Genomic DNA, 140,340 nt, shown 5'->3' with positions numbered 1-140,340 from the left:
AACTTGCTATGCTATAAAGGGACATGGTTTGTGCAGTCTCTGTGGCACAGTGGTAAGACACTCGCCCCGGCGCTTCACGAGCACTTTAGCCTGGGTTCGTATCCTGGATGGGTAGGATTGACTAGGTGCCAATCCTTAACTGTACGCCTCTGTTCAACTAGCAGTGAATGGGTACCTGGGTGTTAAACTCCATATGGGGGGTCGTATTCTAGGGAAAATTAGGATTAATGACCTGCCCAAAACGCTATGCATACCTGAAGAGGGTTACGGGAGTTCTTCTACTCCCCGAGCCTGGCTTGAGGCCAGGCGTGTTAGTGGCTTTACAAGAAGGTAAGAACTCTTGTATATGATAAATAATAATAATAATAAGCATAATAATAATAATAATAATAATAATAATAATAATAAATAATAATAATAAATAATAATAATAATAATAATAATAATAATAAAAATAAATAATAATAATAATAATCTGCCCGAAACACTGCGCGTACTAGTGGCTTTACAAGAGAGTAAATACTGTACTATCCAATGTATTCTCACAAACCCAATGTACCTTCTTGTATATATATAAATAAATAAATAAATAATAAAAAATTACCACTCAAATGTTAACTAGCAGTAGAAAGAAAATTATTTAGTGCTCTACATACTTCATACAGACTGCTGCCAGATGTCAGTATAGTCACTATCAGAATCGGGAGAGCTGGACACCTCCCTTTAAGTCCAGATTACACACCCACATTCAAGGAAGATTAGACAACAAAATGCAGAAATATGGGACTTCTGAAAATCAACTCTGAATTTAGTATTTCACTCTGCAAATACTGTAGTAATATTTCTGAGCTAAGGCCCATTTGGGAAACAAATCAAAGAGGGAAACATACCTGAGCAGAAAATTAAAAAGCTGGAGATGTATAAGAAAGACAGTATCTGTCTGAAAAGAAACCCTACCATCAGGCCACAAAAGGATCCTGGTAAAAAATGAGATACAGGGACACTAAGGGCTAGGGTGATCCTATAACATAAGGCCCAAGCAAACAGTACAGCTGGAAAAATCAGCGGAGCCCAGTGTACGACGCACTAATCCACAAGATAATCCACGCAGTCAAACAAACCGCCGGGAGAAGACTAAGGCAGAAAGCTGCATATGCCTTCATAGACTTTGTCACTTCATGATGCACATAGCATTAAGTTCAGCTACACACTGATGGGGATAAAGTTACAAGAGCAAGGCTTGAACCGATTCATGAGTGCACCATGCTGGCTCTGGTTCAGGAACCCTCTAATCATTCTAGAGGCTCCTCTCATGTGGCTCAGGAACCCTCTAGACATTCTAGAGGCTCCTCTCATGTGGCTCAGGAACCCTCTAGACATTCTAGAGGCTCCTCTCGTGTGGCTCAGGAACCCTCTACTCATTCTAGAGGCTCCTCTCATGTGGCTCAGGAGCCCTCTAATCATTCTAGAGGCTCCTCTCATGTGGCTCAGGAACCCTCTACTCATTCTAGAGGCTCCTCTCATGTGGCTCAGGAGCCCTCTAATCATTCTAGAGGCTCCTCTCATGTGGCTCAGGAACCCTCTAGACATTCTAGAGGCTCCTCTCATGTGGCTCAGGAACCCTCTACTCATTCTAGAGGCTCCTCTCATGTGGCTCAGGAACCCTCTACTCATTCTAGAGGCTCCTCTCATGTGGCTCAGGAGCCCTCTAATCATTCTAGAGGCTCCTCTCATGTGGCTCAGGAACCCTCTAGACATTCTAGAGGCTCCTCTCATGTGGCTCAGGAACCCTCTACTCATTCTAGAGGCTCCTCTCATGTGGCTCAGGAGCCCTCTAATCATTCTAGAGGCTCCTCTCATGTGGCTCAGGAACCCTCTACTCATTCTAGAGGCTCCTCTCATGTGGCTCAGGAGCCCTCTAATCATTCTAGAGGCTCCTCTCATGTGGCTCAGGAACCCTCTAGACATTCTAGAGGCTCCTCTCATGTGGCTCAGGAACCCTCTAGACATTCTAGAGGCTCCTCTCATGTGGCTCAGAAAGAATCTAGACATTCTAGAGGCTCCTCTAATCCTTTTGGCTAAATTATTCTCATTCACATTTTCTAGTTACTGTAATTTTTTGTACTTCACAAAAAAACCCTCAAAGACTACTATATTTACATAACTTGTTATGAATGTTTTTTTAATAGCAGCACTATTGCATGCTGACAAACTTGATGTCTGTTTGTCACATATTACATAATACAGTGGGTTAATATCATACTGTACCAGTAATGTCTCTCAGTAATGTTGAGGGAGCCGGTCGGCCAAGCGGACAGCACGCTGGACTTGTGATCCTGTGGTCCCGGGTTCGATCCCGGGCGCCGGCGAGAAACTATGGGCAGAGTTTCTTTCACCCTATGCCCCTGTTACCTAGCAGTAAATAGGTACCTAGGTGTTAGTCAGCTGTCACGGGCTGCTTCCTGGGGGTGGAGGCCTGGTCGAGGACCGGGCCGCGGGGACACTAAAGCCCCGAAATCATCTCAAGATAACCACCCAGACCAGTATGATCATTTGATTAAAATCATACAAATACTGTAATATGGATGCACTTTTGAACTCGATTCTACCTGAAAACTCTCCCTGTACACATTCCGGTGCTGTATTCTCCATATAAGGTACTGTACTATATTGAACAAACAAATAATATGTTGCCAGTATATTAACCCTATTGAAACCAACTACAGGTAGATACAGGTACAGATTTCAAGAGTTTCTCTACTCCTCCCAAGTCCAACTTATGATCAGGCTTGTCTTGCAATACCCTAATTTAAAAGGAATGTTGCTTGGAGCGGCCCCACAGGCCCACTTCTCTATTACAACCCAGTCGGTCCAGCACTTCCTGCAGGAACTTGTCCATTTACCGCGTGAACACTTCCGCTCGTATTCTGGCAATATTTCTTACAGTATTTGCTGGGAAAAGATCAAGCCACTGTGGGTCTCTGATACTTGGTTTTCTCTCACTGTAACTATGGCACCTTTTCAGCCTCTTACATGACAGTATATGTGATATCCCTCATGCCTCCTTTCCAGAGAGGTGCACTTTGAATATATTAAGACAGACATAGTAATTAAAGTGCTTTACTGGTTCTATGCATGCCAAATAAATTCTCTTTATACTGTATTTCTTTCTATTTCAAAAACAAATTCTGCTTTGAAACAGATAGTGTACCAAGTACCAAGCAGTTCTCAAGGCAAAAAAAAAAACAAGCGATTAGAAAAAAGGGACCATTGCTGTGGCATCCCTGGATTTGAAGATTCTCATATTCCACTCACTAATTTTCATTCAGTGGATTAAGCATAAGCCACTGGCCAATGCTGTGCTAGCTTGATTATGCTCACTAAATGCTAGGTCGTCCATCACAATTCCTAGATCCTTTACATGTTATTTTCCTTCTATAGGAGATCCAATTGCTTCTTGTATACCATTATATTCGAACTTTACGTTTTAAAAAGCTGCAATCATACTTTTATGTGTATCCTCCATTTTCTTTTACCCAAAACAATGAGAGGAAGTAGACAATCTGGACAACATTGTACGGTATTCACCTAGTTGTATTCACCTAGTTGTGTTTTGCGGGGGTTGAGCTTTGCTCTTTCGGCCCGCCTGTGTTTATCTTTGAAATATAAATTTACTTGGAGTTTAAATGTAAAGGAAAATGGCTAAATTTTAGTTTGGAAAAACAATCACCACACAATTTTTTTCAGCATAAAGTGTAACTGTATATTAGAACAAGACTGTTCAATAAATGCATCTTAAGAAGAATTTTTGAGTGAAGAAAAGCAGGATACAAGGTACCACTGATGCTCGGACGTTACCATGTCGGCATGGTAACTGGACACATAGTTTATTGTTTGGTCTTGTGTTAATATGAATAACCTTGTAGGAAAATAAGGTGCATTTAATAATCAAGAACTTGTTATATAAAAATATTGCATATTTGATGAGGAATTACAGTATAAACCAGACTGGTTGCTCTCTAGAAAGAAATATTAATTTATAATATTATTATTAGAAAGTTTTCTTCTGCAGAGTGGTAGATGATTGGAACAAGGTAAGTGAGGTGGTGGTGGAGGCCAAAACCGTCAGTAGTTTCAAAGTGTTATACGATAAAGAGTACTGGGAAAGTGGAACACCACGAGCATAGCTCTTATCCTGTAACTACAGTTGGGTAATTCTAGGTGTGATGTGCTAATCTGCTAACATCTCTACAATGTATTCTCACCTCATCTGTCAATTCATTTCCCTTATTGAAGATATATTAGAGAGCATCTACAACCAATGATACATAATCACTAGCTACACTACGTGCCAATTATCGTACTGTGAACATTCTTGGCACAGTTCGCATAACAATTGGCTTTCTCACTTTTGCTTGTATATAAACGAAATAATGAATGAATCGTAGGCAAGAGTGTTTGTGTGCATAGCTGCCCCATAGTTGTGTCAATGGGAACTGATATCTAGCTCTTAAAGCCCCGCTTCCTAGCTATGGTATCTGGTGTAATTATCACTCGTGACATGCTTTTTGAACTGTGTAAAGTGAATACTTCCATCACATCTGCCTCAAGTTAATTCCACTTGTTTACTGCACTCACTGCATATAAGCAATTTCTCACTTTTTTCTACATCTGTGTTTGCAGCTTCTATCTGTTCTGTTCTCTCTCACCTGAGGAAAATGGCTGTCACTATCTACTGTGCTTATTCCCTTCAGTATCTTGTATGTTGTGATCATAATGCCTTTTGCAGTTCAATTATTTGTAATTCACTTCGCATGTCCTAAAGACTCGGCTCTGTCTTCTCCAGGACTAGTCTTACGGTTCACCTTCGGAATTCCAGAGTTTTCCTCTTGTGCTTTACCAAGTGTGAACTCCATATTTTAGGTCTAGGCTAATGTACAATATGCAATGTAAAGTATTTTGAAGGATTCCTTGCTTAAGTTCTTCAAAGCTATCTTTATATTTGCTAGTTTTACATATGCTGATGACACTATATTGTTGGTACGTATCTTTGTTTATGTTGGTGTTATGTTCATGCCCAGTGCTATTTTTTCCCTCTGATTCTTGAAACTGCTGCCATCGTACAGTGTTCTTCTGGTCTCGATCCTTTCTCAACCCTCATTACTTTTAAACATGTCTGGAACAAGCTGCAGTTGGTATTTTGTCCATCCATTCCTGCAGCCATTTTTTTGTAACACATATGGGTAGAGGAACAGATGAATGCTGACTCCTGTTAGCAAGTTGAGAGCTTTTCCTTCCCATAGCTCATGGTAAGCCTTACCTACTATTTTCTCTGGAATTCAACACACCAATTGTTTAACAACCAGGTACCCATTTACTGCTGGGTGAGCAAAGGCATACAGTTAAGGATTGGTGCCTAGTTACTCCTTCCCAGCCAAATCGCACATGAAGCACGAGGGCGCACGTGTTACCACTGCACCACCAGTGCCTTTCTAAGTCATCCTGAAGTACTGCATCGTGAAACTCTCTTTGGTGTTTATTATTATCAGTTTTGCATAGTCTACAAACATTGCCATGCATGTTCCTACCGTAGCTGGGAAGTCATTTACATCAACCGGGAACAGTAGTTGTTCAATTACTGAGCTGTCAGATACTGCTTACCTCAGCCAAGAGATCATTTACATCAACTAGAAACAGTAATACTGTAGTAGTGATACAATTACTGAATCATACCACACCTTGCTGCTCATCCTCTAACCTGATACAGTACTCTATCTCTTGACGATCCTGTTTCCCATTTATCAGATACTCTCTAATATAGCCTTGAATTTTCCCAATTACCACAACTTGTTTTTCCAATTCTGGGATGTGAATTAACCTTAAGTGCAGAACAGTGTGAAACCTTTTGGAACTCTTAGGAAGTAAATAATTATCAGAAAAAGGTACTAAGCCAGTATGGTTATATAATATCAAACAAATCATGTCTACTTTAATATTACTCCAGATGTGGATACAATAGCAGAAAACTTAACAATAGCAGCTTAGATATGTTAGAGATATTTGGTTCACTAAGGAATATATCTAATGATAATTTAGAGAGAGATCAGTACTGTAATAATAAAATTTACTATATACAAAACCTCAACATTCAATAAGTAATTGTGAATCAAACGATACAATTCGGGCAATAAGGGACTGGTTTCCCTCCCATCAAATGAATACGAGTCAACCTAATTCAGCTAATACACAAGCAGGTTAAGAAAGTTTCTTATTTTTGATCTGATGGCAGAAAAATGGCAAATGCAATGTTTGATGTCCCTACATTTATTATTGGATAAACTCACTCACTCACTCACTCACTCACTCACTCACTCTCTCTCCAGCATGTTAATAATGTAAAGTGTAATATTAGGTAATAATCCGAATTCACAAATTTTGTCGCCTCATCACCTAATTTAATGAAGACAACATCAATATGACTATTTACAACCATTATTTGCTTTCTGTACCTGAAACAATGATGGGATCTAAAAAGATTTAATAGCCAGTATGTCACTTATAGACTCTACAACACTAACAAAAAGCATTTGTTTTGGTAATGTCAACTTCTTAATGGTATATACGTCAGCGACAAACAAAATATTCGTTTCCAAGGAATAGTGACATACAGTCCACGGGCATCTAGACAACCACAACACATTTCCCACCAGCCAAGGATTTATACACATCAATGAAAATGACAAGATACAGTAACTGGAATACCTACTGAAATATTCCAGGAAAGTGTGATTTTTATAACATTATGATGAGTGAATGATTTGATGTTAGAACTCAAGGCTTTGGAAAGGCAGATGAGTAGGACTTTACCCAAGGGAATGTATAGAATAATATGTTATATTGGGGTTATCTTGAGGTTATCTCCGAGATGATTTCTGGGCTTATAGCGTTCCCCGCGGCCCGGTCCTCGACCAGGCCTACATTTTGTTACCCCCCCACCCAGGAAGCCACCACAATAGCTGTCTAACTCCAAGGTACCTATTTACTGCTAGGTGAACAGAAGCATCAGGGTGAAAGAAACTTTTGCACATTTGTTTTCTCCTCCACTGGGGAATGGATCCAGAACCTCAGGACTATGAATCCAAAGCACTGTCCACTCAGCTGTCAGACCCCTATGTGGGGCCATTATTACGAAGACTTCGTGAGGGATGCAATTAGTACGTGCATTGTAACATTCAAAGGTTCTAAAGTATGATTTGTGAAGTCTGAAAGACTGATATTGGTTAAAACTTTTATATAAACGTGAGTGAGGTTGATGGTGGAGTGTCGGTAAGTACAAAGGACAATACGGGTCACATCGATCATTTTAAAAGAATTACAATACCTTTCTGTAGTTGATTGTTCAATAAATCACTGAACTATATGTTTAACAAATCTCTAACCCTGTCCAAGGAGGACGGAAGAAAAAGTATATATGCAGATTAATATTGTATATGTGTGGCCACATCCGTGGTAGAAAAAAAAAAATCGATCATGGAGGGATAAACTTCAGTATCAGCATAAAGGCTTCGGGTGGAGAATGAACGGAATGCTCCTAAACAGTTATGCAAGAGGAAGCCCTAATGATGTATACCGCTAAGGCATCAGTGCGTCAGCAGTGATGCCAACAAATAAACAGGACAACCATAATCTAATTTAGATATAATTCTGAATTCAAAAGTAGAAGGGATCTTCCATCGACAATTCAAGAAGTATGTGACAATACTTTATCAAGGGTCATAATACATTTCTTATCAAAGCAAAAATATTAATATGGGTTACCCAGGGTAAACAATATTCAAAATTACTACCAACAATTTTGTATTATCCTTAAAAAGAATTTCAGTACCATAACATGTTAACCCTTTAAGTGCGCGGCCTATAAATATGACACCCCCCCAGTGCGCAAGAAATAAATTCTCGGGAAAAAATTATTTTTTGTTCTGAAAGTGTCAAAAACCCCTCCCTGTATATGGGTATAGCAATGGAATTTCAAAAGTGTGCTTACTTTGGCTGCTATGGGGTCCGTAAGGTAGCGCGTGATGTCATCATTTCCTGTGCGCCCGTGCCGTAAGCTCCCGGGGCGGGGCGTGCGAGTTGTCGTGAATATATTTTTGTTCATTATTTGCACACAGTTCCAAATACATTTTATTTGTTTTTACGTGCTAATCCTATGTATAATGAACACGTACACTATATTATGGCAGCAAAACATCCGTACTGTCCAAGGACACTGTGTTACGTGCATGACACTTGTGTACACATAAGTTGCACATATTTACCATGTATTATGCTAATTTATGTATATATACAATCTATTTACAGACTATACACTGTCACACACTATATACATTCACCATCAACACATTCAGAACACCGCGAGTTTGAGCTGCCACACTTATCTGAGTTAGTTTGAGCCGCCACACTTATGAGCTGCCCATATCTTAAGAAGCACATCAACAAACTGGAAAAGGTGCAAAGACATGCTACTAAGTGGATCCCAGAACTGAAGGGCAAGAGCTACGAGATGAGGTTAGAGGCATTAAATATGCCAAAACTAGAAGACAGAAGAAAAAGAGGTGCTATGATCACTACATACAAAATAGTGACAGGAATTGATAAAATCGATAAGGAAGATTTCCTGAGACCTGGAACTTTAAGAACAATAAGTCATAGATTTAAACTAGCTAAACACAGGTGCCGAAGAAATATAAGAAAATTCACTTTCACAAACAGAGTGGTAGACGGTTGGAACAAGTTAGGGGAGAAGGTGGTGGAGGCCAAGACCGTCAGTAGTTTCAAAGCGTTATATGACAAAGAGTGCTGGGAAGACGGGACACCACGAGCGTAGCTCTCATCCTGTAACTACACTTTGGTAATTACCCAGACAGCCCTTCCTCACTCCTCCAGCATTGTATTCGCCAACATTGCTCCTCCCATCATACAGTTATTAACACCAATGTTTCATGTTCATTTATGTATATTTACAACATATGTACACACTATACACTGTCACACACTATATACATTCACCATCAACACATTCAGAACATTACGAGTGTGAACAGCCACATCCAGCCAGCCCTCCCTCACTCCAACATCTTACTCGCCAACATTCCTCCTACCACCATACTGTTATTGTTTTTATTACACTATTTACACATGTTATATATACTTATCTACATATTTTATTTACCAGAACTATGCAAGTAAGCCGGTATTGTGTCCAAACAGTACAGTGACCACCATACACTGCATGAGAAATCACACAGCAGACGACGCTACGATTACGACGTCACCTCCCTCACCAAAATAGCTCCACTCAACATACTCCTGTTGCTGTTATTACACTATATACAAACACACACACTGTATATACCCATGTACATGTGTGTTCCCCATAGCGAACCACGAAGCTAGTATGGTGAGCAAAACAAGAGTGGCTGCCACACAGTGAGGCTACCTCAATTCTCTCCCTCCCTCCCTCACCAAAAATTCCTCCTTCCACAATACTACACACAACGCTAATTATAACCACAATCCTGGTCACTAATTTCTGTAAATGAATAATTGACCACAAGTTTATTTTGAAAAGGAACCTAAGAAGTCGTTTGAAGATTTCTAGATGGACGAAATAATGCTGTGGTGCTGTGGCTAGCACTGTGAACATCGTGAACAGCATTGAATCACTGATATTTGAACATTGTACCCAGTCATTATCACACTCAGGCTCTTCTATAATACTATCATGGCTAAATAATACAGGTTATATATATATTTTGACATTATTAGGTGATGCTGTGCTTACATGCTGAACAGCAGAGCTGTGCGCTCATGCTGCGAGCACCAGCCTTGGATGCTCACTCACTACTGAGGCTCTCACACCCGGCAATGTGGACCATGATTTTTTTTTTAAAGATGGCGTCTGTTTACAAGAGCCCTGAGGAAGCTGATGTGAACTCCATGTAGCCGCGGGAGTTTTGAATGGAACGTGAAAAATAAAAACACCCAGAGGCGCGTTGCGCAGTTAAAGGGTTAAGGGAATGATGATACAAGACATTTTCTGTTAAATATCACAGCAGAAAATTTTGAACCATGACTAGTGGCCAAAGTGGTGACATTATTACGATTTTTTAATTTGGAGAGCTTATGCATCTGAAAACAATTACCACCACTACAACAAACAATTAAATCAACATAGAGTGCTGAAAAATCTCCAAATGGAAGGAGAGAGAGAGAGAGAGAGATGATGCCTTTAACTGCATTTTGAACAAAATAGTACTCGTAAAATTTCCTTGTGGAACTCATTTACGTATAAAGGAAAAATAGCACCCAATAGACTTTAAAATGTAAAGAAAGCACATTTGTTATAAATGGAGGCAAAGTACATATGGAATCCACCCATCCTTAATCTCCTGCCAGCCTTGTCATAAAACTCCATCCTGCCAGCGCCTTGTCATAGAACTTGATCCTGCCAGCGCCTTGTCATAGAACTTGATCCTGCCAGTGCCTTGCCATAGAATGCCATCCTGCCAGCCTTGTCATAGAACTCCATCCTGCCAGCCTTGTCATAGAACTCCATCCTGCCAGCCTTGTCACAGAACTCCATCCTGCTGGCCTTGTCACAGAACTCCATCCTGCCAGCCTTGTCATAGAACTCAATCCTGCCAGCCTTGTCATAGAATTCCATCCTGCCGGCCTTGCCATAGAACGCCATCCTGCCAGCGCCTTGTCATAGAACTCCATCCTGCCAGCCTTGCCATAGAACTCCATCCTGCCAGCCTTGCCATAGAACTCCATCCTGCCAGCCTTGTCGTAGAACTCCATCCTGCCAGCCTTGTCGTAGAACTCCATCCTGCCAGCCTTGTCGTAGAACTCCATCCTGCCAGCCTTGTCATAGAACTCCATCCTGCCGGCCTTGCCATAGAACTCCATCCTGCCAGCCTTGTCATAGAACTCCATCCTGCCAGCCTTGTCGTAGAACTCCATCCTGCCGGCCTTGCCATAGAATGCCATCCTGCCAGCCTTGTCATAGAACTCCATCCTGCCAGCCTTGTCATAGAACTCCATCCTGCCAGCCTTGTCATAGAACTCCATCCTGCCAGCCTTGTCATAGAACTCCATCCTGCCAGCCTTGTCATAGAACTCCATCCTGCCAGCCTTGTCATAGAACTCCATCCTACCAGCCTTGTCACAGAACTCCATCCTGCCAGCCTTGTCATAGAACTCCATCCTGCCGGCCTTGCCATAGAACGCCATCCTGCCAGCCTTGTCATAGAACTCCATCCTTGCCATAGAACTCCATCCTGCCAGCCTTGCCATAGAACTCCATCCTGCCAGCCTTGTCATAGAACTCCATCCTGCCAGCCTTGTCATAGAACTCCATCCTGCCAGCCTTGTCATAGAACTCCATCCTGCCAGCCTTGTCGTAGAACTCCATCCTGCCGGCCTTGTCATAGAACTCCATCCTGCCGGCCTTGTCATAGAACTCCATCCTGCCGGCCTTGTCATAGAACTCCATCCTGCCAGCCTTGCCATAGAATGCCGGCCTTGTCATGGAACGCCATCCATACGACATCGCACCAGCATGCGACGTAAGTTTAGGCACCAGCATGTGACGTAAGTTTCGGCACCAGCATGCGACATAAGTTTCGGCACCAGCAAGCGACGTAACTTTAGGCACCAGCATGCGACGTAAGTTTCGGAACCAGCATGTGACGTAAGTTTCGGCACCAGCATGCGACGTAACTTTAGGCACCAGCATGCGTCGGAAGTTTCGGCACCAGCATGCGACGTAAGTTTAGGCACCAGCATGCGACGTAAGTTTAGGCACCAGCATGCGACGTAAGTTTCAACACCAGCATGCGACGTAAGTTTAGGCACCAGCATGCGACGGAAGTTTCGGCACCTGCATGCGACGTAAGTTTCGGCACCAGCATGCGACGCACGTTTCGGCACCAGCATGCGACGTAAGTTTCGGCACCTGCATGCGACGTAAGTTTCGGCACCTGCATGCGACGTAAGTTTCGGCACCAGCATGCGACGCAAGTTTCGGCACCAGCATGCGACGCAAGTTTCGGCACCTGCATGCGACGTAAGTTTCGGCACCAGCATGCGACGCAAGTTTCGGCACCAGCATGCAATGTAAGTTTCCACCCAGTAAAAGTATAGCAGGGGGTATCATTCTTGAATTTACAGTTTGTACCACTAATTCTTCTCAGAATTTTCAAGTAATAATTAAAGCTCCTTGAGTGAGTTTTGTCAAAACAAGGAAAAGATAAAAATCTGAAGCAGCATCAAACATTGGTTTAAAATACTCGATGCCGCAACGAAGCAACATTAATGATAAGGAAGATGGACGTCAATGTCAAAGATTTGATTGTAGTAATGAATGCAGTATAAAGTCAACAGGTAGTTCCGTAGACCAATGCTTCATTGCATGGCATCTGACCACACCTGCTATGGCAACATGAAAAAGGGTACCAAGGACAAGTCAGTAGCGGATATTAAAATTCAAGGAATGCTGGTGTGTGTAATAAGAATCAGAAGTGATTACCGAAGATACCGACTTGTCAGAATATAATAACGTGATTAAGCACACCCCTAAGAGAAAACGATACATTAAAAAAAAGTCTTAAAATGGTTAAACATCAATATTGTACTTGTGAAATAAGAACATGGCTTGTGATGGACTACAAATTCCCAAGTGGGCAGAGGACTTTAATATTAGCCATTAAAACAAAATCTAAACAAACGGGGAAAAGCAGTGCCGCAATAGGCTCATTGATTCAGTAAAATAAGACGGTGTGTTTTGCATTTATTGATAGCCAATTGTTACACCCAGTAGCACATCTCCACACAGACTCGGTAATGAAAACTGGAGAAATAAAGGGTATTTTCTAACAATGTACATCAGTAAAATTGTCTCATTTAGTGCCAAGAACAATTAAAACAAATTTAACTGACTGGAAACTTTGAGCAAGAGCAGCAAAGCATTTTCAGTTTGTTGTACATTACCAGACATTTGTACAGAAATTACACAGCTGTAAAGAGAAAATAACACTAAACAAAGCATTATACAGTGTGAAATGTCAGCCATTTAGTTACAATACTTGATCAATTGTGGATATGATGCAATTTTTCTAAATGTTTCTGAATGCTCTTTATCAGGCACAGGAGCTAGTGGGGAATGCTCATTGCCATGTAAGGTAAGAAAGCAATTATCAAAGAAGGCACGAGCCAGGAAGACTATATTTAAACCAAGCACAGTAGCTAGTGCTCAGTGCTCCTTCAACATGAAATAAATAATGTCATACTTATGCTCAACACTGGTTTAAACCCATCTGAATGCCGTGACAATACAATAAGGTGACAGAACGCAAGAAATCAAGACAATGTCATTTCAAATCATCATAGAAGAGTCGACCAGTGGTAGTAATACCATCAAGAAAATTATATTTCACTTGAACCAGAATTCTACAAATGCCCATTACATTTCCCATTGGGTCCCTCCCCTCCATCCCATTCGAGGCCACTTTGACAAGCCGCCGGCTTATAAAAGTGGCCTCGATGTCCTCACTAGTGTTAGTAGCCCTCAGATCAATTTCCAATGCATCTGATATTTATATTTCACTTGACAACCAAGGTGGTCATTATTTTGAGTGATAGGTGTATCATAAGTATGATACATCTATCATATCATGGTTATATTCTGTTTACTTTGAACTAATCTCCCAATAAGGAGGTGTTATTATCCTTATCTCCCAACAAGGTGATGTTATCATCATCATCATCAGTACACATCCAGTACTGATAACAGTTAATAACACCTCCTACCCACCAAACACACACCGAAACTATGACGTTGCTACAACGTCCGAACAAGTTTTAACACCACCTAACCAGTTATAACAACCAATATAGCAAGTTGTAACAACATTCTAATACGTCATAAACACGTTAAGCCAAGATGTAAGAACTTTATTACAAGTTGTAACAAGCAGAAAATAGAGACAGTTACAGTTTGTGTTTCCAGGGGAGTTGGTGGAACTGATGGATAATGCTGAGATTAAGAGATGCAAGCACCAGTCCAACACACACAAAGAAGAGTGGTAGTAGTAAGGAGGGTCCACAAAGTGGATATGCAGCTGGTGCCTTCTAAGATTGCTAATTGCCACCTAGAGGGCAAAATTATAATGAGTATGTATGTTATGTTGCTGTATTTTATTATATATTATATAAATACATTGCCCAATGCCAATATCTGTTAGTTCCACCAATGTCCAAAAATATTTTTCTGGGGGAGCCTCCTATGGCTCTCCAGAGCTATCCTGGCTGATATGATTATCCCTAACTTTGGCACCAGTTGATGTGGGTGGAATTCTAGGCCTACCGAGGACCACGAGCCAGAACCTGGTCCCCCTCAGAGAGGCTCGAGGAGTAATGGACTATAGAAATGCACATGTGATTTTGGAGCATTCTATATCTGCCATCGAGCGGGACTGGCACCCAGAAAGGTAAGCGCCCCAAACAAACCCCTATTCTGGTTAAAACCACAAAAATAGACAAACAAGTGGACAGAACTCCCCAAATGAAAACAAGCAAACAAGCATCATGTCACATGAGCCGCACTGCATGTCTGTGTAGCTCCCCAATCCCCAGAAGGAAGGGGGAAGTCCCAGACCCCCACGCCGGCGATCCACACCCAAGTTCTTCGGCTGGTGTGAGGAACAACGGCCGAGTGGCTCCAGCTCCAGATTCTTGTTGTGCTGTGCCTTGATTCAGTACTGCTCTTACGGTGGCGTGCGAGCTGGGAGTAATATTCTTAGGTACTCGGGCTGCATGTGCTTAGGGGGTTCCCTTCCTTAAGTGCCCTATAAGTACAGTACTGCACTAGGGGCTTGGGGTTCTCTTCCACAAGTCACCTTGGGTCTATCTCTGTTGATCTTTTGATGCTTGGCAATTGACCGTCCCAAGTGTTTTGGGGGCTTTCGCCTTTGTTTACCTTGGGGTAAGTGGTAGTTTTTGCACTGATAGGGGCTTGGGGCACTGTGTAGCTAGTTTTCACCTATAACAGCGGCCAGCTCTGTTCATTCTGGGTGCGCTGTCCTCTTGCGAGGTTTTTTTCTTTTTGTTTTTGCCTGGTGGAGGGGGGGGGGGGGGGGCTGCCTTAGTGTTCCTCCCCCCTTTATACTAGGGTTGTTTGTGTTTGGTGGCATCCTCCGCTTCACCCTCATGAGTGGACACGTCCTGGGGTTCAGCATTAGCAGTGTTGATTGGTAGCTTGGGCGACGGTTAGCAGAACCCTGCCTGGGCCCTAGCAGACCCAGTCTACGGGCCCCTGGGAAACCCCGCGGGGGCATTCGGGTCTAATGGGTGTGACTCCTGAGTCCCCTCTCGCTTTTTGCGAGTTTGGGGGTTGCTCTGTCCCCTTGTCTCAGGGCGACGCTCATTGTTTTTGCCTCCGTCATGCTGCCTGTTGGGCCGGTGGCACATTCAACCCAGAGTCCTGCAAACTTTGTTGCTTGTATGTGACTCGGTTCACCCATTCTGATGATGACATTATTTGGATGCAGGCATCTCGCGCCTTGCAGGATAGGTTTAGGTCGTTCCAGTGCGCTAGGTTGGTTGCTTCCCCAGATGCCCCAAGGCTGCCCCGTTTTGTTTATAAGGACCCGGACTTGGGGGTGTTGGTCGCTTCGGCCTTGGTTCCATCCGCGTCCTCTCGTTCATCCCTTACTGTGGTTTATTCGGCCCCAAGTTTCCGGCTCCTAAGTGTCTGAGGGCTTCAGGGTCGGGGCAGGGTTTAGAGGTTTCCGAGACTCAGGTGGTCTCGGGGGTTGCCCCTTCCGGGATGGTTACAGAGGCATTCAAGTCCGTTCCTCCAGCCACAGCTCTGGGGTCTGACCAGTGGGTCCATCCTCTTCCTGCTATTCCGGCTGCCCCGGCTTTTTCTTGTGAGGCCGGGGCTTTGGTGGATGACTTGCCCCCGGGGCCTGACGTGGAGGTTCCCGTGGTTGGGGAGGAGCTGACTTGGGGGGCCTTGGGCCACGTTGGACCCCACCTGGGTTTTCCGACCCTCCGAGCGGGGCTTGCTGTTACAAGGAATGGGGTTTTCCTTTCCTTGCTCTGCATACGACTTGGAATTGGGTTTGGCTCCTCCCCGGGGTTCGGTTCTGTGTCCCGGCGGGTCCTTCGGTTCGGTCCTTCCGGATGTTTTCAACCTCCCACGTCTCTCCGGCTGAGGTGCAGGCAGCCATTGCAGCTTACCTCCTGCACGACCCAGAATATGCCTCTCTATAATGGATCTGTCTTCCTTCAGGTTTGGGTCTTCATTCACTCCTGGATTCGTTACGAGGTTCCGGAGTAGTCCTGACTTGCGGACTGCCCTATGTTTTCGCTGGATGCTTGGGACACCTTCTGTCATACCCGCATGCTTGAGTGGGGCGAGGCGTTGACTATGGTCCAGGTTTACCTGGGGGGAGGGGGGGGGGGGAACTTTGCACACCTTAATGAGTGCCTTTTCACTCCGGCTCTTCTGCGGGATGTTGGCGAGGTTCAGCTTCATGTGCAGGTTCCTTCCCTGTCGGCTGCGCTTGTGGTTGAGGACTTGCGTGCACGGGGCTCGTTGGCTTCTGTTATGCGTTTCTTTTCCCTCCTTGAGCTGTCTTCTGATAGGCTTGGTGAGGATGTTCTTGGGTCTGGCGCCTTGGTCTCAGCTGCTCATGTGTCGTCTGCGCTTTTGAAGCTGTTTGCGCCGGTCCTGTGGGGATATGCTGTTGCGGTTTTTCGCTGCACGCCTCACGTGTCGGCAGGTGGTGCTCGCTTCCTCCATCTGCCATCCAATGTCTGACCTGTTAGTTCTTCGGGGGTCCCGGGTGGGTTCCTCCCGGAGGGGTCGTGCCAGGGTCTGCGGTTGCACTCGTCAAGGTGGGCCACAGGTGCCAGTTTCAGAGCCAGTGCCGCCTTCGGTCCCAGCTGCGCCTGGTTGGCGTGGTGCTTGCTCTGTGCGCAGGTTGGGTTCTCGTAAGGAGCGTCGGCCCTTTTGCAGTTCGCCACATTGTCGGGGCGGTGGTGGGGAAGGCTTGCTCCATTCGCTCATACCTGGTCTCACGATTTGTGGGCTTTTCGGGTTGTTTCTCGCGGTCTTTGGTGGTGTTGGGTGGCCCCTCCTCCTTCGGGGGGTTCGGGACTGGCTAGGCAGGCCCTCTTCTCCTGAACTGTCAGGTCATCTTGGAGTGGGTGCGCTTGGGCATGGTCAAAATGAAGACATCCCTCAGGTGGGTTTCCCGCCTGTTTCCAGTTCCGAAACGGGACTGTGCAGACCTGGGGTTCATTCTGGACTTGTCCGGTCTGAACCCCTGGGTTTCTAGCCCCTCCTTTCGGATGATCACTCTGTCCCAGGTCCGGCTTCTGTTGGAGCCGGGCGCTTATATGGTGTCCCTAGACCTCAAGAATGTGTATTGGCATGTCCTGATTCATCTGGGGTTCAGGGACTGGCTCAGTTTTGCTTTGGGGCATCAAGAGTTACTGCTTTCGTTGTCTCCCTTTCGAGTTGAACTTGGCACCTAACGTGTTCACATGCCTTACCCGGGGTTGTGGTGGCCCGTCTGCGTCTCTTAGGTGTTTGGGTGTTGGCTTACCTCGATGACTGGCTGGTTTGGGCTCCCAATCGGTCAGCGTATCTGCTCGCCAGGGGTTTCGTGTTTTCCCAGCTAGCCGGTTTTGGGTTTCTGGTTTACTGGCGGAACTCCCCGTCTGGTTTCCGCCCAGGTTCGGACCTGGCTGGGTCTTGCGTGAGACTTTCAGATCACTTCCTTGTCTCTTCCTCCGGAGTCTCTTCTTTCCTTCAAATGACATTTTGCACAGTTTAAGGGTTAAGGTTGATTTGTCCTTTCCCTTGTGGTTGTTCCAAGACCATCATCTTATGCCGAATACTGTCGCCTCGTATCGTGCGGCGCTGGCGGAGCCTCTTCAGCTTGCTTTTGGTGTTGATGTTACTTCTGCATCATATCACAAGCTGTCTCGTGTGTTGTTTCACTTCTGGCCTACTCATGCGCCCCTGAGCCGTCCTTGTCTTTGGATAGTGCGCTCTTCTATCTCTCTTCTCCTCGGTTTGTTATGGCCTCTTCGGTTCAGGATTGTTTTTCCAAGGCTCTTTTCCTGTTGGCATTGGCTTCTAAGTATCGGGTCGAGGAGCTTCATGCTCTCCTCCTGTGCAGGGGTTTCTACTCTTTTGATCGTAGTAGGTTTGTTCGTCTGCAGCCATCTCCTTTTTTGGCGAAGAATGAAACTGCAGCTTTCTGGAGGGGTTCTTGGGTTGTTGATGCTTGGTTGGTCAGGCCAAGGATGCATCATGTGTTGTGTCCGGTTGCGGTCCTCCGCAGTTTTTTGCGCGCCACGGTTTCTGTGTATGGGCACACGCTTTGGGTTGATCTGGTTTCCCTTCTTCCCTGTTTACAGGTATGGGTTTCTCAGGTTGTCTGCAGAGTTATTATGTCTAGCCAGCCTGCGGTCTATCCCTGTGCCTATGATGTTCATAAGTTTGCTGCTCTTGCTACCGGCTTTGGTAACAAGTCCTGGGATGACATTTGGGTTTTTGGCGGTCGAACAGGATCCTGGCTGCATGCTACCTTATTAACATTCCTGGGTCTAGTCGGGCCTGTGTCGCTTTGGGTCGGCGGCTGCAGTCTGTCTCGACTTTGAGTCGAGATGTGGAGCACCGTCTGCCTCCCGGGTAAGTCCCCTTCTTTCTCTTTTTAGTCTTTGGTGAAGTAACTCCAGGGAGCCGACGGGGCTCTCCCCAGAAAACCAGCGTTGAATGTAATGAAATGCCATTTTATGGGCGAGTCCCGGAGGCTCCCTGGCAACCCTCCCTCCCTCCCTCCGGTCGGCAGTTTTTCGCGTTTTTTGATATCCAGCCTCAGAACTGGGATGTGGATCGCTGGCACAGGAGTCTTGGGCTTCCCCTTCCTCATCCCGAGGAAGTGAGGCGCTGTGCAGACATGCGGAACGGCTCGTGTGACGACATGCTTGTTTGCTTGTTTTCATCTGGGGAGTTCTGTCCACACATTGACTATTTTCGTTGTTTTTAACCAGAATAGGGGTTTGTTTTGGGCCGCTTACCTTTCTGGGTGCCTGTCCCGCTCGATGGCAGATATAGACTGCCCCAAAATCACAGGTGCATTTCTATAGGCCATTGCTCCTCGTGCCTCTCTGAGGGGGACCAGGTTCTGGCTCATGGTCCTCAGTAGGCCTAGAACTCCACCCACATCAACTGTTGCCAAAGTTAGGGATAATCATATCAGCCTGGATAGCTCCGGGGAGCCTCCGGGACTCGCCCAGAAAATGGCATTTCATTACATTCAACGCTGTTTTTTGGGGGGGGCGGGGGGGGGGGGGGGGGGGAGATAATTTGTTTTTCTCCTTTTTTTATAATCTGATTTTTGTTGTATCTTCCATGTCTTGGAGAATCCATACCCATCAGTAAGTATGTGAAGTTGAAACAAAATTGGTCAACATGTAATTCAGCCACAGGTGGCAGAACTTGTGACTTAATTTTTTTTTGGCAGAGTTATTCACAGATTTCAAACTATTTTCTTTGTCTCTTTATGTTGTTTTTGCTGAATGGAGACCAGATGATGGCTTTATCATCTATATAATGTTTACTTATATATCCCTTAACCTATTATAATTATCCCTACAATGTTTTTTTTTTTGGAGGTTAATTTTTTCTCGACTTCATTTCAACACCCTTTGACCTACAACTTTCACATATTTGCGTATGAATGCCAAGCAATATTTATTAACACTTACACGATATGACATCAATTCAAACTACATACTATATTTATCGTCGAGAAGTTTACCTCCATTTTTCTACATGAACAGGATTTTCAAATTTGAGACCGAGTAAAAAAAATTCAGTTTCTGATTAAGTCTCGTCATTTTTACATATGTGCAAAGTTCTTAGTTCTAAGGTTCCCTCGAGTGTTTATTTATAAACTTATAACTTTGGAAGTTATACAATTTTAATTCTAAATTTTGCACATACAGTGGCACCTCGACTTACGATTGCCCCAACTTACGATAATTTCGAGTTACGATGTAAATTTGATTGAAAAATGCATCTCGACTTACAATAGTGTCGTTAACTAACAATATTTGTTGATACATGTTTGGGTCGACCGAGTGTGTGGTTCCTGGTCGCGCAGGCTGACCTGCCTTAGTTTACTACAGCTGCCCGCTTAGTGATGATCACGCCTATAAAAAATTCCGTTTTTGTGGCGATTTTTTGCTTTTTGAACATAAAACTGATTATTATATATCATGCCATGGGTCCCAAGAAAGTCAGTGGTAAGGTTCAACATATGAAAAGACATGTAAGAATGACCATAGAGGAAAAACAAGAGGTCATATGTAAACATGAAAATGGTACTAGTGTTGTTGTTGAACTAGCTAGGCAGTACAATAAATCTTCAGAGGAGGCGGCGGCGGCATTAGAGGATGTCCCTTACTCATTAATTAAGAAAATGTGTGCAGTATGGGAAGGAGTGCAAAGTTTTGCTGAAAAGAATCACCCAGATAAAGATGTAGTAGGCCGTTGCATTGATCTTTTTAATGACAATGTGATGCCTCACTACAGACAAGTGTTGGAAAGAAGGGAAAAACAATCTTCAATGGAACGATTTCTAGTGAGATAATCAAGCAGTGAGCCAGAAGCAGGTCCCAGTGGTATGCAGGCAAAACGTGCCAGTGTGTGTACCCCAGAGAAGTCCTCACTGCCTGATGTTATAATGGAAGGGGACTCCTCTCCCAAACAGTAACACCTCTCCTCCCCCCTCCTCACCATCTTCCATATGCCATCAAGAGTCTTCCATAAAAATAAGATAAACATGTCCTGTATTGTAGTTAGAGAAAAAAATTGTATTCAGTATAAAATGTATTTGTAAGTTAATATTTTGGAGGGTGGGGAACGGATTAATTTAATTCCCTTTATTTCTTATGGGAAAAATCGCTTCGACTTACGATCCCTCTCTGGGAACGGATTACCATTGTAAATCGAGGCCCCACTGTATTTTGAAGGTCACATTGACTTTTTTTTTTTTTTTTACAGTAAACTATACTCTCAAACTAAATTTTATCGCAATGGAAATTAACATTATATGCTATTCTGAGATCATAATGAATAAAATAAAAATTGGTGACATTTCTATAAGATACTCTAATTTGAAATTGTGAAATTTTTTAATTTTTGCAATACTATATTTAACTTTTTTTTTATTTTCTATTCATGTTATGATGTTGATCCATTAGGAAAAGTTGGAGCTTATATAAAGTATGCATAATAAATTTGAGTGTGTTTGAGGAAGGTTGATAAATTGTGTACCCGCCCCCCTTAATCTGTGGTCCTCTTCAAAATAACGTCGCTTTTGGCCGTTTACCCGTATGGCCGAAAGTGGACGTAATTTGAAAATGAAAAAAAAAAAATTAAAATAAATTTGGGATTTAAAAAAAAAAAAACAGTAAGTTAAGGGTCCTCTGATAGGTTAGGTGGGCAGGAAATTCTTATAAAGTTTCAAAACGTTATGAAAAACGTTAGTTGAAAGTTTCCTCTCCTAACCTGTCCGCATAGGCCGGACGACTCAAACAGAAAACGGACCAGTACGTCAATTTTGTGAGTCGATTTCATTTCAAATTACGTCCAAATTTGGCCATAGCGCGCATACGAGCCAAAAGTGACGTTATTTTTAAGAGGACGGGTTGGGTGGTGCAGACGGAAGTTTCACAGCAAGATGCAGGAATACCTATGTCCTTCTACTTCTAGCACTCTTGCAATAATACAAAGATAAATAAATGTAATGCATGTATTACAATAAATATTCATTTGCTATTATTTTGTAATAATTTTTATATGATTTGTTTTATCATCATTTTTGTTTTAATTCTGGACGACAGAGCGACGGTCTCGCTTCATGTAGGTCGGCATTCAATCCCCGACCGTCCAAGTGGTTGGGCATCATCCCTCCCCTTCATCCCATCCCAAATCCTAATCCTGATCCCTTCCAAGTGGTATGTAGTTGTAATGCCTTTGCACTCTCTCCTGACAATTACCTTACGTTACCTTTGACTTACAAAATATTGGCAAGAGGCTAGCCTCCACTGCCTACCTTCAGCAAGAGTGGCGACTCAAAAGTTATGCAGGGGAATTTTTCCATTCTTAAAAATTAAGAGAAAAAACCAGCACTGAATTAATGAAACACCAGTTGCTAGGTTTGCCTCGGAGGCTTCCAGAAGCTAGCTTACTGATTAAGTGCCACACTACTTGAAGTCATCAGTCACAGAGTTACTGTATGCCTACCGGGGACCGAGAGCCAGAACTTGGCAACCTCACAGAGGCGCAGGAAGCAATGGCACATGAACGCTTTAGATTTAAATTTTATCATCTTGCCATCGTCAAGAAAAGCCATCCAGAAAGGTAGGCGAATCAAAACAAACTACTGCCTGTCTGAAAATGTGATCTATGCCCTTAAAATATCCAAATAACTCCCCTACAAAGAAAATAAACAAGCAAAACTTCATCCAACTAACCCTCCGCTCATTAGCTCCACACCCACCCCAGTGGGGGGTAGGCAAAATTGGCTCGGGTGAGCCAGGCCACCACCAGCCAGTTTTTTACCGATGCGTGCTTGGTGCTCACCCCGTTGTTCTGACCACAGATTCCTGTTTTTGGTGTTGTGCCTTGTACAGGCTGTTCCTACATGATTGTGTGCATTGGCCACGAGTGTAGAGTACTGGAGCTGAATGCACTAAGGGGGTCCTCTTCTCTAGGTGCTCCATAAGTACTGCCCCTGCTTGGCCAGGGTTGCATTCCCCGAGGTGTTCGGGAATCATGCCCTGTTAGAGGGTTCCAGGATTTGGGTGGTCTTTGCCCTTGGGGGGGTGTGCTGGTGGCCTTGGTCTTGGCCTGGGTAAGTGAGTGGTTGTTGGCCTGTGGGGCACACTGTGGCTGGCTCAAGCCAGCTCTTCTGCTAGCGATGGCGTGCCGATGTTTATAATACCGACATTAAAGAGCTGAACACAGAAAATAAGTTCATTCACATGAAACCAAGAAATACATTTATATCTTTCAGTACATGTGTGTAGTGATAAGGGTCTAATTGGAGGTGATTATTTATGACCATGGTGTTCAAAAGTGTTCAAGAGAGAACTGGATAAGTACTTCCAAAGGATACCTGATCAACCAGGCTGTGACTCATATGTCAGGCTGCGAGCAGCCGCGTCTAACAGCCTGGTTGATCAGTCCAGCAACCAGGAGGCCTGGTCGACGACCGGGCCGCGGGGACGCTGAGCCCCGGAAGCACCTCAAGGTAACGTCAAGGTATGGTGAGAATTTTGGACATTGACAGTGAGGTGGTGGTGAGCCTCAGAGTACATGTCTAGTTAAGAGTGGAGAGAGAGAGATAACTAAGAATTTTAATTGGCTTTACATTCAACTGAAGAATGCACATGCACTTTTCCCATTGAAAAAATTGAAAAGAAAATGTTAGTGTATGTTGACCAAACCACACACTAGAGATTGAAGAGACGACGACGACGTTTCAGTCCGTTCTGGACCATTATCAAGTCGATTGTGATAAGACAAGGGAGGCAAGGGCATTAAGAAACGTTTAATAAGATTTCCTTCTTAAGATTTCCGAGAGGAAGAAGAGGGCCTTCTTCCTCTCCCGCTTCCCACTGACATTTTCCTTGAACTCATCAGACTCTGTCTTGACTAATTCGTTCTCTTTCAACGGTAAATACTTCTCTCAAACTTTCGGTGTTGCTATGGGTTCCCCTCTTTCCCTTGTTCTTGCCAATCTCTACATGAAATACTTTGAAACTATTCTTCTTCCTTCTATTGATACTCGTCCCTCTCTCTGGCTTCGCTATGTTGATGACATTTTTGCTTTATGGTCTCATGACCTTAGTCTTTTCCAGCCTTTCCTCTCCTCTCTTAACAATCTGGCTCCTTCCACCCATTTCAAAGTTGAATGGGAATCTAATTCCCTCCATCTTGACGTTGACATTCACAGCTGTGTCCGGGTTCTCTTTCTCTGTCTACCGCAAACCCATGCATAGTGGCATGTACATTCACTTCTTTTCCTACCATCCTCCTCCTGTTAAGAAAAGTGTCCTTGTCTCTTTCTTCCTCCAGCAACCTTCAGTTTCTTGATTCTGAAATTTCCTTTATCTACAAATCTTTCTCTCGCCTTGGTTACCCTTTACATTTTATAAACTGTGCCTATTCTCAAGCTAAACAAAAGTTCTTTCATCCTAAACCTGCTTCCAACATTATTAACACTGTGTTCTGCCTTCCCTTCATATCTGAACTAAATGATAGACTTAAGAAACTCAAAAGAAGTGTTAAGTCTGCAGAAACAAACAATGTTCTCTTCTGTCATGTTAGGGATTCTAATCATCCTAATGATTGGTCTTCCTCTAAAATACTTTTTCCTGCCTCTACTTAGAGGCAGGAAAGACGCCGTCTTTCACAGACGCCGTCTTGTCAAATTGGCTCTGATAGACAACCTACCCAACATGACCCTGAGTCCTGGCTTTTCTGTTGACTCTTCCCTTTCTCAGTATATACTCAAATGTTCTAAACTTTCTAACAAACATGACCTAACGTAAGCCTACCCTTCCTTTTATCTTTCTTTTTCTTGTTTTCTTTTATGATCCCTTTCTCATTCCTATTATTATACCCTTAATTACACCTTACCTTCCATACCCTGTCCCTTGATCTATCTTCCTCTAAGATTTCCATCTTTTCACGAATGGAAATCTTATTATACGTTTCTTAATGCCCTTGCCTCCCTCGTCTCATCACAATCAACTTGATAATGGTCCAGGACGGACCGAAACGTCGTCGTACCTTCACTTTCTAGTGTGTGGTTTGGTCAACATATTTCAGCCACGTTATTGTGACTCCTCGCCTGCATGTGGAGAATGTTCTCTTTGTACTGTAGCAGCTATACTTGCACTCACCAGCCTGGCTATTGCTTTCAAATCGAAGAGTAATTCAACAGAAAATGTGCAAATAACCAAAATATTCCCCTCTCCAATTCCTGCCGTGCCTAGACCACACGACGCTTGGACCACACGAAGCTTGGACCACACGACACTTGGACCACACGACGCTTGGACCACACGACGCTTGAACCACACGAAGCTTGGACCACACGACGCTTGGACCACTCGACGCTTGGACCACTCGACGCTTGAACCATACGACGCTTGGACCACACGACGCTTGGACCACACGACGCTTGGACCACACGACGCTTGGACCACACGACGCTTGGACCACACACGACGCTTGGACCACACACGACGCTTGGATCACACACGACGCTTGGACCACACACGACGCTTGGAACACACGACGCTTGGACCACACACGACGCTTGGACCACACGACGCTTGGACCACACACGACGCTTGGACCACACACGATGCTTGTACCACACACGACGCTTGGACCACACACGACGCTTGGACCACACACGACGCTTGTACCACACACGACGCTTGGACCACACGACACTTGGACCACACGACGCTTGAGTTTTCTGCATTTTATACACTTACGATTTGTTTACATGGCACCCAAGTACAAGTAAACAAACAAAATATTAACGAGAGTGTGTGCTCCCAACATTTTACTCCTCATTTGGAATACTAACTAAAGTTTACATATGTAGCAAGTGTCAGTCTTGGCGCTTTCAAGCATCATTTATACTTATCTTTTAATCTGCGAAACTTGCAGCGATTTAGTCACGGAAAAGTGCCTTAATACTATCAAGGCGAGTCATACTCCCTCAGAATACCTTTACAATCAATAACTGCAAAACAACACTGTTTTTGCAGTTTTAAATACAAATATTTTTAAAACGAGTATCAAATTTAAAGAAAATGTACAACACATGGGTCTTTTTTTTTTTTTTTACTTAAAATGCAGGTATAAAAAATGATAATAAAGAATGTTCATACACGTGGCCTTGTTATTACACTATGGACAAGCTATATGCAGTCAAACTGATTTTCAGATATAAAAGTGCCAATCATCAAATTTGGGTCATGACAAATAAAAATGGTCAATACATCCGAGGTATATTGATTGTGCATGTTCAAATTAAAAGCATAATTCTATTAAATATTCACTAATAATCCTATTTTTTTATCACAAAAATAAAATTATTTATAAAGGAATACACGAAACCTAGTTGATGACAAGCTGCTCCATACACACCGATGATGTCTTGCACGAGACCCCAGGCAGGGCTCCAGTGCAAGGCACTGATGAGCGTCCTGCACGAGACACCCCCAGGCAGGGCTCCAGTGCAAGGCACCGATGATGTCTTGCACGAGACACCCCAGGCAGGGCTCCAGTGCAAGGCACCGATGAGCGTCCTGCACGAGACACCCCAGGCAGGGCTCCAGTGCAAGGCACTGATGAGCGCCCTGCACGAGACACCCCAGGCAGGGCTCCAGTGCAAGGCACCGATGATCGTCCTGCACGAGACACCCCAGGCAGGGCTCCAGTGCAAGGCACCGATGAGCGTCCTGCACGAGACACCCCAGGCAGGGCTCCAGTGCAAGGCACTGATGATCGTCCTGCACGAGACACCCCAGGCAGGGCTCCAGTGCAAGGCACTGATGAGCGCCCTGCACGAGACACCCCAGGCAGGGCTCCAGTGCAAGGCACTGATGATCGCCCTGCACGAGACACCCCAGGCAGGGCTCCAGTGCAAGGCACTGATGATCGTCCTGCACGAGACACCCCAGGCAGGGCTCCAGTGCAAGGCACCAATGAGCGCCCTGCACGAGACACCCCAGGCAGGGCTCCAGTGCAAGGCACCGATGAGCGCCCTGCACGAGACACCCCAGGCAGGGCTCCAGTACAAGGCACCGATGAGCGCCCTGCACGAGACACCCCAGGCAGGGCTCCAGTGCAAGGCACCAATGAGCGCCCTGCACGAGACACCCCAGGCAGGGCTCCAGTGCAAGGCACCAATGAGCGCCCTGCACGAGACACCCCAGGCAGGGCTCCAGTGCAAGGCACCGATGAGCGCCCTGCACGAGACACCCCAGGCAGGGCTCCAGTACAAGGCACCGATGAGCGCCCTGCACGAGACACCCCAGGCAGGGCTCCAGTGCAAGGCACCAATGAGCGCCCTGCACGAGACACCCCAGGCAGGGCTCCAGTGCAAGGCACCAATGATCGTCCTGCACGAGACACCCCAGGCTGGGCTCCAGTGCAAGGCACCGATGAGCGCCCTGCACAAGACACCCCAGGCAGGGCTCCAGTGCAAGGTACTGATGATCGTCCTGCACGAGACACCCCAGGCAGGGCTCCAGTGCAAGGTACTGATGATCGTCCTGCACGAGACACCCCAGGCAGGGCTCAAGTGCAAGGCACCGATGAGCGCCCTGCACGAGACACCCCAGGCAGGGCTCCAGTGCAAGGTACTGATGATCGTCCTGCACGAGACACCCCAGGCAGGGCTCCAGTGCAAGGTACTGATGATCGTCCTGCACGAGACACCCCAGGCAGGGCTCCAGTGCAAGGCACCGATGAGCGCCCTGCACGAGACACCCCAGGCAGGGCTCCAGTGCAAGGCACCGATGATCGTCCTGCACGAGACACCCCAGGCAGGGCTCCAGTGCAAGGCACCGATGATCGTCCTGCACGAGACACCCCAGGCAGGGCTCAAGTGCAAGGAAATTAAGCACTAAAATTCATTTAAACTTTAAAAATTTTGACAGTGTATTTATTGTTTTAAACCTTTGATTGCTATTTTATTTCACACTCAAATGATATTGGACCCTTGTGTGAAGGGAATATAGTAATATATATAAAGGAATGATTAACCACATTAAAATGGTGCATTCCAATCCAAAAGTTCACTTTCAAGATATAAACATACAATGCATAATTTGTATCCCATGACACAAATATGTACTGTAGTACCACTTAACTTTATCTTACAGTTATCAGCGTAAAGATCCGCTACACCTCAACTACACGTGCGTGGGGGGGGGGGGGACTCGATAAGCTGTAAAGTTTCAGTTCCAACAAGTATTCAAGTGCTATGCTCTCAGAATTTTGTAGAAACCATAATATTTGATATATAATAATAAACTTAGACTAATTTATAAATGCTCTGAGTTCTTAGTAATGACTGTTTTAGCTACAAATATTTGAGTCCAGTATTTTGTGCCAAAATTATTTAAACAGAATACATCAAGTAATATTATGTATAATACAAACGAACATACACAATAACAAAAACGCAAATTGAGCAAATAAGCTAACAAGAAGAGCTGCACAATTGCATACGTTATGCCGGGGAGCATCTTTGGTGCACTCACAACGCTTCACAAACCCCCAATTATCCTAAATAAACTGGCAAAGGCATCAGTGTTATACGTAAATTATCAGTGACTAGTCAACTAGGATAAATACAATTATTCAATATGTGACTCGCGTCTTTGGTAATGTTGACTTTGAAAGAGTCCACTTCCTCCTCCTCCTCCTCCTCCTAAACTTGCTATACACACTCTTCCACGTTCAGTAGTACTCCTAAACTTCCTATACACACTCTTCCACGTTCAGTAGTACTCCTAAACTTGCTATACACACTCTTCCACGTTCAGTAGTACTCCTAAACTTCCTATACACACTCTTCCACGTTCAGTAGTACTCCTAAACTTCCTATACACACTCTTCCACGTTCAGTAGTACTCCTAAACTTCCTATACACACTCTTCCACGTTCAGTAGTATTAAAAAAACACATCTTGCAAGTTACTGCGAACCTTTCTATTAGTCTAAAAGGAATGTAACATTCATTACATTTAACTATGGAATAACTGTCTTATGTACATAAAGATGTATAGAAACACTTTATGTTGTAGCCATAATAGCAAAATAAATAAATAAGCCGATCAAAAGTTCACGATACTGCGGTGAATTTTGGTATAAAGTTCCTTACAGGATTCTTTGTTCTATTTTATTCACAAAATTCAAGTCCTAAGTAGGCACTTGAAAGAGAAACTCCATTCATTAACCACACTCATAACAGGAAATGAATGAGGCTATTACCTTCGAATGATTCAGTTACTGATAATTAATGAATGGATGGATATAAAAGTAGACTGGCAGTTACACACACGAGATCTTAACCATAAACTAAAAAGTGATCATTCTGAAGCTTAAACATACTGATACATATCCGACTGCGAGAGAAGAGGCTGCTTGTCTTCCGCACACTCGGCCAGAGTGTATATGTGCAGCCAGTCTGTTCTGTCGGGCTTGAGCACACCGAAGCACTGCCAGTTGAGTAGGTCTTGAAGGTTCTGCCATATGCCGTGATGGAAAGGTGACCGAACTTCTCCTTTCTTCCCCACCTGATGATAGATAATCAATTAATTTGGCACGGTCTTTCTCGGGAAGCAACCCACAACAGTTGTCTTAGTCTCGGGTACCTATATACTGGTGGATGAATAGCGGAGTGAAACATCGGGTGCCTTAGGCCAGCAACTGATCTTTCCAAGGATGCAGTTCACAACCCACAAGTCCTGGGTACTTACCTACTGCCAGGTGAACAGCAGAATCAGGTAAAAGGAAACGTGCCCAAATGTCTCGGTCCTGCTGAGGATACTGAAACCTGGACCTCTTGGTTATCAACTAAATATGCAGACCACTGTGCAAAAAAACCAGCGTTGAATATAATGAAACGCCATTTTCTGGGTGACACCCGGAGGGGTTCCTGGAGCTATCCAGGCTGACGTGGACATGTTAGACTTTGGCATCAGTCATTGTGAATCGAGTTCTAGACTTACTGATGACCACAAGCCAGAACCTGGCCCCTTCAGAGAGACACGAGGAACAATGGCCTATAGAAATGCACATGTGGTTATGGAGCATTCTATGTCAGCCATCGACCGGGTCAGGCACCCAGAAAGGTAAACATCCCAAAACAAACCCCTATTCTGGTTAAAACTACTACTGAAAGTCAAACTAGTGGACAGAACTCACCAAATGAAAACTAGCAAACTAGTGGACAGAACTCCCTAAATGAAAACTAGCAAACTAGTGGACAGAACTCCCTAAATGAAAACGAGTATGATGTCACCACTTGTCACACTGCCGTTTGCACAGTGTTCCCCTCTCAGGGAGGGGGAAGGGGGAGCGCCAGACAAACCCGTGCCAGCAATCCACACCCCCAGTTCTGAGATTGGAACGCCAAAAAAAAAAAAAAAAAAAAAAAAACGCTGACCGGAGGGAGAGAGGGTTACTGAGGAGCTTCTGGGTCTCGCCTAGAAAATGGCGTTTCATTATATTCAAAGCTGGTTTTCTGGGAGGAGCCCCTTCAGCTCCCTGGAGCTAACTACCCAAAGACAAGGACAAAAGAAGAACGAACCCGGGGAGGCAGAAACCACGCACCCGAAACACAAAAGCAAGACAACGGACACCACCAAACGACCTCGCAGACGACACGGGAACCCAAACTCTGGAACAGGGGAGAAGGGGAAACATGATCAACGCAAGCGCATCCCCGGACACAGAAGCATGGTTGAGAGTCGTGACCGGACACACTACGCAATGCACTCTCGGCCTAACCAACCAAGCATCAACAACCCAAGGACCCCTCAAGAAAACTGCAGTCTCATCCCATGCTAGAAAAGGAGACGGCTGCAACCGAACAAACCTAACACCAGGAACAAACAAGCAGAACCCCTGCGCCTGAGGAGAGCATGAAACTCTCTGATCCAACTCCCAGAGGCCAATGCCAATAGGAAAAGGAGCCCTTGAGAAACAATCCTGAACCGAAGGGGCCACTACAAACCGAGGAGGAGAGAGAAAAGATAGCACCTGATTCAAAGACCAAGACGGCTTAGGTGGCACACGAGCAGGCCCGAGGTGAAACAATGCATGAGAGCGCGTGTGAAACAGCGCAGAAGGAACAACAACACCGAACGCAAGCTGCAGCGGCTCCGCCAGCGCCGCACGAGAAGACAGTAAAATGGCACAAGATGACGGTCTGGAAACAACCACGAGAGAAAAGACAAGACAACCCCAACTGAGACTTAAGGAAACCTACGAAGGGACAAGAAAAACAGAAGGATCGCCAGGAAACCACATATGGCCGATGAGACGAAGCACGCTGGTGGGACACCATTAACGAAGCCACCTGATCACCATACAATAGGCGATAAACCAGAGTCAGAAGACCAGACACGAAGACTTGGGGAGAAGATCGAACCAGCTACGTGACGGACTGGTCTGATCTGCTGAAGAGGCAGAGCCGAGTGAAAACCCCCAGGTTCGAACCAACCACCAAGGAGCCAAGAGGACAACCCTTCCCAGGAAAGTTTCCAAGCGAGCCAAGACCCAAAGTGTTACGAACCCGATTCCATTGTCGGAGCACGGAGCAGCGATGTCAATGCCATCTGTGAGTCCGCTCCCGAAACACCCCCACAAAATGGACGACGCTATCTGGTGGTGGCAGGATGATACCAGCAAGAGGCGCTAGATTCCTGTCATGGTCAGCTCGAGACGTAGCTGGTGCTGACCTCTGGTGAGGTGGCGCCTAGAAAATCAGCGTCATCTATTGTAGGAGGAGTTGTATGTCTATGTCAGAGTCCGTAAGTCGTATTTCCTAGTGTCCCATGTACTGACCAGTTTACTGATGACGTGTCTGTATCCACAGAGTCGACGTAGGGCTGCAGTGGTACGAAGACAGGCAGTCTACCCAGGGCAGCCATTACCTCTCTACTCCATTCTACTTTACAGAAGCAGTGAGCCGCCGTCGAAGAGGAACTGTATAGTGTTCTACTGTCTGCTTGTGAAGTGGCAGTGACGGAATTTGGTGTATCCTGGGACTGGCTAGAGGAATTGACGACTGACAGTAAGGTGCTACGGAGGAGTGTAACTAGCTAGTTGCAAGAAGCTCCTGCCAAGGGTTCGCTTCCCTTGTATTTGTTCGTGAAGAGGCCCAGCAGCGCGAGGCTGATGTTCTCTGCCAGCACCAGGCTGGAGAGTGATAGTGGGTGTTCACAAGGAGCACCTAGTGAGACTGTGTATAGGCTGGCCAGTGGCTAAGGTAGACTCGTTGGTGTTTCCCAGTACTGGTGGAGGACGGTACTGTGTGTTGAGGAAACACGGAAGCTGACAAGTCTGCATCGATTGAGCATTGAGGAGCGCTTAGTGTCCTATGAGAGTGACACTTGTGTATATATCTGTGTAGTAATACTTCCTTTATGATTTTATATGAGGTGATGGGAAAGTGATTATATGTGAATATATTGATAATTGATGAAGTGTCGTATTCAATGCAACCGCCCCATTGTGTTTTATTTGCATTACCAAGCTCACTACTTGAAAGCCACTACTAACTTGGGGTTGGATACCAGAACTTTAGTTCCTCTAGCAAAGAATCTGGTTGTGACCCATTGTGGCCGTAACACAGAGCAACAGCACAACCGGGGGAAGAGGTACAGGAACCCGAAGGGATAGCCGGCAACGCAGCAACTGACGCAAGGCCCCCGGAGGCTGAACCCAACAATCGCGAGAGAGGCGGAAGGGACAAGCCCGGAGGAACCAGAACCGTCGACGCAGTCAAACTCGACCCAGCAGGTAGACCATCACGAAAAAGATCAGGCACCTGCACAACCCTCAAGCAACTGCCAGGTGATCCGGGAGCCCACAGAACAGGTGAAGGTGGGACCACAGCCGAAGCAGAAGAATGGGGAAGTCCCCCAAGTCACCGGAACCCATACCCGGCGAGCTGGGAAGAACCAAAACTCTGGTAAGCAGACACACGGACCAGCTGGGAGCCCAGACCAACCAGCCGTTGAGGTAGGCCAGCACCCGAACACCTAACAGACGCAGGCGGGTCACCACGAGCCAAGTAAGGTGTGAAAACACGCAAGGCGCCAGGATCAAGCCGAATGGAAGGCAACGAAAGCGGTAACTACGATACCCCACAACCAACCAAGCCTGTCCCTGAACCCCGGAGAAATTGGGATGCGTCAATACACAACCCGGAGGTCCAGGGACACCATCCAAGCACCCGACTCCAAAAGAAACCGGACCCGGGACGGAGCAGTCATCCGAAAGGAGGGGCAATAGACCCAGGGGTTCAGACGGAACAATTCCAGAATGAATCACAGGTCTGCACAGTCCCAGTTCCGAGACAGGAACAGATGGGAACCCATCGAAGGGCCATCGTCGTTACGACCATGCCCAAGCGCACCCACTCCAAGTTGACTCGTCAGAGTGCAGCAGAGCCTCACCCCACCAACCCCGAATCCTCAAAGAAGGAGGGGCCACCAAAGCCACAGCAGGCCGGACCCAAACCCAACCCAAAAACCCACAAAACGTGAGACCAGGTGAGAGAGAACAGTGCGAGCCTCCCCCCCTCCCCCGCCATTGCCCTATCAATGGGGCGAACCGCAAAACTGCCACCACTGGCTCACCATGATGGGAGGAACCCCGAGCCCTGGCACAACCCCTCTGAAGAGAACCTCCCCCACCCCGGGATCCCCAGAGGACCAAAAAGTCCGACAGAGGACGACAAGGAGAAGCAGCAGCCCGCAGATACTGCGCCACCACGGAACACGCTAAGAGCAAGTAACAAAAAAAGGAGAAGAAACTAAGAGCCAGGGTCCAGACAGATTCCAAGAGGAAGCAAGTACTGCCTGCCAACACGCAAGACCCAAAACAAAAACAGATACATCGCATCCCGCAGGATCGGCACGAACAGCTCCAACAGGGCAGACAATGCAAGCGCCACCATGACCAAGGCACCCGTCCCTGGAACAGCCTCAAGTGCCTCCACGCCCTCCTCAAGTCAATCCGAGGACAGCTCCGGGAGGAAAAAGAACCACAAGACCAAAGCGCACAAAAAGCTGCACAAGGCCAAGATCCTGTGGAAGGGCAGGGGCGAACAAGCACATATGGAGTTGCTCAACCCCCCTTCCCCTCCCCCCAGGTAAACCTGGACTACCGTAAGCGCCACTCAAGCATGCGAAAGGACAGAATGCATGCCAAGCCTCCAGTGAAAACACAGGGCAGATCTCCAGCCAGGACGACACCAGAACTTATCAACGAACCCAGTACTCTTCTGAGAGTTCTGAGTACTCAGTACTAAGAACTCTTCATCTCCCTTCTCTACCGAAGGAAGAAGAAGACCCAAAACGGAATGAAATGGCTGAATCACAAGAGAGGCATAATTCGAGTCATGCAGGAGGGAAGCTGCAATGGCCTCCCGTACCACACGAGGAAGGGTACGGGAAACAGAAAAACACAGGAAGGACAGGACCAAGGGACCCAAAAGGACACAAAACCGAACCCAAGGAGAGGCCGACACTAAGGCAACTTGTATGCTGAGGTGGGAGAAGAACACCGCTCTCCTTGTAACTGCAAGGCCCCGCTCCGAGGGTAGAAAAACCCAAACGGGGACCAACGGGGCACAAGGCCCCCAAGTCAACCCCTCCCCAGCCCTGGGACTCCACAGCAGGACCCAGGGCTGAGCCGTCCCCCATAAGCTCCGACCCCACAAGAAAAGGCCAGGACAGCTTAAAAAAAAAAAAAAAAAAAACTAGAGGAAGGGGCCCCACTGGTCAGACCCATACACTATGGCAGGAGGAACAGGCTTGAATGCCTCCGTCGCTACCCCGGAAGGGGCATCTCCCAAGACCGCCCGAGTCTCAAGACCATCAAAACCCTACCCCGACCCCGAAACCCTCTGACGTTTCGGAGCCAGATGCAAGGGGGGTGGGGGGAGGACCAGATCGAAATACAGCAGGGAAAGGACGAGTGGGAGTGGACTGAACCAAGGCCGAAACGACCAACACCCCCAAGTCCGGGTCCCAATAGCCAAATCAGAGCAGCCTTGGGGCTTCAGGGGAAGCACTTAATCTAGTGTGTTGCAACGACCTGAACCTAATGTGCAACGCCTGCGCTGCCTGTATCAGAATAGAGTCATTAGTGGGCTGGGTTATCTTGAGGTTATCTAGAGATGATTTCGGGGCTTAGTGTTCCCACGGCCCGGTCCTCGACCAAGCCTCCACCCCCAAGAAGCAGCCCGTGACAGCTGACTAACTCCCAGGTACCTATTTACTGCTAGATAACAGGGGCATCAGGGTGAAAGAAACTCTGCCCATTGTTTCTCGCCGGCGCCCGGGATTGAACCCGGGACCACAGCATCACGTGTTCAGTGTTCTGTCTGCTCAGCCACCGGCACCTGCACCTGGGTAAACCGAGTTACAACCAAGCAACAAAACTCGCAGGACTCTGGGTCGAAGGTATCACCGACCCAGCAGGCAGAGTGACAGGGGCAAAACAATAAGTCAACCTGAGACAAGGGGACAGAGCAACCCTCAAACTCTCACAAAGTGAGTGGGGAGAGGGGGGGGGGAACCCATGCGCTCCCATGGGGATTCTCAGGGTCCTGAGACGGAACTCACGATCAGGGAAGCCCAGGCAGGGTACTGCTAACTGGTGACCAAGTCTACCAACAAACTTTCTAGAAGCTGAACCCCCGGGATGTGTCCACTTACAGGGGCCAAGCAGGGGTACCACCCAGAAACAAAGATACAAAGAAAGCTAAAGGATGGACAGGAGGCAACGAACAAAAGGCAGACCCCCCCCCCCATCAGGCAGGAAAACAAAAACAAAAGAAAAACCCCGCAAGAGGACAACGTACCCAGGCGGAACAGAGCCGGCCGCTATGACAGGTGACAACTAGCTGTGCAGTACCCCGCGCCCCTACCAGTGCAAACTACCTCTTACTCTAAGGTAAACAAGAGGAGGAAACCCCCCAGTACACTCGAAGCGGCCAATTACCAAGCTGCAAAGGACCAACAGAGGTAGACCCTACGGTGACTTGTGGAAGATAACCCCAAGCCCTTAGAGCAGTACTTACAGGGCACCTAGGGAAGGTGACCCTATGCGCTTGCAGCTCAAGTACTTGGGAGATTACTCCTGGCTCACACACCACCAGAGAAGACGTGGCCACACCACAAGGCACAGAAGTCAGGAGCTAGAGCCACAACGACCAATGCCATTCACATCAGCCGAAGAACTGGGGAGTGTGGATTGCCAGTGCAGGGGTCTGGGGCTTCCCCCTTCTCCGTCCTGGGAAGAGGGGAGCTGCGCAGATGGTGGCGCAGCAAATGGTGACGTCATGCTCATTTTTATTTGGGGAGTTCTGTCCACTCGTTTCACTTTCAGTACTGAAGTAGTTTTACCCAGAATAGGGGCTGGTTTTGGGATGCTTACCTTTCTGGGTGCCTGACCCGGTCGATGGCATCCTTTCTGGGATGCCTGACTCGATAGAATGCTCCATAACCACATGTGCATTTCTATAGGCCATTGTTCCTCGTACCTCTCTGAGGGGGCCAGGTTCTGGCTCGCGGTCATCGGTAGGCCTAGAACTCCATTCACAATGACTGATGCTACAGTTTAACATGTCGATGTCAGCCTGGATAGCTCCGAGGAGACTAAGGGGCTCCCCGCAGAAAACTAAATTTCTCCCTTTAAAATTTAAAAGGGGTCATCAACATGATCTAACAGACACCCATACTTTACATCCAGGGAGGTTATCTTGAGGTTATCTTGAGATGATTTCGGGGCTTTTTTTTAAGTGTCCCCGCGGCCCGGTCCTCGACCAGGCCTCCACCCCCAGGAAGCAGCCCGTGACAGCTGACTAACACCCAGGTACCTATTTTACTGCTAGGTAACAGGGGCATAGGGTGAAAGAAACTCTGCCCATTGTTTCTCGCCGGCGCCTGGGATCGAACCCAAGACCACATGATCACAAGTCCAGCGTGCTGTCCGCTCGGCTGACCGGCTCCCAAACTAAGGGTATTCCCTAAGGGAATACAAATTTTATTTCATTTTTTAAATCAAACAGATTTTAGAATAAACATGAAACATGGAATATGTACCTTTCTAATCCTATAACCAGATATACTGATGTTTCTTTACAATACTCATGGATGGTACTCCAAGTTGGAGCAGCTTTAATGAAAATCCTGCATACACATGGTAGCTTCGTAAACTAACATACCAGCATTGAATGTAATGAAACGCCATTTTCTGGGTGAGCCTCGGAGGCTCCCTGAAGCTATCTGAACTGATGTGTGCTATATTAGTTTGGGGTCATCAGTCACAGAGTCATCAGTCACAGGAGTCCTTATGCCTACTGGGGACCATGACCCAGAACCTGGCCCCCTCAGAGAGGCGCAGGGAGCAATGGCGTATCAGCACTTTACATTTAAAGTGTCATAATTGCCGTTGACTGGGAAAGGCATACAGAAAGGTAGGTGAATCAAAACAGACCACTACCTGTGTTAACCTGTGCAATCTACATCCTAAAAGATCAAAATAACTCCCGCTAGAAAGAAACCAAACAAGCATCACTTCACGCAAGTAGCCCTCTCACTCGTTAGCGCTACCCTCTTTTTCCTTTAGGGGAAATAGGGAAGCCGGTTCACCAGAGCCAGCAGCCCACCACACCAGTGATGAAAACCGCTGACCGGAAGGGGGAAGGGGTGTCAGACAGCCTCCAGGGCTCACTCAGAAAATAGCATTTCATCACATTCAATGCTGGTTTCCTGTGGGGAGCCCCCTCGGCTCCCTGAAGCTAACTACACGTGGAGAAGGAAAAACAAGGACTTACCCGGGATGCAGCAGCACCACAGGTCTGAAGATGAGGAAGAAACAGATGGCCGCGACAGGCAACCCAAGGCCATACAAGGCCGGGAAGGAAATGGAACGTTTACGAGGCACCTGGTGGCCAGGACCCTGTTCGACCTCCAAAACCCCTGCGCCCGAATGTCGACCCAAGACATGTTGCCAAAACACGCTGTAAATGCAGAATAGTTCCTAACATCATGGGCATGAGGGTATACCGCAGGCTCGCTAGACACACGAGCCCTGGAACAGGGAACCTAGGGAAAAGGCTGTATTGGAGACTGGGGCCTGGGTGATTTCTCTTGACCACAGGTTTGTCATCATTCTTCTATCTCTGTTGGTGTTGTCCATTCATACCCCCCTCTTGTTTGTTTCTCGACTGACATCTTATGCCTAATAGGTCCTATGCTCAATACTGTCGCCTCTTATCTTTAGATGGCAGAGCCACTACTGCTTGTGTTCTGCATCGATACTACCTTGGCGTCGTTTCTCAAGCTGTCACACTCAATTGTTTCACTGCCAGACTGCTCATGCACTCCCTGAGCACTCCTCGTCTCTTGTCTATGTCACCGGGTTTCCTTCTCCTCCTCACTTTACAGTTTCCCTTTTAGTCCGAGATTGATTTTCTAAGGCATTTTTCCCGTTTGTGCTTGCCTCTTGTTATAGGATCAGGGAGCTACAGTACATGCTCTTTTCTGGAGGCATTATGTTCGTTTGCAGTCGTCTCCTCCTTGTCTGGTGAGAAGTAGAATGGCTTTCGGAGGGGTTCTTTGGTTGTTGATGCTTTGGTTGGTTTGACTCAGGGTGCATCATGTGCTGTGCCCAGTGGAGGGTCTTCATTGCTACCTTTGTGCCACTGATTCTGCTTCAGTGGACACTTTGTGGATTGATCATTCTTCCTCAGTTCCCTGTTCCAAGTCTTATGTTTCACAGGTCTGGGTGGGGTGCCAGAGTGTCACCCACTTTCTAAGCCTCTGTGAGGGGGAAGCCAGGTTCTAGCTATGGTCCCTGGTAGGCCAAACAGAACAATTGATGTGACCTAGTAGTTGGAAGCCATCTCGGTGAGATAGCTTCAGGGAACCACCGAGGATCATCCAGAAAGAAGTTTCATTACATTTAATACTGGTTTTTAAGGGAGGAAGAGGGTTAGCTAATGAAAATAATGGATTTTATATACACCTGCTTGATGGGGTTCTGGAAGTTCTTCTACTGCCCAAGCCCGGCCCGAGGCCAGGCTCGACTTGTGAGAGTTTGATCCACCAGGCTGTTGCTTGGAGCGGCCCGCAGGCCCACATACCCACCACAGCCCGGCTGATCCAGAACTTCTCTTAGAAAACAGTCCAGTTTTCTCCTGAAGATGTCCACGGTTGCAGTAAAGTAAGGAGACTCCAGGTTCAATTCTCAGGTGGGATAGAGATAGTTGAGCATGCATTCTTTCACCATTGTTCACCAGAACAGTAGTTACCAAGGAGTTAGCCAACTGTTGTGGGTTCCATCCCGGGGAAGGTCGGTTGTTGGTCTCTGGGAAACCCTGAGGTGAACCATTAACACTAAGCCCCACATGGAAAGGAACAATTCTACTCTTGCAGCCCAGCCTGAGATCAGACAACCAGAAGTCATTTTTAATTACTTACATTTTCATACATCACAAACGTTCGACGGCTGGTCAATTGGTTATCTTGAGGTTATCTTGAGAAAATTTCGGGGCTTTTTTTAGTGTCCCCGCGGCCCGGTCCTCGACCAGGCCTCCACCCCCAGGAAGCAGCCTGTGACAGCTGACTAACACCCAGGTACCTATTTTACTGCTAGGTAACAGGGGCATAGGGTGAAAGAAACTCTGCCCATTGTTTCTCGCCGGCGCCCGGGATCGAACCCGGGACCACAGGATCAAAAGTCCAGCGTGCTGTCCACTCGGCCGACCGGCTCCCCAATGAAAGGTGGAATGTTACGCAACATCAAATACAGGCCGTCTCTCAAAAGGTACCAATTTCCTTTTCTTAGGCCCTGTTTCTCCCCATTTAATAGTTCTGCCATTACTTCTTGCCTCCCTCTCTCCCTCCTTCTCTCCCTCCTTCTCTCCCTTCCTTCCTCCACCCTTCCTTAGTCTTTATGTTTGTTGGCACAACCAGTTTTCATATACAATATTCATTCTTTGGTGCAAGCACCTAAAGAAATTTTTTAGATTTTGTCTTTAAATGGAAGAAAGATTTGTTAACGTGCAATTCCACTTCAGATGCATAAAGAGTGATACCTGAAGCGTATAGGTGCTGTGTGTGGCAGCTATACATCTCATCACACACACACACAAGCCTTACCCCCTCTATGAACACCTCAAGAACAGGGAAATGTTTCTTTACCCCCCCCCTCCCCTCTATGAACAGCTCAAGAACAGGGAAATGTTACTCTACCCCCCCCCCTCTATGAACACCTCAAGAACAGGGAAATGTTACTCTACCCCCCTATATGAACACCTCAAGAACAAGGAAATGTTACTCTACCCCCCTATATGAACACCTCAAGAACAGGGAAATGTTACTCTACCCCCCCCCTCTATGAACACCTCAAGAACAGGGAAATGTTACTCTACCCCCCTATATGAACAGCTCAAGAACAGGGAAATGTTACTCTACCCCCCCCCCCTCTATGAACACCTCAAGAACAGGGAAATGTTACTCTACCCCCCTATATGAACAGCTCAAGAACAGGGAAATGTTACTCTACCCCCCTATATGAACAGCTCAAGAACAGGGAAATGTTACTCTACCCCCCTATATGAACAGCTCAAGAACAGGGAAATGTTACTCTACCCCCCCCCCCCTCTATGAACACCTCAAGAACAGGGAAATGTTACTCTACCCCCCTATATGAACAGCTCAAGAACAGGGAAATGTTACTCTACCCCCCCCCCCTCTATGAACACCTCAAGAACAGGGAAATGTTACTCTACCCCCCTATATGAACACCTCAAGAACAGGGAAATGTTACTCTACCCCCCTATATGAACACCTCAAGAACAAGGAAATGTTACTCTACCCCCCCCCCTCTATGAACACCTCAAGAACAAGGAAATGTTACTCTACCCCCCCCCCCCCTCTATGAACACCTCAAGAACAGGGAAATGTTACTCTACCCCCCCCCCCTCTATGAACACCTCAAGAACAGGGAAATGTTACTCTACCCCCCTATATGAACAGCTCAAGAACAAGCAAATGTTTCTTTATCCCTCCCCCCCCCTCTATGAACAGCTCAAGAACAGGAGAATCGTACACAAGCTGTGCCAACACATACCTGGAAATGCTTGTATCGGTAGCAGTTCATTCTTTCATTGGTAGTCATGCCAAGAATTAATACCTGAAAATATAAATGAGGTCAGATGCACTTTTAATTTTTGATTGTAATAGATTAATGCAAAATAATACTTAATAAAAATGTGGTAAACTCTTAATAATATTTCATATTACATTTTTCATTTTTAAAGAGCACAATCTATTCAATAAAACTAGAGCATAAAGTGTCACGAAACGGCACCGTCTGTGCCGGCACTCAATAGTTTTCCAGAGATTCGGCCACTAGTACCCTAAGGCATCTAAATCATACTGGGCCCCATGAGACTTATTGTCTCATGGGGCCTACCGAGTATCTGCCGGCCTACCGAGTACCTACACGGGGCCTACTGGCCTACCGAGTACCTACACGGGGCCTACCGGCCTACCGAGTACCTACATGGGGCCTACCGGCCTACTGAGTACCTACATGGGGCCTACCGGCCTACCGAGTACCTACATGGGGCCTACCGGCCTACCGAGTACCTACATGGGGCCTACCAGCCTACCGAGTACCTACACGGGGCCTACTGGCCTACCGAGTACCTACATGGGGCCTACCGGCCTACCGAGTACCTACATGGGGCCTACCAGCCTGCCGAGTACCTACATGGGGCCTACCGAGTACCTACATGGGGCCTACCAGCCTGCCGAGTACCTACCGAGTACCTACATGGGGCCTACCGGCCTACCGAGTACCTACATGGGGCCTACCGGCCTACTGAGTATGGGTAGTCTGAGTAGACTACCCAGACCTAGGAGCCACATCTGGCTCTCTCTCAAAATGGTAGAGGTAACATGGCTCAAACATCAACCCAAAACTAAGGGAACTGCCATGAAAGTTCCAGCTGACAAAACAAACCCCCTTTGCTCTTAACACTATATAGAAATAATACACCTCTCGCTGTGTGTCACAACACGAGCGTAAACACACAGAAATCACAATTGCGTGATGCATCATACGAACAAGTCCAGAAGGGCCGTGACGAGGATTCGAACCTGCGTCCGAGAGCATCCCAGACGCTGCCTTAACTCGGCATGTCATAGCTCAGTCGATTAAGGCAGCGTCTGGGAAGCTCTCGGACGCAGGTTCGAATCCTCGTCACGGCCCTTGTGGATTTGTTAATGAGCGTAAACGTTCTGCCACTCGTCCTCCTAATAGAGTGTTACATTTTGAAATATACTCTACCTAAGGCCGAAAATCATCGTACTAGAATAAGATAGAGGCTCACGAAATTGACACACTGTCCCATTTTCTGTTTTGGGTCCTCTGGTAGGTTTGGATAGGGGCACTTTAGTACGACAGTTTCTTGACGTTGGGAAACCTTATGACAGGCTGTGTAATTCTGTATACCATCTGGTAGATCATTTATGTACACAATAAACATCACTGGTGCAAGAACTGAACTCTGTGGTACTCCACTTGTGACATTTCTCCATTCCGATACATTGCCTCTGATCACTGCCCTCATTTTTCTATCAGTCAGAAAATTTTTCATCCATGTTAGAAGCTTACCTGTCACCCCTCCAATATTTTCCAGTTTCCAGAACAACCTCTTATATGGAACTCTGTCGAAAGCCTTTTTTAGGTCCAGATAGATGCAGTCAACCCAACTATCTCTTTCCTGTAATATCTCTGTTGCTCGATCATAGAAACTGAGTAAATTCGATACATAGGATCTTCCAGATCGAAAACCATACTGTCTGTCTGATATTATATCATTTCTCTCCAGGTGTTCTACCCATTTAGTTTTGATTAGTTTTTCCAATACTTTCACTATTACACTTGTCAATGATACAGGTCTATAATTGAGGGGGTCTTCCCTGCTGCCACTTTTGTAGATTGGAACTATGTTAGCCTGTTTCCACACGTCTACTATGATTCCTGTACACAGGGATGCCTGAAAGATCAGGTGAAGTGGAATGCTGAGCTCAGATGCACATTCTCTCAGAACCCATGGTGAAACTCCATCTGGGCCAACTGCTTTGTTCTTACTGAGCTCCTTTAGCATATTTTCCACTTCATCTCTAGATACCTCTATACGCTCTATGTTGTTCTCTGGAATTCTTATCGTGTCTGGTTCTCTGAAGATTTCATTTTGTACAAACACACTTTGGAACTTTTCAAATAATGTTTCACACATTTCCTTTTCATTTTCCGTGAATCTGTTTCCCATTTTCAACCTCTGGATATTATCCTTTACCTGCAATTTGTTGTTTATGAATTTGTAGAATAGGCCCGGTTCTGTTTTACATTTATCTGCTATCCCTTTTTCAACATTTCTTTCTGCCTCTCTCCTTACTGCATTATAGTTGTTTCTCGCATCTTTGTATCGCTGGTATGTTTGGGGGTTTGGTCTCTTCCGTATTGATTCCATTTTTGTGTCTTTTGGTCTCTGGCCTTCTCACAATTTCTATTGAATCAATTCTGTTTCCTAATTCTGCATCTCTGTTTTGGTATAAATTTTTTTGTGCCTTTATCATATATTTCACAAAACTTGACATACATCTCATTCACTTCCTTGCCTAGCAACAAGTCTGTCCAATTATACTCACTAAAAAAAATTTCTAAGGTGGCCATAATGTCCTCTCCTGAAGTCAGGTTTTTCAACTGCTTCAACCTCCTTATTTTCTTCCAGATTATAACGCATTGCAAACTTTATTCCCAAAAACACATGGTCACTTTTACCCAAGGGAGGAAGGTAGGGGGGTGGGGGGGGAGGGATGTGGGGGGGGGGATGTGGGGGGGGGGGAGGGAGGGAGGGAGGGGGAGGGGGGAGGAGGGGGAGGGGGGGAGGGGGGGGAGGTGGGGGGGGGGTGTGTGTAATTACCTAAGTGTAGTTACAGGATGAGAGCTACGCTCGTGGTGTCCCGTCTTCCCAGCACTCTTTGTCATATAACGCTTTGAAACTACTGACGGTCTTGGCCTCCACCACCTTCTCACTTAACTTGTTCCAACCGTCTACCACTCTATTTGCGAAGGTGAATTTTCTTATATTTCTTCTGCATCTGTGTTTAGCTAGTTTAAATCTATGACCTCTTGTTCTTGAAGTGCCAGGTCTCAGGAAATCTTCCCTGTCGATTTTATCAATTCCTGTTACTATTTTGTATGTAGTGATCATATCACCTCTTTTTCTTCTGTCTTCTAGTTTTGGCACGCTTAATGCTTCCAACCTCTCCTCGTAGCTCTTGCCCTTCAGTTCTGGGAGCCACTTCGTAGCATGTCTTTGCTCCTTTTCCAGTTTGTTGATGTGCTTCTTAAGATATGGGCACCACACAACAACTGCATATTCTAGCTTTGGCCTAACAAAAGTCATGAACAATTTCTTTAGTATATCGCCATCCATGTATTTAAATGCAATTCTGAAGTTAGAAAGCATTGCATAGGCTCCTTGCACAATATTCTTTATGTGGTCCTCAGGTGAAAGTTTTCTATCTAGAACCACCCCTAGATCTCTTTCTTTATCAGAATTCTTTAAAGATTTCTCACATAATATATAGGTTGTATGGGGTCTATGTTCTCCTATTCCACATTCCATAACATGACATTTATTAACATTAAATTCCATTTGCCAGGTGGTGCTTCATATACTTATTTTGTCCAGGTCTTCTTGAAGGGCATGACAATCATCTAAATTTCTTATCCTTCCTATTATCTTAGCATCATCAGCAAACATGTTCATATAATTCTGTATACCAACTGGTAGATCATTTATGTACACAACAAACATCACTGGTGCAAGAACTGAACCCTGTGGTACTCCACTTGTGACATTTCTCCATTCCGATACATTGCCTCTGATCACTGCCCTCATTTTTCTATCAGTCAGAAAATTTTTCATCCATGATAGAAGCTTACCTGTCACCCCTCCAATATTTTCCAGTTTCCAGAACAACCTCTTATGTGGAACTCTGTCGAAAGCCTTTTTTAGGTCCAGATAGATGCAGTCAACCCAACCATCTCTTTCCTGTAATATCTCTGTGGCTCGATCATAGAAACTGAGTAAATTCGATACACAGGATCTTCCAGATCGAAAACCATACTGTCTGTCTGATATTATATCATTTCTCTCCAGGTGTTCTACCCATTTAGTTTTGATTAGCTTTTCCAATACTTTCACTATTACACTTGTCAATGATACAGGTCTATAATTGAGGGGGTCTTCCCTGCTCCCACTTTTGTAGATTGGAACTATGTTAGCCAGTTTCCACACGTCTGCTACGATTCCTGTACACAGGGATGCCTGAAAGATCAGGTGAAGTGGAATGCTGAGCTCAGATGCACATTCTCTCAGAACCCATGGATATATTTCGAAAATGAATGATCTCCTCCTAGATTCTTCAATGTACACTAAGCTTAAGAAAAATCCCCTTGAGGACATCATCAAGTTCTTCAATAGCAGCTTGAGGAAGTTGTTAAGTAAACATAAAGATCTTCTTAATCAATTTACTACCTCATCACCTTCATTACCATATCTATATGGTCTTGTTAAGACGCATAAACCTAACAATCCCATGAGACCTATCATCAGTTCTGTGGGATCCATTTCTTACAAACTCTCCAAATGGCTTACCAAAATCTTGTCCCCATTGTTAGGAACGATCTCCTCTTCTCATTTGACAAATTCTCTTGAATTAGTTAACAAATTGAATAGTGTTCCTGTCACTCCTGATGTAAAGTTAATCAGTTTTGACGTTTGTTCTTTGTTCACAAAGGTACCAGTTGATGATATTCTCGATTATCTTACTCGTGAACTAATGAGCCATGTTTTACCTCTTTCTGCTGGTATTATTGTCAGTCTTGTTAAGTTGTGCATTAAAGAATGTAAATTTACCTTTAATAATGAGTATTATTTACAGACTTTTGGAATGGCAATGGGGAATCCTCTATCGCCATTGCTCTCAAACCTGTACATGGAATTCTTCGAAAAGAAATTTGTTTCAAAAATAACTCCTGGAATCATTCCATGGTTTAGATATGTTGATGATATCTTGTGTATTTGGCCTTCAGATGTCAACACAGACGAATTTGTAGCCAAACTTAATGACCAAGTCACCTCCATAAAATTTACTATGGAGACTGAAATTGATAAATGTTTGCCATTCTTAGATGTGCTTATTCATAGGGAAGACTCTTCATTAAAGTTTAGTGTTTACAGAAAACCTACGAATAATTTATCTTATGTTCATTATTTTTCAGGACATAGATAAAATGTGAAAAAGTCAATTTTCTCTTCAATGTATCTAAGAGCTCTTCGAGTTGTGAGTCCAGAATTCTTAGACGATGAGTTTAAGAATATTGATTCGATTGGTCTTAAGCTTTGTTACCCACTGAATTTTTTGGAAGTTTGCCGTAACAAAGCACGTCGTACATATTATAATAATGTATGCAGTGAAAGGATTCGCCCAAAGAATGTGTTATGTTTACCATATTTCTCTGGGTTTGAGAATATTGTCAAGGCCTTGAAACTTTTTAATATAGATGTAATGTTTAGCTACGAAAACACTGTTGGTAAGTTATTAGTTAGAAACAGCCCTCGTAGTGATAATTGCGTCATTTATAAAATACCTTGTAAAGAATGTAATAAGTTCTATGTCGGGCAAACATCTAAAGATTTAAAATGTAGAATATCGCAACATAAATACTCTGTAAGACATGGCCAATTGTCTAATGCTTTGTTTGTTCATTTGTCAGAAAATGCTCACCAAATTGATTGGGAGAGTGCTTCTTCAATAACAAATTGTAAAAGCACCTATAACAGAAACATAATTGAATCTGCTTTGATATAGATCACAAAAGAAAGTAATTTGAATATTAGCAGTGGTCTATATAACTTAGATCCATTTTTAATAGATCAGTTAAAGGGTGATTTAAGTAGGATCATTGGAACGCATTTGTCTCACTAATTCATTGTATATATTTACCATTTTATTGCTATAATTATCTATGTATTGTGCCTGTGTATGTGTGCTGTATCAGATGGGCCATTGTGCGACATCAGATGGGCCAATTGGCTGCATCTGATGGGCCAATGGGCCGTCTGTGCTGTCCACGTATTGTACCTCACCTCACTTCACCATTCTCTCCTGCCTATTTATACCCATCACTCAATCTGTAAAATCACTCCTTCTGAAGATGTATTAATATACGAAAGTACTTAAGGAAATTCCTGTTTCATTTTTCCTCCGTGGTCTGACATTGTCACATTTTTAATCACGTGTTTACTTTCGTGATATACACACACATATATATATATATAAATGCAATTGTATGTTTTTTAGACCTTACTACAATAGTCTTCACTCACTTGAAATACTAAAATATTCCCTTTCCTTCAATACCTATTCTTTGCAGTCTCAAAATTACATTTTTCTTCCCCATTCCATTAAAAGGAGTAATTCACATATCTGTACATCTCCATATCATTTTTCACCATAACATTCTCATGGTTAGTAATACACAACACTCCAATCTACACGTCTCTACGAGGGCATTACCTGGTACAGCTGGCACCCCAAGAGTGTGGCTACCCACAAGGCATGCAACGTGGCATTAGCACCGACCCAGGCCACCCATGGCTCGCACGTGCCTATTGAACCTAGACCTGGAAAAAATGCAAAGAATTCCTTTTAGAAATCAGTTGAACACAAGAAACTGAAGTGCAAACTACATAAAAGGATGCGATGATAAACAGACTAATGTAGAAGCTATGATAGACGTGTGTAGCTGCTATGATAAACCGAGACGGATGTAGCTGCTATGATAAACTGAGATGTGTATAGCTGCTATGATAAACCAAGACGGGTGTAGCTGCTATGATAAACTGAGATGTGTATAGCTGCTATGATAAACCGAGACGGGTGTAGCTGCTGTGATAAACAGAGACGGGTGTAGCTGCTATGATAAACTGAGACGGGTGTAGCTGCTATGATAAACCGAGACGGGTGTAGCTGCTACGATAAACTGAGATGGGTGTAGCTGCTATGATAAACTGAGACGTGTGTAACTGCTGTGATAAAAAACAAACCAGCTATGAATGTAATGAAATGCCACTTTCTGGGTGAGACCCGGAGGCTCCCCAGAGCTTACTAGGCTGATATGCTAATGTCAGACTTTGGCATCAGTCATGTGTATGGAGTTCTATGAGCCTACCGGGGAACATGAACCAGAACCTGGCCCCCTTCGAAGAGGCAAGGGGAGCAATGGTCTATTGAAACCCCTGTGTGGTTGGAAGCATTCTATGTCTGCCATCGACTGGGTCAGGCACCCAGAAAGGTAAGCGTCCCAAAACAAACCCCTATTCTGGTGAAACTTGCTACCACAAGCCGAACAAGTGGATAGAACTCCCCTAAAAGAAAAGAGCAAACAATTATGACATTACATGTCACTGCGCCGCTGTCTGTGCAGCTTCCCCCTCCCCGGGAAGGGGAGCCCCAGACCCACCGTGCCGGCTATCCACCACCAGTTCTGAGGCTGGATGTCAAAAAACGCAACAAAAAATGCCGACTAGAGAGAGGGAGGGATGCCGGGGAGCCTCTAGGTCTCACCCAGAAAATGGCATTTCATTACATTCAACGCTGGTTTTCTGGGGGAAAGCCCCTTCGGCTCCCCGGAGCTAACTATCCACAGAGGAAAGTAGAGGGACTTACCCGGGAGGCGGTCGCCGCTCACTCCTCAACTCGAAGTCGAGACAACTGGTTGCAACAGTCGAACCAAAATGACACAGGCCCGAAGAGGCCCTGGGAATGTGCACGAGGTAACGAGCAGCCAGGATCCTGTTCGACCGCCAAAAGCCCCATGCCCGAATGGCAGCCCAAGACATGGTGCCAAATACGGCAGCAAGAGCAGCGAACACACGAATGTCATGGGCACGGGGATGGACCGCAGGCTGGCTAGCCTGAAGAACTCTGCGGACGACCCACACCCGCGAACAGGGAAGAAGGGAAACCGGATCAACCCAAAACCACCGGAGCCAGAGTACACGACCTCAGCCTCTAGCATCAGCCTTAGAACTGGTGGTGGATAGCCGGCGCAGTGAATCTGGGGCTCCCCCTTTCCCCTCCTGAGGAAGAGGGGAGCTGCGCAGACAGCAGCGCGGCGACGTGTGACGCTATGATTGTTTGCTCGTTTCTTTTAGGGGAGTCCTATCCACTTGTTTAGTTTGTGGTAGCAATTTTCACCAGAATAGGGGTTTGTTTTGGGACGCTTACCTTTCTGGGTGCCTGACCCGGTCGATGGCAGACATAGAATGCTTCCAACGGCATATATGTTTCATAGACATAGAATGCTTCCAATGAACATATACAGCATACATAGACGCGATAAAGCACCCAAATTATTGGAATCATCTCAAAGCTCTCCAAATATACTCACTAGAAAAAGAGACGAGAGAGATATAAAATAATATACATGTGGAAAATACTGGAGGGCCAGGTCCCAAATCTACACAGTAAAATAACAACGTACTGGTGTGAACAATATGTATGGAAGAAAAAGCAGAACAGAAACAGTGAAGAGCAGAGGTGCCATAGGCACAATCAGAGAACACTGTATAAACATCAGAGGTCCACAGTTGTTCAACATCCTCTCAGCAAATATAAGAAATATTGCCGGAAGAATTGTGGACATCTTAAGAGAAAACTAGATCATTTTCTTCAAAAAGTGGCAGACCAACCAGGCTGTGGTGGATATGTGGGCCTGCTGGCCGCTCCAAGCAACAGCTTGGCGGACCAATCTCTCACAAGTCAAGCCTGGCCTCAGGCTGGGCTTGGGGAGTAGAAGAACTTCCCAGAATCCCATCAAGCAAGCAGATCCAAAAATGCTGCAGGAAAAAGCACATGATCTCTACTATAAATACAGTACAGTACTGTACTTTAATCAATCCTCAATAAAGAGTCCATAAAACATTACTGTACTTATTTTCATATTAGTAAAATAGAGGCACTATATACTTACTGGACCAGATTCCCTGCTTAGCAAAGTAAATGTTGCAGGCGCCGTTCCAGAAGTAGAAGCAGCCTTGCAGGACGAAGCAGCTCATTGCACACAGCATTATGAGGTAACCAATAAAGTACTTGAGGTTGTTGGCTCCTGAAAGCAAGCAAGAAAATCGGTCCACAAGCAATTTCCAAAAAATGTGACATATCAGGGCTTAACCAAGATGCTGGTAGCTATAACGTGTATAGGAAACTGACATGATGTAACAACTACGGTAGTGAAGCCTTCCTCCAACATGTTACGTGGCTCTCTCTCTAAAAATATGGTCATGTGAAATATGGGAGACATGTGAAGTTTGGCTCACTCACCTGCCTGGCCACTTATTCTCTGTCTCTTGGACATTCACTCACTCACTCACTCACTCGGCCATTCACTCATTTACTCGGCCAATCCCTCACTTGGCTACTTGCTCACTCATCTTTAAATTTGTTCTCAAAGAACAAACCTTCATATGAGTACAAGGTGATTAAAACAATGGTTAAAGCCCTTTACACATTATTGCTGATCAAAATATATAAACAGAAAATAGTAGTTTTACCTATACAGTTTCCAACCCAAGGACAATGGTGGTCAAACTTAGCAATGCATCTATTGCACACGGAACAGTGTTTTGAGCGTATTGGACGCCGCACCAGACACGTAGAACAAAACCACTGAGGATCAAAGCCATCTCTTTCTGCCAACTCAATTATTGTCTGAAACAAGACCATAAGTTACATTAGTTCACCTGCCCAAAACGCTATGCGTGTTAGTGGCTTTGCAAGAATGTAAAACTACCAATCTTATGTAATCTCACCAACCCATTGTACATTCTTGTGAATAAAGATTATTATTATTATTATTATTATTATTATTATTATTATTATTATTATAGTAACTAACAATTCTGAACAAAAACAAGATCAAATACAATAAATCATCACATTTAAGACCATTTGAACAAAAACAACCTTACAACTAAATTGGATTGTCATATCACAACTTATTACATAAATATATACATAAATCTCCAGTCATGTACAATCAGTCACCCAATGCAATAGTAATGACCCATATACTGACCCAGATGTCAGTTGTAAACAATTTCTTTATTATTTCACCACTGATGAATTAAAGAGATTCTGAAAGTTGAAAGCACAGTGCGTGAAAGCTTCTCACATTATATTCTTCAAGTGGTCTTCAGGTGATAGGTTTGAATGCAGAACCACCCTTCGATCTCTGTATCAGAATTCTTTAAAGCTTTTCATATAATTTATAGGTTTGTGGGTGTGTGGGCCTTTTATCTCCTATTCACAGGCAATAAGTCACAATAACGTGGCTGAAGTATGTTGACCAGACCACACACTAGAAGGTGAAGGAAAGACGACGTTTCCGTCCGTCCTGGACCATTCTCAAGTCGATTGTGAGATTGGTCGACACAATCGACTTGAGAATGGCCCACGACGGACCGAAACGTTGTCGCCCCTTCACTTTCTAGTGTGTGGTCTGGTCAACATCTCCTATTCCACATTCCATAATGTAACGTTTATTCACATTAAATTCCATTTGACAAGTGTTGCTCCACTTATTTTGTCCAGGTCTTCTTGAAGGGCATGGCAACCATATAAGTTTTTTATCTTGTCTAGTATCTTAGCATCATCAGCAAACAAGTTCATATAATTTAGTGTTCATTCTGGTAGATCATTTATGTAGATAGTGAACATTACCGGTGCAAGAACTGAACCCTGTGGTATTCCACTCATAACACTTCTCCAGTCTGATACATTGCCTCGGATTACTGCCTTCATTTCTTTTGTCAGAAAATTTGTCATATCCCTGTCCGCCTGTCACCCATCCAAGAACATCCATCCACGTGTCGAGTCTGCCTCTCTCCCATCGAAGAACATGTGTCGAGTCTGCCCGCAAATATAGTACTTGAATGCCCTCTCTGCATGTCACCCATCCAAGAACATGTGTCGAGACTGCCTCTCTTCCATCCAAGAACATGTGTCGAGTCTGCCTGCAAATATAGTACTTGATTGCCCTCTCTGCATGTCACCCATCCAAGAACATGTGTCGAGACTGCCTCTCTTCCATCCAAGAACATGTGTCGAGTCTGCCTGTAAATATAGTACTTGATTGCCCTCTCTGCATGTCACCCACCCAAGAACATGCACTGTGTGTCTGCCTGCAAATATAGTACTTGAATGCCCTCTCTGCATGTCACCCACCCAAGAACATGCACTGTGTCTGCCTGTAAATATAGTACTTGAAGACATCACTGGTTGCCTACCTGGTACTTCTGGGTCTGGTCAGCGGTGATGACTCCGGGGTCTCCTCTCCAAGCTCTCATGAAGTTGTACCAGAGCAGCAGTGAAGAAACAAGGAAGAAGCCTGTTGCTTTAAGTCCAGAGTACACATGAATGTACAAAACCCAGGTAACATAACACCAAAACTGAAATACAATATACAGTGAGTCATATACCACTATATGAAATACAACAACAACACTATTGTTTACAGACAATAAACCTCTTAATGAAAAATATCCACTTAAATCATTCCAGGATTATTTAAATTATTTTGCACATCCTGTCATGCCTTCTGGTCTCATGTGATGTTATTTCTGTGTGCAGGTTTGGGACCAGTCTCTCTAATATCTTCCACGTTTAGATCATTATGTATCTCTCCCACCTGCGCTCTAGAGAGTACCAATTTAGAACTATTATTCGGTCCTAATAATTAAGAATAATTAAGATATTATTCGGTCTTAATAATTAATAAGAAGACTTACTGAGTGGGTTCTAGCTGTAAAGTCTTTACATGCTCTCTAGGTCAGTAATTTCTCCTGTATAGACCATTTGGAACCAACTATCAGGGTCTATTTTCAAACGATTTAGACAAGGAAATTTAGAAACGGGAAATTTAACTCAATCATTGAGAGATTAGTATAAAATGAGGCAAGAATGAATGAAACGCTCAGCACCCCACAGTGGTCAGTGCAGTCGGGGCCAGAACCAAGAGGTGCAAGTTCGATTCCTGCAGCAGTTCAGAGGTTAGGCATGTTTCCTTTCACCTGATGCTGCTGTTCACCTAGCAGTAAACAGGTACTTGGGATTTTGGCAACTCGTGTGAGTGTGGTAGGGAGCCGGTCGGCCGAGCGGACAGCACGCTGGACTTGTGATCCTGTGGTCCCGGGTTCGATCCCAGGCGCCGGCGAGAAACATTGGGCAGAGTTTCTTTCACCCTATGCCCCTGTTACCTAGCAGTAAAATAGGTACCTGGGTGTTAGTCAGCTGTCACGGGCTGCTTCCTGGGGGTGGAGGCCTGGTCAAGGACCGGGCCGTGGGGACACTAAAAAGCCCCGAAATCATCTCAAGATAACCTCAAGATAGAGTGACATTGTAAAGGTGGTCAGTAGCGGGACTTGGGAGACATCACTAAACCTGACACTGGAAAGCCATCTTGAGATAATTTCGGGGCTTTAGTGTCCCCGCGGCCTGGTCCTCGACCAGGCCTCCACCCCCAGGAAGCAGCTTGTGACAGCTAACACCCAGGTACCTATTTTACTGCTAGGTAACAGGGGCATAGGGTGAAAGAAACTCTGCCCACTGTTTCTCGCTGGTGCCCGGGATCGAACCCGGGACCACAGGATCACAAGTCCAGTGTGCTGTCCGCTCGGCCGACAGGCTCCCGACCGACCATAACCAGCTTGATATACCAAAATAAAGTACAGGTATTTCTTGGACTACTAATTAACCCTCACTCAAACTTAACCATGCCACAACCAGGTGGCAGCACCTGTTACCACAATAGTGTTGGCAAGGCCACAAACCCCAACACTGGGTCGGGCCTAAACCCATCGAGGGTTTATGCCTAGGCCTAATAGTGCACTAAAAGTTCATTTGTTTAACAAGACTTTCCTGGACACAACTTACTGCTGCAAGTTTCCAGGCTTCAACCCTTACACTGCTATATTCGCTATTTGTGATTACCTCCTGTAAACAGGTCACCATATAAGATTTTTCCTACTTGACTTGTCAACTAATTTTGGTTACGAGCATAATGAAGAAGTATTTTTAAATAGATGAGCAGTCCGAGAGTTAATCCCTCACATCCCCTCGAGATGACTTTCATAGCCTGAGCTGTGCTACCAACACTTATTACTTGACCTGCCAATTAGAGCATATTCGGTACTACAAAATCTGATTTTCTAATGTGATCTAAATGTTAGTGGTGTTTTTTAATATATTTGGTTACATGAGTTGATGACTTCTGATTCTTGTTAGAAGATTTGGAGCGTTCCCTTCCCATAGCTCATCTTAAACCTTCTACTATTTTCCATTTGGAACATGACCCACGCCTATCTGTTTAAAACCAGGTCCCCAATTATTGCTGGGTAAATAGGGGCAAACAGTTAAGGATTGTTACCTAGTCAATCCTCCCTGGCCAGGGCTCAAACCTAGATTAAATTGCTGGCAAGGTGCATACCAAGTGTGCTACCAGTAAGCTATAGGTGTGATTACAGTACAATCTTGATTTAACGAACTACACGGAACCAACCCAAATTCGTTAAAACTGGAGATGCCTCCACGATGTATTTCCCATGATCTATGGGACGATTTCACTGAGTGAAATTATAATTTCAACCTGTCATATGAGAGGTAACAACCAAGACAGCCTCTGTAAAAGTTTTAACCACATCTAGCATAGTTCCCACACTCAAGCCTTCAAAATCTCCTTTTTAAAGGAAAGAAGGCCCATATTTTAAGGAACATAAACCTCTGCAACCGGATAAAAAAAAAAGAACCATAGAATTTTCTTTTAAATATGCTCAGTAACTTTCTCAAGGCCCCCCAACTATTTCTTGTAATATTGCCTCCAACCGTTAACATTGTCATTACGTCCTAAGTAAATCCACAGATCCAACCAAAGAGCCAAAGCTCAACCCCTGCAAGCACAACTAGGTGAGTACATCCCTTGCTTCAGCGAACTTTTGTTTGTCAAATCAGGTGAGTAAATCTGGCATGGAAAGTGTGTGTCCTAACCGAAGATTTGCCGAATCGAGGTTCGTTGAATCGAGATTCCACTGTAATTACTTAAGTGTAGTTACAGGATGAGAGCTACGCCCGTGGTGTCCTGTCTCCCCAGCACTCTGTCATATACTGCTTGGAAATTACTAATGGTTTTGGCCTCCACCACCTTCTCACCTAACTTGTTCCAACTGTCTACCACTCTGGTTTACAAAAGTGAATTTTCTTATATTTCTCCGGCAGCTTTGTTTCATTAGTTTAAATTTATGAATTCTTGTTTTTGAAGTACCAGGTCTCAGGAATTCTATCCTATCAATTTTATCGATACCTGTTACTATTTTGTACATAGTGATCATATCACTTCTTTTTTTCTATCTTATAGTTTTTGCATATTTACCACTTTCCCTATCTCGTGACACATAATGCGTCACAAACTTTTCTGCTACCTTGTTTTATCTTGTAACATCATTTGCGTGCAATAATAAAATATGTGTGTAAAATTCAATTTTTATCCAATTGACTTTGGGGTAGTTTCAAAATGAGCGCCTTTAAATTGCGCACAATTTGATATCAAAATGAAAGATGTAACATGAAACTTGTTGTCAGAACACTTGAAAGATTATAAATATATTTTTTGCAAAATTTTAAAATATTGGTTAAAATTCTATTTAATGTGCTATTATTATGGGATTAGTTTTATAATGCGCACCTTTTAATTGTGAACAATTTGATACCAAAATGAAAGATGTAACATGAAAATTTATGTCAGAACACTGGAAAGATATAACTAATTTTGTGATGATGAACATCCAAACTTAAAATAATTGGTAAAATTCCAGTTATTGCTCTATTATTGTGGGACTAGTTTTAAAATACGTGCCTTTATATTGCGAACAATTTGATACCAAAATGAAAGACGTAACAGGAAAATTGATGTTATCAAACTGAACGAGTATAGACATTTGGCCACTGTGTGGAAATTGATGCTCGTTCACGGGTAACTTTAGGCTTTGCCGTGGGGAGTCACTCGGGGATTTTGGACATTTTATGCATATACACCTGCATTGAATTTAATTGCGAACACAACGATACCAAAACGAATGACATAGCACGAGAATTAGGGTGAGAAAACTGAAATGAGTATACACATTTTACCGATTTTGTGCGCTCACGGGTAACTTTTGCCGACTTTTGGCTTGGCTGTGGGAAGTCATGCCAGGCTTTTTGGACATTACATGCATATGCACCTGTAGGGAATTCTATTGCGAACACAATGATACCCAAACAAACGACGTAGCATGAGAATTAAGGTGAGAAAACTGAAACGAGGATACACATTTCGGTGTCGCCAAGCGCTAACCCGCACGAAGGGAGAGTGACCTCTCAGTTTGCGGTGCGCATGCCGGGATAGCAAAAGTGTTAATACCTCTAACCTCTTCTCGTAGCTCTTGTCCTTCAGTTCTGGGAGCCACTTGGTGGCATGTCGTTGCACCTTTTCCAGTTTGTTGATGTGCTTCTTAACACTCTCCAGCCTACTGCAGGCACACTGCTAACTTAGAGGTCGCGCCTCTGGCGTGCGGGCGGGCGAGCGGCGACACCGAAATGTGTATACTCGTTTCAGTTTTCTCACCTTAATTCTTGTGCTATGTCGCTCGTTTTGCTATCATTATGTTCACAATAGAATTCCCTACAGGTGTACATGCATATAATGTCCACAAGCCCGGCGTGACTCCCCCTTAGCAAAGCCTAAAGTTACCCGTGAACGAGCACCAATCATCACACCCGCAACCTAATGTGTATACTCGTTCAGTTTGATAACATCAATTTTCATGTTACGTTGCTTGTTTTGGTATCAAATTGTTCACAATATGAAGGCGCATATTTGAAAACTAGTCCTATAATAATAAAGCAATACTGTAACTGGAATTTTAACAAATATTTAAATTTTGGACACATCACAAAATTATTTATATCTTTCCAGTGTTCTGACAAAAATTTTCGTATTACATCTTTCATTTTGGTATTAAACTGTGCGCACTCTAAAGGCGTTCATTTTGGAACTAGCCCGAAGTCGATCGGATAATAAATGAATTTTATACAAATATTTTTGAATTGGATGCGAGCACTGTCCGACGCTCGGACACAAGAGAAAAAAATCCGACATGAGGGGTGTCCAAAGAGTGCGATAGATATTACATCAACATTACCATTAAATTTGTTCTCATAAGTTGAGGATGGAATTGGCTTTAACAACCTCTTCTTTCAATGCATTTCACTTGCCAACAACCCACACAGGGAGCGAGAACTTCCTTACATCTCTATAACTGTGTCCAGCTTCCATTAATGTCCCCTTATCCTACCTCCTTTTAATATAAATAGGCTCCTTTATACACTGTCTATTTCCTGTAGGATCTTGTATGTGGTGATCATATCTCCCATATCTTCTCTTCTCTAAGGTTGCGAGGATGAATACCCTCACCCTGTCCTCATAGCTGAACCCTCTAAATTATGGCACTAACTGAGCTGTAAATCTGGTGCAAAAGTTATGTACATTGAGTGTTACGTTATGTACAAGTTAAGTTAAAAGTTACGTACATAGGGAGCCGGTCGGCCGAGCGGACAGCACGCTGGACTTGTGGTCCTGGGTTCGATCCCAGGCGCTGGCGAGAAACAATGAGCAGAGTTTCTTTCACCCTATGCTCCTGTTACCTAGCAGTAAAATAGGTACCTGGGTGTTAGTCAGCTGTCACGGGCTGCTTCCTGGGGGTGGAGGCCTGGTTGAGGACCGGGCCGCGGGGACACTAAAGCCCCGAAATCATCTCAAGATAACCTCAAGATAGATCGGTGAATGAAATGTAGAGAACTGTGCCCGTGTTGTTAAATTCAAGGAAATTTGCTGCCTCATGCCACTAAATCTGATTAAAATTGCATCACTGATTTTTATTGATGGTGGTGTTAATGGTGATAATATGGCAGTTTTGATAATAGCAGTGGTGGTGCAGGTTGAAGAAACTTTGTCCACCAGGTTAATGTCGCTACGCTTACAAAATGTACATGGAGAAATAGGACGGAAAACTAAATACATATTTTGTTCAGCTATTGACAAAATATGCTGAACCAAAATCATTTCTGACTGGCATACCCAAATTCAGTGGAAGCCCCCTTGCATGAGGTTATCTTGAGATGATTTCGGGGCTTTTTTAGTGTCCCCGCGGCCCGGTCCTCGACCAGGCCTCCACCCCCAGGAAGCAGCCCGTGACAGCTGACTAACACCCAGGTACCTAATTTACTGCTAGGCAACAGGGGCATAGGGTGAAAGAAACTCTGCCCATTGTTTCTCGCCTGGGATCGAACCCAGGACCACAGGATCACAAGTCCCGTGTGCTGTCCGCTCGGCCGACCAGCTCCCCACTATATATGAGGCACTATCTCCCTGGCAGTCTCTGGTACTACACTCACTACCTACCACCTTTTCCTTCACCTGGGCTCTAGGAGACTCGAGCCACGGACCCCGCGTGCGTAGGGCCACAGAAGGCCTCACACTATGAGGCACTGCCAGGGAGATAGTGCCTCATGCAAGGGGCTTTAAGAACAAGAGGTCATAGATATAAACTAGCTAAATACAGATGCCGAAGAAATATAAGAAAATTCACTTTCGCAAACAGAGTGGTAGACGGTTGGAACAAGTTAGGTGAGAAGGTGGTGGAGGCCAAGACCATCAGTAGTTTCAAAGCGTTATATGACAAAGAGTGCTGGGAAGACGGGACACCACGAGTGTAGCTCTCATCCTGTAACTACACTTAGGTAATTACACTTAGGTAATTACTACAACTTGAGGCAATTACAGCTTGGCAACAGTAGTTGCTTCTGGAATCTTTCCTTATTAAGCCTCCTCACAGCTCAGTCGATAGAGCTTCGGCCTCACATGAGTGGGGTACGCAGTTTGAGTTTTCTAGAACCCAGGTGAATGTTTATTTCCAGGGAAGTGTGGATGACAATTTACCTACCACCTGTTGCAAAGCAAGCTAGGGGCCAGATTCACGAACCAGTTACGCAAGAACTTAAGAACGTGTACATCTTTTCTCAATCTTTGGTGGCTTTGCTTACATTTATTAAACAGTTTACAAGCATGAAAACTTCCCAATCAACTGTTGTTATTGCTATAAACAGCCTCCTGGTGCTTCAGAGCTCATTAACTGTCTAATAATTGTAAACAAAGCTGTCAAAGATTGAGAAAAGATGTACACATTCGTAAGTACTTGCGTAAATGCTTCGTGAATCTGGCCCTAGGTCCCCAAGGGAGTACATTGTGTGCAAGGTAAGTGTCTAAGGATCAGAAACTCATATTGGTAATGACAGTGTGGCACCTGAGCATCATTGACTGTTTCTCACACTACCACACTCCAGAAATGTTAAAATAAGCTAATCAGTGATATCCATGTATGTACTTTACCTAAATAAACATTTGATTTGATTTGATTTGATTTGACATGTAAATAGTTTATGTAAAATGAGTATAATATTCAATAACTAGACTTTCAATAACAATTATTGATAATCCTGCACCGGCATTTCACTCAAACCTGAGTGAATGAAGAGCGTCACAAAGACGCAGCCTTTCGGAGGAAGCGGAACGAGAAATGTAAACATACTGATAATGTATAAATACAAACTCTCATCTCTAAACCCACATCTTTGCTCATCTCTAGTTAAATTTATCATAAAATATTTGTGGTGCATCGTCTCTCTCTTGTGTAACTCAAACTATTAATGAAAATTGAATTAAATATTAATGACAACACCAAACGCAAGATATATTGAACTTACCTTAGTAGCTAGATAAACTGCCATTGGCATAACGGTCATGAGTCGTTCGTCAAATAGAATTCTGGAGATTCCATAGACTACAATATATAACGCGGTGAAAAGTCCCAGCTTCAGAACATAATAAAGATTTAATTTCAAGATGAGGCCAATCACATAAAAAACGAGAAACGGAGTTCCCATCATAGTCCAGTATCGAAGACTCTGTTGAAGTAAAGCAACACTTTCTTTATAAATTGCAAAATTAAAACTAAGTCTAAGATGACAATTAAATGAAAGACAATAACCTCAAATTACTGCACTAAGTTCTTGTGCTTTTTCTCTTTTGTTTTTGCATGTGATGTAATACACCGTGGCCAACTAGCAAGACTGCAGCAAGTCTGTATTTTCTGGCATACAAGATCCATCTAAAACACAAAAGATATCCTTGTGGGAAAAAATAATTTAAGGATGTTTCATCATACATTTATTGGATTTATTATTTATTTTCAAGTGCTTTTGAAGGGTAAAAATCCATATGATCTGGTCCGTGTGAATACAATATATATCAGGATGACATGGGCCAAAAACATGTCCTATCCACTAGTTAATATAGTACTAGTATATATATCAAGTATTACTATCCTCACACAATTCAACACCACACACCGGTACACTGACTGCCACCTAAACCCCCATGCCATATTATTTTCTCTCTCTCTCACCTGCATTGAATTAACCTTACACTCTTCATCCTTACTAAATGCCCAAACCATCTACTTCCACTCCCTATTACACACCTGTATTCATTTTGCAACACGACATACCCTCTAGATGTTCTTAAATACAACTTACTGTCCGCTAATTGAATATTCGCTCAGTATATTCCACTTTATATCGCTTCAAAGTTTATCCTAAGCTCATTCTAAATGTATGAAAGATGCAGACATTTCTATCCTACCTCTCGTCACGTCAACGCCACCTGCCACTCTCTCGTCACGTCAACGCCACCTGCCACTCTCTCGTCACGTCAACGCCACCTGCCACTCTCTCGTCACGTCAACGCCACCTGCCACTCTCTCGTCACGTCAACGCCACCTGCAACTCTCTCGTCACGTCAACGCCACCCGACACTCTCGTCACGTCAACACCACCTGCCACTCTCTCGTCACGTCAACGCCACCTGCCACTCTCTCATCACGTCAACACCACCTGCCACTCTCTCGTCACGTCAATGCCACCTGCAACTCTCTCGTCACGTCAACGCCACCTGCAACTCTCTCGTCACGTCAACGCCACCTGCAACTCTCTCGTCACGTCAACGCCACCTGCCACTCTCTCGTCACGTCAACGCCACCTGCAACGCTCTCGTCACGTCAACGCCACCTGCAACGCTCTCGTCACGTCAACGCCACCTGCAACGCTCTCGTCACGTCAACGCCACCTGCAACTCTCTCCTCACGTCAACGCCACCTGCCACTCTCTCGTCACGTCAACGCCACCTGCAACGCTCTCATCACGTCAACGCCACCTGCCACTCTCTCGTCACGTCAACGCCACCTGCCACTCTCTCGTCACGTCAACACCACCTGCCACTCTCTCGTCACGTCAACGCCACCTGCAACTCTCTCGTCACGTCAACACCACCTGCAACGCTCTCGTCACGTCAACGCCACCTGCAACTCTCTCGTCACGTCAACGCCACCTGCAACTCTCTCGTCACGTCAACGCCACCTGCAACTCTCTCGTCACGTCAACGCCACCTGCCACGCTGTCGTCATGTCAACGCCACCTGCAACTCTCTCGTCACGTCAACGCCACCTGCAACTCTCTCGTCACGTCAACACCACCTGCCACTCTCTCGACATGTCAACGCCACCTGCAACTCTCTCGTCACGTCAACGCCACCTGCAACTCTCTCGTCACGTCAACGCCACCTGCCACGCTCTCGTCACGTCAACGCCACCTGCAACTCTCTCGTCACGTCAACGCCACCTGCCACGCTGTCGTCATGTCAACGCCACCTGCAACTCTCTCGTCACGTCAACGCCACCTGCAACTCTCTCGTCACGTCAACGCCACCTGCCACGCTCTCGTCATGTCAACGCCACCTGCCACGCTCTCGTCATGTCAACACCACCTGCCACACTCACCATGTCAACACCACCTGCCACACTCACCACATCAACACCACCACCTATTCTCATCATGCCAACATCACCTGCCCCCACACACTTATCACTTGTTAGGTCACTTATTAATGACCACCCACTTTCTGTAATATTAAACTACAGTATTTGTATAGCCCTTCTTGCTTATATAATGTTCTTTCTTTAATGTTCTCTATTGCCAACTTCTCCCAGGCCCCAATACAGTGCAACCTCATTTCAATTAACTATATGACACCAACCCCAATTCATTGCGGTGAAGGATTTGTTGCAACTGGAGATGGGCTCCAGGATATTTGTAAACAAAAACTGGGAAATCTCAAAATGGAAACTAACCACAGAATTTGGTTTTAAATGTGCTCATGGTTTTCCCAAGGCCCCAACTCATTCTTCTAACATTGTGCTCTTCTACGAAAATCATTGAAATGTGACTGGAGCCATATTAACTGTTACCATTCATACCATAATATTTCACATGCTCTATGGGCTAATTTCACTAAAGAATTCTTTCATTTTTAACCTATGATATGATGGGCAAGTTTTCCACCAGCTGGTGAACTCTGTCCCAACATCCTAAGAAAATCTGCACATCGCCTGCTTGAGAGAACAAGAGTTTGTGAATAAATTCGACCTGAAAAGTGCACGTTCCAACTGGAGATTCACCGCATTGAGGTTCCCTGAATTGAGGTTCCACTTTAGATTAGACATTTATTGGTTCTTTAAGTACTACTCCATCTTTCACGTATCACTTCCGAATATGACACTAAGCTATCATCTAGATTTTTGGCAATTACATATTTTTCACAATGGTTTTTGTTCACTACTCTTGCACATTCCTGTATCTGTGATATTATGGTCCATTCTCGACCCTTATCAAATTGTTACATGTCCCAACTTGATAAGGGTCCAGGATGGACCAAAATATTGGTACTCACTTAATTTCACATAGGGGGGTATTGAGTCAAGGCACTACGGGCTCACCCTAAGCCCGGCCTGAGGCCAGGCTTGACTTGTGAGAGTATGGTCCACCAGGCTGTTGCTTGGAGCGGCCCGCAGGCCCACATACCCATCACACCCCGGTTGGTCCGGCACTCCTTGAAGAAAACAGTCTAGTTTTCTCTTGAAGTTGTCCACGGTTATTCCAGCAATATTTCTGATGCTCGCTGGTAGGAACAACTGCGGACGTCCAAACACCTTAAAAGACGCAGACGGGCCACGACGACCCGGGTAAGGCGTGTGAACACGCAAGGTGCCAAGTTCAACCCAAACCGGAGACAACGAAAACGGTAACCCTGGAGCCCCACAACAAAACCGAGCCAGTCCCTGAACCCTGGATGAATCGGGACATGCCAATAAGCGTCCCAGAGGTCCAGGGACACCATTCAAGAGCCCGGTACCAACAGGAGCCAAACCTGGGAAAGCGTAGTCATCCGGAAGGAGGGGCCATGAATTCCGGGGTTCAGTCGGGACAAGTCCAGAATGAACTGCAGGTCCGCACAGTACCGTTTCGGTACTGGGAACAGACAGGAAACCCATCAGAGGGACGTCATCGTTTCGACCACGTCCAAGCAAACCCACTCCAAGATAACTTGACAGAGTGCAGGGAAAGAAGCCTGCCCCGAACCCCCTGAAGGAAGAGGGGCCACCCAACGCCACCTCAGGCCGAAGGAAACGACTCAAAATGCCCACAAATTGTGCGACCAGGCGTGAGCGAAAAGCGCAAGCCTCCCCTCACAGCTCCGTCAATAAGGAAAACTGCGAAAGAGCCGGCGCCCCTTATGAAACCCCGAACCTTGCACAGAGCGAACACTGTGCTGACCAGACAGTGCTGACCAGACGAAGACCGGTCCGAAGTTTGGGCCGGCCCCGAAACTGGCACCAGGGGCCTACCTTGACGAGAGGAACACCAAGCCCTGGCACGACCCCTCCGGGAAGGCCCCACCCCCTGGGACCTCCGGAGAACCAACAAGTCAGACATAGGATGACAACTATCCGAAGCAGCCTGCAAATACTGCGCCACGGCAGAATTAGCAAAAAGCAGAGGACATCCTAAGAGCCAGGGGCCCAGGCAGGTTCCAAGGAGGAGACAAGCACCGCTCGCTACCACGCGAGCCGGGAAGCATAAAACAGTGAAACCGCATCCCGCAAGATCGAGCTTCAACAAGGCAGACGACGAGCGAGCCGCCAAGCCCAAGGCAGCAGACCCAGGAACGGACCCAAACATCCCGACATCCTTCTCAAGCCAGTCCGAAGACAGCTCCAGAAGGGAAAAAAAATGCAAGGCCAAAGCCAAGAGGCCACGGGCGCACAAGTCCTAAGCATCCTGCGCAGCCGAAAGGGAAGGAACTTGCACATGGAGCTGCAAGACGCCAACATCCCAGGAAAGGGCAGGGGCAAACAAGCTCTCATTGAGGTGCTCAAGGTCGTCCCCCAGGAAAACTTGAACCACAGTTGAAGCCTCGCGGCACTCAAGCGTGCGGGAATGTCAGAAGGAATGCCCAGCCTCCAAAGCAAACACAGGACAGTCCTCCAGCCAGGACGAATCTGGAACTTCGTAACGGACCCAGAAGGGGAACGATGTCTCAAACCTGAAAGATGGAGGATCCATAACAGAGGCATAATGCAGGTCACAGAGGCATATTCCAGGTCCAGGAACACCATGAGCGTAGCTCTCATTCTGTAACTACACTACACTAGTTAATTACAGGAGATAAGCCGCAAGGGCCGCCCGCACTGCAGAAGGTTGGATGCGAGAAGCCGAAAACCTCCGGAAAGATGGAACCAACGCACCCAGGGGAACACGGAACCGACCCCGGGAAGGGGCAGACACCAAATCCAACTCATACGCAGAAGGGGGAAAAGAAAACCCCACTCCTTTTAACAGTAAGCCCCACTCAGAGGGCTGAAAAAAACAGGCTGGGTCCAATGGGGTCCAACCACCCCCCCCCCAAAGTCTGCCCCTCCCCAGCCCAAGGATCCTCCACCGCCCGGAGTCATCCCCCAAAGCACCGGATTCAAAAGAAAAGGCCAGCGCAGCCAGAAACGCCTGACGGAAGGGGGTCCACTGGCCAGACCCAGAGGCTTCGGCAGGGAGATCGGACACGAATGCCTCCGTCGCCTCACCGGAAGGGGCGTCCCCCGAGACTGCCCGAGTCTCAAGACCATCTAAACCCTGCCCCGACTTCGAAACCCTCAGATGTTTTGGAGCCAGAAGCAGGGGAGGGGGGGGGGAGACCAGAATGAAAAACAGCAGGCGAAGGACAAGGGGGCACGAACTGAACCAAGGCTGAAGCGACTATCACCCCCAAGTCTAGGTCCCTATAAGCAAAACGGGGCAGCCTCGGGGCATCCGGGTGAGCAACCAACCTAGCGCGTTGCAACAACCTAAAACGCACATGCAACGCCTGCGCCGCCAGTACTCGCATAAGATCATCATTACATCGGGTAAACCGAGTCACCAGCAAGCAACAAAACTCACAGGACTCGGGGTCGAAAGTGTCACTGACCCAACAGGTAGCATGACGGAGGCAAAAACCGTGAGTCACCTTGAGACAAGGGGACAGAGCAACCCTCAAACTCGCAGAAAGCGAGGGGGACTCCGGGGTCACATCCATCGGACTGGCGCACCCCCTTGGGGTTTCCCAGGGTCCTGAGACGGAACTCACGCTCAGGAAATCTCAGGCAGGGTACTGCTAACTAGCTACCAAGCAAAACTCTAAAGCTGAACCCCAGGGATGTGTACACTCACGGGGACCTAGCAGAGGGGGACCTAGCAGAGTTGTACCACCTTAGAGAAAACAGCACACAGGGCAGGTACAAGGGAGGCAACAACCAAGGCATACCCCCTTCCCCCCACCAAGCAACTGAACAAAAATAAAAATAAAACCCTGCAAGAGGACAGTGTCCTCTAGAAGAACAAAGCCGGTCGTTTCGAATGGTGAAAACAAGCTGCGCAGCACCCTGCGCCCTGCACTAGAGCAACCTGTTTCTTACCCTAAGGTAAACAAGGAAGACAAAACACCCAAGCACCCAAAGGGCGGCCAAAAAAACGAGCAGTAAAATAGCCCAGCAGAGGCAGGACCCAAGGAACTTGTGGAAGGTGGCCCAAAGCTCCAAGGGCAGTACTTACAGGGCACCTAGGGAAGGGAACCCTAGGCGCATGCAGCCCGAGTACTATAGAATAACTCCTGGCTCGCACACCCCTGGGAGACTGCCACCACACACAAGGCACAGTGCTGGAACAATCACTGGAACCAGAGCACATGACCTCTGCCTCTAGCATCAGCCTCAGAACTGAGAGGTGTATTGCCAGCGTGGAGGTCTGGGGTTCCCCCTTCCCCCTCCCGGGGAGGGGGGGGGAGCTGCGCAGACAGCGGCGTGGAGACGCGTGACGTCATACTCGTTTGCTTGTTTCTGTTTGAGGAGTTCTATCCACTTGTTCGGCTTTTTGTAGCAATTTTCACCAGAATAGGGATTTGTCTTGGGATGCTTACCTTTCTGGGTGCCTGACCTAGTAGATGGCAGACATAGAACGCTTCCAACCACACGGGGGTTTCTATAGGCCATTGCTTCCCAGAACCTAGTCCCTGAGGGGGGCCAGGTTCTGGCTCGTGGTCCCCGGTAGGCCCATAGAACTCCATACACATGACTAATGCCAAAGTCTGACATTCGCATATCAGCCTGGCCAGCTCCGGGGAGCCGTAGGGGCTCCTCCTAGAAAGTCTGTTGTATTTAAGCTAAACCCTTTATTTTTTATATTTTGTTTGCACCTCATGTCTGCATAATCATTCATCAGTCATATTTACAGTCCACATTCACACTCGGTTACAATCAATACTTGTTATTAGTCTAAGTACAGAACCATACAACAGCCTGGTTGATCAGTCCAGCAACCAGGTGGCCTGGTCGACGACCGGGCCGCGGGGACGCTAAGCCCCGGAAGCACCTCAAGGTAACCTCAAGGTAAGGTTACAAATCAGTATAATCAATTGCTAAATCACAGATTTCTAAACTGAATATACAATTTCGTATAGCTTGTGTCAATACAGAATAAATCTTGCAAGACTATTTTATTATTCAGTAAAAATTACTTGTAAACCCTCAACATACCTTGTCATTGGATATACGATAACATATATTTCTTGCCGACTTTTGCATCTCTTGAAGCTTTTCCAAAACTTTTTTATCCAGCCACTGAGTCTTTCTCTTCATTATTAGGCTGTAAGCCGACTCTCCCTGAAATGAGCCAGAAGTTACGATGTTGCACTGTAATACACACGAGAGACAAATTTATTTATTTTATATATTTATTTATTATATATACAGGCGCTCCTACATTCTTGTAAAGCCACTAGCACGCATAACATTTTGGGCAGGTACTTAATTCTAATTTTTTACTGGAATATGACCCGCCAAGTTGTTTAACAACTAGGTACCAATTCACTGCTGGGTGAGCAGAGGCTACAGTTAAGGATTGGCACCCAGTCACTCCTTCCCGGCCAGGATACGAACCCAGGCCAAAGCAATCGTGAAGTGCCGGGCGAGTGTTTTACCACTGCTGAATGGGGGACTGCAATGTGATAACAGGAAAGGCACTGGATTGGCTACGGGAATACTTGACCTACAGATAACAAAAGGTAATCGGAAATGTCAGGCAGGAATGAAATGGAAAGTAGTGTTCCATATGGCTCTGTCCTAGGACCATTACTCTTTCTAATTTATGTAAATGACCTTACAGATTGAGTGAACTGACACATGTCAATGTTTGTAAATAATGCAACGTTAACGAGGTGAGTAACAACTTACGAGGACTGCAGGATGCTGCAAGAAGACTTTAACAAACTTCAGGAGTGGACAGATAAATGTCCACTCCTTGGAATTCAATCCAAGTAAATGTAATGAAAATATTTAAGGGAGATATATGATCGGTATTTAACTACACTATACAGGAAAAGCAATTACAAGAAACAATAAGAGAAAAAGATCTGGGAGTAGACATAATCCCAACACTAACACCAGAAGTTCATGTGAACAGGATGACATCAGCAGCATCTTGAAGTTATCTTGAGATGATTTCAGGGCTTAGCGTCCCTGCGGCCCTGTCCTCGACCAGGCCTCCATTTTGTTACACATCCCCAGGAAGCAGCCCATAGCAGCTGTCTAACTCCCAGGTACCTATTTACTGCTAGGTAAGGCCAGGAGGCCTGGTCGACGACCGGGCCACAGGGACGCTAAGCCCCGGAAGCACCTCAAGGTAACCTCAAGGTAGGTGAAGAGGCATCAGGGTGAATGAAACTCTGCCCATTTGCTTCCGTCGGGGATCGAACCCAGAGCCTTAGGGCTATGAATCCTGAGTTCTGTCCACTCAGCCTTCAGGCCCCCTAAGGGCCTAAACATATGTTAAGTTGGCAAACATAAGAACATCATTTAAGAATCTAAACAAGGAGTCCTTCAAGTCCATACACACTGCCTATGTGAGACCATTACTTGAGTATGTAGCACCAGCATGGAACCCACACCCTGTGAAGCACAAAAAGAAACTTGAGAAAACTCCAAGATTTGCAACTAGATTATGTAGTACCATAATTCAGAGGGTTCACCTGTGAAGACAGATTGAGAGAATGCACCCTTGAATGCATCTTAGAAAAAGCAGGGGATATATGGCCACTACATATGTGACGAGATCCTGTGGGGAACAGACATATTAGACAAAGGAAGCCTACTTAAATTGAAAAGAGGTAGGACAAGGGGGAAATTGGTGGAAGATGGACATGCAATCGAGTCTTAAGAGATGCAAGGAAGTTCCCGTTCCCTGTACAGATGATTGGTAAGTGGAACACATTGAAGCAAGACGTTGTTGAAGCTAATTCCATCAATGACATTAGGAACAAATATGATGAAAACAATGTTGACATAATTAACAAACCAGATATAAAGGCTTAGAGGTGTGGTATAAAAAGCTAGATCTCACTCTCCTGTAGTCAGTGATAGGTAACCACGCAACATGGTTTGGCAATGGACTTGAAAACATACCTAACCTAACATACCCAACTGAAGCTAGCCTAAGCTAATACATCATAATCTAACAATATATATGTATACAGTTCTGATAATCAGAAAGTGAACTCTGGTGAACCGTCAAGTGTATGATTTGCTCCGAACAACTCACCTGAGAATTAGCAATGTCTACATTGGCCCCATGGTTGACTAATACACTGACAGCCATGTGGTTCTTTGCTATAACTGCCCAGTGCAGTGCCGTGTTCCCATGAAGACGATCAGCCATAGACGTACTTGCACCAAATGTTAATAGTAGCCGTGTGGGATCCAAGCTGTAGAAACAATGACAGTTTCATAATGTTTACACCCTGGCCCAACCCATATCCTAAATACAGTATTTCAATGCACCTACAATTCAGTACAACAAAAATTAAAACACACATAACAAAACAAATCATTACTAATATATCACACAAAGGAGGGGTTCATTGCTCATACAGCAAACACCATGAGAACAGTAACACGAGTGGCCAGCAATTTGTAATTTTTAACAAACAGAAGCAGCTTTCAGCAATATTTACGAAACAATCTAACATTTTAACACAACTGTCCAGTCAACAGTAACACGAGTGGCCAGCAATTTGTAATTTTTAACAAACAGAAGCAGCTTTCAGCAATATTTACGAAACAATCTAACATTTTAACACAACTGTCCAGTCAACAGTAACACGAGTGGCCAGCAATTTGTAATTTTTAACAAACAGAAGCAGCTTTCAGCAATATTTACGAAACAATCTAACATTTTAACTCAACTGTCCAGTCAAGTCCCATCTCTGGCATAGGGATCCATACCAGATGTGTTATAGTGTAGAGATGTACATCTTCGTGTCACAACTAATGTTCCCAGGCTCAATTCCCAAGGGGGATAGAGACGGTTGGGCAATGTTTTCTTTCATCTGATGCCTGTTCACCTAGTAGTAAATGTGTATTAGGAAGATAGGCTAGGTATGCATACCTGGAGAGGGTTCTGGGAGTTCTTCTACTCCCCGAGGCCAGCCTGAGGCCAGGCAGTGAATTTAACACTATCGGTCACCGGACAGGCGCACGGTAAACTTAGGGGTCATGCACCCGATTTGCGGGCGAGCGTGCGGATAAGAGCGCAGTGACACCTAAATGTGTATACTCGTTTCAGCTTTCTCACCTTAATTCTTGTGCTACATCGCTCGTTTTGGTATCATTGTGTTTGCAATTAAATTCCCTACAGGTGTGTATAAATATAATGTCCAAAAGCCTGGCGTGACTCCCAACAGCAAAGCCTAAAGTCAGCAAAAGTTACTCATGAGCGCACAAAATCAGTAACATGCGCATACTTGTTCCATTTTTCTCACCTTAATTCTCGTGCTATGTCGCTCGTTTTGGTATCATTGTGTTCGCAATTAAATTCCCTACAGATGTGTATGAACATAATGTACAAAAGCCTGATGTGCCTCCCCGCAGAAAAGCTTAAAGTTACCCGTGAACGAGCACCAATTTGTACACTGCAGCCTAATGTGTATACTCATTCAGTTTGATAACATCAACTTTCGTGTTACATCTTTCATTTTGGTATCAAATTGTTCGCAATAAAAAGGCACGTATTTTAAAACTAGTCCCATAATAATAGAGCAATAACTGGAATTTTAACTAAATATTTTAATTCTGGAAGCTCATCATTACAAAATTATTTATATCTTTCCAGTGTTCTGACATAAATTTTTATGTTACATCTTTCATTTTGGTATCAAATTGTTCGCAACATAAAGGCACACATTTTAAAACTAGTCCCAACATAATAGCACAATAAATAGAATTTTAACAAATATTTTAAAATTTTGACCAAAAACCTACTGTATTTATAATCATACATGTGTTCGGACATCAAGTTTCATGTTACATCTTTCATTTTGGCATCAAATTGTGCGCATTCAAAAGGCGCTTATTTTGATACTATCCCGAGGTTGATTGGATAAAAAATGAATTTTATACAAATATTTTTATAGTGGATGCAAGTCCGGTCCTCGGTTAGGACTCGGGAGAAAAATAATGGACGAGAGTCCAGTTCAAAGTGACCGATAATGTTAAGATCCTCATATACTGGGTATATGGTAGTAATTTCCAGCATATTGTATTTATTCTCGTAAATATACATCAAATGATGGGTCGAGATTAATGTTTCACCAGTAAAATTTCCCAATAGTATGTGGGGAATATGAGGGTACGAAGAGTATTCAATCTCCTTAAACCAGTGTACTGTACACAGTGTGATATAATGGGATAAGGGGGGTGTGCACACCTACATATGTGCATTAGTACATTAGCCTCCAGTTAGTATCATCCATTTTGTAAAAAAAAATCCCAACAAGCCAAGTAATTACCAAAGTGTAGTTACAGGATGAAAGCTACACTCGTGGTGTCCCATCTTCCCAGCACTCTTTATCATATAACGCTCTCTACTGACGATTTTGGTTTCCACCATTTTCTCACCTAACTTGTTCCAACGGTCTACGACTCTGTTTGGGAAATTAAATTTTCTTATGTTTCTTCGGCAGCTTTGTTTCCCAAGATTGAATCTGTGTCCTCTTGTTCTTGAAGTTGCTTATTTCGGGAAATCCTGACAATTTGGTCGATTCCTGTTAGCACAGTATAACACTCGGGGACTTCTCTGGCTTTTTGCTGTAATATTATTTAAAAGTGTGCAATTTGTGGAATTTATATAGTTCAATTTGTTAACCACTGCTATGCTCAAAATAATGGGGCTCATGTGTGACATGCATATTATATTCTATGATCAATCAAACAGTGTTTTTGCTGTTATTACACTACTGTATAGGCACACATTGTATATACCTATCTACATGTTTGTGCACCATAATCAACCACAAACATATGTGTGGAGAACAAATCCACAAGGGCCGTGACGAGGATTGGAACCTGCGTCCGGGAGCATCCCAGACACTGCCTTAATCGACTGAACTATGACAGGGTAAAAGAGTTGAAACCGAAGTTCTACTGAACTTACTGGAACCCGTAGCCTCTCCGAGGCACAAACCAGGATTTTACACAACTCCCTCTGCACCAGAAATGTGTGTAATGTTGTACATAATTATTTCAGTGTCTGTGAATGGTTTTATATCTAGCTTTTTGCAGTAATATTATTCAATAGTGTGTAATATATGGAGTGTATATAGTTAAATGTGTGGAACTTCGCCTTTCTAAAAAATATGGAGCTCAAATATCGTGACGTATATTATATTCTTAGATCAACCTGTGTTCCTGTGTTATTATGCAATATATGCATGATATATATCACTATCATGTATATATTGCATATATGCACGATACGCTTTCTCGAGTTTTGTTTCACCTCCGGCCTGCTCATGCGTCGCCTGCGTCATCCTGGTCCTTGATCAGGGTGCCTTCTTATCTTCTCCTCAGTTTGTGGTAGCCACTTTGGTTCAAGTTTCTGTTCTTTGGTACTGGTGGTAGGTTTGTACGTGTGCAGCCTTTCTCCGTCCTTCTGGAGACGGCCGCTTTCCGGAGGGGTCCTTAGGTTATTGATGCTCGATTGGTTCGGCCGGGGGTGCATCCTGTGTTGTCCGGTTGAGCTTTTTACCGTTACCTGCGTACCGTGTCTGGGGGATGCGCTTTGGGTTGATCCGGTTCACCTCGTTCCCTGTTTTAGGACTCGGGTCTTCCAGGTCGTCCGCAGAGTTTTTAAGTCTTCCAGCCTGCGGTCTAGCCTTGCGCCCGTGCTGTTCGGACGTTTGCAGCTTTTGCTGCTGGGTTGGTGACGTCTAAGGCTCATTTCGGGCGCGAGGATTTGAGGGTCGCACAGGTTCTTGGCCGCCCGTTCTTTATGCGCGTGCCTGCTCCTGTGCGTTCTTGTTGCCTTGGGTCGCAGGTTGCAGTCTGTTTGTTGTCTCGGCTTCGCGTTGCGGAGTTTGTGGTGTCCGCTTCCCAGGACAGCCCTTTCTTGTCTTTCTCTTTCGGTATGAAGCTCCAGGGAGCCGTAGGGGCTCCCCACAGAAAACCAGCGTTGAATGTAATGAAACGCCATTTTCTGGGTGAGCCCCGGAGGCTCCCTGGCAACCCTCCCTCCCACCGGTTGGCGTTTTTTTTGTGTTGGTTGAAGCTTAGCTTCCAAACTGATGCTAGGTAGCCAGCGCAGTGAGGTCCGGGGCTCCCCCCTCCCCCCTCTCGGGGCGGGGAGGGCTGCAGGACGATCAGGGTGGCAGTAAAGTGTGATGTTTGCTTGTTTCCTTAGGATTGTAGGGAGTTTCTACCTCTGTTTGGTTTTTGCTTTAGTTTTTTACCATGTGGGGTTTGTTTTGTTATGCCTACCTTACTGGGTGCCTAACCCCAGTCGATGGCAGATAAGGAAAACCCCAGCCACAGGGGGGTTTTCCAGGGCCATTGCTCCCTGAAACCTCTCTGAAGGGGCCAGGTTCTGGCGCTGGTCCCTGGTAGGTCTGAACTCCTTAGCTAATGTCCCGGTCTAATATAACATACATTAGCCCGATAAGCTCCAGGGAGCCTCCGGGGCTCACCCAGAAAATGGCGTTTAATTACATTCAATGCTGGTTTTCTGTGGGGAGCCACGTCGGCTCCCTGGCGCTAGATACCCAAAGATAAGTAAAAGAGGGACTTACCTGGGAGGTGGCAGCACTGCGTGACTCATGGCGAAGACGGAACTGGCTGTAACCGACAGCCCAAGGCCACTCAAGACCGTTGACAGCCCAGAATGCTCACAAAATAATGGGCATCCAGGACCCTGTTCGAACTCCAAAACCCCTGTGCCCGAATGTCAGCCCAAGACATGTTTCCAAAATCAGCAGCGAGAGCTGCAAACTTCCGAACATCATGGGCACGAGGGTAGACCACACACTGGCTAGACTTGATAACCCTGCAGATGAACTGAGAGACCTGAGCCCTGAAACAGGGAACAGGGGATATCGGTTCAACACAAAGCACGTCCCAGGACATATAAACCAAGGCGTGCAGGTAATGGCATAAAGCTGCAACTGGACACAAAACATAATGCACCCCCCGGCCTGACCAATCAAGCATCAATAACCCATGGGCCCCTCCGGAAGCCTGCCGTCTCATTCTTCGCCAGGAAAGGAGATGGCGGCAAACGAGCAAAACATCCACCAGGACCGAGAGAGCAGAAACCCCTGCGCTGGAGGAGAGCATGAAGCCACTGACCTGACCCCCAAAGGCCAAGGCCAACAAAAACAAAGCCTTTTGAAAACAATCTTGGACGAAAGGGACCACAACAAACCGAGGAGAAGAGAGAAAAGAGAGCACCAGATCCAAAAACCAGGACAGCGCAGGTGGCACGAGCAGGCCGGAGGTGGAAAACCGCACACGAAAGCTTACAGAACAGAGCCTATCCTTATACGAATTGACATCCACCCCGAACGCAATATGGAGTGACTGCCAGCGCCACACAATAAGAGGCAACAGTATTTGGCATAAGATGTCAGTCCTGAAAGAGCCAAGAAAGAAAAAACAAAACAACATGAACAGAAACAGAAGTCAACCTAGGATGAGAAAGGAAGTGGCGAAAAGAACACCAAGAGACTTCATACTGTCGCCGAGAAGAAGACCGAAGGTGGGATAGTGGGATACCGTGAGAGAAGCCACCTGATCACCACACAAGTGGTAATACACATGCGCCAGAAACTCCAGAAGCGAATCATGGAAGAGTAGAGTGGACCAGCAAGGTACCTCATCGGCCTGATCTGCTGAAAGAGTCGGAGCCACGGAAAATGCCACAGGTTCGGACACCGAGCAAGCAGCACCTGAAACTAAGGCTAGGCCGGACACAATGGGACCAGAAGGAGAACCCTCCCCCGAAAGAACTCAAGCCGGGCCAGAACCCAAAGCAACAGTTGGACCAGACGAGGTACAGGTAACCCCACCTCGACCAGTAATGCTGAAAAGCGTCTACCGCGACAGCTTCTCAGTCGGGGAGGGCGCCACATGTACTGGAAGATGCCTCAACCATACCAACGCGAAGAGGTCCACCACCGGGAGCCCAAACGTCCGATAAAGCCAACTGAAGGATTCAGTGTCGACCATCCATTCCATGGACAGGGGAATGAAACGAAACAGGCCGTCTGCAAGGAAGTTGGACACACCCCTGATGTGAACCGCACAGAGAGGCAAGCCCTAAGAATTTAGCAGAAGAGCCACTCGAAGCAACCAGCCCCAAAGAGCCAAGGACCAAAGACACCCCCCACAGTTTAAGCAATGAACCACTGGGGCGCAGCCCGAATGGAGCGGGATCGTAGAGCCTTGAGTGAGCCGAATCCACCGCAGCAAAAGCCACACTGCCGCAAACGCCCGCACCATGCTGTGAGCCCGATGGAGTGACAAGAGCCCACCGCTCCTGGCCGACTTGGTGAGCAATGGTCACAAAGCCCCAGCCGAGAGACAAGGTGTCCATGAATACACCGACTGAGGGTTCCAGGAGGCGCCAAGGAACCGAACCTCAAAAAACCTGAAGAGGAAGCCGGAGACGCAGTAACCGGTGCAAGGTTCCCAGTGGATGAACCCAGTGATTGCAAGAGCGGTGGAAGGGACAAGTCCGAAGGAACCAGAACAGACACCGAAGCCAAATCCAACCAAGTGGGTAAACCAGCATGCCGGAGTTCATACTCTGAAGAGCAGCTGTGCTCATACTTGAGCACAGCTGCTCAAGCAACTGTCGAGTGATCCGCGACCCCCCTCAGGTACAACCAAAGGCAGGACTGAAGCCGGAGCAACACTGCTGAAAAAGGAAGAGAGAGCATGGACAGAACCAAGGTCGAAGCAACCAATTGCCCCCAAATCCTGGTCCTTAAAACCCAAGCGGGGCAGCTCTGGGGCTTCCAAATGGGTGACCCTCTTGGCTTATTGCAACAATGAAAACCTAGCATGCAATGCAGCCACTGCCTGACCCCCTGAAATCCTCAGACAAAGAATGGGTAAACTGGAGCACAAGCGGAGAACAAATCCCGCAAGACTCCGGGTTGGAGGTGTCACAGACCCAACAGACAGCATGATGGAGGCAGTACGGATGATCGTTACCCTAAGACAGGGGCAACGAACAACCTTCAACAGCCTGGCCTCTGGCCAGGCTTGGGGAGTAGAAGAACTCCCAGAACCCCATCAAGCAGGTATCACACAAGGCGAGAGAGGACTTGAAACACACTCATAGTCACCCCGAGCCCAATGGGGATTTCCAGGGCCCATAAAGGAGGAGGCAAGCTCTATGGGAAACCCAGGAACTGGGCTAGCTAACCCGGTTGAACCCTGTCTAACACCAAGCAAACTGACAACCAATAGCAGTCGTGAAACCTCGAGGGCACCAGAGGAGGACTACCAACACTACCTAGGTGTTCCTAATGAGAAGCTAGGCAGACCTCCTCCTGAAACAAAAGCAAAAACGCTACACAAAATTAAAAAAAAATTATGCCACAAACAAACTGGCAGCCAAAGAGAATCGTTGGCTGTAAGTTTAGCTAAACTGCCAACTGCTAGTTGGCAGTTTCCTGCCAACTAGTGCTAACAAGTGTTACTTAAGGTGGATAAGGTGTTGCTTGTTCATTTTCTTTTTTTTTGGGGGGGAGGGGGGAAGTGTTATTTTGCTCTGTTCAGATGTAGGTTGAAATTTTCACCAGTTGGAGGTTTGTACTGTTTTGCCTATCTTTCTGGGTGCCCTCCCCAGTTGATGGCAAGTATGACATACTCTATGTTGACCAGACCACACACTAGAAGGTGAAGGGACGACAACGTTTCGGTCCGTCCTGGACCATTCTCAAGTCGATTGTGCCGAGGGAAGGTGATGAAGGCAATAAACAGACAAGAGAGAGGTGAGGAGCAAGGCAAAAGGTACAAAAAGTAAGGTGTAGTAGGAATATGAACTACAGAAGGCCCATTGGCCCATACGAGGCAGTTCCTATTTATAACCACCAAATGAGAAGGGGATAGTAATAGGAATAAGAAGAGGATAGCAAGGGAACCTAAGAGAAAACAATGAACAGAAAAAGAAAAGGACCGAAACGACGTCGTCCCTTCACCTTCTAGTGTGTGGTCTGGTCAACATACTTCAGCCACGTTATTGTGACTCATCACCTGCATGACATTCTCTAAATGTAGAGTACTCATAGGCCATTGCTCCCTGCGCCTCTCTAAGGGAACCAGGTTCTGGTTCGTGGTCCCTGGTAGGCATAAAAACTCTCGTGACTGATGACCCCAAACTAATATGACATGTCAGTTTGGATTGGTTCAGGGAGCCAAAGAGGCTCCCCACAGAAAAGGGCAATATTAGTGCTATAATCCAATAAACAATAATTTAAAAATAACGGACTACTGCATTTAAAACACAAGAGCTGATGCGCTCCAAACTGACCACTATATACAGGCCAACATTTCTTCTCTAGTTACTACCTTAATCACTAAGACTTAGCCTTATATGATTGGTAAAAAATTGTATTTCTACAGTAATCTCAGACATTACAAACCTGGTAACCCTGTAGGCACTCCACATTAGAGGGGTCATTCCATTTTTGTCCATGAGGTTGACATTTGCTCCTCTGGCCACCAGATAGGCAACAATAGCGGTGTGACCAAACTGTGCCGCAAGGTGTATGCAGGAGCACCCTTCGCCGTCACGGAGTGAAGAGTCGGCACTGTGCTTCATGAGCAAGACAACCATGCCAAGATGACCTTGTCTGCAAGTAGTATTGTACAATATGAGGAGGGGGGGCACATGCTCACTTGAGATGCTACACGTACAAAAAGATGCCAAGAGACTAGAAATAGTTACAGTTCTGGCTTGAACCCCCAGACCACACTGGTAAGACTTACTTTAACAAGGCGATTCTGACCGACTTACTATCATTTATATTATCCGAGGCCCAAGTGAGTGGAGGATTCTATAGAGAGCTTACAGTGTGATGGACGTTCAGGCCTTGCTGGCACAAAGAAAAGATATAAAGTAACTGAAAGGGCAGTGACACGGTAGTAACTAAGGGCAGACCTTGCCAACCTTGCCACACCTTCGTGCAACCCTCTAGCCACATCTCTCTCTTACTCTTCCTTCTCACAGTTCATTGCACTAGCTACTCTCCTTCCTTGTTAACACATCAACCACTTAGATTCATAAATTTATCATTATTTCTTTCCTTGCACACTCTATTATCATACTGGGTCCAGTGGAGCCATAAATCTGCGTCCTTGGCTCAAAACTGGGGTGTACAAAAAATTTATTTTCGTTATTCTTCTCCTTAGCCACTTAGTCAGCGGCTACGGAGAAATGGTCATACCCGTCTATGCACAAAAAATATAAAAAATAACTACTGTACAAGTACAGCAAAATAATTTAATTACAGAATTATTCTTTGTAAACAAAATGTAAGAAAAACATGTAAGTAAGTGAATATTTATCATTTCACTGGGTGGAGGTACGTGGCACTTGTCGACTTTGCCAACGCTTCTCCTTTTATCCTCGGATGTTTCACTTTTTTTTTCAGGGATATTCCTGTATGGGCCCTAAGCCTCTGGCTGGCCCACTATATACTAGGATGTTTCACTCATTGTTGCTTACTTTTCATTACTTGCTTTTCTTTATTTACATCCACAGAGAGCTATTATATCCATATTTGCAGCATCCATGTAAAACCCAGACAATAATTGTTTAAATCGTCATATGACGATGACCGCATTCCCCTAATAAGATTAATGATGATAACCTCATTAAGAACCATGAAATGGTTGCAGGATATTTTTTTCATGGATCAAGGTGAACTCCATTAAAACCACATAGTCTTTTTATATCCATATTTGCATCTGCTTGACCTGCTTGATACCTGCTTGATGGGGTTCTGGGAGTTGTTCTACTCCCCAAGCCCGGCCCGAGGCCAGGCTCGACTTGTGAGAGTTTGGTCCACAAGGCTGTTGCTTGGAGCAGCCCGCAGGGCCACATACCCACCACAGCCCGGCTGATCCAGAACTTCTCAACCATGGACATCTTCTCTTGAAGATGTCCACGGTTGTTCCGGCAATATTTCTTATAGTCGCTGGGAGGACTACATCATACATGTAAAACCCAGACAATAATTTTTGAAATCTTCATATGATAACTGCATTACCCTGTCAATCAACAACTGACAATGTCCGCTGCCTAAGGGTCAATCGTATTTACAGTATATTAGAAATTATACATACGTAGTACAGTATATAAATTGTGACAGCAAGAAGGGATAATCATAACAATAATTAAGGAAAATACCAACGATTACTACTTGAGTTAACCACTCTTGTTTCCTTACACAACACACACATTATAACTCTCCTCTACATTTCATGGGAGAGACTGTGATGACGACATGGCAGTGCAGCAACTGACATCACACAGCGTACTCTTCTGCCTGCGGCCTCTTCACCACCTTACCTTGAGGTTACCTCATTACACACAGAAATCACAATTGCGTGATGCATCAAATGAACAAATCCACAAGGGTCGTGACGAGGATTCGAATCCTCGTCACGGCCCTTGTGGATTTGTTCACTTGAGGTTACCTCGTGACGATTTCGGGCTCAGCGTCCCCGCAGCCAAGTCCTCAACCAGGCCTCCTGGTTGCTGGTCTGGTCAACCAGGCTGTTGGACGTTGTTCCCAGCGTGACATACGAGTCCCAGCCTGGTTGAGCAGGTATCCTTTGGAGATGCTTATCAGGTTCTCTCTCCAATACTATGAGAGGTCAGCCAGTTGTTCCCCCTTATGTGTAGTGGAAGCATGTCGAACAGTCTCGGGCCTCTGATGTTGATAGTTTTCTCTCTCAGAGTACCTATTGCATCTCTGCTTTAACAAGGGTATTCTGCTCATTCTGCACTTCTGTATTCTGAGAGCTGCGGAAGGGACGTCCCCGAAGGAACCAGCACAGTCACTGAAGCCAGACCCGACCCGCCGGGTAAATCAGCACGTGGAAGTTCAGACTCCCACACAGCTGCTCGAGCAACCGTCGAGTGACTCGCGTGCCAGAACCCGAACCCCTAGCAGACACAAACTGGTCACCACGACCTGGGTAAGGCATGTGAAAACAGGAGGTGCCAGACTCAAGCCAAATGGAAGGCATTGTAAGCTGTACGCTAGACACCCCACAACAAAACCGAGCCAGTCCCTGAACCTCGGATGAATCGGGACATGCCAATACGTGTCCCGGATGTCCAGACACACCATCCAAGCATCCGGCTCCAAGAGAAGCCAGACCTGGGATAGTGCGCTCATCTGAAAGGAAGGGCAAAGGATCCAGGGGTTCAGACAGGACAGGTCCAGGATGAACGTCAGGCCTGCACAGTCCCATTTTGGAACTGGAAACAGATGGAAACCCACCTGACAGAGTTGTTTCGACCACTCCTAAGCGCACCCACTCCAAGATGGCCTGACAGAGCGCAGGAGAGGAGGCCTGCCCTGCAAACCCCGAACCCCTTAAAGGATGACGAGCCGCCTAACATCACCGCAGGCCGGAGGAAACAACCCGAAATGCCCACAAATCATGGGACCAGGCGCGAGCAAACAGAGCCAGCCTCCCCCCCATTGCCCCATCAATGAGGAGAACTGCGAAAGGGCCGACACCCCTTACGCGAACCCGGACGATGTGCAGAGTGATCACTGCGCCGACCAGACGGCGTCAGGTTGGAAGGAAGCGCCGGCTCCATAGCTGGCACCACTGGCCCACCACGAATCAAAAATCATTCAAAAGCACCTGCAACAGAGGAGCTCCAGGATATTTCACAATTCCTAAGTATTGCAGTACAAGTTGATGATAGTGAGTGGTGTCCCAAGGAACATAAAAGTGTTGTGCTTTGGAAAAATAGGTGAGGTAACACAAATATGCAAAGTGAAGTGAAAAATTGGATGAGAAAAAGTGACCCTAGTGTTTACAGTCTAGACAAAAACATTCAAGATGGCCACCAGCAAGAAGAAAAACAAAACAGAGCTAGATTTTGGGGGTTTTAATGAAGAAAAAATTGATATATGCAGTCTACGCAACAAATTGGCAAAATTAGATATTATAGTGAACTACTGTATCATAAAGAAATAATCAGCAAATTGAAAGAAAGTAATGAGCACTTGAGTGGCAAGGTTTTAGGTCTTGAGGGGTTAGTGAAAGACTTATGCAAGGACAAGAATCAACTGGAAACAAATTGCAAAGCCATGGAAGAGGAAAATAAACTCTTAAAAATAGCTTTGGAAGAAGTTAAAGCAAACTTAAACATAAATGACTATGATAGGTTAGGTAAAGAAATTCAACAGGAAAAACAGCTTTTGTCAGTACAAATGGAGGAAGTTACACAGGGAATAGAACAGTGCAAGAAAGATATGCAACTCACCTATGCACAAGTGGCCAAGGAGAAGGAAAAAATAGAAGAAGCAGTAAAGGAAGCCAAACACTGCAGTAACCAGGATAAAACAAACATTAGGCTAGAAGTCAGAAAGGAACTGGCATAAATCCTAAATTGGTGCAAAACACAGCAGATCAAAGACTCTGATAATTTTTAGTTGCAAAGAAAAGGAGATAACATCCAGGTCAGAAAGAGCTGTAGAAGAAGAGAAAGTAGTAGATAAAATTGTTGGCCTCGTGGAAGGTCTTACTACCATAGAGAATGTCTGCAACTACAGGATTGGAAAGTACGTAAAAGGGAAAGATCGACCTTAGAGGATCACCCTAAACGGTACCAAACAGATGGAAGAAGTACTAAGGAATGCTAGAAAATTACAAAGTGATGAGGAAGGAGAAGCATGGTAGTTAAGATGAGATCTTTCAAAAGAAGACAGAGAGAGAAGCTAAAATTGAACCTCACCGAGGCAAAACATCTAAATGAGAGCAAGAATGAAGAAGAAATCAATTCTTTTTTCTACACAGTGATAGGGGTAAACAGACCAGTAAAATGGTACAAAAAGGCAAACCAACAAAATCATTAGAGAAAGGGGTAGTGAAGAACAAGGAGAGGGAGAATATGTTCCTAAAAATTGCATACACCAACATAGATGGAGTGAGAATCAGAGATACTGGAATTGAATGATGTAATACATACAGCTGCAGACACCAGACATTGTTGCACTCACGGAGACAAAACTTGAAGATGATATTTTAAATGAGGTCATATTCCCAAGGGGCTACTCAGTTTGGAGACGGGACAGAAAAATTAGGAAAGGCGGTGGCGTTGCTGTGCTGGTGAAAGAACCTGAAGGTAAATAAAATAATGATTGCCAATCCACGAGAAGTTGACATAATATCGCTAGAGATCTACAATTAGGATGATAAACTAACATTCATAAATACATATAGTCCACCGCCAAGCAACGCATGGTCAAAGGAGGAGGTGGATAATAAACGAGAGGGTCTTATAACAACAATGAGAGAGATCCAATTGAGAGCTGATAAAGATAGATCGCGACTGTTGGTAGTTGGCGACTTCAATTTGAAATCCATAGACTGGGAGCCATATGAGGCTAGAACAGAGGATTTTTGGACTTGTATATTCGTAAACCTCATCCTGGAAACATTCATGTTTCAACATGTTAAACAAGCTACGAGGATGAGGGAAGGGGACGTTCCCTCCATGCTGGATTTGATATTTAACAGGAAAGAAGAAGAGATATTTGACATTCAACACCTCCCTCCCTTGGGTAAAAGTGACGATGTCTTATTGGGAATAAAGTATGCAATGCGTTATAATTTGGAAGAAAATGAAGTTGAAGCAGTTGAAAAACCTGATTTAAGGAGAGGTCATTATGGGGAACTCAGACATATCTTTCAAGAATTTGACTGGAAAGACTTGCTGTTAGGACATAAGTAAATGAGATATATTTAAAAAAATTTGACATCCATGATAAAGGCACAAAATTTTTTATACCAAAGCAGAGATGCGGAACTAGGAAACAGGATTGGTTCAACAGAAATTGCATGAGGGCCAGAGACCAAAAGACACAAAAATGGAATCAATATAGGAAGGGGCCAAACCCCCCAAATATACCAGCGATACAAAGATACAAGAAACAACTACATGGCAGTGAGGAGAGGCAGAGAGAAATTTTGAAAAAGTGATTGCTGACTAATGTAAAACAGAACCAGGTCTATTCTATAAATTCATAAACAATAAATTACAGGTAAAGGATAATATTCAGAGGTTGAAAATGAGAAATAGATTCAAGGAAAAGGAAAAGGCAATATGCGAAACATTAAACGAAAAGTTCCAAAGTGTGTTTGTACAAAATGAAATCTTCAGGGAACCAGACACAATAAGAATTCCAGAGAACAACAGAGCACATAGAGGTGTCTAGAGACGAAGTGGAAAAAATGCTCGCGAGATAAGCAAGAACAAAGCAGATGGCTCAGATGGAGTTTCACCATGGGTTCTGAGAGAATATGCACCTGAACTCAGCATTCCACTTCAACTGATTTTTCAGGCATCCCTGTGTACAGGAGTTAAAGCAGATGTGTGGAAAAAGGCTAACATAGTTCCAACCTACAAAAGTGGCTGCAGGGCAGCCAAGTGGCAGCCCCCTCAATTATAGACCTGCATCATTGACAAGTGTAACAGTCAAAGTATTGGAAAAAAATAATTAAAACTAAATGGGTAGAACACTTGGAGAAAAACTATATAATATTAGACAGACAGTATGGTTTTCGATCTGGAAGATCCTGTGTATCGAATTTACTCAGTTTCTATGATCGAGCCACAGAGATTTTACAGGAAGGAGAAGGTTGGGTTGACTGGATCTATCTGGACCTAAAAAAAGGCTTTTGACAGAGTTCCCCATAAGAGGTTGTTCTGGAATCTGGAAAGTATTGGAGGGGTGACAGGTAAGCTTCTAACATGGATGAAAAATTTCCTAACTGATAGCAAAATGAGGGCCATAATCAGAGGAAATGTATTGGATTGGAGGAATGTCACAAGTGGAGTACCACAGGGCTCAATTCTTGCACCGGTAATGTTCATTGTCTACATAATCTATGAAATGAAATACAGAATTATTTGAACATGTTTGCTTATGATGCTAAGATAATAGGGAAGATAAAAAACCTAGAAGATTGTCATGCCCTTCAAGAAGACCTGGACAAAATAAGTATCCACTCAATTTAATGGCCTCTTTTATACCGATCTGCCTGTAATAACGACCAGTTTGGGAGATTGGTGTCTGGAGCCTCGTATACCAGTCTGGCGATCGATATTACCGACGGTCAGTACTGGGTTTGTTTTGGCATCGGGGGCCTCTGACATGGCAACCAGGCCACCAACCTCAATCATCCAGAGTCGTATATTAAATCTTAACTTTCTTTTAAAATCATTCAGTTTAATGAAGAAAATTCTAAATTATTATTAATAAAATATTTTGAAACAATTGTTATTAAACAAAATTCTTTGTTTTCTTATTAAATACCTTTTATAGTATCGGCAATAGGTATTTTTTTCCCACAGACCTAGAATGTACTGTGTCGGGCCATGTGACCGCATTGTTTATGGTGAACTCGCGCGGCTGACAGCAATGTCTCAGAATATTAGCCAGAGAAAATCAGATTCAGACAAAAATAGATCAAAAGATGATTTCAACAGTTTGTGAAAGCACCCGCTGGGAATTCAACAAGTCATGCAGCATCCACCAGCAATTAATGCTCTGCAAGCTATGCTGCACCCGCCGATGCTGAATTCCCATCGACAAGTCGTGGAGCATCCCTCGGCAGCGAATGCTCTGCAAGCTATGCTGCACCCGCCGATGCTGAATTCCCATCGACAAGTCGTGGAGCATTCCTCGGCAGCGAATGCTCTGCAAGCTATGCTGCACTCGCCAATGCTGAATTCCCATCGACAAGTCGTGCAGCCTCCGCTAACGATATAAAATAGGATTGAAAGGCATATTAATTAGTGTAAAAAGTGTTGATAGAATACAGTATTGTAAGTGTTAATGATTATTAAAGCCTTGACAAAAAGATACTGTAGTGTAAATATACAGTAGAAATAATTTTCAATTGTGAATTAGAATTAGAACTCACGTGAGTTAGTAGTAAGGCTAGCTGTTGTGTGAAGTGAATGCCTGAAAATAAGTGTACATACTGTGTGTACCCTGTATACAGTACTGAACATTATAAAACAAGTGCTGCAGAGGATGACGTAATCTTCACAGCTTCGTAATCTTCAGCTTCATTAAAAGTAAGTCAATTTACCAATTTTATTATTTATAGTATTACAACATAATAAGAATAAATAAGTATAAGTATAAGCTGTATAAGAATAAAGGTGACAGGGGCGACTGCAACAACTACCGTGGAATCTCCCTCCTCAGTACAGTGTATTGTCGGAAAGCTGTTTGCTCGAGTCGCATTGAAGAGGCTTCAAGTACTTGCAGAGAGAGTCCATCCAGAATCACAATGCGGATTCAGAGCCGACAGGTCCACCATCAACATGGTCTTTTCCCTCAGACAACTGCAGGAGAAATGCAGGGAATAGAAGCAGCCACTCTTCATAGCCTTCATAGATCTGACGAAGGCCTTCGACCTCGTCAGCAGGGATGGCCTGTTCAAGATCCTCCCCAAGATTGGATGCCCACCCAGGCTCCTCAGCATCATCAGATCTTTCCATGAGAACATGAGGGGCACCGTGGTCTTTGATGGCCTAACATAAGACGCCTTTGACATCCGAAGTGGAGTAAAGCAGGGCTGCGTACTGGCTCCAACCCTATTCGGGATTTTCTTCGCAGTTATGCTGCGGCACGCCTTTGGATCTGTCACGGAAAGCATTTACCTCCGGACCAGGTCGGATGGAAAGCATTTACCTCCGGACCAGGTCGAATGGAAAGCTCTTTAACCTCGCCAGGCTGAGTGCCAAGACAAAGGTTCGGCTGACGTATCTGCGCGACTTCCTTTTTGCCGACGACGCAGCAGTCACTGCCCACTCAGCCAAAGATCTCCAACGGCTCATGACCCGCTTCAGCAAGGCCTCTCAGGCTTTCGGACTAACCATCAGCCTGAAGAAAACACAAGTCATGGGACAAGGAGTGGACTCCCCACCTGACATCGGCATCTCCAATTCCAAACTGGATGTCGTTCACGACTTCGTGTACCTGGGCTCCACAATCTGACTCCCTCTCTCTTGATATGGAGCTAAACAAACGCATCGGTAAGGCATCTACTACCATGTCCAGACTGGCAAAGAGAGTGTGGGCCAACAGTAGGCTAACTGAGTATACTAAGATTCAGGTTTACAGAGCCTGTGTCCTGAGTACTCTTCTTTATGGCAGTGAGTCTTGGACACTCCGCACCCGTCAGGAAAGACAGCTGAATGCCTACCACATGCGCTGCCTTCGACACATCTTGGACATCACCTGGCAGGATAAGGTGACAAACAACAACGTCTTGGGGAGAGTAAGAATCACTAGCATGTACACAATGCTGAAAAAGAGACGAATGCGCTGGCTCGGGAACGTTGTGCGAATGGGCGACGGCAGGATCCCCAAGGATCTCCTGTACGGAGAGCTGATGCAGGGAAAGCATCCAACAGGCAAGCCCCAGCTACGGTACAAAGATGTATGCAAGAGGGACCTGAAAGCCATGGACGTTGATCTTGCTATATGGGAGACACTGGCTGCAGACCATTCAGCCTGGAGGCAGTCTGTTCCAAGAGGTCTCTCCAAGTTCGAGGAGTCACTTGCCAAGGAATCGGAGGCAAAGAGACAGAGAAGGAAAGCCGGTAGCCAGGAAGACAGACCAGAATCGGACTTCGTTTGTGCTCGGTGTGGGATGGACTGCCACTCTCGGATTGGCCTCATCAGTCACACCAGACGCTGCACCAGGATTGACAACCAGGGCGCAACTCCATAGTCTCCCGAGACTGAAGGATGCCTACTACTAGTATTACAACATATTAATTGTTTTTTTTTTTCAACAAAAGCTACATATTTGTCTCTGCAAATGTATATTCTATCATTAGCAGAGAAAAGGTGAGCTCAAAATATTTCGTCTTGGCTAGCTCTCAGTGACAAGGCTTGATTGCCATTGTATGGCATGGCCGCCACAGCCCGAGTCATAACATTAAAAATACATTACCTGCACTGTTCAGGGTAAAACAAAACACATCTCTAAAATTTTATTGAGAAAATATTAACAATCACTGATTGATACATGAAATATTTTGCAATACAAAGGAATGAACCAATTTTTTCCCACCCATCTGGACTTGATCAGACCGTGTTCACACATCATCCATGCAGCAGCCAACAGCTGGCTTAATCGTTGGCGCGGCACTAAATTGGAACGCAATTACACAATGAACTTTATTTAATTTTAGATATACAGTGGCACCTCGACATACGATTGCCCCTACTTACAATAATTTCGAGTTAAGATATAAATTTCATCGAAAAATGCGACTCGACATCCGATATTTGTTGGTACACGTTCGGGTCGACCGAGCGCGTGGTTCCTGGTCACACGGCCGACCTGCCTCAGTTTACTACAGCTGCCCGCTTAGTGACAATCGCGCCTATAAGAAATTCCGCTTTTGTTGTGATTTTTTGCATTTTGAACATTAACGTAATTATTATATATCACGCCATGAGTCCCAGGAAAGTCAGTGGTAAGACTCAACATATGAAAACCCATGTAAGGATGACCTTAGAGCAGAAACAAGAGTACAGAATGTCTCTTCCTCAACAATTAAATAAGAAAATGTGTGTAGCATGGGAAGAATTGCAAACCTTTGCTGAAACGACTCGCCCAAATCAAGCTGCAGTAGGTCGTTGCCTTAACCTATTCAATGACACTCTGATGCATCATTACAGACAAATGTTAAAACGAAGGGAAAAACAAATGTCTCTTGACAAATTTGTAGTGAGACAAACAAGCACTGAACCACAACCAGGTCCTAGTGGTATTCAGGCAAAATGTAGGAGAGAGAGTACCCCAGAGAAAACATCACTGCCTGATGTGTTTACTAGTTGTTTACTAGTTGTGTTTGCAGGGGTTGAGCTTTGCTCTTTCGGCCCGTTTTTTTTTTTTTTTTTTTTCCTCCACACCACACACACACACACACACCCCAGGAAGCAGCCCGTGACAGCTGACTAACTCCCAGGTACCTATTTACTGCTAGGTAACAGGGGCACTTAGGGTGAAAGAAACTTTGCCCATTTGTTTCTGCCTCGTGCGGGAATCGAACCCGCGCCACAGAATTACGAGTCCTGCGCGCTATCCACCAGGCTACGAGGCCCCCCATTATCACAATGATGTGATAATGGAAGGGAACTCCCCTTCCAAACAGTAACAACTCTCCTCCTCCCCCCTCATCACCATCTTCCATGCGCCATCAAGAGCCCTCCATAAAGGTAAGAGTAACTTTGGTACTGTATTGTAGTTAGAAAAAAACATTGTATTCAGTATAAAATGTATTTGTATGTTAATATTTTGGAGGGTGGGGAACGGATTATTTCAATTCCCTTTATTTCTTATGGGAAAAATCGCTTCGACTTACAATATTTTGACTTACGATCCGTCTCTGGGAACGGATTAGCATCGTAAGTCGAGGCCCCATTGTACAGTATAAAATCAGCATTGAATGTAATGAAACGCCATTTTCTGGGCGAGTCCCGGAGGCCCCCCGGAGCTATCCAGGCTGAATGGATATGTATAACTTTCTGGCATCAGTCAAAGTGCTAGGAGTTCTTGCCTACCAGGGACCACGAGCCAGAACCTGGCCCCCTCAGAGAGGCACGAGGAGCAATGGCCTATAGAAACCCCCTTGTGATTGGGAGCATTCTATGTCTGCCATCGACTGGGACAGGCACCCAGAAAGGTAGGCGCCCCAAAACAAACCCCTATTCTGGTGAAATTATTGCTACCGAAAGCCGAACGAGTGGACAGAACTCCCCAAACAAAATTATCAAACTAGCATGACGTCATCATGTCGCCGCGCCACCGTCTGCACAACCCCCCCTCCCCGAGAGGGGGAAGGGGGAGCCTCAGACCCTCCACGCCGGCGATCCAACTAGCAGTTCTTAGGCTGGATGTCAAAAGACGCGAAAATGCCGCCGACCGGAGGGAGGGAGGGATGCCGGGGAGCCTCCGGGACTCACCCAGAAAATGGTGTTTCATTACATTCAACGCTGGTTTTCTGGGGGGAACCCCGTCGGCTCCCCGGAGCTACCTTACCAAAAGATAAGTAAAACAGGGAAAAAACCGGGAGGCGGATACCACACGTCCTAACTGAACAACCAAAACCAGAAACAAAACAAAGACCAAAACGAGAAGAAAAAGACCACCCAGGCCAACGACCAGGACGGCCCCAAAACTCAAGAGCAGGCCAGAGGGGAACGATGCCCAGGACAGCAAGTGGAATGGAGCAGAAGGAACCGCAACACTGAAAGCAAGCAGGAGTGGCTCTGCCAGCACCACCCAACATGAGGTGACAGGACAATCCCAGACAATGGTTCCAGAAGAACCCCGAAGGGAAGACAAACCAACCCTATCAAAGACCGAAGGACCCTTCGCAGCGATAGGAAAACCAAACACCGCCCCCGAGACGAAACTTGCAGGTGGGAGACCAATAACAAACCCACCTGTGCCGACACAAACGACGAGAAACGAACACCACGATCGAAAGCGCAAAACGCGAATCTAAAAACAGCGACCCCGCAACCCAAAGGAGCCACCGAACCAGCTCCAGCAGGGAAGAATGATACACGCATCCCCGAGGCATCCAAGAGGAGAACCACCGAGGACGAGAACCGCAGGAAAACAAACACACCCGGTTCCAAGAATAGGAACCAGGAAGGCAGGAGCGGCAGACCGAAAAGTCCACACACCCACCCCCCCCCCCCACAGACAGCGCAACCCGAAGCCTGCAGAAAACCTCACAGAAATCGCAGGAATTCGGTACCAAAATGGAACACCGGAGAAGTCCAAAAGCAGGACGTGGAACATGGACAGAGGTCCACCGAAGCACCAAACAGGATAATCAAGGAGCACTGACTCAGATACACAAAAAGAGTAGCATGGGGGAGGAAAAACTGCATTAGGTAAGGAAAACCACGAATACGGCCCAAAGAGCGGCCGGGAAGTAATGCACACGACCAACCACAAAATGTGTAGAGGAGCGCGTACATACCTGAGGGACCTTACGGACAGCAGGGTTATCTTGAGGTTCTTGAGAAGAACTCTCCCTCGGCCATGTGAGGGTGCAGTCAGGCACCGAAGATAGGCAAGGAAAGTGTCCAGACAGGGAAAAGACCCAGGGGTCTACAACGAAAACAAAAGCACCGAAATGCGGGGCAGAGCCCCACAGGACAACAAAGAACAAGAGATGGACAAAAGGCACTAAAGACGCACGCAAGGTGACCAAACACCACACCCAACACCCCAGTTAGGAGCCATCAACGCAATCCCGCCAAGCGGGGAAGAGTAAACAAGGATGGAACAGTGAACAAGGGTGGAGGAAGGAGTAGAGTATCCCAAGAAGATACTCGCTCCAAACGCATGAGCCTAACGAGAGAAGCAAAGCTCCACAAAGTACCAACGACGGAACTCAAACCGTTATGTATGTCCAATAAAAAGTCCTGCCAACCTGTGGGGAACTGAGGCGGTGTCCAAGCATATAACCAGCAGAGTAGCGAATAATAACTAGTCTACCGGCAAGTGTGGTCTAGAACAGACATTCGAGACACCATACCGGCACTCAGTGCGCCCAACCCGCACCATTGCCCACCAACGATCACCCACAACTAATGTATATGCAACAAAAGATAAGTAGTCCCTTAGTGTTTGTGTTAATTGACCAATCTCCACGAAACAATAGAAACTGGGATAGTGGCACACGCCACCCGTGCGGCACAGTAACAGGCCCGGTGATGTGTGGAACCAATTACCACGTAACGTGGTGGTGGGGCCCCACTATTGGTGCAAGGGCGAGTTGGACATGTAAGTGAGTGGGAATGTATGATAATCTTCCTGTTTGAGGAGCTGTTCATTGGAGACAGTTAAGCAAATCCCAGCTGTGTCTGGGTACAAGTGACCGGATGAACAACCCAGCAGGTATTCCTCCTATCGGGGAGTGTTGTACAAGCTGCTATGGCGGTGTGTCTACTCACAAGATGAGTGGCGCTGCCCAAGAAACTCGCCCCTCGGAGCAAAATTTAATTTAAATGAGTAGCTGCCTCGCACGGGCCAAGAGGCCCTCCGCAGGGCCATTGTACTTATGTCCGTATGCATGTACGCACACGGGGACACAGGAGGTAGTGAGCACCCAAAGGAGCCAGACACTAAAAAGAACCCGAGTAATGGCAGAGGGAAAGGAAGCCAAAAGCACCAAAATGCCATGAGGAGGCAGACGCCACCCACAGGAGCAAACAAGAAGACAGAGCCCAGAAGGCTCAGGAAACTGCGCAACCATCAACTGACAGGAGAGGCGGGGCCCAAGAGCCAGAGCTCAACCCCCGCAAGCACTACTAGGCAAGCACCCCACCAAAAGTGAGAACCAGCACTAGGCCGACAGAAGCGCCAGACAAGGCAACCTCACCTGCAGAGCAGACACCCGACCGTGCCATAACACAGGCGAGCCAAGTAACATACTAGGAGCAGCACTAAAAGTGTGCCTGAAAGCCATGCATACTCGAGGCAGTAGGCACAGTATGTACCCTTACCTGAACAAAATGCGAGGTCGAAGGAGAATACTGCCAGAGGTGCGCGCCCTGCAGAAGACGAAGCAGGACACTGGGAGAACAAAGTGACATCCCCCGACATAAATCCAGAACACCCTCAGCATCCAGAGGGCCACGACCGGAGGGAGAAACGATCAAGAAGCCGTAGAAAACCACGAGAAACGGCGTGAACACACGAGCGTACCGCCCGTAAACAAAACGCACACCGCGGCCCCAGCACACGAGGTACGAAACGCACCATCCGTCCACCGGGAGGCGTGGCTCGTACACCAGGCGGACACACAAATCGTACACACAACGTACAGACATCGTACAAACACCAGAAAGGTGTGCGGAACGAAGACAAAGAACGCCGAAACTGGAAGTAGAGACGACGCGAAAACAAAACAAGGCGAAAACAAAACAAGGCGAAAACGAAGCAAAAGAAAAACAGATGAAGGAAGGGAACCAACAAGGGGCCGACAAAAGACCCAATGGAAACCACATCGAAAATCAACAGACGTTCCAATAATATTGGAAGGTACGAAGAGACTCGTGAACCAACGAGAACGCTTTGCCCTATCCATAAATCTATCATTCTTTGTAAAATCTCTCGGACGTACGTACCTTACCTAAATAAACATTTATATTTATTATTTATTTAGAACCCCGACAAGCACCCCTGACCAAGGAACTTGCAGGTACAATGATACGAAACGGTTGAGGCCCTGCGTACTAGGCCAAGATAGACATCCATCAATGTTTGTTACACACCTTGTATGGATGTACCTTACCTGAACACTTTTTTTTTTTTCGTGAACAGCATCGCGACATAAGAGCGAAAAGGGTAAGGAAAAAGGGGGTGAAACACCCCCATGAACGACGGGACCGACGAACCCGAAGGAACACGGAACCGAACCCAGGGAGGCGTATACCCGAAAACAACAGGAACCCAGAGGGAAGGAACAAACCCACTCTGAGGAACTGCCAGCCCCACACCAAAGGTACAAGGACCCAAGAGGGGCAAACGGGGCCGAGGCCCTTCAGGTAACCCCTCCCTAACCTCGGGAACCTCTACGGCATGACCCAGGGCCGAGCCGCACCCCCAAAGCCCCAGCTTAACAAGGAAAAGCCGGGGCAGCCAAGCAAATACTAATGAAGGGAGCCCACTGGTCAGACCCATACGGCACGGCTGGAGGAACCGACTCGAATGCCTCCGCTGCCACCCCGGAAGAGGAAAACCCCCGAGACCGCCCGAGTCTCAACCCAACCAGACCCCGCCCCAACCCCGAAACCCTCCTATGGTTCGGAGCAGGAAGCAAGGGAGGAAGTGAGTAGAACAGAAGGGGAGGAACAAGAAGCGGAAGGAGCCAGAGCCGAAGCTACCCCCACCCCCAAGTCCAGACCCCAACCACCAAAACGGGGCAGCCTCGGGGCATCCGGGGCTGCAAACCAAGAGCGTTGCAGCAACACACCCAGCAAGCAACGCCGCAGCCGCCTGCACCCGATTATCAAGACCAGTGGCCTGGGTGAAGGAGAGCGCGTACCGACAACAATCATCGGACGACTCCGGGTCACAAGAACAAGGACCCAACAGGCAGCATGGCGGAGGCACAACAGGTGAGTGTCACCCTGAGACAAGGGGACAGAGCAACCTTCAAACTCGCAGGATGCGAGGGGGACTCCGGGGACACATCTAGGGGACCACGGAGCCCCCCGTGGGGTTTCCCAGGGCCCTTAGCCTTTGGTACACGCTAAGAGAAGCCCAGGCAGGGTACCGCGAACCGGCGCCCAAATCTACCAACAAACTGCTAAAGCTGAACCCCCGGGACGTGTCCACTCACGGGGGCCAAGCGGGGAGTACCGCCTATAGAAGAATTCGAAAGAAATTCACCTAGAACAGGAAAGGGGGACCATAGTAAAGGCAGACCCCCCACCAGGCAAAAACAAAAACAAAAGAAAAACCCAGCAAGAGGACAACGTACCCAGGCAGAACAGAGCCGGCCGCTGTTAATGGTGAAAACTAGCTGTGCAGTACCCCGCGCCCCTGCCCGTGACGAAAACTACCACCTACCCAGAGACAAACCAGGGCAACAAAACCCCAGCCGACTCCAAGGACAGCCCAGTACCGAGCAGTAAAGGACACAGCGGAGGCAGAACCCAAGGTGACTTGTGGAAGGTGGCCCCAAGCCCCAAGGGTAGTACTTACAGGGCACCTAGGGAAGATAGCCCTAGGCGCATGCAGCCCGAGTACTGTGGAATCTTACTCCTGGCTCACACCCCACCGGTAGAGCCAGTCCACACCACAAGGCACAGAACTGAAACAAAAACCGGAGCCAGAGGCACTCGACCAGCCAGTATGACCATCAGCCAAGAACTGATAGTTGGATCGCCGGCGTGGAGGGTCTGGGGCTCCCCCTTCCCCCTCTCGGGGAGGGAGGAGGGGTTGCGCAGACGGTGGCGCAGCGACATGATGACGTCATGCTAGTTTGATAATTTTGTTTGGCGAGTTCTGTCCACTCGTTCAACCTTCGGTAGCAATAATTTCACCAGAATAGGGGTTTGTTTTGGGGCGCCTACCTTTCTGGGTGCCTGTCCCGGTTGATGGCAGACATAGAATGCTCCCAATCACAAGGGGGTTTCTATAGGCCATTGCTCCTCGTGCCTCTCTGAGGGGGCCAGGTTCTGGCTCGTGGTCCCCGGTAGGCAAAAACTCCTAGCACTTTGACTGATGCCAGAAAGTTATACATATCCATTCAGCCTGGAGAGCTCCGGGGAGCCGACGGGGCTCCCCCCAGAAAATATATCTTACCTGAATGTTACTTGAAAAATTACCCGACCCGACTTAACTTCGGAAATACCGGAGCTCCGGAAATAACGACCAGGGTACAGCCCCATATATGCCGTTAAATTGAGTGGATACTATGGAGCACCACTTGGCAAATGGAATTTAATGTGAATAAATGCCATGTTATGGAATGTGGAATAGGAGAACATAGACCCCACACATAACCTATAAATTATGTGAGAAATCTTTACAGAAATCTGACAAAGAAAGGGATCTAGGGGTGGTTCCAGATAGAAAACGTGTCACCTGAGGTCCACATTAAGAACATTGTGCGAGGAGCCTATGCTACGCTCTCAAACTTCAGAATTGCTTTTATATACATGGATGGAGAAATACTAAAGAAACTGTTCACGACTTTTGCTAGACCAAAGCTGGAATATGCAGCGGTTGTGTGGTGCCCATATCTTAAGAAGCACATCAACAAACTGTAAAAGGGGCAGACATGCCACTAAATGGCTCCCAGAACTGAAGGACAAAAGCAACAAGGAGAGGTTAGAGGCATTAAAAATGCCAAAACTAGAAGATCGAAGAAAAAGAGGCGATATAATCACTACGTACGAAATAGTAACAGGAATCGATAAAATTGATAGGGAAGAATTCCCGAGACCTGGAACTTCAAGAACAAGAGGTCACAGATTTAAACTAACTAAAGAAAGCTGCCGAAGGAATAGAAGAAAATTCACTCTCACAAAGAGGGTGGTAGATGGTTGGAACAAGTTAGGTGAGAAAGTGGTGGAGGCCAAAACCGTCAATAATTTCAAAGCGTTATATGACAAAGAGTGCTGGGAAGACAGGACACCAGGAGCGTAGCTCTCATCCTGTAACTATACTTAGGTAATTGCATGAAACTTACCTAGTTGCCCAATGTAATGGAGTTGACATCAGCTCCCCACCAACCGCATCCACCACCGCACCTTTGGATATATAGTATCTGTAAACAAAAAAACAAAAAATGTACAAGGGTTCTCAAATTTAGCCTCACCATCTCTAAGATATAATATATTTACTAAGGAAATGTGTGCATAAATAGGTCATGATGACCAAACCGCAACTCAGAAGATAGAGGAGCGACGACGTGTCAGCCCGTCCTGGACCATTATCAAGTCTCACACGACTTGATTATCTTGATCAGTCTTGGTTAATCTCGACTTGATCAGTCCAGGACGGACCAAAACGTCGTCGATCCTCCGTCTTCTGAATTGTGGTTGGATCATCATTTCTTCAGCCACGTTATTGTGACTCATCATCTGCATAAATAGGTCGTGATATTTGCACAAGCAGCTGGTGCACACAGCAGATCCAGTTTAATGTGTAACGTGTCATAAGAAAATGAATAGAGTTGGAGAAGATTGAAAAATGGGAAGTGATAAACAACATGCAAGGACAGAGCTAGAGAGGGAAATTAAGATCGGAAAAACAGCATAAAGGGAGGAAGAGTGAGGTGGAAAAAGGGAGGCAGAGAAAAAAATTAAATGGAAAGTAGAGAGATAGAAGATGGGATGAAGAGTAGTGTGAGAAGGAAGGGAGGGTAAAAATTATCCATCATAACATGGATAAATAAAAGAAAAAGATAAACAATACACAAGAAAGGAGCTGGAGAGGAAAAGGGAAGGAGGAATGGGTGAGAGTGAGGAAGAGAGTTTCAGAGAGTTTTCAGAAAGGAAATTGTAGAGGTAGAAAATGGGATGAAAGGTAGACTTGGTAAAAGGAATTAGTGTAGGAGATAAATGGGAATAGGTGCCACCATTCATTCATAGTGGAACCTCGAGTGACGAGCGACTCCATCTACAAGCATTTCGAGTAACGAGCGAGCCACTTGGAGAAAAAATTTTCTCGATTGAGGAACTTCCGCTCCATTAACGAGAAAACCACGTGGTGATTCTTAGCATTCTCGCAAATTCTCAGACCAAATAAGATTTTTTTTTAAAAGATGCTAATGATGCAGGGATGTAAAGGGGTTATCCTGAGGTTATCTTGAGATGATTTCGGGGCTTTAGTGTCCCCGCGGCCCCAGTCCTCGACCAGGCCTCCACCCCCAGGAAGCAGCCCGTGACAGCTGGTACCCAGGTACCTATTTTACTGCTAAGTAACAGGGGCATAGGGTGAAAGAAACTTTGCCCATTGTTTCTTTCCGGCGCCTGGGATCGAACCCAGGACCACAGGATCACAAGTCCAGTGTGCTGTCCGCTCGGCTGACCGGCTCCGGGGTGATTGCTGTAATGTTGCAGCATTGATTTTTTTTTAGAAAAAATGAAAAAAAGAAAAAATGTCACAAAGGTTCGTACATGTATGTCAGGTAGGCTGCTCTATTCTCTAAAAAAAAATAAAAAATAAAAAATTGAACAAATTTGAAAAAAAAAAGTCATAAGGGTTCGTTCAGTGTATGTCAAGTAGGCTGCTCCATTACTTAAAAAATTGAATATCATATTGATGTATTTCTGCGGTGAAACAAATTAATTTTATTTCCATTATTTGAAATGGGGAAATTCGTTTCGAAAGACGAGCATTTCACATTGACAAGCTCGATGCCGGAATGGATTAAGTTCATTAATCGAGGCTTCTCTGTATATATATACTGTACTGTACAGGTATACAAGACAAGCAATGGAACTCATCTCTTTTTTTTTTTTTTTTGCATAGTTTCATCTATTAGATAACATGAAATAACTGTAATCATTTAAATCAGAAACATAACTGCAAAGTCTGAATCTTTAGTAAGCAGTTTTCAGAGTGCTCGGCAAACTGTCTTTCACACTGCCTGCGTTAAGAAATGAATCCAAGATCTTAAGGTACCAGATTAAAGATAACTAAAATTAACTTAGGAGATTATTCGTTTATATTATTATACATGTCTCACTATAATTCAATAATATGGATGGACTATTATTCCCCCTTGACTTCTGCCATATTAACACTCAGAGAATCATAGTCACTGTACCAAGTGAGACCAATATGGCAGACTGCCCCTGAAATTTCACTACATATAATTTACAATCAAAATACATCACCTCACACCCAAACTCACCGAAGGTCTCAGAGAATAAGCTGTTCAAAGTGAGTGGGAAGGGGGAGGGGGGGGGGGGGCACTGTGCTGTTCGCCAAGGCCCACCGCTGGCCTAGACAGTCTCAAGAAGTGTCTGACCTCCAAAGTTGAATCCTCAATGGAAGAGCCACGAGCCTCTCCCTCTGCTCTACAATGTACAAATGCCCCCTGTATATAAGGGCAGTTGCCACCCTTAAATCCTAAACCCCGCCTACTGGAGATAGCCCACGGCTGTCTATCACACAGCAGGGACTTGATGGAAAGACACAAGGAACCGTCTGCAATTATCAGCTTAGCCCAGGTTCTGGAGCTGGGGAAGGTCACCCACACACCTGACCCTTCTTCTTGAGGTTATCTTGAGATGATTTCGGGCCTTTTTTTAGTGTCCCCGCGGCCCGGTCCTCGACCAGGCATCCACCCCCCAAGAAGCAGCCCATGACAGCTGACTAACACCCAGGTACCTATTTTACTGCTAGGTAACAGGGGCATAGGGTGAAAGAAACTCTGCTCATTGTTTCTCGCCGGCGCCTGGGATCGAACCCGGGACCACAGGATCACAAGTCCAGCGTGCTGTCCGCTCCGCCGACCGGCTCCGACCCTTGTCCATTATGTGAACATTAACACCTATGAGGTGACTTTGTTTTGTCTAGCACCAGAAAAACTTGCAACACAATTTCCTTGGTGAACAGTGTTTGTATCAGGGGAATATATTAAATAAAACCATTCATGGTGTTACAAGTGCTCTCTAAAAATACATTCTGATGTATACTAAAGATACAACTTGTTGAAAGCTAATAAATACATCTTGATACATTCAGCAGATAAAGTTTAGTACACATCAAATAAAATATCAATGTTGTCAAAACAAGTTACGTTTATTGTAGTCATGGTACTCTGGCAATAAACTAAGAGCTCTTCTTTTAAAATTAAAAAATGCTGGATGTAATGATACTTTCCCTTCCTGGTTGGCACCTTGACTGCTTCCAAAACTAAAACCAATAGGTCACAATTGAATTGGTTGATTTCTATGAACATCTCGGATCACCAGTAGCAAGCAAGTTTTTGCTACTCTATCTTGGCCCTCCACGGGGCAGCGAATCAAAGGGATAAAACAGCAACCTAATATTGCCGTCAACCACCAAACATGCCAAAAGGGGTCATAAAAAAACAGCGTTTAATGTAATGAAAAGCAATTTTCTGAGAAAGCCCTGGAGGCTATCGTGAGGTTATCTTGAGATGATTTCAGGGCTTTAGTGTCCCTGCGACCCGGTTCTCGACCAGGCCTCCACCCCCAGGAAGCAGCCCGTGACAGCTGACTAACACCCAGGTACCTATTTTACTGCTAGGTAACAGGGGCATAGGGTGAAAGAAACTCTGCTCATTGTTTCTCGCCGGCGCCCGGGATCGAACCCGGGACCACAGAATCACAAGTCCAGCGTGCTGTCCGCTCGGCTCCCCAGGCTCCCTGAAGTTATCAAACTGACATGTGCCATATAAGTTTGGCGACATCAGTCCTTGGAATTCGAGTGCCTACCAGGGACCACAAGCCAGAACCTGGTCCCCCCTCAGAGAGGCGAAGGGAGCAATGGCCATATGAGCTCTCTATATGTAGTGCTTGTCATGTCTGCCATAGACCAGGGAAGGCACCCAGAAAGGTAGGTGAACCATTACAAACCTCAAACTGGTGAAAATTTCAACCTACGTCTGAACAGAGCCAGAGAACTTCCCCGATAAAAAACAATGAACACGTCATCCAACTAACATGCCCACACGTTAGCACCTCACCCTCCTGAGTGGGGAGGAGGGACCCCACTCAGATGAGCAGGCCGCACCACCCTTAGGTCGGAGAATGATGAAAAACCGCCAACCGCAGGGAAGGGTGGGTTTCAGGGAGACTCGGGAGCTCACCCAGAAAATAGCGTTACATTCAACGCAGGTTTTCTGAGGAGTGGGGTGGGGGAGGGGGGGCCCCATCAGCTCCAGGAAGCTATCAACCCACAGATCCCATCAGCTCCACGAAGCTATCTACCCACAGATAAGTAAAAACAGGGACTTACCCGGGAAGCGGCAGCACCGCAGGTCTCACGATGAAGATGAGACAATTGGCCGCCACAGACGACCCAAGGTCACACAAGGCCACAGAGTGCCTGGGACGTTAACAAGATATCTGGCGGCCAGGACTCTGTTCGATTTCTAAGACCCCTGCACTGGAATATCGACCCAAGACATATTCTACTGTCGCTGAACCAGTAGCTTGCAGGTAGCGACAAAGCCGCAACCGGACACAAAACATGATACACCCCTAGCCTAACAAACCAAACGTTAACAACCCAAGGACCCCTCCAGAAACCAGCCGTCTCATTCTTCCCCAGAAAAGAAGGAGAAGGCTGCAAACGAACAAAATGACCCCCAGTGCCAAAAGAGCAGACACTCCTGCACCGGAGAAGAGCATGAGGCTCCCCCACTCGACCCCCAGAGGCTAAAGCCAACAAAAATAAAGCCTTGAGAAAACAATCCTGGACCGAAGGGGCCAGCACAAACTGAGGAAGAGAGAAACGAGAGTACCCAGTCCAAACACCAGGAAGGCTTGGGCAGCACACAAGCAGGCCGGAGGTGAAAAAACGCACGAGAGAGCTTGAGGAATGGAGCAGAAGTGACATGCAACCCGAATGCAAGCTGAGGTGGCTCCATCAGTGCCGCACGGTAAGAAGCGACAGTATTCAGCAGAAGACGCTGGTCCTGAAAGAGCCAAGAAAGGACAAAACAACTGGAACAGACATTGATAAAACCCTAAGAAGGGAAAGGAAAGGGCAGAAAGACCGCCATAAGATTTCATACTGCTGCTGAAAGGAAGACAGCAGGTGGGACACACTCCCCCCTCCCCTCCAACGAAGCCACCTGATCACCATACAAATGGCGATACACCTGTGTCAAAAAACCAGAGGTGAAGCGCGAAAAAGTATGTCGAACCAGAGAGGTACTTCACTAGCCCGACCTGCTGAAAGAGGTGGAGCCGTGGAAAAGCTCCCGGGTTCGGACACCGTGCAAGTAGCATCTGAACCAAGGCTGAGCCGGCCACCATGGGACCAGGAGAACCACTTTTCCTCGATAAGATTTGAGCAGTAGCGAACCCGAAGCAATAGCTGGACCGGAGATTGAAGGTACAGGAACCCCCCCCCCCCCCACCTTGACCAGTTCTCCCGGAAAACACTGTGAATGCTCCATATTCGGGGAACAGCGCCACGTATATGGGGAGGCGCGCCTGGACCAAGCTGATGTGAAGAAATCCACCTCCGGGCACCCGAACGTCCGACAAAGCCAAAGGAAGGAGGTGGCATCGACCGTACACTGCATGGAAAGAGGAATGAAGCGAGACAGGCCGTTGAATGTGAATGGCGTGGGGAGCAAGGCCCCGAGAACTCGGCAGAAGAGCTACTCGAAGTGACAAGCCCCAAGGAGCCAAGGACTGTACACTCCATAGTTGAGACAATAAACCACAGTAGAACAGTCCAAATGGAGCCGAATCACCAAGCTCCGAGCCAATTGAATCTGCTGCAGAGCCAGCCACACAGCAACAAACTCTCTCACTGTGATGTGAGCCCAACAGAAGAATGGAGCCCAACATCCCTGGCTGGCATGGCGAGCACTAGTCACAAAACCCCAGCCGAAGGACGAGGCGTCCGTGAACACATCGAATGAGGGAAGGAGAAAGTGCCAAGGCACCGAACCCCGAAAAACCCGAAGATAAAGCCAGTGATGCAACAACCGACGCAAGGACCCCCGGAGGTCGAACCCAGCGATCACAAGACCGGCGAAAGGGGCAGCCTTGAAGATACCAGACCCTGCCCAGCGGGAAAACCAGCAAGGCAAAGTTTAGGCTCTCGCACAGCTGCTCGAGCAACGACTGAGTGACCCGGTTCCTCCTCAAAAACAGCAGATGATGGGACTGCAGTAGCAGCAATGCCACAGGAGGGAGAGAAATAGACACAGTCCGAGAATCCCACATGAGGCCCAGCCAAGTCTGAACCCAAGATGGAACCAGATGGAACTTCTTCCAATTCACCAGTACCCAAACCTGGCAAGCTGGGAAAGAACCATATCCATGGCGAGCAGACATGCAGACCGGCTGGGAGCCCAAACCAACCAGTCGTCGAGGTAAGCCAGAACCTGAACTCCTAGCAAATGAAGACGGGCCACCGCGACCCGGGTTAAACGTGTGAACCCATGAGGTGCCAAATGGAAGGCAACAAAAGCAGCAAGACTGACGCCCAACCACGAAACCTAGCCAATCCCTGAACCCCGGATGAATAGGAACGTGCCAATATGCGTCCTTGATGTCCAGGGATATCAACAAAGTATCCAGGTTGAGAAGAAACAGGACCTGGGACAAAGTAGTCGTCTGAAAGGAGAGCAAGGAATCCAACGGCTCAGATGGGACAAGTCCAGAATGAACCACAGATCCGCACAGTCCCTTGTTTCGGAACCGGAAACAAGCGGGAACCCACTTGAGGGACGAAGTCGTTTTGATCCTGCCCATGCGAACCCAGATGGGGAAGAAGCCTGCCCCACCAGCCCTGAACCCCTTTTCGGAGGAGCCGCTGCCCAACGGCACCAAAGGCCAAACGAGATGACATGTAAAGCCCACGAGTATGGGATCAAGCATGAGCAAACAGAGCCAGCCTCCCTCTCATCCCCCCCATCAACAGGACACCCCACTAAAGGGCCGACACGACCTCCGAGAAGCTGACGGTATCCCCTTATCTGCTGTAGACAAAATGATAACCGGCATCACTGTGAAACCTCAGGGCAACAGAGGAGGGCTACCAAACACAACCTAGCCTAGCCTAATGGGAAGCTAGGCAGACCTCCTCTGCCAAGGAAGCGAGAATACGTTAACAACAAAGAAACAAAAACTGTCCCGAAGCATCACACACACAGACTAACCAGTCCCCAGAGAGAATCTTCGGCCGCCATTGAATGCAAGCTGTGCCAGTTGTAATGCGCCCCACCCAGCACAAACCCATTCCCTACCTGGGGCAAGACAGGAAGCCCCACGTCAAACCCCAAGGGCAAGAACAACACCAAGAGATGAAATCCTCAAATTGGAGTGAGACCCAAATGACCCAGGGAAGAAAACCTTGACCCACAAGGGAAGTACTTACCGGGCACCAAGGGAAGGGAGCCCTAGGCGCATGCAGCCCAGTATACTTGTAGGAACACCTGGCCCACCATACAACACAGCTGGCAAAGTCACAAATGTAAAGCTAGACAAGAAATTGAGGCAGAGAGGACATGCGGATACCACCACATCAGTCTATGAACTGAAGGTGGTGAGGCCTGCTTACCAGAGCTAGGGTCTCCCCCCTCCCCCAAGTCAGGGGAGGGTGAGGCACTAACGAGGGGGCGCGCTAGTTGGATGAGGTGTTGCTTGATTCATTGTTTTCTATTGGGAGAGTTCTGGGCCTCTGTTCAGATGTAGATTGCAATTTTTGCCAGTTAGAGGTTTGTAATGATTCACCTACCTTTCTAGGTGCCTTTCCCCAGTCGATGGCAGACATGACAAACTCTACACATAGAGAGCTCATATGGTCATTGCTCCCTTCGCCTGAGGGCGAGCCAGGTTCTGGCTTGTGGCACCCGGTACACATTCCAACTCCAAGGACTGACGGCACGAGGCAGAGGCAGACTCCATACACAGTTTCAAATGTAGATATGATAGAGCCCAGTAGGCTCAGGAACCTGTACACCAATTGATTGACAGTTGAGAGGTGGGACCAAAGAGCCGAAGCTCAACCCCCGCAAGCACAACTAGGCGAGTTCATTCTTACACCTGATAATTATTATAGGCCATCATAACAAATGGTAAGAATGAGGCAACCTCACCTGACAATTTCTCTTCTGTTGTTGATAGCTGCCCAGTGCAGAAGTGTAACATTTTCATTATCTCTCTTGTTAATATCATAGCCACCTTCAATTAGCTCCTTGCATCTTTCAATTGCACCATACTGAAAAATAACACCGTTCATAAAATAAACATTTTGATGTAGGCAGTATGCAAATTACAATGAAACTTCTCATACACAGTACTATAAACACCATTTTTCCCCACGAATGTTCACAACATTGTTTACTAACTTGTCTTCTACTTTCCTATTTCCAATTACTGTCCACTAAATACTTTGGATTATGAAAAGTATTCATTACAAGACTAATATCCCTCATTCATAGTTGCTCCATTTGTCAACATAATCAATCCAAGTGCAATACTTTCTCAGAGCAAGACAACTAAACAATTCCATAAGACTGTATTGCCTTAATATTTATTTATAGATTCACATTGTTCTTATAATTTCTTTGAGCAGTACATGGTTTTTTGTTATGTCATGAGCAATAAATAATAGCTACTTTCCATCACATAACAAAGATAGCATTACACACACACAAATCACAGTAACGTGATATCTCAATGAACAAATCCGCAAGGGAAACCTCGGGATCCTCGTGAGGGCAGTAGCACTCAGGGTTGTAATTCTTTTGACCGTGTCGTTGGTACAGTTGACCGAGGTGCGTCTGGGAGCAACCCGTGCGTAGGTTCGAACCCTCATCAAGGCCATTGTGAATTGGTTCAAAAGATAGTATTGGTAGCTGGGAGTTTATTACGTACGCAGCTGAAGAACTCTTCCCACGGTGCTGCCCACTTGGTTATCATGCCAAACTATGTTATCATAAATTGAGAAATATAATAAATATTCACTCTCCGTGGCAAGCAGGCCCCCGTGGTGTAGTGGAGGTAACCTGAAGGTTCCGTTTTAAATTATATTTTTTATTTAAAGTGTAATTACCTTAAGTGTTGTTACAGAATGAGAGCTACGCTCGTAGTGTCCCGTCTTCCCAGCACTCTTTGTCGTAAAACGCTTTGAAAGTACTGACTGTTTTTGCCTCTACCACCTTCTCACCTAACTTGTTCCAACCGTCTACCACTCTGTTTACAAAAGTGAATTTTCTCATATTTCTTTGACACCTGTGTTTAGTTAGTTTAAATCTATGACCTCTTGTTCTCGAAGTTCCAGGTCTCAGGAAGTCTTCCCTATCAATTTTATCGATTCCTGTTATTATCTTGTATGTAGTGATCATATCACCTCTTTTTCTTCTGTCTTCTAGTTTTGGCATATTTAATGCCTCTAACCTCTTCTTGTAGCTCTTGTCCTTCAGTTTTAGGAGCCATTTAGTGGCATGTCTTTGCGCCTTTTCCAGTTTGTTGATGTGCTTCTTAAGATATGGGCACCACACAACAGCTGCGTATTCTAGCTTTGGCCTAAAAAAAGTCGTGAACAATTTCTTTAGTATTTCGCCATCCATGTATTTAAAAGCAATTCTGAAGTTAGAAAGTATAGCATAGGCTCCTTGTACAATGTTGTTAATGTGGTCCTCAGGTGATAGTTTTCTATCTAGAACCACCCCTAGAGCTCTTTCTTTATCAGAAGTCTTTAAAGATTTCCCACACAATTTATAGGTTGTGTGGGGTCTATATTCTCCTAATCCACATTCCATAACATGGCATTTATGCACATAAAATTCCATTTGCCAAGTGGTGCTCCATATACTTATTTTCTCCAGGTCTTCTTGAAGGGCATTACAATCATCTAAGTTAATTAGGACCACACTGTAACCTGAAATAGGAATTATTAACAAATGGCAGCCTAATGGAATAGGGCCACACACAAGTCATTAGTGACAACTGTTGTTCAGTTGCCTGATGAAGTGGTGCCCTACAGAGATCTGTACAATGCCTTTCTGGGGCATGGACGCTATGAGTAGTTACATATGCAAAGGGAAACGTGGTAACAAGAGTTATCACTTAAGAGACAGTTAAGTAATTTACAGTTGTTACAATAGTATGACAAATGTGGAGTGCCCAAAGGGAACAAAACCTCACTGTCAATCAGCTACGTGACGCAACATGCAAGAAAGTGCGAGATCAAACGGCGTGCCGATTAGAAGGGTGCAACATCAGTTGTCATAGCAACAGGCAGGGGACCAACAAAGCTCTTGGGATTTCAAATTGGAGTGATGTAAAAGCTATATCTCTGTTGAATTGTCTACCCAGGATTCTGGAGGAAAGGTATATTGTGAACCACAACCAATATTAAAGGGCAATTATTATCATCATCATCATTGAGAAAATCCACCAGGGCAATGAGGTGGGCACGAACCAATAACTTTAGCGTCGCCAGTCTTTCTCATTGATATCATTAATGCGATTTCTGTGTTTCTGAAGTAAGGTGTGGGACCACTCTGCACTTCCACCCGAGTGTTTGTGGGTCATACATAAAACCTAGACTGGCTTCAGTAGGGGCCTCCAGACTTCCTGTGATATCAGTAGGAATCCTGTTGTATGAGTTTAACAGGTCAGTGGTGGTCTAGTGGTAGAGTATGCGGCTTGGCAACGCCAAAGTCGTAGGTTTGCACCCACCTCATTGCCCTAGTGGATTATTCTCATTGATATATATAACACGTTAATGTGATTTCTATGTGATTATAATTATTATTATTATTATTATTATCATTATTATTCCATTCACCTGGGCTCTAGGAGACTGGAACCGCAGACCCAACGCGTGTGAAGCCAAAGCTCTATCAACTGGACTATTGAGTAGCCTTGATAAGGAAAGGTAAGGCTCATCCTTAATAACGATGTACACACAAGGTAAGGATCAGCCTCACATGCGTTGGGATCCACAGTTCGAGTCTCCTAGAGCCGAAGTGAATGGAATGTTTATTTCCAGGGAAGTATGGATGACAATTTATATGGCGTGGACATGGAGCATTAATTCCTCTGAGCTTCACTAGTAGTCAGGGAAAGTCGAAAAATTCCAGCTTGGTAGCGGTAGTTGCTTCTGGAATCGTTTCTTATTAAGACTACTCAATTGTGCAGTTGATAGAGCTTCAGCCTCACACACGTGGTGTCCGCGGTTCAAGTCTCCAAGAGCCCAGGTGAATGGAATGTTTATCTCCACGGAAGTGTGGAAGACTATTATAATAATAATAATAATTATTATTAATATTATTATTGTACTATATTTGACTGGAGAAATGTGGTAAGTGGGATACCACAGGGGTCCATTTTGGGGCCAAGCCTTTTTGTCATATACATCAATGACATAGATGAGAATATTACAAACCACATCATCAAAGTTGCAGATGACAAAAATATAAGTAAAGTGGTAAATAATATGGAGCTTATATGAACTCCACAAGTGGTCAGAAGACTGGCAAATGCTTTTTAATATCGACAAATGCAAAACCTTGCATGTGGGGCATTGTAACCCACGCCACGACTACAAAATTAATAACATTCAATTACAGTAGATTGATGAAAAAAAGGAGCTTGGAGTCAAAAGCCGCCACTTACTGAAAGTTGCACAACAGGTAGAAGCAGCAGTAAGAGAAGCTAACCAAACCCTCGGAATAGTCAAGCGTACCTTTTATTAACCTATGGAACCGCCTACCTGCTGAAGCCGTAAATGCCAAGACTGTTGAATTTCAAAATCCAAAAGGAAACATTGTCAAGGCAAATGGGAGGATCTTCTACAAGCCTCCGGCTTCCTGTTCTCGTCGAGGTCCCTAGTGTCAGTGGCTCTCAGGTAAATTCAGGTAAAACTAGAGGAACCGGTATAACACTGGGAGGTAAACCCTACCGAAGGAAAACGCACCACAGGCAAAGTTCAGGTTCTTGTACAACCATTCGACCTATCGTCATTTACACTGGGCAATTCAACACCAGATGGCAACATAGCTGAAAGAAGAACAAAACTACCGGAGGCAGGGAAAAAGACGCCAACTGAAAGTCCTACACGAGGCCAAGCCAAGTCAGAACCTGGGATGGAACCAACTGGAACCAACTGGGACTTCTGCCAGTTCATCAGGAACCTGCAGTCGACAAGTTGGGAAAGAACCAGACCCCTGGCCAGTTGACATACGGATCAACTGGGGGCCCCACACCAGCCAGTCATCGAGGTAGGCCAACATCAAAACCCCTAACAAATGCAACTGGGCCACAATGACCCACATAAGCCTGGTAAACACGCTGGGGCTAGGTTCAAGCTCAAAGAAAGAACCCTGAAACAGAAAACTTGACACGCCCCACAACAAAGTCTAATCAGTCCCTGAACCATAGATGAATAGGGACGTGCCAATACACATTCTTGAGGTCCAAGGACACCATCCAAGCTCCAGCGTGTAAGTAGCAGGCCAACTTGGACCAAATTGGTCATGTGGAAGGTCAGGCAGGGGGATGAAGATGTTCGGTCCTGGAGGACTAAGGATGTACCAGAGTTTCTCCGAGTCCTACATCAGCTCGATTATACCAGAGACCAACCAATCTGCAATGATTTGACAGTGCCAAGGAGGCCTCTTAACTCAAATGGACTGACCCCAATTATGGGGGAGGCCATTTGGGTTCACTAAAGGGGGTTCAGTCACCAACTTCACTGAAGGCCATAGGAAACAACCAGAAAAGGTCATAAATCATGGACCAGGAGCAGGCAAAACAGGGCAGATGCTACCCCATGATGGCATTAAAGGGGCAAACCACAAAAAGGCTAGTGCAAACCCCTAGCAGACCAGTCCAACGCAACACATGATTGCAATGTTGAGCAGAGGAGGTACCTTCCTCAGGAAGCACTATAGTCCGGAAACGTGACCCCACCCAAAGAATTCTCAACCAACACCGGTGATGTCCCCACTCGACCAGACTACCTCCAAAAGAGGGCATAACCCAAGAAAACAACAGCCGATTAATAGAGCAGCATGAAAAAACCACCAACGAAACAACTTGTGCAATGACATCTTTCGGAAAGAGGAGAGGTGAGAAGAGGGGGCAGACAAAAGAGTAAGAGTACCAAGCCAAATCTAACGAGCAGGCTAACACAGCCTTTTAACAATGTGAGGTTATTTTCTTGAGGTTATCTTGAGATGATTTCTGGGCTTAGAGTCCCCTCTACCCAGTTCTCGACCAGGTCTCCTTTTTGGTGGGCGGAATTAAATACCACCACTACCACCTCCCAAACGAGAGGGGCAAGCATCTTGAACAAGGAACTGCAGGCAGCACGGCTTCCAGTGACATTATGCTGCCAGGTGTAAACACGCCTTGTGGTCTTCTGCAATAAGAGCCCCAGAAAGAGTAAGGAGCTGTGCATAGATCTGCCACTTGTCCACATCTTTGGGAAACAATGGAGTAAACAGGCAGCTCTGGAGCAGACAGAAAGTATCCACACTCAAAAACACCTCGAGGACAGAGCTCACGTCCTGTCAATCAAGCGTGCAGGTCCAACAGAACCTATGCTAAGACCCCAAGGAAAGGAGAGGAGTCAGCCAGCCAGGATAGCCCCAGGGGGGGGGCCTTAAACTGTAACTAATAAGCAGAAAACAAATTCATATTCAAAAAGAGACCAGATCCATCATGGATAAGAGGGCTGAGCCACAGGAGGAACTGAAGCAGTCACATGGACCACACAAGATGCAGCACAGGAAGATGGAAACCTCCGGAGAAACAACAACTCAAGAGTCATCAAATGGGACCCCGGACTCAAACCCAGGGGGAAGCAAATGAGCACTCCAACTCAAACATGCATGGATGATACAAGAATGATCCCCTGCAACATACAACCCTCCACAGAGGGAACCAAGGTTGAAAGGCACCCAAAGCCACTCTTCGGGCTACCCCTCAAGCCCAGGAGCCTCCTTTTACAGAGGCCCTAGGGGCAGAGCCAAAATCCTAATCCAATACCTGAGACAGGAAGGTGTCCTTCTAAGGAGAAGGCACAGGGTAGGGAGGTGCCCTCGTGAAGGCAAACACCCCAAAACCCCTGCGGGACTGGAAGGCTCGACCACCTCCACCATCTACATAGAAGAGACCGACCCCACAGAACGCCCTGAGCGTACACCCCGAGCGAAACCCTGACCCCACTCCAAGACCCTCACACACTTCACAGCCAGAATTAAGGGGAGGAAGGGAGACCAGGGAGGGGGAGGGGAGACCATGGGGAGGAAGACCAGAAGAAGGGCGCACCACACCTGCATGGAAAAGGACGAGGAGGCACGGACCTAGTCCAGGTGGAGTTCAAGAAACACCTCCAATTCTGGGTCGTTCAACACCACAGTTGCCAAGTGCAAGGCAGCCAGTCGATTGATATGCCACGAATGCTCAATACGAGAAAACCTAGCCGGTAAAGCAACAGCTGCCGGGCATGCCTTCCACTGGGAGGCGGAATACCTCCAGTGAGAACACACCTCACTTGACCCTGGGTCATAAGTGTCATCGCCCCAACAGCCAGCATGGAGGTGGCAGAAAGAATGATCGTCAAGTAGCAAAATATGATGATCACCCCTCAAACTCCCAAACAATGTGGTCGGGTTAGACAGGCCATCCCATATGGACCAAAAGACAGACCCACAGGGGGATTCCAGAGCCTGACGGATGGGAACCAAGCAGACACCCCAGGCACCAGGGCCATTCTTCACAAGAACAGATACCAACCACAGCTTCAACAACCGGGCCACGGAGGTGACAACGGCATGCTGTGAAAAAAACCGTGTGAGCCCCAGTGTACCCCACACAACCAAAGAACACCCCCCAATCAAGGGGAGACCCAAACAGAGGAACCACCATTTTCTGAATAGCCCAAGGCGAGGTTCCCCACCCTGGTGGTCCGGCTTCCGAGGGTGAAGTCCCGAACACACCACAGAAGGGAAGCTCTGGCTGTTCAAGGGCAGCATTAGAGGTTAGAGAGCACACAGCAAAGAGAACCTTAAGTACATGCAACCCAAAATTTCAAACGAGCCAAGCCCACTCAACAAACTGGGAACAAAACAGGCACACACAAAACCTACACTAGAACAGTAAACAATACACAGAGCAAATGGCCCCCAAAGGACAATCAAGTCCTGTGCTTGTCCTGTGAGAGGCCAGGTGACACTTAGCTTAAAGCTAAGTGCCAAATGGCCATGGTCGGCACCTTGGTTAAAGCTCGGGGCTCGCTCGCTCGCTGGCGTGATAGGGAGCACTACAAGCAGGTGTGAGGAACAACTGCATCAGCAAACAAAACTAACCTGGGTAGCAGGCTGGGAGCATTGGCCGGGCCACCCGCTGGTGGTAACCGGTACTGACGAGTTCAAGCTCGTCTGAGCAAATTCCTTGGTGTGTGCGAATCATTTGCAGACTCGTTTGGTGGTTTCGAGGCTTCATTTCCTGTGAACCATCCAGCTGTCCATAAAGATTCGTTGAAAATCCTTCCTCTAAAAAAGCCTCTCTAGAGGCGTTTTCTGGTGGGGGGGTTAAGTGTTACCTGCTCCCTGCATCTTGATGTGGGGAGAGGGTAGGGGGAGTTCTGGCTCTGGTCCCCAGCAAGCCAAACACAACTTCCATGACTGATATGACTCTTTGGCTTGAAGCAATCTCAGCAAGGCAGCTTCAGGGAGCCATCAGGAAGCTCCCCCGAAAAAAATAAAATAACAAAATAGAGTTCATTAAGAATGGTGCTGATGTTACTAATGAAACCAAGCTGAGAACTTATCCTACACCAGCTCATCTGAAGCCTTTTCCTAGAAACGCACTTGCTTGACGAGTTAATTATTGGTATTCATTAAAAATACAGCAAAATTTAATGCAAGTAACCAAGCTACAGGATGAACCAGGCACCAGCTGTGTGCCAAAGCCTTCATATGGTCAGGTGACATGATTTCACATGTATCTACAGTTTGAGCGAACGTTCCAAATGCGAGTTAGCCAAGAACTAAATGATCACTGGCAGAGTGAAGTTCTCAAGTTATTACCAGCAAGACTGTTGATTTATAAGAGCATTCTGTTATGATTGCCAACCTTCTGGCTGTCCACAAAGTTGGGCCAAATGGGGGAACCCTGAGAACATTTGCTATATACATAACAGTAAGTCAGCCAAAATGTTTGCAGACTTCTCATGTGCTGACCAGTCCAACCACAACGGGTCAAGACTAGAGACAGTCTTCTCGTATGGTTCTCCACGTTGTCCAGAATTCTGATGAGAGAGAGAGCGAGAGATAGGCCATCCAAGAGAGGTGCAAACTCAAGGTAAGGTACGAACCCGAGCCTTGCATAAAGTTTTGCAATTCCTGCTGTCAAGAAGGTATGACAGATAGGCTCTTCATGGTCATTGAAGATTCAAACTAGCTTCAAGATTCCAAAGATGCAGACACCAAGTGCTTGACTCCTGCAAAGTCCAGTGCAACAACACAGCTGATCTTTGACTCATTCACTTGATGAGTCTGATGCCTCAGAATGAAGGCATCCACTTGATGAAGTGACTGATGCCACTTAGTGGAGGGGTTTACCAGAAGGTCAGTAGTAGAACGACCTTTCCTAAAACTAAATTGTCGACCACATAGTAGCCGATAAAGGTAAAAAAAAAAAGGCTGTCATTTACCGACAGCTTAAAGTCTCAAGAACTTTTCCAATAACTGAAAGCAGTGACACTGGTCTGTAATTACAAACTACTGAATGATTCATCTTTTGTAGACTGGAGCTACACTTGTCTTCATCCACAGAGAGGGAAAAATTCCTCAAGCTAGGCAAAGCTGGTAGAGCAGTGCAAGGTTTATGATGATGAACTTCACCCTATTGAACAAGTAATTCAGACAACTTAGCCATAATGATTGGAGCAAGCTGCGGAGGTTGTCATTCTGGATCAAGGCATCATTGAAGCAAAATGTTTTGCCAGTAGGTTAATCTTTTCCCCTGGCTGCAACAGTTCCATCTTCCCAGTTTTTGTGGTGGGATTGTGTCCACAGATGAATATCCCTGCAGATCGTTAACCAAAGACCAAAAGACTTTAGGTCCAACTCCTCTTCTTTACTATTACCATGTGGAGGCAGTCCACTTTTGAACTGCTTTCATTTGATGATATGCTTATCTATGAATATTTCTGTGAGCAGAAGGATGCAATTTAAATCTCCTCCGGGCTTTATTTTCTGCCGTAACAACTACCCAGCATCGATAGCCAAACCATGGCTGATCAGAAGGCTTGATTACATACTGCTGGTGAGGAACGTATGTTTGCCGAGGTCCTGTAATCGATATATTTCGCTGCTTACATCACCTTTCGCCAATGCATTCCATTCATATTACAGTAGTTATTTAACTACTGTATATATATCACTAGTGCACCTCTACTTGAATTATTGTATCCAAGCCTGGAAACTTTATCTTCAAAAAGACATATCTGTTTTGGAGAAGGTTCAACACCAGGTGACAATTCATTCCTGAACTTAGTTGACTCTCATAGCAGGAATAGTCGAGGGCCTCAGGGCCAAAACACTGCAAACCAGACGTGACAGAGAAGATCATAGAAATTTTTAAAATACAGTGGTACCTCGCATAACGATTGCCCCAAAAGACGAATATTTTGGGTAACGAACGGCCCGATCGGCGTCAAATCGTCCCGTATGACGAACGCTGGTTTGAGTAACGTCAACACCACACGGTGGGGTCGCGCTGCTTCTTGCACATTCTTAGACGCCTCCGACGATGCACATAAATTATGTTGTTCTTGTTTAAAGATGCTAATGATGCTGGGATATAAAAGGGTGACTGCTGAGATATTGCAAAGCATTGACGTTTTTGTAGGAAAAAAGAAATGAAATGTCTGATATACAACAAATGTCAAAAAGGTTCGTTCGGTGGTCTACAGGTCGGCTGCTCCATGTTTCTTAAAAAAAAAAAAAAAAAAAAAAAAAAAAATAAAAGAACTGTTGAAACAATTTGAAAAATGGACAAATGTCATAAAGGTTCGTTCAGTGTTTGTCGGGTAAGCTGCTCCATTATTGAAACGTACCTTGAGGTTACCTTGAGGTGCTTCCGGGGCTTAGCGTCCCCGCGGCCCGGTCGTCGACCAGGCCTCCTGGTTGCCGGACTGATCAACCAGGCTGTTGGACGCGGCTGCTCGCAGCCTGACGTACGAGTCACAGCCTGGTTGATCAGGTATCCTTTGGAGGTGCGTAAGTGACAAATACAAAACAAATGGAACACATTTGAAACAAAGAAAGATTGTCATAATGGAGCAGCCTACCCAACAAACACTGAACGAAACTTTTGCTATAACGAATATGAAAGACAAGGGCTGCTGGCTGGGTTAGTACTGCGTGAGCAACCATTTGTGGCACACGCGCCTCTGGCTCTCAAACACCTGTCCCACACGGTGTTGAAAGACTGTGCTCAGTCGGTGCAATTCAGACCCTATTGTTTGAAGAACATAAGGGTCATAACATTGGTGAAGCTTGGCGCAATAAGGGCTTAACACAACGGTCGGATGCCAGTGATACAGCACCTATGAGGATGATACAGCGAGCGTATCCAGTTGTAGCTCTGAGCCCCACCCTTGCCATCTCGAATGTATATAGATGATACATAGATGAATCGTTTTCTGCGTTCAGTGATGATGCATCTGATACAAGTAGCATAGATGAACAGTGTTAGCGGCTTCCATGGTGGTGGTGTTCATTGATATTTTCAAGAATACCTGAATCTCTTCCTGACTGATGGACACTCTTTGAGGCTAGCTGAATCTCTTCCTGACTGATGGACACTCTTTGAGGCTAGCTGAATCTCTTCCTGTGTGGGACCTTACAAAGCGATCTTTTCAAGACTACCTTAGAAATTGAGCTTTTCCTATAACCGTTTCAATACTACTTTATGCTTTACAAGCTTGGCTACATACCACCTACAAGTACTAAAGCCAAGGGTGCACGCGAGTGCGTTATTTGCAAGCACACAGAACGATGAAACAGGAAACGAAAATCTATCTGTAGCTGGTGCAAGGAGAGCAAAGTCGCGCTGTGTACCATGGACTACTTCGTTGACTATTACGCACCTCCAAAGTACTGAGTGTGTAATACAGTGTGTTACTGTGTAAATAGTATGTGAAACTGTACATATTGTAATATTAGTGAATTTTTACCACGTAATATTGTGACAATAAACATTTATTGTGGACACATTACTGACACATGTATCACAGTTTCATGGAAAATTATGAACATTCTATTGTATACATATTGTAAAGGTCACAAATATGCATCATATACGATAAAAGAAACAAATAAAACCGAATTGGAAATGCATAGAAAAAATATTTGAAAATATATTTGTGGCAACACGCGGTGCTTGAATGGCCTGCGCGACCGTGTCTGGGAGCTTCACAGACGGGCGACCAGCCCCTGATGACGTCACAGCGCACCTTGTCCACGCCCTCACAGCCAAAGTAAGTGGAATTTGGTAATTATTTTTACATAGGTTCAGGGGGTTCAGGGATGGTAATTTATCATTTTACAAAGAAAAATTATATTTTGGGGAACATTTGATGTCATGCACACTGGGGAAATTTCACAATAAACACAGTGCATCACACTGGTTAGATGGGGGACACTCGTTTTGTATGACGTCCGTTTCACATGACGAACATGGAACGGATTAAATTCGTTATGCGAGGTACCACTGTACTCAATTTGAAGGATTTGATCTGGATAACTTTTTACAAAAGGTCAGATGTAATGATTTTAAGCTCAACAAGCCACAATGTAGGACAGAAAACACATGTTTTTAACCCATACGGTTATAAACCCATTTAACTGCCTGCCTGCTGAAGCCCTAAATGACAGAACACTGCTCAATTACAAATTCCAGGTCGATAAAATCATCAGGACAAATAGGGAGACTCTTGACAAGCTGCTGGCAAGATAGTAGCCTTAATGGCAAAATCAGTTGCTCCTAGCCCTGTGCAGAGAGCTGGAACAGATTGTAAAAATACAAGTACTCCCATCTCCAATCTTCTCGTCATTTTTAGTCAGTTCCATAGGCTATGTCAAATTAATGTACAGCATTAAAAATTTAAGTCATTCAGAGCCTCAACTTCTTATTTCAAATGAACAAAAAAAGTTTATTTTTACTCTCAATTATCCCAGAACCTCAACCCAGTAAATAAATAGCTCATAATATTATAGGATACCACAAGCATCAATTGAACTTCTCTCTATCTCATGAAAGATTCCATAAACCAAAACAAAATAGTTCATTTGATCACAAGCATGCAACACATCTACAAATACAGAGAATAAGTCACAATAGAATGGCTGAAAATTAGTAAACTAACTCCAGCATAAGAAAATAATGGAAAGCTACAATGTTTTAGTCTATCCTCAACTGATGGGATAAGGGTTCAGGATAGTTATCTTGAGTTATCTTGAGATGATTTAGGGGCTTTTTAGTGTCCCCGCGGCCCGGTCCTCGACCAGGCCTCCACCCCCAGGAAGCAGCCCGTGACAGCTGACTAACACCCAGGCACCTATTTTACTGCTAGGTAACAGGGGCATAGGGTGAAAGAAACTCTGCCCGTTGTTTCTCGCCGGCGCTCGGGATCGAACCCGGGACCACAGGATCACAAGTCCAGCGTGCTGTCCGCTCGGCCGATCGGCTCCCCATGGCCCGAAATGTCATCACTCCTTGCAATGCCAAGTACAGTATGTAAAGTGTATTGTTATTTACCCAAATGTTTTGTTTTAGATCAAATAGAACTTTCTTTGTTTTGGTTAATGTTAATATTTATGATTCTTTGTCAGTGTTTGCAAGTACAGTACTGTAAGTTACATTGGGTATTAGAGAACGTTTATGTTGAGGTGAATAGAAGATTTCCCGCGTGTTTCCCCTGAAGGCAGACTGTCCGTGTCACCATCGTGCTCAGAGATGAGCGCTTGCCCAAATACGGTGTGTGGTGGCAAGGGGGGGTCCAGCTCGCTGGGTGGCAGGGGGGTTCCACCTCGCTGGGTGGCAGGGGGGTCCACCTCACTGGGTGGCAGGGGGGGGGTCCACCTTGCTAGGTGGCAGGGGGGTCCACCTCACTAGGTGGCAGGGGGGGTCCACCTCACTGGGTGGCAGGGGGTTCCACCTCGCTGGGTGGCAGGGGGGGTCCACCTCGCTGGGTGGCAGGGGGGTCCACCTCACTGGGTGGCAGGGGGGTCCACCTCGCTGGGTGGCAGGGGGGGTCCACCTCGCTGGGTGGCAGGGGGGTCCACCTCGCTGGGTGGCAGGGGGGTCCACCTCGCTGGGTGGCAGGGGGGTCCACCTCGCTGGGTGGCAGGGGGGGGGGGGTCCACCTCACTGGGTGGCAGGGGGGGTGGGGATCAACTTCGTTGGGTGGCAGGAGGGGGGGTCCACCTCACCTTAGGTGGGGTCCACCTTACCTTAGGTGGTGCCCACCACCTCCCACCAGTGAGGAGAGGTGGTGGACTCCTCCCGAGGTGAGGATTACCCAAGTTTTCTCAACGTGACTGAGTTCAGTAGTCGATCTGGTGAATTGATCAATTTACTGTAGTATTATGTCCCATTTTCTATGACTTTTTAATCAATGTAATGCAGCACATTATTGGATTGTTCAAGTCCCATGAAGTCAAAATAATTGTGCCGATCACATGATATATGTTCTCACTTGGACTCAAAATGAGTTAGGGAAAAGGGGAGATTTTTTATTTTATTAGCGATATATTTTGTAAAATATTGCAATCCTTCCTTACAGCCTTTCTTATCATGTTTGGATTGGGTTACTAACTTCTACAAACCTTTGTTTTGGTACTTTCCAATCTTACCCGGTCTATGTTAACCAATCCAACATTTGAAGATTGATCAACACGGCAAACCTTGCAGATATTTAACAGGAAGCCACCATGTTTTTGGCTTCAAGATAACTTCAAATCCTATTTAATTTATAACCTTTAAGAACTTACCTGAGTTGCTTTAACAATGTCAAAAGTTGAGAAATCGGATTCATTTGTGTTGCGGGTGGTAGGCTCCGAGTTCTGAATACTTCCCGTGGCTTCATCGGCATCAGTTTCCCGCTCAACACCATACATTCCACTTGGATTGCACGCATCCTAGTTTGATGAAACAGTAATATTAGTAGCTAAAACTAACAAATAATTACTTTTCAACATATAAGATGCAAGCACAATTAATACACTGTTCCTACCGAAGAAACTAATAAGGGACAATAAACTGCAACAAACCAGGTAAAAGAAAGGTTGAAAATTAATAAAAAAAAAATTGTGCTCTTGAAAATCTATTATTCAAAATATTTAGCACGGCATTTTTTTGAATGTTCAGGAGCACTAATTATAAATAAAAATACTGTATCAATTGAACAAATCCACAAGGGCCCTGACCCTTGTGGATTTGTGGAGAGGCTACGGGATCCAGTAAGTTCAGTAGAACTTCGGTTTCAACTCTTTTAACCCTTTCGTAGCTCAGTCGATTAAGGCAGTGTCTGGGATGCTCCCGGACGCAGGTTCGAATTCTCGTCACGGTCCTTGTGGATTTGTTCATTTGATGCATCATGTTCGTGTGATCTCTGTGTGTAGTACTGTATCAATTATTATTGGGTTTACCTTGTCACTATTCCTAATAAATGGCTCGTAGTTTCTGTACTTTAATAATATCACTCCAGAATAAAACTGAATATTGACAGATTAAGAGGCATAACAACACATTGATATTCAAATTAAATTAGTAGCTGATCTCCATTTTATTCTTATCAATCTTAACAGCTTAAGAGGATATTGTTTATCAAATAGCTATGGCTCTATAATATTCTCAAAAATCTTTTTAAGTATTGTATTGGTATGCTATACAGTACATAGTAATGCCACTGGAGTTTATCGCTGCCCGCAGCCATGACCTACATCATGATATCATGAGTTATAACAAGTGAAGCCTGGCCTCAGGCAGGGCTTGGGGAGTAGAACAACTCCCAGAACCCCATCATTCAAGTAATTAGGAAGGGGTCATATGTTCTTCAAATAATATCTTGGTATCTTAAACCTTCCAAATGATTATGTAACTGTAGGCATGTTAGTATGATGCAATGGAGCTCCACAATATGATATGGTTAGGGCTATGTAAAATGCTAATTTTGGATATTATCAGATATGGCACATCTTTTTTCCAGCCCGTCCTCCCAAGATTTCCCAATGTCAAGAAACTGTCGTACTGAAGAGCCCTTATCCTATCCTACCAGAGGACCCAAAACAGAAAACGGTACAGTACGTCAATTTCACGAGCCACTGCCATTTTCTAGTTTAGTACAAACTCGATTCAACATACCCTGATTCAACGAATCTCCGGCTAGGTCGCACAATTTTCAGGCTGGATTTACTTGCCCGGTTCAACGAACAATGGATCACCTTGACCAGACCACACACTAGAAATTGAAGGGACGACGACGTTTCGGTCCGTCCTGGACCATTCTCAAGTCGATTGATAATGGTCCAATCAACAATCGACTTGAGAATGGTCCAGGACGGACCGAAACGTCGTCGTCCCTTCAATTTCTAGTGTGTGGTCTGGTCAACATACTTCAGCCACGTTATTGTGACTCATCGCCTGCAAATGGTTCACCGAAGCTGGGAATGTGCGGATTTGCTTACGATGTCGGGACAGAGTTCACAAACTGGTAGAAAACTTTCCCGTTCCATCACAGGTTACAATTAATAATTCCTTCATAATTTAACACCATAAAGGTGTTTAGATGAGTTATATAGTATTTTACTTAGAACTTGAGTCAGTTGGACAAGATTTTGAGAGGCGACAGTCTGTCGGCCTGTAGCCATTAAAAAAGTCACACCTAGAAGTGTTAATGACGACAAACTGACCCGTGGTCAGGACGTGGGATTTGACCTGGCATCTGCTAAGCTGATAATTGTAGCCTGGTAGCCGGGTGTGTCTTTCAAACAAGCCGCCGTTTAAGGTGTGGCTTGGTAGAGAGCCTGGGGTTATCTACTTGTGGGCGGAGTTAGCTACTATGTTCCCAATAAATACCCAGGGAACTGTAGATTCGAGAGGATAGAGCACAGCACAGGAGGAGCAGAGCAGGGGACTGCAGACAGCAATCGAGACAGGCTGTCGACTGGCCGGGGGGGGAGGGGGGGGGACTGCCTTGTCAACTGTAGACCCTTTCCCCCGCCTCTCTATTCAACGTAGTCAGACACTGGGCGAGTGAACGTTAAGGTGACTTGTTGCGTTTCCCAACTAAAAGAGTGGTGTGATTATCTTGGGGCAGACAGCTGTAATGGTCTCAACATTTTGTGTAATGACTCACGTTGTATAGTAATCCTGACAGAGTGAACCTTCAGTTCGAGTGCTTGAATTGATACTTATCATTGGCTAAATATATATTTGTTTAACTTATTTGTTTAAATTGTCTTTAATTTTGTTCCCTAGAGCTTTGTGAGTTGAGGCGAGAGAACCTCTGAGCTTACTTATTGTATACGAGTACTGTACATGGTTAGAGTTGGTACATGGAACCAGAATATGATACAGATGGAACATGCTAATAATGACAGTTGTTAACAGTTTAAAGTACAGACAAGTTCCATTCCTTGTGATGTATGTAATGAACTAGAATGGATGGTGGCAGCACTTCTACTTATCTACCCTTCTACCTCTACCACTATTTCCTACTCCTTCTCATCTCCCTCCGCCTCTCTCCCACTTTCCCTTTCACCTGATGACACCCCTTACCCCTCCCACCTATTCCTTCCCCCAAGCCCTCACTCATTACTTCATTATTCATCTCTTCCTTTCGTTTCCCTTATACGTTCGTGGCAGTGAAGTGTTCTAGAGTTCTCTAAGAGTTGCGGGTAATTGACCAAGTACAATGCCTTGTTGGTGTAGTACCTAGGTAATCAAATACCTAGGTGACAAGGTGTTGAACTGGAGAGCTTGCAGTGGTGACTCTGAGGGAGCTCTAGAATAGTTAACTAAGGGCGGGATAATGGACAAAAGATAGCTATTTCCCCCCCCCCCCCATCACAATATGACAAGTTGGAACACACAAGTAGACCACACATGTGGACCACTTGTGGACCACACATGTGGTCCACAAGTGGTCCACAAGCTGATGATGTTGGGACAGAGTTCACAGACTAGTGGAAAACTTTCTAATTCTATCACAGCCCTTTGGCGGGACCAAAGAGCCAGAGCTCAACCCTCGCAAACACAACCAGGTGTGCACAACTAAGTGAGTACAGGTTACAATTAATATTTCTTTCATGTGACAAGTTGGATCACACAAGTGGACCATATGAACCAAACACCAGCCAGTGGGGTCCACATAAGTGAACGACTGTGTTTCCATGATTTTCGTTCACCGAAAATCGCTTCCATGATTACCTATACTTAGGTAATTAAAAAATATTTTTGTATATCAGGTGCAATAATTACCAATCGTACAGTAATTTATTTGAAAGTTGTGAATGGAATTGGCTTCAACAACCTCTTCCCTTAAAACATTCCACTTTCCTACCACCCGCACACTGAACGAGAACATCCACACATTAACATTCGACTCGACTGCATAACTGGTTAGGCAGTGGGGTAATGCAAGCCGACAACCAAGAAAGGCGACACCAGAGTAAAATCAAAGGACAACAACAACAGTTCGAAGTGTGTGATACCCCAGATCACACACTTAGAACAATAACGCAGCAATGGCTCCCATAGAAGTAGCAAGATGCCAAGTATGTTTACATTGTGCCAGTGATCATCGACATGTTACATTCCAGTAACTACTTTACATCTTGCGGTTGCTAGTGCAAGGTAGTTATCTTGAGGTTATCTTGAGGTTATCTCGAGATGATTTCGGGGCTTAGCGTCTCCTCTCACCACCCATCAGGTGGTGAGTGGTAGAGGAGAGGGGTAGGAGACTAACCTGGCCCATCAGGTGGTGAGAGGTAGAGGAGAGGGGTAGGAGACTAACCTGGCCCATCAGGTAGTGAGAGGTAGAGGAGAGGGGTAGGAGACTAACCTGGCCCATCAGGTGGTGAGTGGTAGAGGAGAGGGGTAGGAGACTAACCTGGCCCATCAGGTGGTGAGAGGTAGAGGAGAGGGTAGGAGACTAACCTGGCCCATCAGGTGGTGAGAGGTAGAGGAGAGGGGTAGGAGACTAACCTGGCCCATCAGGTGGTGAGAGGTAGAGGAGAGGGTAGGAGACTAACCTGGCCCATCAGGTAGTGAGTGGTAGAGGAGAGGGGCAGGAGACTAACCTGGCCCATCAGGTAGTGAGAGGTAGAGGAGAGGGTAGGAGACTAACCTGGCCCATCAGGTAGTGAGAGGTAGAGGAGAGGGTAGGAGACTAACCTGGCCCATCAGGTAGTGAGTGGTAGAGGAGAGGGTAGGAGACTAACCTGGCCCATCAGGTAGTGAGTGGTAGAGGAGAGGGGTAGGAGACTAACCTGGCCCATCAGGTGGTGAGAGGTAGAGGAGAGGGTAGGAGACTAACCTGGCCCATCAGGTAGTGAGTGGTAGAGGAGAGGGGCAGGAGACTAACCTGGCCCATCAGGTAGTGAGAGGTAGAGGAGAGGGTAGGAGACTAACCTGGCCCATCAGGTAGTGAGAGGTAGAGGAGAGGGTAGGAGACTAACCTGGCCCATCAGGTAGTGAGTGGTAGAGGAGAGGGTAGGAGACTAACCTGGCCCATCAGGTAGTGAGTGGTAGAGGAGAGGGGTAGGAGACTAACCTGGCCCATCAGGTAGTGAGAGGTAGAGGAGAGGGTAGGAGACTAACCTGGCCCATCAGGTAGTGAGTGGTAGAGGAGAGGGGTAGGAGACTAACCTGGCCCATCAGGTAGTGAGAGGTAGAGGAGAGGGCAGGAGACTAACCTGGCCCATCAGGTGGTGAGAGGTAGAGGAGAGGGTAGGAGACTAACCTGGCCCATCAGGTAGTGAGTGGTAGAGGAGAGGGGCAGGAGACTAACCTGGCCCATCAGGTAGTGAGAGGTAGAGGAGAGGGTAGGAGACTAACCTGGCCCATCAGGTGGTGAGTTGTAGAGGAGAGGGGCAGGAGACTAACCTGGCCCATCAGGTAGTGAGAGGTAGAGGATAGGGGCAGGAGACTAACCTGGCCCATCAGGTGGTGAGAGGTAGAGGAGAGGGGTAGGAGACTAACCTGGCCCATCAGGTAGTGAGAGGTAGAGGAGAGGGTAGGAGACTAACCTGGCCCATCAGGTGGTGAGTGGTAGAGGAGAGGGTAGGAGACTAACCTGGCCCATCAGGTGGTGAGAGGTAGAGGAGAGGGGTAGGAGACTAACCTGGCCCATCAGGTGGTGAGAGGTAGAGGAGAGGGGTAGGAGACTAACCTGGCCCATCAGGTGGTGAGAGGTAGAGGAGAGGGCAGGAGACTAACCTGGCCCATCAGGTGGTGAGAGGTAGAGGAGAGGGGTAGGAGACTAACCTGGCCCATCAGGTGGTGAGTGGTAGAGGAGAGGGGCAGGAGACTAACCTGGCCCATCAGGTGGTGAGAGGTAGAGGAGAGGGGTAGGAGACTAACCTGGCCCATCAGGTGGTGAGTGGTAGAGGAGAGGGCAGGAGACTAACCTGGCCCATCAGGTGGTGAGAAGTAGAGGAGAGGGGCAGGAGACTAACCTGGCCCATCAGGTGGTGAGAGGTAGAGGAGAGGGGTAGGAGACTAACCTGGCCCATCAGGTGGTGAGTGGTAGAGGAGAGGGCAGGAGACTAACCTGGCCCATCAGGTGGTGAGTGGTAGAGGAGAGGGGTAGGAGACTAACCTGGCCCATCAGGTGGTGAGTGGTAGAGGAGAGGGTAGGAGACTAACCTGGCCCATCAGGTGGTGAGAAGTAGAGGAGAGGGGCAGGAGACTAACCTGGCCCATCAGGTGGTGAGAGGTAGAGGAGAGGGGTAGGAGACTAACCTGGCCCATCAGGTGGTGAGTGGTAGAGGAGAGGGCAGGAGACTAACCTGGCCCATCAGGTGGTGAGTGGTAGAGGAGAGGGGCAGGAGACTAACCTGGCCCATCAGGTGGTGAGAGGCACAGCAGGGAGAGAGGGAGAGGGCAGGAGAGGAGACTAACCTGGCCCATCAGGTCCACAGGGTTGCACGACGGGTCCACCTCGCCCGCCATGTTTGTTGTCATCGCGACTCAGCTGGTGGCGTCGTCTGCTGCTGGGCCTCTCCACACCAACTAACTTAATCTCCTCCTATCTCTATCCTTACTTCTTATTTTCTATCATATAAATCTATTTTGGTATTATTTAAATCAATAAATTCTATTTAGAGGCCGAACTATTCGATTTTCGCAGATTTCAGTTGGAAAATTTATATGGAATATTAACTAAAAATATATACAAAAAGTTGAATAAACCTGTCGGCATTGAAAATAAAAATCATTAAGTTGTTACGAATAAAGTTTCCTTCTAATTTGGTATAGCTTTTCCATTAATGCGTAGCATTACATAATGCACGCCTTAGTGATCTGTCAGTCCGTGTTTTCCTTACTACCACCCACAGGATGGGTATAGGGCGCATAATAAATAAACTAAACTAAACTACCTGAATCTACATTTGTTTTTAACAAGCTTAGTTATACACACCAACACGCTGCTATATGAGAGATTACAGAGGGTAGATCAAAAACTAGCCATAAGCCATCTAATCTAATCTAATAGCCATCTATTATCTAAAGGTATTGTTATCTATTAGTTATAGATATTAGTTATCTAAATCTAGTTATCTATCTATTATCTAGTTATCTAGTCATTATCTAGCAATCTCATCATTATCTTGCCTTCTCTTTAACCATCTATTTCTGATAACGGAGGAATAAGACACCGACAGCATTGGGACCTATTTATTTAATTTTTTAGTAGTAACAAAATAATTAAATTTTTTCAGACCATGTTAATGAACAGGTAACTTGTATAATTTTACAACAGCATAAATACATGTATAACTTGGCTACAATGACTTAATAACATTAATATATATGCTTATATCCGGTAACTAAATAGAACATGGTCTGAAGAACGCGGAATCCTTATTAACTATTGGTACAAGTAAGGCAAACGTTTAACATAATTTTTTAAGTAGAATCGGGGCTTAAAGAGTAGCATATAGTGGCCTAACACATGACATAAATAATGTGGCAAATCCCAGACATAATGTGAAATGGTAAATTACTAGTAGCTGTAGAATACACCTATAGGACAAATTTAACAATACTCTTACAAGTGAGAGTAAGTAGCTGCGGACAGCGTAATACTTAGGGGCCGGCGCTGCACCCCCCTGTTGACCACCAATAAAGGACAAAGACATAGTACTGTGCATAGGGTTATATTGCCGCTGAACATTGGAAGGGGAGGAGGGTGGGAAAATTTTTTCTAAGACTTGTGAAGCGGAGCGAGGCTGGAACAAGAAAGAACGCATGACCCCTCCTCTGTGCTATATATAGGCCCCCCCGCGGCGCTCCGCGCGCTGCGGATCGCGCTGTGCAACTGTCTTCTCCTCCATCAGAAATTCCTCCGCATTCCTACATAATGCAGCGGTTATTTTCTGATAACGGAGGAATAAGACACCGACAGCATTGGGACCTATTTATTTAATTTTTTAGTAGTAACAAAATAATTAAATTTTTTCAGACCATGTTAATGAACAGGTAACTTGTATAATTTTACAACAGCATAAATACATGTATAACTTGGCTACAATGACTTAATAACATTAATATATATGCTTATATCCGGTAACTAAATAGAACATGGTCTGAAGAACGCGGAATCCTTATTAACTATTGGTACAAGTAAGGCAAACGTTTAACATAATTTTTTAAGTAGAATCGGGGCTTAAAGAGTAGCATATAGTGGCCTAACACATGACATAAATAATGTGGCAAATCCCAGACATAATGTGAAATGGTAAATTACTAGTAGCTGTAGAATACACCTATAGGACAAATTTAACAATACTCTTACAAGTGAGAGTAAGTAGCTGCGGACAGCGTAATACTTAGGGGCCGGCGCTGCACCCCCCTGTTGACCACCAATAAAGGACAAAGACATAGTACTGTGCATAGGGTTATATTGCCGCTGAACATTGGAAGGGGAGGAGGGTGGGAAAATTTTTTCTAAGACTTGTGAAGCGGAGCGAGGCTGGAACAAGAAAGAACGCATGACCCCTCCTCTGTGCTATATATAGGCCCCCCCGCGGCGCTCCGCGCGCTGCGGATCGCGCTGTGCAACTGTCTTCTCCTCCATCAGAAATTCCTCCGCATTCCTACATAATGCAGCGGTTATTTTCTGATAACGGAGGAATAAGACACCGACAGCATTGGGACCTATTTATTTAATTTTTTAGTAGTAACAAAATAATTAAATTTTTTCAGACCATGTTAATGAACAGGTAACTTGTATAATTTTACAACAGCATAAATACATGTATAACTTGGCTACAATGACTTAATAACATTAATATATATGCTTATATCCGGTAACTAAATAGAACATGGTCTGAAGAACGCGGAATCCTTATTAACTATTGGTACAAGTAAGGCAAACGTTTAACATAATTTTTTAAGTAGAATCGGGGCTTAAAGAGTAGCATATAGTGGCCTAACACATGACATAAATAATGTGGCAAATCCCAGACATAATGTGAAATGGTAAATTACTAGTAGCTGTAGAATACACCTATAGGACAAATTTAACAATACTCTTACAAGTGAGAGTAAGTAGCTGCGGACAGCGTAATACTTAGGGGCCGGCGCTGCACCCCCACTCGCAGAGCCAGCTGGCCGGACCCCCCCCCGAAGGGCGAGTGCCAGCTGTCCGCGGAATTGGTTTGGATTGATGTCCAAAAAGCTTGGGAAGGATGATGTGAGGAAAAAAGATGGGGCGATGAAATTCTTGGAAGAGGATTTGGATGTGGAGAGAGGAGGCTTGAAATTTCGGTGGCCCGTCCACCTTGGATTGGAGATGTTTTTTTTTTTTTTTTTTTTTTTTTTTTTTTTTTTTTTTTTCAGCAAAGCCTGTAGCTTAAGTTCTTCTTGGGCGGCAGGAGGCTAGTGGTGGGGCAGGGTGATGTCGTCCTGGTTCACTTGAGGTGGTCTGTCTGGCTTGGAGGAGGCGTCGTCCTTATTGAGGTGGTGAGAGGAAAGTTCACTGTTGCTTGTTGTTATCTTGACCACGAGGTATTCGCATGTACTTCCCAAATGACATCGGCGTTATTGGTGTTCCTGTCGGGTCTTCATCTTCTTCCAGGAAGGTCACTTGTTCCCTCTTGAAGTCGTATTTAGGGTCGACGTATTCACTCTCCAGAGCGCAGAGGTCAACATAATGTTCCACGGTCTCGTGGTGGACAAACACAGGGTAAGGAAAGCAGGTCTTGAGCTGGTTGATGATCCTGTTGCATTCTAAGGCAATGACCATTCTTGTGCTTCGATTGCTGTTGAAAGTGCCATCGTGAATGAGGTAAATCCATAGTAGGGCTTTTTCTTGCTTGATTTGCTTGGGTTTAGGTCGAAGTCTGGGGCCTCATATGTGACGGTCTCAGCCGAGGTAGATGGAAACAATGGTGATCCTAGGAACTTGGTTGGTTGGCCTGGTGTGGACGTCTGTGTAGCAGGAGCAGAAGCGTTGGGAAGCACTGGCAATAATGTAGCTTGGATATCGAAGCTTGCCGGCTGATTAGTTGTTGGGTTGGCAGTCACTGTTTATTTATTTCATCTAGTCGTACGTGGCAGTCCATGGAGACGGTGATGTGATCTCCGCAATTGAGGCACCGTTTGTTGGGTGTCCTTGACTGTAGCAGCAGTCAGAGCCGTGTTTTCTGGTGTTGATGGTACCAGGATCCTGGGTGGCGGTGTAGACACTCGTGTGGCTGACGAATATGTTTCGTTCAGCCAAGTAGCGACGGTTAGGAGTGATGATCAGGTTGTAGTTTCGTAGGGCGTCCTGGTGTTCTGGTGCAAACAGTTGCTCCAGAGCTTGCGCGCTTGAATAGAGGAGTACAGCGCCGTCAGCATCGTCACGGATGTCCAACGGGGCTGCATTCGTGATGTCGACGATTTTCCTTAGAAATTGGGGTCCGGTGTAGTATGTTTCTTCACGAAACCGGACCTTTATGCGGTAAATCATGGCTCTAATCGTTGCTGCCCAATGTTTACCCACCCGGCAGTGCTGGGTGCAGAGAGCCTGATCTAGGGTTTCGGTCGTCTGCTTTATTTTGTTTATTTTCGTGCCTTTTATCTGGCCGCTGAATGTTTTCAATGTGGAAGCGTGATGACATCTTGCCTGACATATGAGTGAAAAACGTCACGCCTCCATCGTCCGACGGCCTTAATTGTTTCCTGCACATGCCCGTTAATGTGACAGCTGCATGGCCCGTCCAATCCGTAAAGAATGTGGGGCGTAGTCATTGTGAGGGCGCAGGCCACGTAAGGGGCATCAGCGTGTAGGGCGTTGACTTCTCATCTGACGTTGGGGGCCGTGCCACCAGGAATGGCGTAGCCGAAAGTTCCGCGTCGCGGGGTATCATGGAGTTTTTCCTTGTCTGCGTCCACGTCCGTGCCCGTACACCCGTTACCTCTGCCATTAAAAAAACAGTCAGGAATTTCCAGTACTGAAAAAAGGTACAGAGTCGGGCGTACATGGCAGGTAAATGCTGCTAGGTAAGCAGCATCCTGGAAGTGACCAATGGAGCCCCGTCTGGTGCATGTGTATACAATGCGGGCGTCTTGATGTCTGCGTGTTGTGGGCGTATTACCTCGTGCATGCCTCGCGTGCTATGCCCCGCCACGCCAGGACATCCTCGTGTCGCCGTTATCGCTGTATCCCGCCCTTGCAGAGACTAGCCCAGTGAGGTTGACCCCAGGGCGGGTGAGTAGGACCTGCGTGTGCCAATCCGTGCCGTCCGTCGGGAGTGTTCATCGTGCGCGATCCTATGTTCTCCGTCCATGAGGTATTCCCCGATGGTCTGTAGTCGATGATTGATTGATGAAGATTAAGCCACCCAAGAGGTGGCACGGGCATGAATAGCCCGTAAGTGGTGGCCCTTTCGAGCCATTACCAGTATCAAAAGATGACACTGGAGATCTGTGGAGGCGCAACTGCACCCTGCGTGACGGGAGATGTCTCCCTTGTGAGTGTGTTAAGATGAAGATGAAGCCACCCAAAAGATGGCACGGGCATAAATAGCCCGTAAGTGGTGGCCATTTTAAGCCATTACCAGTATCAGGAGCTGATACTGTAGATCTGTGGAGGTGCGAATGCACCCTGCATGACGGGAGATGTCTCCCTTGTGAATGTGTTAAGATGAAGATGAAGCCACCCAAAAGGTGGCACAGGCATGAATAGCTCGTAAGTGGTGGCCATTTTAAGCCATTACCAGTATCAAGAGCTGATACTGGAGATCTGTGGAGGTACGAATGCACCCTGCATGACGGGAGATGTCTCCCTTGTGAATGTGTTAAGATGAAGATGAAGCCACCCAAAAGGTGGCACAGGCATGAATAGCTCGTAAGTGGTGTCCCTTTTGAGCCATCACCAGTATCAATAGATGATACTGGAGATCTGTGGAGGTGCGACTGCACCCTGCGTGATGGGAGATGTCTCCCGGACCAAATGGTGACCAGATGGAGGGTCTGTAGTCGTTCTAATGCGTGCTACGCGTGCTGTGCACCGCCACGCCGGGTCGTCCTCGTGGGCGTCGTCGTCGCTGTAGCCCGCCCTCGCGGAGGCTAGCCCCAACGCAGCTGAGTAGTTCCTTCATGCGCCCATCCGTGCAGTCCATCGAGAGTTCTTCGGGCGCAAAACCAATGTTCCCCGTCCATGTGTTGTTCCCCGATGGTCTGTAGTCGTTCTGGAAATATTACGGCAGTAAGGGTTGGCAGGGGTGAGCATGTGGCATAAGTAGGACAGTGTGGTAAAGCAGTGGGGTAATTAAACGCTCCGAAACCCGAACGAACCGGGCTCCTTGCTCCAAGCTGAAGACAACGTTGTACAGACCATATACACTGACGGAACACGCAAAGTATGTTAAATAGTAATAACGTAAAGAAGTGAAGCACGGATGTGGCAGTTAATCACAAAATGGTAAATATCACAGTTGTGGGACCGACCTTCACCTGAAGGCCACTGTTGGCGGGTTATCTGAAAAACAACGTATGGAAGTGAAAAAGTGTGTACTTCTATTATGATTAAGGCTAGAGTAATAATACCGGATAGAGTATAGTCAACTCCACAGGTCCAATGGATGCCGTCTTTCTGGGAGAGGACTAAGGGCGTGCTATCATGCTCACCCTTGGCGGCAGGAACTGAAGTAAAGAAGTGTGTGGGCTACCTTGAACCGACAGCACCGGGGACGTAGACTGCAACGCCGAATTGATCTTGAACAGATATTGGGAAAAGAACACTCTAGGGATAATTTAAGTGATGACAGACGGGTAACACTCCCCAGTCTAGGAGACCACGGGTAAGGCAGATTGCGACTAACGCAAGTTGTGGGTAAATGCCTATTATTACATATTAATGGTAAGCCCGATATTAGGCAGGGTACTGAAGCATGAACCTAGGGAAAAACAAATTCGTAGGATAGATGTGCAGTGGACCGCTGAATCAGATTGCGTCAGGTGGGAGCAGGCCGTTCCACGCCGCTCTGCTCGTCCCGAGGGGTGTGTGTTGACCCCTCCGCGATGATTCTGTGGACTGAGGGAATTCTGCGAAGAAAGGGAACTTGGAATTGCAATTAGTAAGATGGTTAAAACCAAAGGAGCAATGCATGCTCGGTCTTAAATGAGGCGAATAGGACACTGGGCAATATTAATAAAGGATTAGTAACTTGACGCCTGGAGTTGTTCTTCCGTTAATCTTGCAATGAAATTTGTGCCGTAGTTAGAATAAGCAGAACTGTATTTTGCGTCATACTATAGATGTAAATAAATTCCCTTGAACGTGTACAGCGTAGTAAATGGAAAAAAAAAAAAAACTTGGGTAAATACTGGTTCGATAACATGGTTGGTAAAATTGTAGACCAATTACCACGAACGTAGTGGAGTATGGGACCTTCCAATGTTCCAAGCAGGGGAAGACATGTACTATAGTACATCATTAAATACGCATGAACGTGTAATATATCGCGAATAATGCATGAATATGTAAGAACAACCCATACCCCCAGAATGCAAAGGGGGGGGGGACCACATCAAGCTTGATATTACGTCAATGTTTTATCTGGTCGTTAGTCAGAATAAAGTGTGCTGTATAATGTCATACGAATTTTTCGGCGAAGCATGCCCGTGCCACCCCTTGGGTGACTTAAACCTTAACGACCAACCAACAACCATACTAATCTACTAATGGTACTAATGACTAATCTAACCGCAAATGGGCTGTATAAGAATACCATAAAGACTACCCCCAACAGTCTGTGGATAGTAGAACAAATTAATAAATGATAGGATAAGCATCCCAGACTGTTACAAGTAAGCGGATTAATGAATATTAAAAGGCATTAACATAACTAAGTACTTTTCATCTACGGGCTCCCCATGGCCCGTAACCCCCCGTTCCAGGCAGCGAATCTTTAACAACAATTAAGTACATTTTAATGTCAATAATAGTAATTCCCAATATCTAATGTATAGAAATAATTATAAAAACAAAATAGACTTAGAAAAACCTTCAAAATTATAGTTTTTAAATATGTTCTGGAAAAACCCAGTGACCGAATAATTATAAGGAAGGCAGAATTGTGAACAGTATTTAATTACAGGGATAATAATATAATCCATGTAACATAAGTAGAAGACAAATAGCGAAATGTCCAAATCCTTAAATAATTACTGTATATAAATATGTAGCGGAAAATAAGTTAATGAATATGTGAAGAGTAAATTAGTAAGAAATTAAGTGCCTTAGAGAAGACATGATTAAATTTGTAACGTGAAACCCAGCGACCGACAATAAAATTTTTCCCGCCCGACTGGCCGATAATTCCTAAGTAGGGAAAAACATGCGACTACAGAATTACCCGAAGGGAAACACTTAAAAGAAAATATACAATAATCCTAACATGAAAGCAGGAAGAAAACTTCCCTACTTCGCAGAAACAGAGAAAACATTTGATAAGTAACTCCGTGAATAAGAATTAAGTCAGTGAAGGGGGAAAAAAAAAAAAAAAAAAAAAAAAAAAAAAAAGAATTAAAAGTGTGTAGACCGCTTGACCTGTAAGTTGTTTAGCTTGGATTCTAAAGAGTAAGAATAGACTTGACCTTAATTGTAATCCTATTGGGACGCGACAGGATGACCTCGCGCGCCAATGCTTCCGAGGACTGAAGATGGAGTATCTTGAGATACCCACTAAATAAAATTAACTGAGACAATTACATTGAAGTCCATCAAAAGTTGTCCTCCGCATGCGGCCCGACTAATGAATTGATTTACCTACTGCTATTAAGGATTTAATTAAGAAGCGTTAAGCGTATGATAAGTATAAGATTTGAGTAAAGAATAACCACTTAATGTGTAAACCACAGCTTGTAGTCTTAAAGCTGGAGATTAAAAAAACGTAATCTCGTCCGAAGGAAGTTAAATCATGACTGACATGCGTGCGTCCGGACGGCACTGACGCCATAAGTATGTGGATGGATAAATAATATAGGAAATATAAGGTCCAATGCAGCTGTTTCCATAATAAGTTGCTCTCCGAATGCGTGGTACGTTTAACGGCCCTGTGAATTTGCTGATTGCATGTCAGCTGGAACGGCAGCAGTCGGAGGGTCGTCACCTGAAGAATAATAGATATTCATTTCTGGTGCGGTGAAAATGTTCCTTGCGTCTGTCCCGTAAGAATTTCGGAGCAGCAAATTATAAATTTTTTGTTACCGAGTCCGTTGCAATGATCTCCAGCTTCTGGGGTCGTTGTTGGTGGGGCTTCCTGCTACGCCGGCGGTCAAAATAATAATTCCGGGCTCAACCGGCAGACATAGGTCTGGCAATCCAATCACGAGGGGCGGCTGTATAATAAATTCCGGGCTCAACCGGCAGACATGTGACTTCTTCCCCATCGCCGTCTCTAGACGTAGGTCTGGCAATACATTAGCGAGGGCGTCTGCATAAGAATTCCGGGCTAAACCGGCAGACATTAGGTCAGGCAATCCAATAGCGAGGTCGGCTGCCTAATAATTCCGGGCTTAAACCGGCTGACATAGGTCTGGCAGTCCAATAGCGAGGGCAGCTGTATAATAATAATTCCGGGCTTAACCGGCAGACATTAGGTCTGGCAATCCAATAGCGAGGGCGTCTGCATAATAATTCCGGGCTTAACCGGCAGACATTAGGTCTGGCAAGCCAATAGCGAGGGCGGCTGCATAATAATTCCGGGCTTAACCGGCAGACATTAGGTCTGGCAAGCCAATAGCGAGGGCGGCTGCGTAATAATTCCGGGCTTAACCGGCAGACATTAGGTCTGGCAAGCCAATAGCGAGGGCGGCTGCATAATAATTCCGGGCTTAACCGGCAGACATTAGGTCTGGCAAGCCAATAGCGAGGGCGGCTGCATAATAATTCCGGGCTTAACCGGCAGACATTAGGTCTGGCAAGCCAATAGCGAGGGCAGCTGTATAATAATAATTCCGGGCTCAACCGGCAGACATAGGTCTAGCAATCCAATAGCGTAGGCGGCTGCATAATAATTCCGGGCTCAACCGGCAGACATAGGTCTGGCAATACAACAGCGAGGGCGGCTGCATAATAATTCCGGGCTCTACCGGCAGACATAGGTCTGGCAATCCAATAGCGAGGGCAGCTGCATAATAATAATAATTCCGGGCTCAACCGGCAGACATAGGTCTGGCAATCCAATAGCGAGGGCAGCTTCATAATAATTCCGGGCTCAACCGGCAGACATAGGTCTGGCAATCCAATAGCGAGGGCAGCTTCATAATAATTCCGGGCTCAACCGGCAGACATAGGTCTGGCAATCCAATAGCGAGGGCAGCTTCATAATAATTCCGGGCTCAACCGGCAGACATAGGTCTGGCAATCCAATAGCGAGGGCAGCTTCATAATAATTCCGGGCTCAACCGGCAGACATAGGTCTGGCAATCCAATAGCGAGGGCAGCTTCATAATAATTCCGGGCTCAACCGGGCGGCCTATAGAATAATTTTTTAGGTAGCAAACAATAGCAAGGGCGGCTGAATAAGTGGAGAAACGTGCGACTACAGTGGATACCCACAGGGAGGCACCAAATAATGACTAAAATAAACCGGTCATGAAAACACCGATGTGTACCACCCTTCAACGAGGAAACAGAAAGAAAAAAAAACTGTTGAAATACTATGTTAAGGAGATAATGAGTCTATTGGGGGGAATTAATAAGAATTAAATGAGGATAATCCGCTTGACTTAAGGTCTTAAATTTAAGAAAGGCTTAACCCTAACTGTAATCCTATTAGCACGTGACTAGAAACTCGCGCGCCTGATTTAACGAGGACTGTTGAAGGAATAATGAATTCCCCCCTAGATGAATCGCACGAACTGGGAAATCTAACCAGCTTAATTATTTAGTACCGAATTAATACTCTAGATAAGTTATTTAGTGACGAGGAGGAAAATATAGGGGAAAACATAGTATCACATGATACACACAATCTTGTAGGAGAAAATCGTAACTGTGACCAACTGTTTGACTGCAGAGAGACGAACATTTTATAAGATTTATAAGTTCTAGTAGTACAGGATTTTGTAATGTAGCGTATTAATAGAGGTTTTTAAGTGTAATGATCGAGACCAAAACAGCCCAGTAATAATAGAGGCCACTGCAGACAAAATGAAGGAAATCTATTACCTCGAATCATGTGTTGTCCTCCGATGATGTCGGACAATTAACTTTATTTTACCTTTGTGAATAAAGTTTTATTAATAATGCGGAGTGAAAATTATGTATGATAATGTATGAAAGAATAACCTCTTAGCGCGTGCTTAACCGGAAGTCCTCGGATGTTGTCCGACAAATAACCTTAATTTACATTTGCGAATAAAGTTTTATTTATGAACGTGGAGTGAAAATTATGTATGAAAAAGTATTAAAGAATAACCTCCTAGTGCGTGAAACACCTCTTCTAATCGTATTGCTGGGAATTAAAACCTAATCTCTGACCCCGTAGGTTGTTAAGAACCCGACTGTGACCTGCTTGTGCCTGGAAGGCGAGGACTCCAGAATGTAAGAATGAAAAAGAGAAATAAGAAAAAATTAAAAAAGGGGGGCCACACAGCGGATTCCATCTTATGTTGCACTCCTTATTCGTGGTGCTTTTAACAGCCTTGTGACCTTTTTCCTGAATGTTGATCAGCTGTAACTACTGCAGATGTAGTGAATTCCCTGATAAATGAAAATTTTTGCCTCATGGCTTTCAAAAGGAACATTAGTTCCTGAGTGGTGATAATGGGACCTTCTCATCTGTCCAGTGAGAATTCCATAGCAGCAGAATATAATGTTGGTAACCGGGACTATGGCGATGATCTCCGCTAGGGTACTTCAGCAATTTTTTTTTGTTTTTTGGGCATAGCCGGCAGGCCAAGGACGGCAATCCCGTAGCTAGGTGAACTACATATAAAATTTTTTTTTTTGTTTGGCTTAACCGTCTGACCAAGGTCTGGCAAACACGCACAAGGACAATTCATGCGGCGAAAGAGGCAGCATAGAAAAATTCCGGGCTTAACCGGCAGACAATAGTCTAAAATTCCAGCGCGAAGGAGGCGCTGGGAATGTTTGGCAACAAGAATGTCTGTATAGAATTTCCGGGCTTAACCGGCAGACAAAATGTCTGGCTCTCCAACACGTGGCTTGCCTCATAAAAAAAAAAAAATTTTTGATGGGCACTACCTGCCGACCGAAGTTCGGCGACCCAGCCGCAGTGATAGGCTGCATAAAATTATTTGGCCTAACCGGCAGACGATATGACTAGCAATCCACAGCTAGGAGCCACATAAAAGGATCCGGGCTTAACCGGCGGACAAAATTCCGGCAAAATAGCATCGATGAAACAGAATAAATATAAAATTCCCGGGCTTAACCGGCAGCCTATAAATCTGGCAAGCTAGCGGCTAGGGCAAGGCTGTATAAGAATTCCGTATTAATCGTCGTACAATAGTGCTGGGGCAGCCTAGAATGCCCTGCCTAGGCATGACCTAGCTGGAACGTCTACAGGCCGCGTTTGGATCGAACAGCGCTGGGCACACGCCGACACTTGGGAGGAACCTAGCTTTACATTTAGAACATAAGATATCACTTTACCTTGGTGAAAGTTGAGTACTGTGGACCGACACTAGGTTTTCAGCATGTGAGGTTGAAGTGCCCCCGGAGTTAAACTCAAACCAGGGTGGGGGCTGCGATCGAGGTAGCAGTCGTAGTTTCCATAGCTTCTAGAAGTCCCAAGGACACAAGAGTCCTATGTTATTCCTTTTTCTTACCAAGCGAAGCGTGTTTGTAGCGTTTGTGTTAAAAAATTTTTTCTAAGACTTGTGAAGCGGAGCGAGGCTGGAACAAGAAAGAACGCATGACCCCTCCTCTGTGCTATATATAGGCCCCCCCGCGGCGCTCCGCGCGCTGCGGATCGCGCTGTGCAACTGTCTTCTCCTCCATCAGAAATTCCTCCGCATTCCTACATAATGCAGCGGTTATATATCCCTATCTAAGAGGACAGTTACCCATACATGGTTACCGTCAGGCCAGGAGTAGTCATTAATAGGACTCAGTAGTACAATTGGGTTCGCTCTCGACTCACAATCGTGAATTTCAGGTTCGAATACCGAGACCTACGTTTCACACAAGACACCACTTGAAACTAAATACTACGAAGATAAATTTACCCAAACAAAGGGCAACATTAAGAAAACATGGAGCACAATTTCACAAATATTGGGATCAAAGAAGATTTTAAATAACAAACCAACACTCCTGTCCAATAACGATGGTCAGTTTACAGCCTCTGATACTGTTATTGAGTTCAATAGGTTCTTCTCTTCTATTGGGTCATCCCTTGCAAATGATATTCCATCTTCCAGTACTGATGTTAAGGACTATCTTACAGGTAACTATCCATACAGGTTACTATACAGGTAACTAGTCTCTGTACCTAAAGCCTACTAATTCCACTGACGTTAATGAGATAATCCTTTCCCTTAAAACCAAGTCTAGTGCCCTTGAGGAGATACCAACTTTAATTTACAAAAAGGCCTCCAGATCTTTAGCCCCTGCTATTGCTTTGCTCTTCAACAAGTCACTTGAACTCCAAACCTTTCCAGATATTCTAAAAAAAAGCGAGAGTAACCCCTGTCCACACATGTGGTGATCTCACTGATGTCAACAACTTCAGACCTATATCAATCCTGCCAAACTTGTCAAAAATATTTGAAAAACTAATCTACAAGCAGCTTTACTCTTATCTAGCCAAACACAATATACTTAGCTCTTGTCAATATGGCTTCAGATCCAAAAAAGCACTAACGATGCACTTTTTAGTATGATTAACTTGATACATGAAGCTATTGATAAAAATGAGTTCCCTGTTGGGTTATTTGTGGACCTGCGTAAGGCTTTAACACTGTCAACCACCTAAACCTTCTTCTTAAATTACATCATTATGGAGTCAGAGGACACTCCCTGCAATACCTTCAGTCTTACCTTACTGACAGGCTCCAGTATGTTTCTGTGAATAATTTAATTTCTCCCACCCTACCCATCCACATTGGTGTTCCTCAGGGCAGCATACTTGGCCCTCTCCTCTTTCTCATCTACATTAATGACCTTCCAAATGCCTCCCAACACCTCAAACCAATTCTATTTGCTGACGACACAACCTTCATTTACTCCAGTCCTGACCCCCTTGCTCTAAATGTCATAGTGAATACTGAGCTAAATAAAGTCCATCTTTGGCTAACTGCCAACAAACTCACCCTCAATATTAACAAAACTTTCTATATTTTGTTTGGCAATAAAGCCTCAAATCAAATAAATCTCAGAATTAACAATACCCAAATTTGTAACAAAATAGATGGCAAATTCCTTGGCGTACTCATTGACCACAAGCTGAATTTCCAGGGACACATTCTAAATATATCAAAAAAAGTTTCAAAAACTGTGGGCATTCTTTCTAAGATCAGATATTATGTACCTCGCCCTGCCCTGGTGACTCTCTATTACTCTCTCATCTATCTTTATCTCAACTATGGTATTTGTGCTTGGGGTTCTACTACCCAAAATCATTTACGTCCTCTAATTACTCAACACAAAGCTGCCATTAGAACAATATCCAACTCTGGCCCCAGACATCACTCGGTACCCCTACTCAAATCTCTGAATATGTTAGACATTAAGTCACTGCACGTCCCCTCGTGTGTATTTTATATATAAAAAACGCTGAACTGTAATGTCAATCCTGACCTTAAACGCTTCCTAGAAGGTTGTAACAGAACCCATGAACACCACACCAGAAACAAATACCTATTTGATATTCCAAGAGTACGACTTAATCAAACTAGAAATGCTTTATAAATCAAGGGACCCAGAATGTGGAATGACCTTCCCAACCATGTTAAAGACTGTACCTCTCTCAACCAGTTTAAGTTAAAAAACAAAGTACTACCTAATTAACTCCATGTAACCTACCTCACCCCCAAAAGGTCAACCCATGTCTACTATTTTAAACAATGTTGTTTGTTGACCAAATTGTATTTTTGCTTTTTTTTCTGACATGTTCCCCCCCCCCCCTATTTTTCATTATATATATAACGAAGGGCGTTATTTTCGGTATAAAAATTTGAAATGTCGGAAATTTGACTCCTGAGCGTGATTTTTGAGCCGAATTCTGACTCTCTGCACCTAGTTTCATTTTTAAATTACGACTTTTTATACCGAAAATATGGCTACAAGATGACCTAGACAGACTGAATGAATGGTCCAACAAATGGCAACTAAAGTTCAACCCGAGTAAATGAAAGGTAATGAGACTAGGCAGTGGGAACAGGAGGCCAGACACAGGATACAGAATGGGAGATGAAGTCCTTCATGAAAGGGACACAGAGAATGATCTAGGGGTTGAAAACCTGTCTCCTGAAGCCCACGTAAAAATAATAACATCTGCAGGCTATGCGAGGCTGGCTAACATCAGAACTGCCTTCAGGAACCTGTGTAAGGAATCATTCAGAACCTTGTATACCACATATGTAAGACCAATCCTGGAGTATTGGTATACTCCAATATACCAAAGAAAGAAATAATAGTCATTAATACCGGATGTACATTGTTGACTCCTTGACCAGCGACACACCTGCCAGGCTGGCCAACCACACCTGCCACTCCCCCAGCCCCTACCAGTGGTAGGGCCGCGGGAGTGACTCCATCGGCCCCTACCAGTGGTAGGGCCGCGGGAGTGATCAGGTGTGGTTGACCAGCCTTGCAGGTGTGTCGCTGGTCAAGGAGTCGCTGGTCAAGTGCCTGGAGTCGCTGGTCAAGGCCCGCGACCTTCACACGCGAGTGAAGGATTGTTGCGTGTAGGAGGAGAACTCGCGGCCAAGAGTGGAGGAGAGAGTGGCTGCCGCTGTCAACACAGTTGACAGCGCCGCGGAGACATTGTTGCAAGCGGAAGTGATCAACAGCAGCTGGGTTGCTACTGAACTGAGGAAGGACTCGAGAAAGAGGAGAAGGGAGGTGAGTGAGGTGAGGGTAGAGGAGACACGGGAGGGGAGGAGACGGAGCCAGGAGACAAGGCACCATCCGGTGCTGGCACAAGCTCCTCCCTGTCTCCTCTTCCTCCTCCACCTCTTGCCTCTTCCGGAGAAGACACGGCTGATGGCCGTCGTCTTTACCGCCACCGTTCTTCTCCTCCTCTTTGTCTTCCTCTTCGTCATGTCTTCCCAGCTCTCGTCACGGCTGCCACGGTCACGGCCCCGGTCACGGCCACGGTCACGGTCACGGCCACAGCCCCGCAGGACCCTGGCCACCAGCAGCACCGTCAGGAGGATCACGACAAGACTGGCCAACACCAGCAGGCGCTTCAGACCCTCGCCGTCCACCATATAGGTGACAAGCAACATCTTCCCGCCGCCGGCCAGGGCCAGGGTGGCCACGGCCAGGCTCCGTGGCCACACGTGGACCGGAGCCACGAAGGGCGTGACGGCCTTGTCGCCCCACAAGGCCACGTCCAACACGGGGTCCACGCTGTCGTAGGTGTCGTCCAACAGGGAGTCCGCAGTAGTACCAATCATAATAATTTTCAATATTCGTTTTTGTTTTATACTCTTAAATATTTTGTGGGTATTGGTGTTGAAGGAGAGAGAAGGTGAGATGTAAGACAAACAAGGGACAGCGGGTTCAAGCACAACAAGCCACAGTGTTGGACTGAGAGCTTCTTCACCCATGGAACCGCCTACCCGCCGATGCCGTAAATGCCGAAACACAGTGTTAATGTACGGTGTGAGTGGTAGAGTAACATCAGAAACACAGCGGTTAGTACGTATAGGGCAGTGCTAAGCGGTGGAGTGGTGAGGTGAGACTGGGATTAGTGGTGAGGTGAGACTGGGATTAGTGGTGAGGTGAGACTGGGATGACTGGTGAGGTGAGACTGGGATGACTGGTGAGGTGAGACTGGGATGACTGGTGAGGTGAGACTGGGATGACTGGTGAAGTGAGACTGGGATGAGTGGTGAGGTGAGACTGGGATGACTGGTGAGGTGAGACTGGGATGAGTGGTGAGGTGAGACTGGGATGAGTGGTGAGGTGAGACTGGG

At 45.8% G+C, this 140,340-nt stretch overlaps 2 protein-coding genes and 1 long non-coding RNA gene across 4 annotated transcripts; 1 reads left to right on the top strand and 2 right to left on the bottom strand.

Moving 5' to 3' along the window:
* Nucleotides 1-1,263: 1,263 nt before the first annotated feature.
* LOC123770621 (CDKN2A-interacting protein-like) lies at nucleotides 1,264-2,082 on the top strand. Its single transcript, XM_045762661.2, has one exon. The coding sequence runs from the start codon at nucleotides 1,264-1,266 to the stop codon at nucleotides 2,080-2,082; it is 819 nt and encodes a 272-aa protein (XP_045618617.2).
* Nucleotides 2,083-29,156: 27,074 nt separating this feature from the next.
* Hip14 (palmitoyltransferase Hip14) lies at nucleotides 29,157-123,735 on the bottom strand. Of its 2 annotated transcripts, none has more exons than XM_069301866.1 (14): nucleotides 123,631-123,735; nucleotides 117,498-117,644; nucleotides 103,575-103,696; nucleotides 95,502-95,579; nucleotides 77,635-77,844; nucleotides 69,255-69,417; nucleotides 67,196-67,321; nucleotides 59,943-60,143; nucleotides 52,376-52,537; nucleotides 50,642-50,798; nucleotides 50,062-50,196; nucleotides 47,604-47,710; nucleotides 41,071-41,133; nucleotides 29,157-29,486 (listed from the first exon to the last, which is right to left on the bottom strand). In XM_069301866.1, the coding sequence occupies exons 1-14, from the start codon at nucleotides 123,691-123,693 to the stop codon at nucleotides 29,292-29,294; spliced, it is 1,929 nt and encodes a 642-aa protein (XP_069157967.1). In that variant the 5' UTR covers nucleotides 123,694-123,735; the 3' UTR covers nucleotides 29,157-29,291. The 2 variants fall into 2 exon arrangements, with proteins under 2 accessions (XP_069157967.1, XP_069157968.1); XM_069301867.1 differs by having other exon boundaries at nucleotides 123,567-123,689.
* Nucleotides 123,736-124,393: 658 nt separating this feature from the next.
* LOC138350672 (uncharacterized) lies at nucleotides 124,394-136,230 on the bottom strand. Its single transcript, XR_011222195.1, has 2 exons — nucleotides 135,848-136,230; nucleotides 124,394-129,410 (listed from the first exon to the last, which is right to left on the bottom strand). It is a non-coding gene; the product is annotated as an uncharacterized lncRNA (long non-coding RNA).
* Nucleotides 136,231-140,340: the final 4,110 nt, after the last annotated feature.

Source organism: Procambarus clarkii, chromosome 46 (genome assembly GCF_040958095.1).
Source record: "Procambarus clarkii isolate CNS0578487 chromosome 46, FALCON_Pclarkii_2.0, whole genome shotgun sequence".
NCBI classification, from domain to species: domain Eukaryota; kingdom Metazoa; phylum Arthropoda; class Malacostraca; order Decapoda; family Cambaridae; genus Procambarus; species Procambarus clarkii.
Note: the sequence above shows the minus strand (reverse complement) of the source record. Positions and strands in the feature narration are given on the sequence as shown.

Excerpts from the sequence above, each read along its gene's own strand:
- LOC123770621 (XM_045762661.2), top strand. The coding sequence starts at position 1,264 with ATGCTGGCTCTGGTTCAGGAACCCTCTAATCATTCTAGAGGCTCCTCT.
- Hip14 (XM_069301866.1), bottom strand. The coding sequence starts at position 123,693 with ATGACAACAAACATGGCGGGCGAGGTGGACCCGTCGTGCAACCCTGTG. Across the intron at positions 77,845-95,501 it reads CCATTACATTGGGCAACTAG|ACAAGGTCATCTTGGCATGG; the intron begins GTAAGTTTCATG and ends TACTACTTGCAG. Across the intron at positions 52,538-59,942 it reads CAGTTTATCTAGCTACTAAG|TTTTGGTGTTATGTTACCTG; the intron begins GTAAGTTCAATA and ends ATTGTATTTCAG.